The 144179-nt window shown below is 38.4% G+C and overlaps 5 protein-coding genes and 4 pseudogenes across 6 annotated transcripts in view; 4 read left to right on the top strand and 5 right to left on the bottom strand.

Moving 5' to 3' along the window:
- LOC103343174 (TMV resistance protein N-like) overlaps positions 1 to 3823 on the top strand; it is an 11941-nt gene extending 8118 nt beyond the window's left edge. Inside the window, exons 2-5 of one of the 2 annotated variants that reach the window (XM_089052820.1) lie at positions 29 to 1088; positions 1226 to 1498; positions 1631 to 3264; positions 3472 to 3823. In XM_089052820.1, the coding sequence (XP_088908946.1) occupies positions 29 to 1088; positions 1226 to 1498; positions 1631 to 3264; positions 3472 to 3478 (2974 nt within the window). In that variant the 3' untranslated portion in view covers positions 3479 to 3823. Of the gene's footprint in view, positions 1 to 28; positions 1089 to 1225; positions 1499 to 1630; positions 3424 to 3471 lie in introns of those variants that run through there. The other variant, XM_089052818.1, reaches the window with a different exon arrangement.
- Positions 3824 to 24317: 20494 nt separating this feature from the next.
- Positions 24318 to 25254, bottom strand: LOC148916794 (protein FAR1-RELATED SEQUENCE 5-like). Its single transcript, XM_089052821.1, has 2 exons — positions 24533 to 25254; positions 24318 to 24449 (listed from the first exon to the last, which is right to left on the bottom strand). Exons 1-2 carry the CDS (start codon positions 25252 to 25254, stop codon positions 24356 to 24358), a joined length of 816 nt encoding a protein of 271 aa, XP_088908947.1. The 3' UTR covers positions 24318 to 24355.
- An 8263-nt stretch (positions 25255 to 33517) lies between these two features.
- LOC103343641 (uncharacterized) lies at positions 33518 to 35882 on the bottom strand (annotated as a pseudogene).
- Positions 35883 to 37028: 1146 nt separating this feature from the next.
- On the top strand, positions 37029 to 38294 carry LOC148916793 (toll/interleukin-1 receptor-like protein pseudogene; annotated as a pseudogene).
- A 13453-nt stretch (positions 38295 to 51747) lies between these two features.
- LOC148916792 (uncharacterized) lies at positions 51748 to 54224 on the bottom strand (annotated as a pseudogene).
- An 18392-nt stretch (positions 54225 to 72616) lies between these two features.
- Positions 72617 to 74114, top strand: LOC148916791 (TMV resistance protein N-like). Its single transcript, XM_089052289.1, has 3 exons — positions 72617 to 72766; positions 72911 to 73183; positions 73335 to 74114. The coding sequence occupies exons 1-3, from the start codon at positions 72617 to 72619 to the stop codon at positions 74112 to 74114; spliced, it is 1203 nt and encodes a 400-aa protein (XP_088908415.1).
- A 35718-nt stretch (positions 74115 to 109832) lies between these two features.
- On the bottom strand, positions 109833 to 110762 carry LOC148916790 (uncharacterized). The gene has a single exon (XM_089052288.1). It carries the CDS (start codon positions 110760 to 110762, stop codon positions 109833 to 109835), a length of 930 nt encoding a protein of 309 aa, XP_088908414.1.
- Positions 110763 to 112624: 1862 nt separating this feature from the next.
- Positions 112625 to 113557, bottom strand: LOC148916789 (uncharacterized). The gene is made up of 2 exons (XM_089052287.1): positions 113375 to 113557; positions 112625 to 113269 (listed from the first exon to the last, which is right to left on the bottom strand). Exons 1-2 carry the CDS (start codon positions 113555 to 113557, stop codon positions 112625 to 112627), a joined length of 828 nt encoding a protein of 275 aa, XP_088908413.1.
- A 6163-nt stretch (positions 113558 to 119720) lies between these two features.
- Positions 119721 to 123330, top strand: LOC148916788 (uncharacterized; annotated as a pseudogene).
- The last annotated feature ends 20849 nt before the right edge of the window (positions 123331 to 144179 follow it).

Below are 144179 nucleotides of genomic sequence, written 5' to 3'. Positions count from 1 at the left end.
AATATGTCTAATTTGGTTAAACTGGCAGGTATGAAGCTACATTTATCAACAACATCGTTGATGGAATCTTAAGCCAAGTACTGAGACGCACATATTTGGATGTGGCCAGCCACCAAGTTGGAATTCAGTCTCATGTACAAGATGTGAAAAAGCTTTTAGATGTTGGTGGGAATGGTCGTCGTATGGTTGGGATATGGGGAACATCTGGAATAGGCAAGACAACAATTGCAAAAGCTATATGGAATGCAATTGCCCATGAGTTTGAAGGAAGTTGTTTCTTGCCAAATGTTAGAGACAGAAGCTTAGTCCAGCTACAGGAGACTCTTCTTGATAAGATTCTAGGCAAAAATTGGAAAATTCAGAGTGTTGATGAAGGAATCGGTGTTATAAAAGAACGGCTAAGGCATAAAAAGATTCTATTAATTCTTGACGATGTGGACCAATTGGAGCAGTTAGAAAAATTGGCTGGAGATGATTGGTTTGGTGAGGGTAGTAGAGTAATCATTACTACAAACAATAGGAGATTGCTTGATAATCGTGAAATTGAGTTGATATACGAGGTGAAGAAGTTAGATTACAACCAAGCTCTTGAGCTTTTCAGTTGGCATGCATTCCGAATAAGTGAACCTCGAAAAGATTGTTTGGAACTCGCACAACGTGCAATAGCTTTTGCTGATGGCCTTCCACTAGCTCTAAAAATTTTAGGTGCTCATCTTCGTGGTATAGATATACGACATTGGAAAGTCATATTAGATGGTTACAAAGGAGAACCTTATACGCATATTGAAAGAATACTTCAAAAAAGTTATGATGCCTTGGATGATTGCGCAAAAGAATATTTTCTCGACATTGCATGTTTCTTCAAGGGTGAATGTACGGGCTATGTGCTACAAATAGTACCCCCAAAATTCATTGAAGAATTCCTTGATAAGGCATTGATAACTATTGAATGGAGTAGGATTTTAATGCACGACTTGCTAGCAAACCTGGGCAAGGATATAGTTCACAAAGAATCCCCCAATGATCCTGGCAAGCGTAGTAGATTGTGGTTTTACAAGGATGTCGAACAAGTTCTAATGGAAAGTACAGTAAGTATCACATGTGTTATTATATTTAATTTGACAAGAAAGAATACCTTATGTTAGCTTAATTTTCTTAACAAAATGTGCTTGCATTTTGGTTTGTGCAATGAGTTCGTTTCCTAATTAGTGCTTTTCCATCTTAGGGAAAAAGAAAGATTAAAGGCATCATGGTGAAGCTTCCAGAACGAGCTGAGATAACTTTGAATCCAGAATGCTTCCGTAATATGGTGAATCTTCAAATTTTCATAAACCATAATGCATCTCTATGTGGGGACATTAACTATCTGCCCAACGCGTTAAGATGGATTGATTGGAATGGATATCAGTCACAATCTTTGCCACCCAATTTTCAGGGAAATCATCTTGTTAAGTTCAGTATGCCTGGCAGTCATATCAGACAATTGGAGGGATTTAAGGTATGAATTTGAAATTATTTCCATCCATTATATATAATTTCAAAAGGAAAAAAATGAAAAATTGTTTTCTAAGTTTTTGTCTTTTGAACCGTGTGAGTAATTATTTCCTGTTTTTGTGTTCTTCTCTCACAGCATTTGCCAAACCTGACATCTATGAATTTGAGTCAGTGTCAATTCTTAGAAAAAATCTCAGACTTATCCGGAATCCCAAACATAAAGTACTTGAATCTAAGTCAGTGTACACGTCTGGTTGAGATTGATGATTCTGTTGGACTCCTTGATAAACTTGTTGAATTGAATCTTCTCGGATGCGTTAAGCTTACGAGGTTTGCAACAAGACTTAAATTGAAATCTCTTAAACTACTTAATATTTTTGATTGCGAAAGCCTTCAGAGTTTCCCAGAAATAGAAGTGGAGATGGAATCATTAGAGACTTTGTTCATGTCAGGAAGTGGCGTAAGAGAATTGCCTTCATCAATGGCATATCTTACTAGGCTTGTTGACTTTAGAGCTGCCCAATGTGAGAACCTTACCTATCAAAAAGTGAACTCTCAAGTTTCATCCAGCAACTCCGAAATACCGCTGCTTTCCAACCTATCAAAAAGTGATTACCTCGTGCCCCTTGATTGCTGGTACACATTAACACTACTTTATCTATCGGGAAACAATTTTGTCATTCTTCCGAGATGCTTTAACAAATTTGTCAACTTGAGGGAGCTTGGCTTCAGTAATTGCGAGAGTCTTTTAGAAGTTCCAGAAGAAGTGCTTCCACCAAGAATAAGATCCGTAGAGCTGAATAACTGCACATCATTGGAAAAAATTCCAAAACTGGCTTGGGTATTGCTGGATAACTGCACATCATTGGAGAAATTTCCAGAAATCTCAGGGTGGGAGGATAACTTGGAGCTGAGTTTGGAAAATTGCGTTAGACTACGTGGCTACGACATCACAGAAAATATTTTTCGGAATCAAGTTTCTGTTTCTCATCCACATAGTCATTTCGAAATTCTTCTTCCAGGCGATGAAGTTCCAAAGTGGTTCAGCTGTCGTAAAGATGCAACACTAGCTAAAGTTAAAAAGAAGGAAGAGGAAGAAGAGGAGGAAGAGGAGGAAGAGGAATACGAGGCTCGATGTGAAGTTAGTTTTGAAATTCCTCCAAATTTAAAATGGGAGACGTTAAGATTGGTTCTATGTGCTTTTAATATTGGTTCTGCCAAGATTCTTGTCAATGGAGAACTCGTCAATACGATAGATATTGGAGTATATGAGAGTCATTTTGGATTATTGGAAGGTCATGTGTACCTAAAGTCTATTCCATTATTGGATAGGAAAGTGTACGAGTTTGAGTTTGAAGAACCACTGACGAAGCAGGGTAATACGTGTCAAGTTATGCTTGACATTTTAGTCAACGAGCCCACACCCGTTAAAATTCCCAGCGGGGTCCACCTATTAGGCCACCAGATTGCTGATGTCAGTGAGACTGATGTTGTTGATCATGGGCCAACGCAGTTGTCACCTGATGTGATGGCAGTGGACGATGATGTTTATGATGATCAACACCAAGACTGCGAATTGCTTTCCTTGTCTTTAGCATCAAAGACTAGTCTTGGCAAGAGGCCTCGCCAATCAGATTACATGGCACTTCACGATGATCATCGTGCTAACATCATCGACATTGGTGATCATGAAGCTCAAGGGCTTACCTTGTTTACAGGACCAGCGGATCACCAAAAGAGGAGGCACATTGATCTTAATGAGGAGCCAAAGTATGTAAATCCATTAAATTTTGAATGATATCTTTGCATTTTCTGGTCATATATCTGCGTTTTGTGTTCAATTCAAATTTAGCAATATTTTGCTGTGCATCTCTGGGGTATATGTTGTAGTTTTCAGGGTGTGAGTTTTTTTTTCTTTTTGTTTTGGGTTAAATCTTTTTTTTTTTTAGCACTCTATATTCAATATTAAATTTTCAGGCAATGAGGTTCCAAAGTGGTTTATGTGAGCCCCAGCTTCAGCTGTCGAAAGGAACCCAATTTCCGGCAATGGTTTGGTAATCAAGAGGTGTGTTGAGGCGTCAACAATTTCTGAGATTCCATTTTAAGTTGCATAAGGCAATACCTTTCTTCTCAATTGATGCATCCAGCATTTATCCATGGATGAACAAAGCCGGATTTATCTAATGCTTTCATTCCACACAAATATTTTGTCTATGATTCTTCTATCTCATTCACTGGAATTGATGTATGTTGGGGACAAAATTTAACAGATTTATCTATTTCATAATTTCCAATCAAGGTTTATTGAAAATCAGACATTAATTGTAAACAGGCATCCAAATATTTCCAACATATTTATGTTGAAAGATTCTGTCTCATTATAATAGTGATGTTGCTGGTATTGGCAAGGTACAAGAATCCCAGCATGTCTAAATCATGTGAAGTTGCTGCAACTCAACTGCAGCATTTTCGATAATCCTGCAAAAGACACGAAATGGGATTTGGAACAATTGAAATTGCAAGATGAAAAGTTTGATGGGCAGCCATAGTATCATCCATATTTTGTAGTTTTTGAACTCCTGTCTAGATTGCGAATGGATTTTGGTTCTTTGAATACCAGTTGCTGTTTGAAACAGCCCTAGTAGAGCTAACATCTCCAATGGCTCCATTTACCCAAAAAGAAATTGGCTTTAGAGACTAGGAAAAAGACGCCAGGAATTACAACTTTATTCTTTGTTCACGAAAGCGCATTATTATTGTCATTGCATGACCAGATAGCTACTACAGATGTCGAATGTTCAATTTTATCCACCAAGTAAATTTAGAACTTACAATGTGAATTGACACAAAGTAAAACTTATGACAGGAATAAATGTTCCTACAACAAAAACGAAAATTCACTTCATACATAATTATTATAACAAGGGAGCGGTACACAGCAGTGTAAATGCTGACAAATATGCACGGCATCCATGGAGCGCTGCAAACCGCCCACATTGCCGCAAATAAAAAGCTCCCCATTGAATTGGCTCAAAACAACATATTCAAGCATCACTAACTTGGTTATATTCCTACATAAGCCACACTGTGCAACAAATACAATCCTATACCTCATTTTTCAGCAGGAAACTTAAAGAAAATGAAACCACCCGTAGAAAAACAACTGATTCCATTATGCAAAAATTAGGTTATACTGAACAAACATGGAGCAATTTTTTATCACCCTAGACCAAAGTGAGGGTGAAACAGTAACTTCAATGACTTTACCAACCCCTACAGCAGCAAAGTTCTAGAAGATGGCACCTTGATAGCCAACTAGTGCAGCAAACTTCCATATGCACCTCAGGTAGGATATCCACTTCTCTCTGAGTTGAAATTTCAAAGGCATATATTTTCAAAAGAACAGACACACTTCAGTTTGAACAAGTAAGATACAAATCTACACACAAATACAAATGGTGCTTTTTTCATGAATAGATGACCGAAAATAAAAATGTGAGAAGAAAAGTTCAAACCGATGAAATACTCTTAAAATACGGAATTTATGGTTGTTTGCTTCTTAAGCAAATGGAAAAAAAAAAATTATTGTGCCCAACCCTCTCATGTTTCTATAACTACACCAACACCCTGCTGATTCCAATCAAAGAAAATTTGTACTTAAAATTATCTTTTAATCCCAATTCTTAAGAAACAAATTTTTAAAATTATGATTTGCACTGAGCTAATATGCCCCTGTGCGGGGCTCCCTTTGGGGGCCCACATGCATATGGGTCACATCTGGACGATTCCCAGCACAATTTTCTTTACATGTGAGGAAGTATATTTGATGTGCATAAGCTTTATGTGTAGTTTAGGCAGGCTAAAGAGTTTTGTTCATTACTACAAAAATTGAAATAGATAACGGGGAAAACCGTCGTCTTTTTGCATTGAAAACCGTCGTTATATTGACCGACAAACTACGACGGTGCACTGTCGTCTATTAAATGTAACAAACCGTTGTCTATTAACTATAAAGACAACGGTTTTTTGAAAAGAACTGCCGTCTATTATTTCTAAAGAAGGACAGGTTCAACGAGATCCACAAGACAAAGCGCACAAAGGGCCGAGAATTTCAAAAGAAAGGAGGCTAGGGATTGGAGCTTCACAATTATCAGGAGCTTTAGGACAGAGATTGAAAATATGTGAACTAGAGGGGTTCGCGAAGGGCCGCGAATTCACTTAAGTGAAATTTTTATTAACCCGTCTTGGAAAGACGACGGTGACTTCTTTCAACCGTCGTGCTATTAAAATCAACTAAGGGTTTTGGCCTCCACAACAACGGTTATTATAACACCAGTCATGGTTTGTAATGGTTTTTTAAACCACAACAGTTTTTTCATTTTGCGTCATGTATCGTTGTTTTATATTATTGTAGTAGTGGTTCTACATGAGGTCATTGAAATAACGAAAATTGGGAAAGTAAATGAAATTGCCCTTATATGCATTTAAACAATTATTCCCTGACCTCGTTACCAAATTTAAGAAGCATGGAAAATTCCTTCCAATCAAAGTCTAAAAAATTACAAACTTCCCAGTGATATTTGAATACGCCTATTCCTCCAAAACTGTTGAGGGATACCTTGACGGATTCATCATTTGAATATGCCTCTGCCAGGAATATTCTTCCCAAAATTTCTACATGAAGAAAAGAATTGGGAGGACAAAATGTACCTGAAGAAATACAAATGGAAGCTTTGTCTCACCAAGTATACGCAAATATGACTCCACCCGCACATAAAGAAGTTTAATTCTCTAACATGGCGAAACATGGAAAGCAAGGAAATAGTTTAAGACAGAATGCAGAAGCAAGCAATGCACAAAATGTTGTAAACATCCTACTAGCATATAATCCTCAAATGTTACACTAATAGCAGTATTATAAAAAGGTGAATGCAACACTATATTTTCTCTGCTCAATTTATCAGGGACTGTTGAACTCAATGGCAAAAAGAACAAAAACCCTTAGCAATTTTTGCAACCCAAAAGTATTTTTCATCACAAATAACGAACATAGAGTAATGCTTCAATTCCCAATGAGGTAAACTAAATCTCAAGGAAAAATCCACCTCTGAGGTCTCAAACGTTATATGCATCAAATGGTTTCAGAGTAACTTGAATAATTTTATAACTAACTAGAACACGTGGCACCAGTAAGTTATGTGTCAAATTCTTTGATGTGAAAACTCATCCTCCTAACACGATGCATCCATGATTTTCCCATCAATTGTTGATGGTCTAAGTTAATGGATGACACTATTTGAAGAGTCTAAATATTTAAGGGAGACATTGACCAAAAGTTCAACAGTGACCTTTGAAATCACACAAAATTTAGGGGTGCATGCTATAACATTTCTTTACCATATAATAACTAAAATAGCACCTTTTTAATGACATTGAATAAACCACTTATAAACATAAGGTGCAAAATTAAAGTTACATACTGCAGATTATCTCAATTGACTATCTACAGAATCATCATCCTCTCCAAATCCCTCAGTAATCAACTTCATCAAGTTATGTGCCACCTTGACATTTACCAAATCTCCCGCATGTTCAAACACTTTATTCAATGTCAGGCATGGATGACATTGGCTGTTTAATAAGCAATAACAAAATACTCCATCTATATGTATTACTCTTACCTGGATAAACCATTGATTACTTGGTGCAAATTGCTTTGCATGCTCCACACATCGAGAAGCTATATATGTTTTGTAATCAATATCAATCATACAATCCACAATCACTTCCACATTGGAGGACTTGGTCATCTTGTACAATAGTTAAAATGTTTTTCGCTTCAGAATATCATCTGGGTCCTGCATTATGCACGTCAAACTTCATCTAAATTAAAAGTTTAAAGCATGATTTGAAACCAATCCATCAAACCCAACAGAATTCTCTCACCTCTAAGCAATCAGTGCCCATATATTTATTGCTCTGCTATCTCTGGACTAATCTTTATTAGTCGACCAAGGGCATCGATGCCCATATATTTCAAATTATGACTGTCACTCTGCCCATCAGATATACAACAAGGAATTGGTGTTTAACTCTCCAACTAATCTATATGCAGACCATAATTTGCAGGAAATTACACTAAAAAATACAAAAACTTCAGACCTTCAAAAATCTTGAGATGACTTGAGCAGCATGTTCTAACAACTTAGGATTTGGGTATTGTTGAGAGAGAGAGAGAGAGAGAGAGAGAGAGAGTTTGTAAACAGGAAGTTGGAAGGAAGTTTCTAAAACTTAATATGAAGAGTGGTGGGGTATGTGTATAGATGTACTAGGGTTAATTATTAAGTTGGATGACCTTTTTTGTCTTTTTACACAATAATAAAACTTATAGCTTAGTGATTTAAGTATTGGGGTGAATAAAGAGAAGTGCGGGGTTTAAATAGAAAATCTCTTTAATTTTAATAATATAGTATTGTTTGTGCAGATAATCTCGCGAGAGAATATTCACTTCTTGATCCTTCAACCTTCGATCTTCCTTCTCTCTCTTCCTCGATTCCTGTAAAAAAGACCGGAGTAAATAGACCACACCGGGGGGTGTTGGCCAAAGGCCCTCTGATACCTAAGTTAGTTTGAGTGTTTGTAAGAAAACAATAGCTAAGCAAAAGGTATGGAGTTTTATTTATGGTGTGAACCGGGCGGCCGGAGCTGTGTGTGGTGGCCGGAGCCGTGTGGAGAAAATATTAAGAGTGGAGAGGGAGAGAGAGCTTCGGGTATTTTTCTCGGGTTCTGGAGAAGGTTTAGATGTAGGTTTTTCGAAGTATCTTGAATGATGAATGAGGTCGTCTATTTATAGGAGTCTCGGGGCTAGGGTTTCGTAGAGAATATGCTGAGTTTATTCTCTACCCAAATTCGTAGGGATCGAGTCGACTTAGATAATATCTGATTTAATGATATCATCTCTTTTTATGGAGATAATATCTGAATTAAATGATATTATCTCTTTTTATGAAGATAATATCTGAGATAATGACATTATCTTCTCTTTATTAAGATAATATCTTAATTAATGATATTATCATATTAAACAAAGATAATATCATGTTAATTAAGATATTTATCCCAATTAATTAATTGGCCAGATAAACTGGTTCAATTAATTAATTAAAAAAGATAATCTTCTTTTCCATGTGGCGTGCCTTGATTGGAAACGAAAATATATGCTCCCACAAGTATCTTATATTGGAAATTTGTTGCTATATGGTTCCGTCACTAACCTAATCGTCACGAAATCAGTTAAGTGATGATATGTCATTCGTGGGATCGACATTATGTGTAATAAAATATTAACAATTAATTGAAAAATAAATAAAATTGGTGTGATGATCTTATAAAATGGGTTCTTAGTTATATATAAAGGTTTTTCTTTTCTTGGGATTTTTTTTTTTTTTTGTGAACTTGCTGTAATTTTTAATTTTCCAAATGAATTTTGTTTGGTTTGAACTTTTAAGGATTAATTGTGAGAGAATTTAAAAACTTGATATGTACTTTCTTGATGTGAGATGATTGTTCTTTTTATTTAAAAATAATTATGTAATGGTTTTATGCTTCTTGTTAAGGTTTCCTAGCTAGTTAACTTCCTCAATTAAATTTGAGCAAGACAAATGATCAGAGGGCTAAAATTAGAAATTGGGTAAACGAAAACCCAAGAAGCAAATCACCAAAAGTTGGAGTTGGAAAATCTCCGAGTAAAATGTTCATCCTTTTTACTTATCCAAGCACAACATAACTCCTCAATAATTTAATTTTTAATTCATTGCATACTAGACATTGTGTTGTAGTTTCAGTACAACTAAAAGTAACAATACAAGTGTAACATTAAAAATACTAACATCTTTAGATAGGGGTCGAATCGGTTCGTAACCGAGCCGAACTTACGTAACTAATGACTGACCAACAAGCGGCGATATGGCTTAAAATGGAGCCACCATCCCACAGCCTAAAATTAGAAATTGTGTAAGCAAAAACCCAAGAAGTAAATTGCCAAAAGTTCAAGTTGCAAACTCTCCATGGTTTTCAATTTTTGCGAAACAATGCATTCTAAAATAAATAAAGATGAGTGATTGTCAATTAAAGATGAGAAGATAATCATGTCGGTTTTGATGTTGAGTTTTGACAAGTTTAATCATCATGGTTGAAACAATGTGAGTTTCACCTCAATCTTTTTTTGAAAAGGTTGATTTCATTCCATTAGTAGGGAGGAATAATAGGCATGTAATGCGTGGCCTCGTTAAACCTTCCCGGATAAAACCACAAGGGAAAAACCCCGGAGTAGAAAAGAGTATAACAGATGTCGATAACGTACACAACAAGGAGAGCGATAAAAAATAACAATCTTTATTAAAAAAATAAATTGGGCTTCTCTTGCCAAATGACAATTATTACTCCCACATTGGCGAGATATCCTTTCGTCTCACATTTAATATACACAAATGTTGAAAGAAAATCATTGTGCTTAGCAATGTGGGTTTGTGACTCAATGTGAGAGCAATAGAGGTGGACTTGGAAGGGTGTAAAGTTGCCACACAACTTGCGGTCAGACTATAATGAGGGGTAAGTTATAAGGGGTAAGTTATAAGGGGTTCACTTTATAGTCATTGGATCAATTCAAGGGCTGGGGAGAATTGGGATAAAATTGTGCAATCGGGTAGGTGAGGAACCCAAACCCGAATTTAATATCCAACAATGAAGTTGGTCCCAACAAAAAAAAAAGAGAGAGGCAAGTTCGAAGTTTGAACAGAAAAAACCCATTGATCTCAAACTCATAGCTGAGAGAAACCGCTAAGCTCTGAGAAACGGTTGAAGGCAACGGGCGACGACGGTTGAAGGCAAAGGTGAACGACGGTTGAACGCAACTCCACTATCTAAACCGTGAAAAAGTATTTATTTTGAGTGGAATGAGCAAAGGCATGGATTCTGAAACAGTGAAAAGACGAAGCAGTGGAAGGGGAAGGAGAGAAGCCGTATTCGTTGGAAGTGATAGGTTCCATTTGTGGAGCAAAGCCGCACAAAGACCCAACACAGACACCTTGCGATTGTTCAATAACCGTTTGTGGAGTAATTTATGGAATTTGAGATTAGGGTTAGAGTAACCGTTTTCCCCAATTTGTACCATGAATGTTGTTAGATTTGGCATCTCTTCTTTGTGCTTCACTTGCATGTTAATTTTTGCTTGGGTATATGTTAAAAAACGATTGAAAATAAAGTCAATAACATATCAATAACATGTCAATAATGATATGAATAAGGTAATGGTGTTGAATTGGAGGAGGCCCTCAAAACGTTCCACATTTGAAGCAAGCAGAGTGCATTATCTCTCTAGCTAGAATATATATAATTTTGAAATAAATATTATTTCCGTTGTTACTAAATTTGCCTGTTAAAAATGAGAACAGATAATAATAAACTCATGAATAAAAGTGCAAAGCATTTGAAAAAAGGTTGATCTATGAAGATTATGGCTGACTGAAGAAAAAGCTAGAAAGAAAGAAGGATGTGGCAATGGCTTAGCGAGCAGATAGCAGAGCAGATGCTTTGCTTTGCTTCCTTCCACTATCTTTCTTATTTATTTATTTATTTTGTGTTGTGTATGAGATGACAATAATTGTCATGTGTGTGAAGTGCAGAACTTGCCTAGATTGCACTCACACTCACTCATGCATCAACCATTGATTGGAGTTTGGATCCATAAATAAAACACATGCTATTGCTTGTAATTCACAGAATCATTGCATTAATGTATTTGCACAAAATATGTCATATTGCTTTGATGATGTTAAAGCCTGTGATCAGTAATCCCTATGCGCATGTACTTTGTAAAATTTGTAATGTGCTGGTTGACTAGTTGTGTAAATACCAATGTGATTGTGCAAATACGTGGTAGTATATGTGTTCACGTTATTTCATCCGATATTTCAGAAATGGGATCCAACGTGGAGCGGTATGGCAGTCGAGGCATATTCCTCACGGGTGAACAATCGCTCACATGCAAATTCATCCCTAGCTGTAATTCGAACGGTTGAGTGCCGAACAATTAGAACAATTCAAGACATCATGCTTTGGCCATCTTCCAATATATATAAGATTCAGTTTAGCGGCAGATTGTGCATGGGGTTGTGTTGCGTAGAGTAAGCGGGCAGGTGTGAAAGACTTGCATGGACTGAGTTTCTTAATAGGGTGCGACGCGTTGCTCAGTTCACGGTCGGATTTCTGTTTGATCTCGGGCTTCGTTTTGGGGAAGTGCTGAAGTTTCCAGTGGAGAAAGTGATGAAATTAGACTTGAAAAGATATTTTATAGACGAAGGAATTACATGTAATGCTTTAGAAGAAGCATTTGTGAGGTGCACAGAGGAAGATGACGTCTACAAGCTAGCTCTTGTTTACTTTGCTGAGTTAGTGGTTTTGGGAAGGGACAAACATTTGAACATCTAATCTAAATTACCTGACCCTTGTAGAGGACTTGGATGCGTTCAACAGGTTTCCATGGGGTTCGGTGTCGTTTGACAAAACCTAAGACATCTGTTTCTGCACCAACACAAGATGTGAAAAGCTTTGAAAATGAAGAGGGAAGAGGGAAGGGAAAAGTAAGGTAACCGGAACAAGCCGGAGAAATGAGAAGGGCAAGAAGGATAACCATGGTGAAGTGCAAAGGGGTGGCTGGAGTTTTAAAGGTTTCACGTATGCTTTCCAGGTACATGGTAATAATGTTCATGTCATTATGTTTTGTTGACTTTAAAACTTAAATAATAACTTGTGTCCTGTGAATTGTGTAGATTTGGGTATATGAATTAATTCCTAGAATGGCGGACCTGAATTACTGGAAGGTTGTTGATCCGACAGCTCTCCCGCGTATTTTGCGATGGAGAACTACTACGTCTGTTCCCGAGATGAGAAAGTTGAACAATTATTTTTTCCAGAGCAAAGAGATTTGGTTTGCAGCCCTTGGAACTATTTATAAGATTAAATGAAATTATAAAGTAGAATGATTGCATATGACTCTTGTCTGTTTTCTGAAACAGTTAGTTCAATTGCGGGCGCTATGTCCAAGTGAAGAGGAAACGAGACAACCATATTGGAGTTGGCCACAGGATCGCCCTGCTGTTGTCTCGGCAGAGTCAATTCCTTCTTCATGTGTTGACCTTGATGAGTTGAACAAGGCGGTAAGCTTATTGAGGTCCGAGTTGTTTCAAGTAAAGCGGGAAAATGACGTCCTTGAGTTAAAGGTCATACGGATGGAAAAATTTTTGGATCACTGTTTAGGTCCTCATTTTGAGCAGGAAGTGAGAAGGGACATAGCTTTACTGAAAGAGAGGACGAATCGTTGTGTTGTGTCACATCTATTTAAGGGATATGAGGAAGTGGATGGCATGCAATAGGATGAAGGGCCAAGTAATAGAAATGAAAGAGAGGAAAATGAAGAGAAGGACATTGAAGGGGGTGAAGAGCCAAATAACAGAAATGAGGGAGAGGACAAGGAAGAGGAGGGGATTGAAAGGGGTGAAGGGGCAAGTAAGACAAATGAGGGAGAGGAAAAGGAAAAGGAGGGGATTGAAGGGGTGAAGTGCCAAGTAAGAGAAATGAGGGAGAGGAAAAGGAAGAGGAGGGGATTGAAGGAGGTGAAGTGCAAAGAAAACCAAGGGAGGTAGAGGAAGCTCAAAGGAAAAGAAGTGAGGGAGAGCAAGTGAAAATAAAAAGCAGCAAAGGAGAGGAAGCGCAAAGAAAGAGCATTGAGGGAGAGATCCGAAAAAAAAAGGAAGGGCAAGGAAGTGAAAAGACAGAGAAGTGAGGAAAAGGAAGTCCAAAGAAACCAATGTGAGGAAGAGGATGATGAAGTTATGTTGGTTGACGATGACATTGGCAAGAGCACGGAGGGGACAAAGGTTGAGGTTACTGTCGGGGACATTGATTTGGATCAACCTACAGCTGTGTTATCTCAGTTGAACGTTTGGTTGAATGATGAAGGTCAAGGTGTGGAACCAGGGGTCCAATTACGGAAGAGGAAGAGGATTATTCCTATGTGGAAGATGGTTGAAGCTAGTGAACTGGTTCAAAAAAATTTGCCAAAGACAACCCGACTTCGGACGTTAGACCCAATGATGGCGATTCCACATGATGATATGGTGAAATTGCTGAAACTTTGTTCGGAATGACGCCATAACCCAAAGTAAGTCCTTTATTTTTTGAGATAGAAGGCATGAGTGTATATATTTTTTAATTGTTGTGTTCTAAAACTTTTTTATATTCATAGTTTGGTGATGCAATTTGGCAACGTGGAAGCTGAGATTGAATTCTTCGCTTCCCTCGTCAAAGCTGATGGTTGGCTGAAAGGATATGTAAGTTTAATTGATTATGCATTTGTTTGAATGTGCATAGATTATGAGATTGACAAGGAAAACATGTGCAGCACATGGATTTGGGCTTGTATCTCATCCGGAAGCAACAACAACAGTTGGAGGAAGTAGAAATATCGGACCGGACAACGACCGATGTATTTTTTATGGTATGTGATGCAGGATGCATAGGACCTAAATTGTTTAGTTTCCTAATTGATTTGTTAGTTTCCTATATTCTTTATTTTTCCAAATCCTAGTAGGATTTCTAAGTTAGTTTTCCAAATCGTATTAGGATTTCTAAGTTTCCTATTTTATTAGGAATAGGATTTCTTTTTACCTGGGATTGTAATTCTATTGTCTCTAGGTTTTAGTTTGCTATAATTACCCCTATGTAGTTCTTTACAATTCAGATTTGAATATTGATTAAACATTCCTTTAAACTCTCTGATTGCTGCCTGCTTTCTACCTTTTCTTCCCTTCACTTTTCTTATCTGCTCGCTTATTCCTCTAAGTGTTTAAACTAACACACCCAGGGTTGTGCTACATCAGTATGGCATAGGCCTTGACGAAGTGCAGTTAATAATTACAAATTATCCATACTTGCTTTGTGGAGATGTTTAACCATTGATTGTTTTCTATTTCACAGAATCACATCCATACTTGCTTTGCGGATAATAAAAGGAAAAATGAGCAAGTTGGGTGGAAAATTAGAACCAGTTTACCATCAACGTTGTAAATGGCAAGGTTCCGGCTTGTGGAATGGATTGGCAATACACGTATAAGGTGTATGTACCTTGTATGTTGCCAAAATATAAGCATTGGGTGGCTCTAGAGATTGATCTGATTCAGTGTGAAATCAAAGTCTACGATTCAATGGTTTCACTCATTCCAGATCAGAGCTTAAGGGAAGAACGCGGCCCCCTGTCAATTACGATTCCAAATCTTCTGCACACCCTCGACTTTTATGAAGAAGGTGTTTACGCGAACAAGTGCACCCGAGATTGGTGGTGTCCATGGCCAATACATCGTGTGGATGTTCCACAACAGGCTAATCAGTAAGCACAACTTTTTATTTAATTTTATTACTTTAATTTGTCAATTATGTTAGAATGTCATTAGTTGAATTGATCGAGTTCTTGTTTTGCTTCAGAGGCGATTGTGGGATGTTCGTGTTGAAGTACATTGAGCTGTTGAGTGCTGCGATTCCCTTAGCTACTTGCACCTCGCAGAACATGCCATTTTTTCGGTTGAAGTTGGCTGCAGAAATTGCACGGGGAGATGCTTACATGCCATGATATCGGTTGAACTTGGTTTAGGCACATGATGATTATATAGGTTTTGGGAATGTCAATTTCAAAGTCATGTAAATACACAATAGAGACCCATGGGTCCTTTTCGAATTCCACCTCTGCTCTTGAATTCTTCTTTGTCTTTCTCACTCTTAGTGTATTTGTGTACAGAAATTTAGATTTAAGTTACTGGATAATAACAATTAGAACCAAAATAGTGGCAAATATTATAGCGGATGCATGCTTTCATTTCTATTAGTGTGATATTACGCTATGTTTATTCTCATATTGTGCGAAATGTATATGGAGTGGGTGCAGAGCATAGAAAAATGAAGAATCTGAAATGGAGATGCTGAGGGTTGGTGAGGAGAAAAGTAAATGGATCTGTAAATCTATTGCACGTGGGCAATCAAAATGGATAGGCAGATGCGTTTTTGAAGTTAGACACATGCCATTCCCATACATAGAATGTGCATATGGAGTGCAAAGTTTTTTTTGATGTAATGAAACAAACATCGGTGTAATATTGGCCTAACTCCTTCACGACATTTACCTAACCTCAACCAAACTGCATTGAATTGGGATTTGAAGACTGCATATGTGAATTGGGATTTGAAGAATGCATATTCACATACAGACTGATGGCTTTTTAAGTGTATTACATCATTGCAAAGTGATATGTCATCATTTATCCAAGCCACCATTCCAAATATCAGATCCCAATCTTTAAGCCGGCAACAGACAAGCAATATACACGCAATAGACATGCAATATGCATCAGTCCCCAATTACATCAACCATAAAGAAGTCGTATTGAATAGGAAATTCTACTTAATAGTAGTTCTTCCTAGTAAAACAAAGAATAAGGACCGTTTCCCCCCTTAAATCTAACTTGAGTTCTACTTTTGCCCCCAATAAACATGCAATATTGGAGCAATAACATGCGATATACATGCAGTTAATAAACCTTCAATAAACATTCAATATCATGCGATTTACATGCAGTAATCAATCAATAAACAATCTATATACACTGAATAATTATGCAATCTTCAAAAAAAGGGTATTGTCTTAGTATTGCATCGTATTGGCCCTGTATTGTCATTTTATCGTCTTCGTATGACTTTATTTTTGTAAAGTAAGTCTAGGAAAGTTTTTACTGGGTTTCTGACAAATACATGCTTTTGTTTCAAACAATAATTTAAACTCAATGCCAATCCACCTATTTGAAGAACAAAAATTACAAATTGGGTTTGAAAAGTCATTGGTGGTGCGTGCAACATGTGTTTTTGGGAAGAACTTTTACAGTTCTTGAAACCGTGCACTTAATTGGTCATTAAAAGAAAAAATAATATGATAATTGATACAACTAATAAAACTAATACCAAGTTCTTAATGGACTTCAGCATATTAAGCACTGTAGCATCATACGTGTCACTTGCTGATCTGCTTCAGCGGAGGTCACATCAACCCATTCGAATCCATTGCAACTAGTGGCTCTCTAATTGCAGGCATCATATATGCAAAATAATTCTGTCAGAGTTAGACCTAGGATATTTTTTTCACCCACATACATATTCTGGAAATTAGAACTTACATAGGAGGTTAGACACTTCCAAAATGGCTTCCCTCGATTTTTATCTGATTTTGAAACCCGAAGCACCATTGCAGCTCCACAATACTGACACCTCTTTGTTTGAGCGGGAGATGAAGACGACGACATGTTGAATCTTATCACTTGTACCTCTTCTCAGTCAGATCTTCTCACTAAAACCTCTTCGGACTCATACTTTCTCACTGACCCCTTCACTCATAAGTCATAACCCTAAACTTCTCACTCAGCTCTCTCTCATCTCTGCCCAAATCGAATTATATCCTTCTTTTCTGTGTGTGGGTGGGTTGGTCACGATCTGACACTGCACAATTGTGACACCTTTACTCAAAAGCGATATACTATTTCACTACCAAATATTAATCTTACAATTGAGGGGACACTGCTTTAAATATATTATTTTCTTTATATTTCATTAAGGCAACTAGTTGGATAAGAATCCGTCATTTACTAAGGGTAGTGTGGTGTGGGAAAATGAAAAAGTATCTGATGGGACCTTCTGTCACTAGTCAGTAATCCATCACATTTGTATCAATGAATTTAATGGCGGGAAAAGCCTAACAATGGCTATGGAAATAGGTTATTAATTGACTTTTGGACGGTCTAACTCCCTTTGCATTTCGATGACGTTTTCCCTTCGCATGTCTTATGTTTTGATGTTGGGTTCAGTTTCTTCAAAAAGGGTCAACTTGGAAAAACCCCAAGGAAACACCTTTTCAAAGCAGTGCAAACAGAGGCTAAAACAAACCCAAAACCCCGTATATTCTCATTTCTCCCCTCCTGCAGTCCTCCAATCGTTCCATTCCAAAAAGATTTCAATGAATTCGAAACATTACACTACAGTCGGAGGAAAGAGAAGGAAGCATCTCCATCTGGATATGCCTCAAGCCTTCATCCCGGAATTAGCTTGGTTTAAAGTGATGTTATACGTGGCAACCCAATCATCGGAAGATCTCTTTCGTATGGCATCTGTGTGCCCATTGTTCAATAGGTTGGCAAACACTCCACAAGTGTGGAATACAATTTCAATGGAAAAGTACCAAGACAATCCTAACCGGTACTATGCCTCAACGCAGGTCCGGCATTTCGTGGAACAATGCAGGGCTTGCGAGAACCCCGAGGCGATATTTTGAGAAGCGCTCGACGCGTTTTCAGCGGGTAATGTGGAAGCATTGTCCGGGATGCGCGTTGCAGCCACGGCAGGCCATATGGAAGCGGCATATCTAGTTGGACTACTTGGCATGTCCGGATTCTTGTGTTCTTTGAATCAACGTAACAACATTAATATGAAAGGAACCAGGGATGCTTTGAGACGATGATTAAGCGGACTTTTCTCTATTGGAAGACATATCGTAGATATGTTTCACTATGGGAAGATTAAGTTCAATCAGTGCAGCGCTTGTAACAACAACGACTGGTGTTTTGTTATTCCAGGCTGGCCTAGTGAAGAAAAGATCAATCCTGCCTTCTGGACTTGTTGCAATCGATGCAAATGGCACCGTGAGAGTGTTTTTTGGTTCAAGGTGATGCGTGTCTATGTTGTGCCAGGGAATCCATACCCTTATAATTAGTTGTAGTATGTTTCTACGGTTTTTATGCGTGTCTATGTTCTACAAATGCTGTTTTTCATTTCATGTTTTAATCTATTTTGTTTGGTGTTTGTTTGTGCTGTCCTAAACCGTTTTATATATAAATGTATAATATTTGTTATATAGTGGAATTATTACTGACATAATTGACGGCTACGAATGACATTTTACTGACACAGATATTTTGCACAACTGCAATCTTAATATTTGGTAAACGAAAACGCATGCATGAAGTGAGTATGTGTCGTTTCAACGGTTCTTGGGAATGACATTTTCCCACTTAGCATATCCCAAATGATTGGGTTACACGTTTCTTAAGCAAAACTTGAACAGTGAAAGATTTTGAATAATTATTTCTTGATATTGTAGAATGGATGGCTTGTATATTTCCATTTTTTGTTTGAAAACATCCCTTAAACCTAAAAAATAAAAAACATTAACAAATTGAAGAAGAGAGAAACTGATTAGCACCAGAAATGGTCTATTCACACGGAAAATAAAAATAAAATTAAAAATTTTGAGTAAATATAATTAACAAATGTACAAGCTAAAAAGTAATATAACAATAATAAAAATAATTTTGGATAAATAATAATAAAATACTAATGTAGCGTAACCATGAAACAGGGAATTCAGGAGGAAGATGAAGTCTCAATGAGCTCGTAGCAATTTTCGGAACATTATTGTGAATTTTGTGTATTTAGTTATGAATTTTCTAAGAAAAAGTCATAAAATAATAATTTAGGGTAAAAGATAAGGATGTGGCCATGTTGACTGACGCACACTTGTCAAGGGGTGAAAGGTGAGGGGCTGAGATCGCGCCATGTGTCCATTTGGCAATTATTTTGGCTTTTTAGTGCAAAAATCTTTGAAAAAATGCAATAAATAGTAGAAAAATCCTAAAAATGCCCCGAAAAATACTCCGGCCTCCTTGTGACGTTATAAAACGAGGGAACCATAAATCATCCATTTCGCAATTAAAAATTCAAAAATGATTTACATAACTCACTTTCCTCTTAACTCTAAGTATATATGTTTGTTAACTTTAACTTCAATAACCTACTTCAACAAGCATCTCCCGTTAATGTTCGGAATTGTTTTTTAAACTGCGTAACCACTAATCGGGGAATTCAGTAAGGGAGATGGAGTCTCAATGAGTTCGTACCAATTTTCGGATCATTTTTCTGATTTTTGTGTATTTAGTTATGAATTTTCTAAGAAAAAGTCATAAAATAATAATTTAGGGTAAAAGGTAAGGATGTGCCCATGTTGACTGACGCACACTTGTCAAGGGGTGAAAGGTGAGGGGCTGAGATCACGCCATGTGTCCATTTGGCAATTATTTTGGCTTTTTTAGTGCAAAAATCTTTGAACAAATGCAATAAATAGTAGAAAAATTCTAAATATGCCCCGAAAAATACTCCGGCCTCCTTGTGACGTTATAAAACGAGGGGAACCCATAAATCATCCATTTCGCAATTAAAAATTCAAAAATGATTTACATAACTCACTTTCCTCTTAACTCTAAGTATATATGTTTGTTAACTTTAACTTCAATAACCTACTTCAACAAGCATCTCCCGTTAATGTTCGGAATTGTTTTTTAAACTGCGTAACCACTAATCGGGGAATTCAGTAAGGGAGATGGAGTCTCAATGAGTTCGTACCAATTTTCGGATCATTTTTCTGATTTTTGTGTATTTAGTTATGAATTTTCTAAGAAAAAGTCATAAAATAATAATTTAGGGTAAAAGGTAAGGATGTGCCCATGTTGACTGACGCACACTTGTCAAGGGGTGAAAGGTGAGGGTGAGATCACGCCATGTGTCCATTTGGCAATTATTTTGGCTTTTTAGTGCAAAAATCTTTGAACAAATGCAATAAATAGTAGAAAAATTCTAAATATGCCCCGAAAAATACTCCGGCCTCCTTGTGACGTTATAAAACGAGGGGAACCCATAAATCATCCATTTCGCAATTAAAAATTCAAAAATGATTTACATAACTCACTTTCCTCTTAACCCTAAGTATATATGTTTGTTAACTTTAACTTCAATAACCTACTTCAACAAGCATCTCCCGTTAATGTTCAGAATTGTTTTTTAAACTGCGTAACCACTAATCGGGGAATTCAACAAGGGAGATGGAGTCTCAATGAGTTCGTACCAATTTTCGGATCATTTTTCTGATTTTTGTGTATTTAGTTATGAATTTTCTAAGAAAAAGTCATAAAATAATAATTTATGGTAAAAGATAAGGATGTGGCCATGTTGACTGACGCACACTTGTCAAGGGATGAAAGGTGAGGTGAGATCGCGCCATATGTCCATTTGGCAATTATTTTGGCTTTTTTAGTGCAAAAATCTTTGAAAAAATGCAATAAATAGTAGAAAAATCCTAAAAATGCCCCGAAAAATACTCCGGCCTCCTTGTGACGTTATAAAACGAGGGGAACCCATAAATCATCCATTTCGCAATTAAAAATTCAAAAATGATTTACATAACTCACTTTCCTCTTAACCCTAAGTATATATGTTTGTCACTTTAACAAGTATATTTCCTTAATATTCGTTATATAATTTGTACTAATACAAGAATTAGTTTCCTTTCATATATAAGGATGTAAAATTATCTGTTTTGGTTATAATAATGTACATATATAATAAATGCACCACTACTTCGAAGCCATCATTGGAACTGCGCATGCGCCTAGAGCTTTGAAGACGTCAGACATAGTCAATAAGTTGTCCATATGCACCTGCACCTAGAGTTTTCAACACGTCGGCGGTATTCAATAAGTTGTCCTTATGACGCCGCATTGGGAATCAGTAATATATTTTCTATCATGTCCAATCGCATAAACATATAATATAAAGAAATAAAGCAATAGTAGGAGATGAACCAGTACAAAAAACAATATATAACTGGTACAAAATAATGCCATAACCTTGTCACAAAACCACTCACACATGCTTTTCCATAAACCTTACCCTAACATATAATACATAAAGGCAACATGGCATATGATGCAACCATTTCCAAATCTGATACGTGATCACAAAAAAACGGACATGGCAGCAACATATGACTGAAGTAGATGGGCACTTTGCATCGTGTTATCGTAATTAAAGACATCAAAATATTAAGGTTGAAATCTTCTATAGTAGTAAGCATCAAAATAGGTTTGAAGCAGAGTTTAACGAAAATTTCAGTTCCTCTGATTTGCCTCTACTCAAACACGATAACCAAAATGGTTACTTCCCTTGCTGAGTATATTTGTTAACGTCGGAAACGGTAATAGATGACCAATCAAACCCGGGTACGACGAGTTTTGCATACGACCGGAAGTAGTCGAATCCAGCTTGCATCAAGCGCTTCTTTGACTCCATTGCATTAGATGAGTTCTTGTATTTTTGAACAGCTACACTCCGAAGTCGTTTGTGTCTACGCTTCATGCGCTGCAACTTCGCCCTATCCAGATTGGCCTGCCTTTTGTCATCTTCAATTTGGCCTTCAACAAATTCCAAACGTGCCCTTGCCCTTTGGATTTCATCACCAAGTTGAAGATGTCTCTCCTTCCAGAAAGCAAGAGCTCTTTCAGACTCAAAACTTCCAACAAAATGGTCATTCTGTCTAGGAAAGTGACATTGCTTGTCTGGTGACTCACTTGCGTTTCGAAGGCGGTCTTTGTTTGGAGGGGTGTTTATTATGCTCACATCAAACTTGGTTAGTAAATCCATTCAATGGGGGGAGAAGAGTTTCTGTGGAGGAGAGAGTTTCAGTAGATGGAGACAGATTCGGTGGAGGAGTGAGTTTTTTGTGGAGGGAGAATTTTTATGAAGGGGGTGATAGTAATACCAATAAAAAAGGGTTCCCGCCAAAAAAAACATTTGGTTGACAATGTATAAATGAACAAAGGTCTCATACAATCTAAGTTTAATCCTAACTAGTTTGTTTAGTTTGGTTGGGTTCACTAACTAGATGTCACTTCCATTGAGTTTCTTTCCACCACTAACAGTGGTGTAAGGAGAGTGTGAGGTTGACATGCTTGAAAAGCAAAACCTGACACCTCTTTTTTTAAAATTGAAATAAAGTAGATATGTTGACTACACGCAAGCTTTGGTATGTTGGTCTATAAAGCTATGTTCCATTTCTCAAACGAAATTGCATCTGCAATCCTCATCCTCTAAAACAAATAGGATTATTCAAGCATGTCAACCTCTTCAGGCGCCAACAACACAATCGAAGATGAAAAATTGGAGTCGCAGGTTCCGTTTCCACGTTGTACTCGCCGACCCCTTCCATTTTCAACATCATTTGGGAGTGAGGGGGACTCCGATGATCCATTAGAGGCAATAGATGCAGTCAGTACCAAGCTGGATTATAATTCCAGACTGATCAATTCATGGCACGAGAAATGTGTTGAAGACGAGGCCATTTTGGCTGATCTTAACATTAGAGTGAACAAAGCGTTCTCCCAAAAGAACAAGTACTTGAAGCTGAGTCATAAAAGGAAGCTGAAAGCTGAGGAGTTGGATGCAGTAATGAATGATGAAATTAAAGGTTGTTTGATGAACCATATGCGATGCGAAGAGCACCACAGTGAACTGGAGTTGGCATTCAACGAAGGATTCGAAAAATTCCGAGCATTCGCGGCAACTACTCATACAAGTTATAATTGGGACTATGTGTCCCCTGATGCTGTGAGAGAGATACTAGACGATGGTGGTGACATGAATGAGCATAAGCACGTCAAAGCTGCCCGAAAGAAGCCGACCGATACGACTAAGTGATTGCGGCTACAGCTGTTCTGTTGGTTGGGGATGATCGTGGTATTGCACAAATTAGAACTATATTCCCTTAATGTCATTATCTAATATAAAATAATACAAATATCAGTTTCATTTGCTTCATATATAATTATTGGGACTATGTCTTGCAAGTCATCATGTGTTCCTTCTGTCTAACATTATATTTTTCAAATATGGAAATATTGTTCAATAAGCAGTCAATATCACAGCACGTTGGGAATCAGTAAAGCCCCATTATCATGACACGTGAGTCATAAGTAAAATACCATGTGCTATACATTGTGTAGTGAATGGTTTATCGTTATGTATATATAATAAAATTCCAAATATTGCTGAATATTTATTTTGTCTATATCACTGGGGACATGAGTGACCATAAGCACGTGAGACCTGCTAAGAAGAAGCTGACCAATACGACCTAGTGATTGTGGCTACCGTTGTTCAGTTGATCGGGAGATCGTGGTATTGCTAAGAGGGAGCACATAAAATGCTTTGCAATCAAATTTTCTTTTGTGTGTGGAATTATGAGTAGTTCAAATGTTAGTGTACCCTTTAATATTACCCAACCATTCGAAATGTGATTAGCTGCAATGTACTTTTTTACACGTTGCTTTCTAATCTTTCTGTTCCAACAAAGTGCTTCAAGTATCCTTCAGTTACGAATGTTTGCAAAATCGTGCACCTAATAACCAGTCCAGCTCAGATCTTAATCACCAGTAAAACACTAGAACATAACATTCGCAAAAAGTGGGTGCTGCTACAAATGATGCATGTCTTTGAAATCATTACTAGTAATGGAAACAACAGCTGGCTGCTGGAAATGCTGCATTAGCCTGTCATATAATCAATGAATCTCTGTTAAAACATAATTCACCATAAACTACCCATTTTACAAGGTAAAAGTCATTGCTTCTTCACATAAATCAAAATTTGATGCTTTATCTAATGTCTTTGAAAATTTCTAAATAGGGAGAAGACGTAAAATTAACATGTGTCCAAATTTCATGCAAGAATGAAACCAAGCAAATTTTCATTTCAATTATCAATGGACATAGTAAGAGCTCATCGGTGGACATGAACAAAAAAATAATAATAATAAAACTGCATCTAGAAAGTTTCACCTGATCATTAGTCTTCATAATAATCGGGCTTCGTATAATACAAACCTAAATCATTGAGTTGGTCCGTGCATCCTGTAAAATTCGTCGAATAATGGGTCACTAAGATCTATTGGAGTTGATTCGTCATTGTTCGACGGTGATGTCCTGCATAAACATCAAACAGAAGCACATAAGAACTTTACCTATTCAAATTTTAGGTCTTATTATAAATAGTGTTAACATCTTACAGTGTGTTCAAATTTCTTGGGCATTGTCTTCTATCATGACCAATGTGTCCACACTCCCGACAGTGTCTAATCTCTTGCTTCATTGCCTTTTCCTTTGCTCCCGTTACTCGTTTCGACCCTCCATTGCACCTTACTCTCTTAGGGTCTTTCATATATTGTGTTTGAGAGCTGGATCCTCTAACTTCGTTATTACTTGGTTCATCCTTCAACAACTTCAACTTCACCCGCAAACTTTTTAGAGTCTCTGACAGTAGCTCACATCCTTCTTCACACATTAATGCATCCTCAACCACATCTGCAGCAAGTCGGGACATTGTACTCCTCTTTATTAAAAGACCAGGATCTGCAGAGTCTTTAATTTCGTTGCCATTTGCATCTGACACCAATCCAAATTTCGCAGTTTTCTTCCACCTCTTCAAAATGTATTTATCGGGCATATATTCAATCTGGTCCCTTCTGAACAATGCTAGGATGTGCTTGCAAATAATTCCAACAAATTCAAATCTTTTGCAGCTACACGATGCGTGGTCAGAATCTTTGACATATACGACTTCTGCCACTCTTGTTTCCCAATTTTTCCTTTCGCTCACATTAAAGACAACTTTAGTAGCATCCTCTGTTTTCAGCTCTAGAAAACATGCTGTACTTTGTATTAGTTCTTGCTCAAACTTTTGAAACATTGTCCTTGTGTACAAGGTAGCCATTTGTTTGTTCATTGGCATCGGTAGAATACATTGAGCCACTGCAAATGCATCTACGTGATCAGCAACTAACTCTTTTTGACGTTGATGAGAAAGTGCCCTCTCAAATCTTATTATGAAATCCATCAACGAATTTCTCCTTGATATGTATTGCTTGAAGAAACCATGAGAACATTCCGCTCTTTGGCTGCTTGACATTCCAGCGGCAAAAAAGTGTCGTGCGTAGGCTGGAACCCAAGATTCCCTTAAATCAAACATTGAACTTAGCCATGGATGGTCAGTCAAACCAGCCTTTGTAACCACAATATTCCATTTTGCATCAAACTCATCCTTATTGTCAGTATCCCATATGGCTTTCTGGAATTCACCCCAATACTCCTTATAAGCAGAATGTGGTAACTTAACAGAGAACTTTGATGTGATGTGCCATATGCAAAGTCGATGAAATGTTGTCGGGAATGCTATTGAAATCGCTCTGCTCATTGCCGCATCTTGATCTGTGATGATCATTTTAGGTTCGTCATCTGGCATGGCTTTTTAAACTCCTCAAACATCCAAATAAACGACTCAGTCGTTTCCTTGCTCAAAAATGCGCATGCTAGGACAATTGTTTGACCATGGTTATTAACTCCCAACATTGGTGCAAATGTCAAGTTGTATCTATTCGTGTTGAATGTGGTATCGAATACAACAACATCTCCATAAAACCCGTACGCCCGTCTAGAAGTTGCATCTGCCCAAAAATATCGACTAAACCTGTTATCGCCATCTCCCTCAATCTTGAAATAAAAAGCCTCATTTTTTTTCTGTTCAGCCATAAAATACTCGGTCACTAGTTCCACATCGTGGTTCCTCAGCTTCCCATTCACACTACATTCGAGATTGTAGATATCCTTTTTGATAAAACCGATTTTATCCATTCCTCTGGATTGCACCTCGAAAATACTTACCTTCTGATTAATGGGAATATTAACCGAACCCAACTGTTTTGTGAGTACTTTTGTAGAATCTAAAATACGACGGTGTGATCTCAGTAAATGCATTCTTCCTGAGGGTGTCATCTTATGATTGTATCCCTCTGCAAAAAGAGAGATGGTATACTTTTGCTCCCATGTGTCTTCACAACCACAATCTTAGCTTTGCAATTGCATCTACTTATTCCCCGCTGTCTTTTTCTCTCCCGAGTTTCATCATTCCGGTATGCACCTTGTTTGCAACATACAAATTCTTTTCTCAGAATCTCTTTCTTATTTTTCCCCCAAAAGCTGGAATGAAGTCGAATACCAAAGCCAGCCAAGAATGCATATCTATTATAGAAATTATAAACGAGGTCAAGCGAGTCGAACTTCATCCCAACTGCTGGTGTTTCCTCATTTCTTACTTCAGGAATGTAAACCCTCCCATTAGCTGTTACAGAGTCATCACTCTCTGAGCCCCCAGACATTTTATCCACGTATATTATTGATCTACTTCTATATTACTGCATAGCAAATGTTAATTCATTAATCAATCATTACTGCATCACAACTTATCAATGCATTCCACTTACACAAAACATTGCACAAATTGACACAATACACGCATAGCCTAGCTTGTTGGATTCTGATTACACAAAACACAAGCAAAATTTAATAATAGTTACGTCTCTTGTGAAATAATCTGGAAAAAATAACATTAGAATCAACATGTTCAACTAAGAACTCAAATGTAATTCAAACCAGCAATTACAGAACTTCACCTAATATACTCTCCAAATGCTTACTCCTAATGCCATTAAGCCTAAGTTTAGGATCTTTTACCTACATTTCATAATTTTCCAACCCCCCTCCAAAAAAAAATAATCAACTAAGTATATTGAATATTCATAAGGAAATGACGCATTATTGATAGCAGAGCAAATGACTCATTATTGATGTCACAAATGACAAATTTCTCACCCTTACAAAAAATAAATCAAACCCAACAAAATCAATCCAGCAAGAGTGAACTTACCTCTCAAAGTCAAATGACGCATTATTGATAGCAGAGCAAATGACGCATTATTAATGCCACAAATGACAAATTTCTCACCCTCACAAAAAACAAATCAAACCCAACAAAATCAATCCAGCAAGAGTGAACTTACCTCTCAAAGTCAATCGAGACCTCCGAAGTCAGTCAGCTTCAAAGAATGTGGTGGACATTAGAGAGGATTCTTTCGTAGTGGAGACTCCATCTCTACCAAAATCGAGGAACAACTGCAGCAGCACGAAAAAGAGATATGCTACTTTGCTTTCATCTGGAATCTCTTCTGCTGAACGAAAAAGAGAAGGGGTTTTCACTTGAATCATAGAATCAAAACAGGGCAATAGCTAGGTAAAAGTCATTAATCGTCATACCGAGGATACCATAGATCGCAGGCCTCCTAAGGAGCTGATGACAATGGAGCGATTATAGAGTTTGGGAGCTTTGGATCTTTCTAATTGTGGATTTGCATTACATTAAAAAAGAGAGGATTGTGTTCTTGAGTTTTTCACAGAGATGGAAAAATCTTCAGCTGAAGTTGGGTTTCCAAACGGGTCAGATTTCAACCCGGTTCTACATGCACCCTCTTTTAAAAACTCACCGTTGGATGAAATCCAACGGCTCTTACATACCCCTCAAAAAAACCCCTTATAACTTTCCACTCACTATAGAAGCACTCCACAACTTGTGGCGTACTTGTGAGTGTATAAGACGTTTAGTGTACCCTTGTCGGCATGCCATTCAGGCCCAAACAGGTTTCTCTGGGTACGGAGGGGCTGAAACAAATTTCTCTACTTTTTTTTTTTATATATTTTTATAATCCGATGTATGGTTGTTATATGGGCTAGGGCGGCCTTTCTCTATCTCGATTGGGTCTGGGTGTCCTTAGGGAAGGTCGGCTTCAGGTACATAGAAAGGGTCCAATCACTTCCTCAAGTGATTTAGGCTGGAGTTCGTTTTGGGCTCTTGTGGAGGGCCCCAGTGACACATTGGGTACAACATTGCTCACAATAGCTTAAAAAGAGGACCACAGGTGAGTAGTTTTATGTAGGATCAGAAAAATATGACGTTTATTGACTATATTTAATGCAATTTGATATAATTTATATAATTTAAATATAAAGCTATGTAAACCCTCTTGCTTGGAAAGACTAAAATACTCTTAAAAATATATAGAAAATTAGATGATGTTAAAGTCAGGTGACAAATCATGGATTTTGAAAACTTAAGGTGACATTTCACTTAAATTTTTATTTAAGGTGACAAATTGAAACTAATGTATAAGTTTATGTGACATTTCTACAATTATCCCTTAATAAAATAAAAAGAAATATCACTATTTTTATGTTGTTTTTAAAAGAATATACACTACTCATCATCTTTACCAAAAAAAAAAAAAAAAAGACAAATCCGAAACCGTTTCGACATCCAATTGTATCCTACAAAATCAAAGAACACGATGCTTCAAGAAAGTACTAAAATTTCAATAACACAATTGAGTGGTCAAACGATATCGGATTCAAGTGATTTTTTTGTTGAGATGAAAGTTTGGATTAGTGAAATACAATGTAGAGTGAGCTCTACAAAGATGTCCCTCAAATAAACTAATTTGATAAATCTCTCAATAGAAGCTATATATATATGAACTGCAAAGGGACAAAGGTTGGTTCTTATGGCATCGATGGAGGAGCATGTGTGGTACATATATTAGTAAAATTTTCGATAAAATAAATTTCATATATTGTTTAGAATTTTTTATTGTCACTAAAATGAAGAGAAATATCAACGTATTTTAAGTTGTCTTTAAAGGTATCCAATGCCGTGCCCCATTGACGATACACAAAGCTACAAAATTTTATATCGTAGCTTTAAAAAGAAAAGGATTCTTATTTACTTATGCACATGAATATATTCACACACAAATCAAGTATGGCCCTTTGTAGAATCTATTGAAGAAACATGAATTATTATATAATGTGTTATAATCATAAAGGAAATCTAACAATTGGCTTTGATTATGTTATAATATATATAAATATACACTACTCATCATCATGTACATACACACACATATATATATATATTGAGGATTCTTCAAATAATTTTATTTAAGGGACACCCTTTAAGGTATCCTACGAATATTTTTCCAATGATTCAAACCCTCTACTTTTTAGGTTTTCATTCATAAATCATCCTTGCAAAAAATTAGACAAATCGAAAACTGTTTCGACATCCTAAATGGTAATATACTATTCTAATTGTAGGTCACTACAAGAATAATGAGGTCAAAAACATATATCTCATGAACGTAGTTTGCATGTTGTCTTAGATAGTTCATCAACACGCATTGATTCATATGTCAATACTTATTAAGCACTGTTTGTTTTGGAGAGTGGATTATTTGAAAATGTTTGATTCATGGGAATTAGAAAGGGCGATTTTGAAAACTGACAATGAAAAGTTTTATCAAATATGTTTTCAGTTTTTTTTTTAATAATAAAAAAAGAGAAAACTGAAAAGAAAATGAAATGGTTATCAAACGGGTCCTAAAATTAATAACTAAAGAAGTTTTATGCTTTCAATTTCTTTGAATTGAAAACTAGAAACTAAAAACAAAATACCGAAATAGTTATCAAATGGGTCCTAATCTTTTTTTGAGCCTTTTTTTCGTACCATCCTATTATTCACAAATTTACAACCAAATCATTTTCTTTTTTCAGACTCAACATAAAAAATAAATAAAGGTAAGCATCAAGTTTCGAAAATCATAATCCCTTAACTGGAAAAGACTAAATCATAATCAAAATCCCTAAAACCCTATGACAAAGAATTACAAAACAAACCAATAAAATATGTAAAGGTATCTCACTCAGAAAAAAAACTAAACAAAAATATTTAGGGTCCGTTTGATAACCATCAGTTTTTCATTTTCATTTTTTAAAATTAATAACTGACAAAAGTTGTCTGATAGCTGATTTCAGTTTTCAGTTTTATGTGAAACATGGAAATAGAATTTTTTTGGGTCAAATTGGACAAACCCACTTACTCCATTTACAAGATAAACAAAAGAACTCTTCTAGTTTGTGCCACATGAATATCCTGATTGTATATGCTTAATTATAATTTTTTATATTTAAAAAACAAACAAACAAAAAGAAGGGAAAGGAGAGAAAAGGACCAGTAAAGCTTGCACAAGATTTATATTTCCAGCAAATGAGAAGAAAAAAAAAGGGGCCAATATAAAGCTAGCATTTCTACTGAATTATATCCAGCAAAACTATGCAGAGAAGAGAACGAAGTCAGAAAAGTATTTGAGAAAAACTCATTACCTGTGCAACATGTTCCGGAGAAATAGATAGTCACAGGAGCAAATGGAGCCCGTACCTTAATCTCTGGACAACAAACCCACTTACTCTTTTTTCAAGTGGAAAAAAAGAAGAAGAAAAAAACTAGCCAGGCCGCGCAGTTTTGTCCCACATCTACAAATTATACTTCGGTGGTGCTATTTATATAATCAGTTCCACAAGACTCCATTGCTGAGTCAAGTCACGCTGACTTCTGACCCAAAGTGGGGGCAATAAGGATGGCATGGAAGGGAAGAGTGTGTAACGTCTCGTCCGCATGAAATCGGTGTCAGACTTATGCAATTTTGTATAGAATATCAAAACGGTCGCCGGCTCCCCTGTCATCAGGTCACCAACTTCCTTGACCTTCCGGCACTGGGCAGGCGTCAGCCCCCATACATGGTCTTACGACTTTGCGGTCCAAAGATTCAAATCTTCGTAATATTCTGAACCATTCATAAACATCACAGCAAATACGAACGGGTATCCCCCCTAGATGGAAGAAGATTTTCTTTGAAAACCAGTTTTGCTCCATCTGCTAGAGCTTGAAGAATTCCCAAAGGGCCGGCATATTGCTATATACGAAATTCTTGGTTAATAATAAGATAAGTAAATTTTTGGGGGAACTCCATAGAATAGATTTATTGAATCGGTTAGCCACATGTTATACCATATTCTACTAAATAGATATCCGTGTTATGATCCAAGTAAGTCTTGAAAAAAAAAAAAGATTCGTCCTTATTGTATCAAATTTGGCCAGAGACGCTTTGGGGTTGGGGCGAGATTGTGGGTTCTTAACCCCCGTCGCAGAATGGGAGAGTGGGAGAGGTGGCTTTGCAAAATGCCGCTTTGCCTGTAATTAGGTAGAGGTCTTCCGTCGCTGACAACGAAGTGGAAAGATCAAACATCTTTATGCAACAAAGAATGCTGGCTTATTAGAGCAGCAGATGGCGCTCCGTTTGTCTATGCTTGGGTTCCACGTGCCAGCATCCTCTGTTAGGCTCCAGGCCCACTCTTTAACCCAACCTCCATCCTTTTGTGCATCTTCTTTTTACATATTTCATGGTTTTTGTTTTTAGTTGAATTTACTATGTTATCTTATTTATTCTATCTATTTTATTCGTTAAATAGTTTATTTTGTCTTTTTCCTTTTAAAAAAAAAATTTATTTTGTACAACATTCTTTTTTTCATATATTTTTTTGTTTTTGTTTTTCGTTGAATTTACTCTGTAATCTTATTTATTCTCCTCTAGTAGAAAGAGGTGAAGTATGGTGAAGTGAGGTAGTGAATGTGTCTTGTTTGATTTTAACCTCTGACCAAAGCCATTATGTTCCAAGTGAAAAATCTGGCTTAGATAGGTTCTTTTCTATGCATCAATTAAGAGAATTTCAAAATTTCAATTGCTATGGAATAAAACTTGGAAGAAATTGTGACTTTAAGCTAATATCGGACCAAAAGTACAATAAAAGCTTAAAGATAAAGAGTGTCTGACAGACACAATGCAGTTACAAGAAAGCAAATACAAGTCCAAGTGGGCCTAAATATAGTTAACTAAAAATAATAAAAGGTCTAACAAGGCCCAGGGGAACCCTATCAGACATAAAAAAACGCTACTCGGGCACCATTGTAATCTACTTGAGATAGTACAATGTGTCTGATGAGAGATTTTCAACAGTATCTGTGGTATACAGAAGATGCTGCATATACAAATTTGATTTTAAAGAAGATGGAATTGGTGACCAACTTATAAAATCATACCAAGCAATAAAGTTGGCATAGCATTAAAATTACAAACAATAGCAATGTAATTCCAATTAGGAGTTGTCATTTGGGAATTAGACAGAATATGTGTTTGGGAGAAGAATAGATTTCCAATCAGAAGTTGTCAATTAGGAATTCAAAGAGTATAATTGATTCAAGTCTTGGTGTTTGGTCTACTGTGAGAAGCTTTGGCAAGGTGTTGAGTCTAGACTATTTAAATGTAGTTCAAATTCGTTGCTTGTTCTAGAGATTGTTGTTCTTTAGACCATAATTTCTACTTCCATTTATGGACTCATTGGTTCTTGAAATTGCATGTTTGGTAAAGAGATGCATCCACCTTGTACAAGTTTCTTTGTTGCAAATAAAACTAATGGACTTTGTTTTCACTTTGATCCATGTGATTAGTTGTATTTTAACAAGTTGATGTTGATGAGTCTCACGGTTCAAATCACATTTAATGCGGCTGTCCAACCCTCTCTTTGCTGCTTGACTCTTCCTCAGTGGTCGAAATCAACTTTGAGTTCAAATCTAGGTGTTTGCACTATTAACCGAGTAAAAGTTGCTTCGCAACAGTTTTTTGGGAAAGTCAAAGCTTTTAGAGAAAGCCTTCGATCTGTAGAAACTGCTTCGGCTGACTAGTCTACAATACTTGCACTGAAAGACCATCAACACTTTGTAGGTACTGTCGAATTACAAAGAAACTGCTTCGGCTAACTAGTCTACAACTACTTGCATTGAAAGACCATCATTTCAAAGAAAGCGGGTTCCTTACCCTTCACTTCAACATGTTGTAGGTATCGTCGCATTACAAAGAAACTGCTTTGGCTGACTATTCTATAACTACTTGCACTTAAAGACCATCAACACGTTGTAGGTATTGTCGCATTACAAAGAAACTGCTTCGGCTAACTAGTCTACAACTACTTGCATTGAAAGACCATCGTTTCAAAGAAAGCTGGTTCCTTACCCTTCACTTCAACACGTGGTAGGTACCGTCGCATTACAAAGAAACTGCTTCGGCTGACTAGTCTACAACTACTTGCACTCGAAAGACCATCATTTCAAACACGGCTGATTTCATGTGTCTGGGGGCCTTTCACAAAATATAAACAATAAAAACTTCAAACTCACAAGACATCAAAACATCAAAAATCATATTGTCTATTCATTATAATCATAATTGTCCTCGATGAGTTTTCATATTTTGAAATCGTTGCATAACAACCTCGTCATCTATACTATTAAAAATGTCTTTCTCAATATATGCAACCAAGCAATCATTCTCCACAAATCCCCCATTCGATTGCGTAACCGATTCTTCACAATATTCATAGCAGAAAATACTCGCTCTACACTTGCGGTCGCAACAGGTAGGATTAGTGCCAGTGTCAGAAGCAAGTACACTAAAGGGTAGATCTGATCTTTTTGTCTCAACCATCTTTTGCGCAAGATCAGTAATCCCTTTCAATTCTGTAAATTCATCGTTAGAGCTCACGTCCCAAATGTAATTCTCAAGTTGTTCTTCAAGTAATTTGAGGTCATGCTCAGAAAAATCACTAGGATAAAATTGGGCAAGTCGCATCAACTTTGCTTTATCAAAAGCAGAGAATGAATTACTTGGACTCAAGCATGCCATACAAAGAAGTAATTCAGTATTCTTCTCATTGAACCGATCATTTAACTCTCGGAGCTGAATATTAATAACATCAACGAATAAATCAACATGATAATGATGTAAGTTTGTGATGGGTTGAGCTTTACGTTTTGGTCTCCCTCCACTAGAAAAAATATCATCCATTTTAGGAATTTCAATATGATACTTGCCACAAAAGAAAGAAACTTGATCAAGTAAAGAATCCCAACCATTATCTCTCATGCTTTGCAATCTTCCTTTACATATTTTGACCAAGTCCATGGCATTCACAATATCTTGATCTTTCTTTTGTAATGCCTAAGACAAATCGTTTGTGATTCCCAAAAATCTTTTCATCAAGTGTAGACCAAAAATGAAGCTGAATGATTGCATAAAAGTCAATAGAACCTTTGCTTCAAATTTTTGTTTGTAACCTGATCCATCTGTTCTTACAATCTTAAGCACATCTATCACAGATGGGAACATGTTTTCCAAACTGATTAAACAATTATAATGAGAGCTCCATCGTGTATCACTAGATCTCTTAAGATTAGTTTCTTGATTCAGGCCTTGTCCACTTAAGAGCTCATTATTATTGAGTACTTCAAAAATTGCATCAGCATGCTTTTCTCTCAGCATATCACGGGGCTTAGCAGATGCACCCACAACATTCACCACATTAGAAATCATAGTAAATAAATCTGCAATTTCTGAATGTTTCTTTGCCACAGCTACCAGAGCTAGCTGAAGTTGATGAGTAAAACAATGAACATAAAAAGCAGAGTCATTCTCATTTAGAATGAGTGTTTTAAGACCACTAAACTCACCTCTCATATTACTTGCGCCATCATAACCCTGCCCTCGCAATCTAGAGATGCTTAATCCATGTCTCGAAAAGAAATCATCAACGGCTAACTTGAGTGAAGAAGATTTAGTATCTGTAACATGCACAATACCTACAAAACGTTCAATTACCTTACCTTTCTCCACATAATGTAGCACAATTGCCATCTGCTCCTTTGAAGACATGTCGCATGATTCATCAACAAGAATGGCAAATAATGAATCACCAATATCCCTTATGATTGTATTGATAATTTCAGTTGAAATAGCACTTGAAATGTCATTCTGGATATCAGGTGATGTCAACTTCATATCTTCAGAAGCATTTTTTAGCGTGACAGCATTTATATCATCATTGAAACGACATAGCCATCGTAAAAATGCAAGAAAATTCTCTTGATTGGTTGAATTTTCAGATTCATCATGCCCACGAAATGGAAGCCCTTGTTGCAAATGTATCCTACTGACACCAACTGATGCACCGAAACGAGTTCGATAATCAATTCGATCTTGGTTTGAGTGTTTTGAGAGAATTGTTTCAATATGCTGCTTTTGGTTTAATAAGACCTCACAACTTCTCCAAGCCTTATTGTGGACACTATTCGGTCCTCCAACATGAATTTGTAGTCTATCTTTTTTCTTCCAATTCGAAAATCCAACACCAACAAAAGATTCACCACCAGATTGCTCTCCAATATCAGGTTTAAAGAGAAAACAACATAGACAAAAGGCAGCATCTTTTTCTATGCTATACTCTAATCAAGTAGGAAATTCACTAAACCAACCAGGATTAAATCGTCTTTGTTTTGCTCCAAAATTTTTGTAAGGAAAATTATGCCCTCGAGGTTGACAAGGACCTTTTTGGAGATAAGCTCTTCGAACTTGGTCTCGAACATTTGGATGGTAACTCAATATTTGATTACGTAATCCGGGGATCAGATGGCAGATTTTCCGAGTTAACTTCCGTAGTTTGGTTTGGACTACTTTCATTTTTCTTTTGACTCTTTGCAGGTGACGACTCCACTAATTCAGACTTTGATTTTCTTTTGAAAAATCTTTCCATAACTGAAACACATATATGAACTAAATTTAAATCGAAACAGTTATGAACATCTTCTCAAACTTATAAACCAAAGCAAATTGAGCAATTCAAAGCAATATATTAATCAAACCAATAGAGAAATATATATATATAGAAATTTATAAATTAAAATTAAAATTTCACCAACACAAGTTCACAATTGCATTAAAGGGATAAACAATTATATACTACGCAAGAAAAATTACAAGGGATAGACAAATACATACTTGGAGTTGAATAGCGATTTACCAAATATCTCCAACCAAAGCCTTTTCCCTTTGGTAATCTATACATAAATTGAAAGACCCATTAAAATCAATAGAAATAAAAAATAAATAAATAAAACTTGATAATTTAATTAGAATTTGAGAAGAAAAAAAACCCACAACCAACTGGCTGGTCTGGTTTGGTTGTGTTTCTGACCTAAGAAAAGGGAAAAAGACTTAAGTTTATTGATTTACACTCGAAGGTAATATATAATAATAATAATTCTAATGGGTAGTATATAATTTTAGGATAGTTGAGTGGCCCACGTTGAAATCTATTGGACCACGCCACTTTGACTTAAATGCCACTATGACTTAACTTTCTGCTGAAATCTTCTTTCTTTGGCCCATATCCATATAGGCAGACTCCTAATACTAGTACTATTTTTTTTAAATAAAATTTCAGTGGGGGCCAGTGACTGCACTGGTCCCCAAGTGCCTCCGCCACTAATTTCAAAAAAAGCGGGTTCCTTACCCTTCACTTCAACACGTTGTAGGTACCGTTGCATTACAAAGAAATTGCTTCGGCTGACTAGTCTACAACTACTTGCACTGAAAGACCATCAACACGTTGTAGGTACCGTCGCATTACAAAGAAACTGCTTCGGCTGACTAGTCTACAACTACTTGCATTGAAAGACCATCATTTCAAAGAAAGCACGTGGTGAAAAAATAAATATCACCGTTTGACCACTGTGTAGTTGCACTTGCACCAAATTTCTTCATACAATGAAATGAAATATTGTTACTAAAATATCCCTATAATCATTTGAGCAAAAGTGAAAAAAACAAAAGAAAAACTTTCGGTGTTCGTTTTTTCAGTTTCTCCATAAACTTTATCTAAGAAAGCGGTTTTAAGACAATGAGATATAGTCCAGTAAAAAAGAGCATTGACCTATAGATCAGAGGTCTCTAGTTCGAATCTATAAAATTCTAACAATAAAATTTGTTTTAGTAATCTTTCAATTTTTTAATTTCAGACCAAAAAAACATAATCTTTGGATAGAAAGGCCATCATTTCAAAGAAAGCATGTTAGTGAAAAAAGAAATATCACAGTTTTACCACTTTTGTAGCTGCCAATGAAAAGGTAAAGGTAGTGCCCCTCACCTTCAGTAAGTTGCAACTGTATATGCTTCAGTAATTAAAGACCACGTCAGTAAGAAAAGAAAATTCAGCGTTTGATGACTTGAAGTTGAAACGAAAGTTCTGCACACCTTTAACTTAATCACGTCCGCATGGAAGGTGGTAGGAAACTGCTTCGTCAAGCCTTAGTTCTTAAGCCTTAAGCTATTTGTCATGTATATAAGCTTAGTTCTTACTGTATCGTTTTATTAGCTAGGAAAGAAAATCAATACAAAATTAGATAAGACTCTCCCTGCTTCTTCTTCAATTCTTCAATGTTCTTCAAATCCTTATTCAGGTTTATGGGAGTTGGGTTACTCCCCTATTGCCAACTGATTTTGGGGTGGAACTTCAACTTCCTTCAGATCTGCCTCCTACGACCACTCAACCAGTCTCTTCTTCTCCTTCTTCTTCTTTCGCTCATGATTCATCATGGACATATGATGTGTTTTTGAGTTTTAGAGGTGAGGATACACGCACCAATTTTACAGATCATTTGTACAAGGCGTTGTGTGATAAGGGCATCTACACCTTCATTGATCGAGAGCTTGTAAGAGGAGAAGAAATATCGCCAGCCCTTGTCAAAGCAATTGAAGAATCAAGAATTTCTCTCATTGTATTCTCGGAAAAGTATGCATCTTCGAGGTGGTGCTTGGATGAACTTGTCAAGATCCTTCAATGTAAAGAATCAAAGCAACAAGTAGTTTTGCCCATTTTTTATAAGGTGGATCCGTCGGATGTGCGAAAACAAACAAGTAAATTTGGTGACGCATTTGAAGGCCTTATTAAAAGGAAATTCAAGAATGAAAAGGAGAAAGTGCTCATATGGAGGGAAGCTCTTACAAAAGTAGCAAATTTGTCCGAACATACTTTCAAGGATGGAGAGTACGTATATTTCTATCTTTATCATTTTCATGTTGAATTTTTTCTCTCTTCTTTCTCATTACGATTTGTTACACATTTAATTGTATCTTATATATTTTAATAAGCATATAAAATACACTAATAATATATAATTAAAAAAAATTAGGAAAAGTAAGAAAGACATCAAGTCTTGTGTGTTGCCACACGTGGGTGGGTACAGGATTGCCACAGCAACTGCAGAATATTGGAAATAGAGAGTATTGTATGAGTCACCACATGATTAGCGAAAGTAACATTTCCAGAAATATTACTTAAATTTTTCTATAAAAAATGTTTTGATGAAGATACCCTCCACTTTTCTCAATAGAGTAATGTAATTATGTAACTCATAATATTGAAAATTGAATAAATATAAAATTACGAGTACTTTTGCTTTGTAGGATCTTATGTTGCTTGCTAAGTATTATATGATAATTTCGTCTTGACAAAAAAACGTGAAACCGAATAGTGGCAAGTTGAGCTAAGTATTCTGTTTATATACAACTATAGTGAGAAGATTTATTTTCTTGGGTACTTTGTATTTTCGATAGCTGTAAGGAGAAAGTTCAAAATCCATAAATAAATCTCTTCAAAAGGCATACAAGTATAAATGATACATAACACATGTTTGTGGTTAAACAACTATTACATCTTTTTTTTTTTTTTGGTCAAAACAACTATTACGTACTTCAGTATGTTATGTTCTTTTGCGTGGTTGGATTTGTTTAAATCTCGATTGAATGTGTAATTTGGTTAAACCGGCAGTAGATATGAAGCTACATTTCTCAATGTAGGGCTTTTTCTTCCGGCAGCTACTACGGGCCCGACCGCCGTAAAGGGCAAAATGGAAGAAATTGTCCCTTGAGCCTGAGTTCGAAAATTAAGCCCCAAAATACCTCGAAAAGGCAGTAGAGCCTTAGGAAGTATTTTGGTTATCTTCACCAACGAGAATAATGGTAACTTGCAGATAGTTTTGGCATGCTTACAGATAGTCTTTTCAGCTCAGCATGAGTGGCATGTGGCATGGGAGCAAAATCAACATGGGTTTAGCACTAAGAGAGAAATTAGGCTTGGTTTATGAGAAAAGAAAGTGTTTAAGTAAGGAATGAGGTGTTTTGTGAGGAATTCGACTAGGGAAAGAGGAAAAAGAAAGGCAGAGTTCTTCTGGCAGCTGCCAGAAAAACAAATTGGAGAAGAAGATGAATAGTGCACGAGCTTGTTGAGTTTTTGCAAGTTAGAGAGAAAGCTTGCTCTCTGAAGGTTGTGGGTTGAGTTTGTTGGGTAGGGGAAGGCTCAATTTATAGCTGCCGGAAATCACCATTTTTCAAGAAACCCTAATGGCTTCTACTTACTTTGGCTGAGCTTTTCTCCCTTTCTCCTCCCCTTCTCTGACTTCCCTTTCTTGGCAAAGATTGCTTCTGTCTATCTTCATGAATTCAGGGGATTTGGGGGCTCAACATCCCCCTTTCCCGCGGCTGTGCAATGAGAGCTTCCAATCTTGGTTTGCTGTTTTTCTTCTTTTCTTTCCTCTTCCTTGGCTGAATCTGATGAAGGAAAAGAGGTGCAAATGTATGCTGGTCCAAGGGATGCTTCTGACAGCATGCGGGATGGTATTCATCGGTTCTTTGGATGTCTTTGGCTTGGGACTGGTTTCCAGCAGCTTTGCTTAAGGAGCCTGCCATCTACTCCTTCACGTGTTCTCTGTTTTTCAAAAGGCTGAAGCTCTTGTGGGCTATTTTGGTTTTTTTCTAAGGGCCAAGATGGCTTTCTAAGCGAATGGGCTTGTTGGGCTTCTTGATTTGGGCTTATTATTTTTTGGTTGGGTTATCTCTTGGCTAGGTTATTTTGCTTGGGCTTTTGGGCTATTTTTTCTCTCTTGTGCTTACCCACATGTTTGGGCCTAAGAAATGGGCTTGAGTCTCGAGGCTCCCAAGCAACCCGAGACTTTCCATTTCTTGGTCCATCAATGGGCCTCATGTTGATTTATCACCATCCATGCCACAACCCACTCAAGCAAGCCCCGGGTATTTGAGTGGCTTGGGGCCCACTTAAGCTTGTGGCGTGATTAGGTGCGGAATGATAACTTAGCGTGGCGTGTCGTTTGGCGTGGCATGTGTGCAAGCGCATATGATGAACTTTCGCATGCCCAAATCGGGTTTCTTCTTGGTAAAGCATCACATTGGGCCGAGAATTTATTTGGGCCGAACCGTGAATATTTTGGGCCTCAACATTAGCCCCCTTGATTATTGGGGCCATGAATGTGTATTGAAATGGTCCGAATAATCAATTTTCAGCCCAAAATAAATTACCGTGGCATGGCATGGCATGGGTTTAGGAGCAACTCAAGGATAACAGGTTAAGAGTCTCTGAAATTACAGCCAGGTCTTTTCCGGGAAGGTTGGAGGGGTCACAATGGTCCCACTTAAAACCCAATCATTCTTAAACACCGAGGGTGTTGCCTTGAAGAACTTTCCTAGACACTGTAATTTTGAAGGTCACTTACTAGAGTTACCAAGAGTTGACCTTATTTTGTGGCATGATATAGAAGAAAATGCTTGGTGGATTAGCTCAAGATAACTACTTAGCTCGGATGATTTATTTGCTTGAGTGACTAGAGAGACTTGATTTTGCATGATTGTGGTTTGCAAGAGTTGCATTGACTTGTGTATCTAATATTAGTTATGTATGCTTGATTTTGGCTTGCATGATTTGCTTTGACTTGTATATTTGGTATTTGGCTTGATGCTTAGCATTGGTATGTATGCTTGATTTTGGCTTGATACTTGGTATTGGCGTGTATGCTTGATTTTGGCTTGCATGCTTGGATGCTTGGTTTTGGCTAAGGTAGCATGGTTTAATATGGCTTTTGGGACATTTAGCATGGTGGATGTCATTTGACAGTAGCCGGACGTGCTAGTGGATAGTGGGGATCCAATCTTAGAGTTGCGGATGCAATAAGCTTGGATTCACCATTGTGTTTGACTTTACAGCACCAGCCTCCGAACACTTTGAATTTAGAGGACAAAACTTCAATGAAGGTGATATCGTGTGACATGATGGCTAAATATTGGAAGAATGCTTGAAATAGAGCATGTGCTGGAAGGATATTTGGAATATAACAAGTGCTGGAAGGATATTTGGAATAGGATAGGTGCTGGAAACGGTTTTGTTTGGCATGAAATAGGTGCTGGAAAAAATGTGACTTGGCTTGACATGATTAGCTTGGACTTAGATAATCTAATGGTTGAGTTGAATCAAGATATAGCTTGATCTGGCATGAGGGTTCACTCTTCCGGTAGCATGAATATTGGTGTTTTGGAAAAACGATACCCCTTTGTTGCAATGAGGACAATGATAGCATGACTTCTTCTATGTGCTTCCAGCAACTAGAACTGCCAAGTTCTAACATTGCCATTTTTATGATGACTGTATTGCTTGAAAAGCTTGATATTGTGATATTTGGTTTGGTTTGCTTGAAATGATTGCATCTAAGTGAAATGCTTGAGTTGCATGGTTTGCGTGGATTGATTCACAAATGCTTGTATTGATGGGTGGAAGAAGAGATACGAGTTTGAGAGAGCATAAGAGAGCTGGGCACGTTGTCTCCTTGCTGGCTTGGCCTTCAGATGGGCAAAATTTTGTTGCCCCTTCCCTTTGAATTTTTTATTATTTGCAAGTGTCTACCCTCTTTTCCTTTCATTTGGCATGGCATGCTTTATTTTATGATTTTCTCTCATTCTCTTCTTTCTTCTTCTTCAGGACCCAAACCCGTGGGTATTGTGCATCAGCACATAAGTCATATTTCGGAAGCTCGGATCAGAAAACTTCCTTGATCAAAGTTGTTCATCTGCTCGAGTACTATAGCCAGTAAAATTTGCAAAATTTTTTGAATTTTTCTGATACCTCAAAGCTGGTTTGCAACTTCTGAATTCATCCATGGCTGGTGAGTCTTTGCAGATTTTTCTTCTGCATGTGTCTTTAACTTATGATACTCGTATGATTGCGCTTGCTTCACAAAATTTGCTTGAAATTATGTTGTCTATAACATATCCAAAATTGAGGATCATCCACCCATTCTAGTGCTCTCTACCTCCATTTTTCTAAAGCATGTTCATGAGTTGATGTTGATGCCTTTGTCGCATGCTTGTCCTCTATGCTTGAATGCTTGAGTTCCTCTGTATTTCCCAGAATTTGTGAACTAGAAATCGAATTCTAAGGTTGAGCTTTTGATTTAGGATTCTAGCTTGGTGATAAACAAGAGTTATACAAGCTCACTTGGGTATGCATGCCAAGTGCTTGTCAAAATATCTCAAAGTAGCTTGCTGGCTGTTTTTTGAACTTTTGAAATGTTTCTTTTCGAATCTGAGTTGGAGCTTTTGAGACATAAAAATGGACTTCTCAATGGTTATGTTGGAATTGGTCTTGCATCACTTGAAGAAAAAATGAATTTTCGGTGGAATTTCAAAGTAAGGGTTAAGGTGCTGGAGCTGTACAGTTTCTGCTGCATGGGCTGTTTTAGAAATCTGTTTGACATGCTTCCCTAGCTCGAAATGCAACGAAATTTTGGGAAAATGAAGCTTGATATGTCTAGTTCTAATCTGGAAAGTCTGGGATTTGTTGGTTGTAAGCTTGATTTATAGTGATTTTCTAAAGGTGGGATATTCTAGCTAGGATGGTTGGAAAGCTTGTGTATAAGTTTTGCTTGGCATGTTGCTTTTGCTTGAGAATTTAGCATGTCTTTTCTGTTGGCATTGAGTGCCGATCTGAGTATTGCTAAAGCATGTTCTTGAGCAATATTGTCGTGAGAGCATGAAGTGGATTGGTATTGTTGTAAGAGCATGAATTCTTCAATTTGCTTTCAGACGCCCGAATTGCTTGAAATGCTTGAATGAAATGAAATTTCTTGGCATGTGAATTGGTATCACACCTTGTGAATTTTGTCAAATGCTTAATAGATGAGTTTGCTTGCACTTTGAGAAAATTATGCTTCCGGCACATCCGTTTGTGTATGAGTACCTTTCCGGCGTCTGATTTTGGCTAACATATTCTCTTGTTTTAAAAGCTCGAAAGCATGATAAAGCATGAGAAGTCTAATTTGATAGCATGAAAGTGAGTCTTGGTCTCTTGCAACTTGTCTTTGGAAAACATTATGCTTTAATAGCAATTCTACTTCCGGCACCCCCTTTTTGTTTACTAATTCCTTCCGACTGATCCACCAACGTACTCCCTTATTTCTTTTTCAGGCTTGATTGAGAGATTCCACAGCATGAGAAATGCCATCTTCTTACTAATTTGCAAGGAATTTGGTAGCATGAAGGTGAGTTTTGGTTGTTTGCACCTTGACTTGCGATATGAAGGCTTTTGGAAGATTTGAAACTGGCAGAATGTTTGAAATTAGGCATGTACTGGAAGGATGTTTGAAATAGGGTAGGTGATAAAAATTCTTTGCTTATGGAGTAGGTGCTAGAAGAATGTAACTTGGCTTGTTTCAAAAAGGGGAAATAGAAAACTGTTTCTCACCATAATGCAAGATTATCTAGGCTTGTTGTAATCAAAGAGATGATTTATACTGTGTGGCAAAAAAAGGTAGATGAGTTTGCTTGTTTGGATGGCATGGTGTACTTCCTTGAATTTGCTTGGCATGAAGCCCTCAAGTCAGCTTGTTGAGGTCAGCAATTGGTTGCAGAGTTGGGTTATATTCTCTTTGGCTTACTCAGGGTCGAGAAACAAAGTAGAGGCCTGCTTGTAAATATATATATATATATATATATTTTTTGCAACGTGCTTCAAAGAAGATCTTTGGAAGAAGTAAACTGAAGATGAGAAGGAATAGGCTAAGCGAGTTGCTGGAAGAGATTCATACAGCTTGTTTTCCTCCAGATAAGTAACAAACAGTTTGCTTTCCTCCAAGAGGAAAACTGAAATTTACAACAGCTTCAGGATTCTTGTCTCTCTCTTTTGCTTGGCATGAAGCCCCCAAGTCATTCGGAGTTTGCATGTGCTGTTTGCTATGATGGATTCTCTTAAGCCCCCATAAGCCTTTCGCAAGATGTTTTGTCTGAAAAGCTTTAAATTTTGCTGTAGTGCAATTGCATGAATAAAGCTTGTGATTTTTCAGGAGTTGTCGTATAGCCATGAGAAGAAGTTCTTGCAAGTATTAGTTGCCGAAGTATCCATCTTCAGAAAGACCAATTCTTAAGTATGCCTGAAAATAATGATGGTGCCAAAGTCCTTCTCCCGGCACCTACTACCCTTCTTCCAGCATCAACCTCCCTTCTTTCTTGGTGCATTTGAGGTCGTCCTTTGAGGTGATTGACAAGGTATGCCCTTTCCTTTTTGCAATTTCTTGAATCTATCGAGGGGCTTGTTGGGCTCTTCATGCCCATGGGCTTTGCTTGTTCACTGAAATCTCAGGTCCTTCTTTTTAACTCTGTAGGAATAGATATAGACTGATATCTTGGCCTAGGCTTGTTTTTCGCATGCTTGAATAAATTTGGACTTTTCTCCCATGTTGTGGAAATAGAAATTGATAGAGTGCATGCTCTGCAATGCTTGAATCCTTTTGCATTTTGAGGAAGAATTTGCTTGTCATGGGAATTGCTTGAAAATTTCGCTTGCCATGGATAAATTGTATGCTGCTTGGGTATTTGCTTAAGTGTTTCCTTTGGCCTGAGTTTGACTTGCCCTGCTTGGCGTATATTTTGCGTGTGCTGCGTTCTTGACCCACTTTTTTGTTGTTGAACTATATGCATCACGAGCGCATGCTTGTAATCGTATGATTAATGCATAGGATTAGAGGCTATTGAAAGCTTTGAGAAAAGCACCATTGGTTTCTTTTTATTTTTATTTTTTATGAGCTTAGAATTTGGTCATGGGTAACTGTTTATTTTTTTGGCTTTATAAGGATAGACATAAACATGTGTATGATGGGTCTGCAAGGATGTGTAACTCGTAGGTATTTCGTTTTTGTGAAAAAGGTTACTATGAGGTAAATAGTGCTCAGTTTGTAGCACTTGCTTTGTGAAAATGGGTCTATTGGAATGATTGATTGAGCATGGAATGGGAAATTTGCTCATCATGAGCTCGAGTAATAGATTGCATGATGCTTCAAAAATATATATTTTTTGTTTATGCATTTCACTTGGCGTGAGATAGTTTGCTTTGCTTGGCTTGGCTTGTAAAGTTCATAGGGCTTGCATGCTAGTGTGGAGATTGCTTGGCTTTAACACAGAGAACTAGCTTTATGCTTTGCCGTTTTTTCAGCGTATTCTTTGTTGGCAACTCTTGCAGGGATTCATCGCTTGTCAAGACCTGCCATGGCATTCACTAACCCGTTGTCAATTATTAGTGGCTACCTTTATTCAACGGATGATCAATTGAAGAGGGGAAGGCCCCCTCCATTTCTCAAGAATGCTTGTGAAGATGTTGCAGTAGGCCAAGAGCCAGTGTTGTCTTGCCGCGTTTGTATCATTATGGTTCGGGAAATTCCTCCTCTGTGACTTTTCCCAAGATTGTCTGCATGACGGCATGATTCCCATAGCCCCTATGTTCTTGGGACATCCGATGCAGGGGTAGACAATGCCCTGCTCTTTCTAGCACTGCCTCATACTCATTCTTTTCTGAACATCCAACATAGCTGCACGCCTCGCACCTTCCAAAGAAGGTCGCCTCCTACTCATCCTCTTCTCGAACATGCGACATAGCTGCCGGCACGCCCTGCACCTTCCAAATGCTGCATTCTACTTCTCCTCTTCTCGAACATCCAACATAGCTGCCGCGCCTGCACCTTCCGGTCGCCTCCTACTCATCCTCTTCTCGTAACATGCGACATAGCTGCCGGCGCTGCCTTGCATCTTCCAAATGCTGCCTCCTTTTATTTCACAGGTTGTTTTCTTTGGCTTGGGGTCAGTTGGCTTGGTGCACAGCTTCCATCTTTCTTGATACCATAGGATGTACTAATCTCCAGCATGTGTAACCTTGTTTTTGCGATGGCTGTGTACTTTTCAGATAATCTAATGACTATGTCATTATGACCTTTTAATGTACTACTGAACCACTGGAACTTGCATTAATTTCTGAATGCTTGAGGCATGTTGCATATTTCCTGTGTAGATATGTATATGTACTGCTTTGTTGGCCAGAATTGTCTTTATGAACTGCTTGAAATTTTTTTTTTTTTTTTTAGAAGCAAAATCTTCAAAAGCTTCTTTTGCATGGCTTATCTAGATTCTAGGCTTGACAAAATAGCTTCCCACCTTCCCCAAAGGGTCGAACCAATATGTGCATGATTTCTACTCGGGCTTTATAAAGCTTCCAGGTGTTGTATCGTGTTGTTCCAGCATCATCCAATCTTTTGATGCCTTGAAGAAGATCAGCCGTAATCGCTCCAGATCGCCCCGGATCAGCCAATCGAAGAAATGCGATAGATCAGCCGAATCGCTCCAGATCAGCCAGAATCGCTCCAGATTTACACCAGAGATCACAGAGACCTAAAGGCCAGCCTTGTCAAATGACTACTTTGTTTACCTTGCACTGCCAATCCGTTCCAGCATCATCCAATCCCCATCAAATTAAGCCCCCAAGTATGAAAGGGCCCAAGGTTGTGCATGACTTGCAATAGCACGAAAGCTTGCGGCTTAGGTTGGCATGTATTCGGCATGTGTTGTACTAGGATGCCATGCTCTGTAGAGATATTTAACAGAGCCACAGTTGCTGCTTTGCTTGCCTGCAGCTCATAACCAAACTAATCAAAGAGTGATTTGCAGCTCCTAACCCATTGTACTTTCTTCAACCTCTGTGAAGTTATGAGAGGTTACAACAGCTGCTTCTTGATAATCTTGATGACCAAATGAAGCCTCCGAGTGGCTTCCTTCCAGCATGTCCAACGTGAATACTTCACTGCTGGAACCATTCTCCCATCAATTAGCAAGTAGCCATGGGGTGTTATAGCTTGCAGATTTTGAATATTTGCTCAAGTTGGCCTTCCTCATATTTCCACAAGGTTCCCACATAGCCTCCGGTTTCTTTGGGTCATTCTTCCACAGGTGGCACAATACGTCGTCGTCGAGCAAGTCATCAAAGCACGTAATGACAGTAGCCATCTACTTTCCCCTTCGTTTTGGCAAGGGGTCCTTGTCAATAGCTTGCCTCTTAGAGTTTTGTCATGTATCTCGGCGTGTAAGAACTTCCTTAGAGTATGGCAAGCAGTGGTGGATGTTGCAGGTGAAGAATGGATGAATATAGGAAAATACGCTTCCAGCACCCCTTTTCTTGAAAGCTTGACATCGCTTCAAAAATTCTGATTGCTTGGTAAAATAAACTTCATCTTGACAGCATTTAGGTTCTTCCAGCAGTATCATAGCACTACCTTTGCAATATTTTCCTTTCATTCGCCATGAATTGAGATGTTTTCCTTCTTGAGTAAAGCATAGTGCTTGGATTCCTTGACTAAAGCTCGGGGCTTGATGATGCTTGATTATGGAATTGTGGCAATTGAGACATCCTAATAGCCTTTTGGTTTTGACTCCTAAACTTGGTCATTGGAATGGTCAAGGCTTAGAAAGTGCTTGAGCCGTTGGAACATATCAGTTATGGCAACTTAGGTATTGTTTGTTGCAGCTGTTGTGAACATGTTTTAGGAACCAAAAGCTTGGACTTGGCTATTGAAGCTTGAGCTTTGCATGTGGTCACTGCAGCAAATGTGTTGGGTTACAACAACAAGTGATGGCAAACTTGGAGGTCATAGTAACATAATTGGGATTTTAAGGAGATTTTTGGTCTGGGAATAATGGTTTTGGTAATAATGGATTTTTAAGCTCATTTGGGGTTTTGGAATCGCTGCTGTGGTGATTGCAATGAATTCCTTCCTCAGCCCCCAAGTGCACCATAATCATCAAAAAAGGATTTGATGGGCACAGGCTACAAAAACTCTTGCAACATGGCCTTCTTAGTATTTGTTTGGGTTATTGCATGGCATGATGAACTTGGGATATCCTTTTGTTGCAACGGTGACAGTTTGGCATGATTCGGTGGTAGCATGTGCTTCTGGCAGCGATTCTTCCAGCAGTGGTGTTTGGATTTTGACTGGCTCTGTTCTTCTTCCACCCTTCCAGCGGCTCTTTCAGTGGTGCTTGAACTTCTATGACTAGAAGTATAGAGAGAGATTTGTCTAAGGAATAAATGATAATGGCAGTGTGTTGAGATGTTGGGTAGGAAACATGAGAGCATTTGTTTTCTTGTTTGTTGTTTGGAGGCTTGGGTCCCTTGCACAGGACCGATATAACGCTGCATGACCAAAGCATAAAAATAATATAAGCATTGTAGCTTGCAAATGACTAACATAATTGACATAAGCATGCTGGGCAGGTATGATTTTAGTACTGAGCATGCATAGTTGACATCTACATTGCAATGTGTAACTTGGATTGATTAACACAAAGGTGGATCGATACGAAATGATAAGAAGTAAGATAAGTGAATAGTGCGTGGAATAAGGCCCTGAGAAATTTTGCTGGAGATGCGAAATTGAAAGGTGGTTTAATACATAACAAGAAAATGATGCAAGCTGGTGCACCATATGAATATCAACTAATCAATCAATCTTTTTTTTTGGACTTGAATGCACATGCTTTTGTCTATGCTTGAGATTGTTCAATGAAACATAAATTTTATGGATATCTTAAAACAACAAACAAATATATATACTATATTGAGATAAACAAGGCATGATAATAAAAATCTTATCTTGGTGAAGCCATTCGCAGAGATGAGGCTAAGAGCATTGAGCAAGTGTTCCTTCTCCCTCTCTCACCGTGTTTTCACAACTCTAGAGAGGTGAGAGCTGCTCTGAAGGTGATTTACGGCGATGGCCAGACTTGCTGATGATGTATCATGGCGGAGAGGTGAACGGCAGAGCTAGCCTCAACCATTGACGACGGTGGTCAGCGGCTTGCACGTTGGCTGAAGCCCCCAGTCGTCTTACAAGATATTGTTTTGCTTGAGAATGGATATCTAAGACACAAGCAAAGGGAGCATGTGAGTAATCTATATTATGTTTGTTCTACAAAGTAGATAGCCAACGAAAGGAAAAAGAAAAAGAAAGAGGGAATGCTCTTATCTCTTTATTTCCTCCGGTTTATTGCTTCTGGTCTTCTTCTTTGGAGGCATTGGTGCAGACAGTGGCTTAATCCCTAGCAGAGTCGCCAATTTATGTAGGGCTTTTTCTTCCGCAGCTACTACGGGCCTGACTGCCGTAAAGGGCAAAATGGAAGAAATTGCCCCTTGAGCCTGAGTTCGAAAATTAAGCCCCAAAATACCTCGAAAAGGCAGTAGAGCCTTAGGAAGTATTTTGGTTATCTTCACCAACGAGAATAATGGTAACTTGCAGATAGTTTTGGCATGCTTACAGATAGTCTTTTCAGCTCAGCATGAGTGGCATGTGGCATGGGAGCAAAATCAACATGGGTTTAGCACTAAGAGAGAAATTAGGCTTGGTTTATGAGAAAAGAAAGTGTTTAAGTAAGGAATGAGGTGTTTTGTGAGGAATTCGACTAGGGAAAGAGGAAAAAGAAAGGCAGAGTTCTTCTGGCAGCTGCCAAAAAACAAATCGGAGAAGAAGATGAACAGTGCACGAGCTTGTTGAGTTTTTGCAAGTTAGAGAGAAAGCTTGCTCTCTGAAGGTTGTGGGTTGAGTTTGTTGGGTAGGGGAAGGCTCAATTTATAGCTGCCGGAAATCACCATTTTTCAAGAAACCCTAATGGCTTCTACTTACTTTGGCTGAGCTTTTCTCCCTTTCTCCTCCCCTTCTCTGACTTCCCTTTCTTGGCAAAGATTGCTTCTGTCTATCTTCATGAATTCAGGGGATTTGGGGGCTCAACATCCCCCTTTCCCGCGGCTGTGCAATGAGAGCTTCCAATCTTGGTTTGCTGTTTTTCTTCTTTTCTTTCCTCTTCCTTGGCTGAATCTGATGAAGGAAAAGAGGTGCAAATGTATGCTGGTCCAAGGGATGCTTCTGACAGCATGCGGGATGGTATTCATCGGTTCTTTGGATGTCTTTGGCTTGGGACTGGTTTCCAGCAGCTTTGCTTAAGGAGCCTGCCATCTACTCCTTCACGTGTTCTCTGTTTTTCAAAAGGCTGAAGCTCTTGTGGGCTATTTTGGTTTTTTTCTAAGGGCCAAGATGGCTTTCTAAGCGAATGGGCTTGTTGGGCTTCTTGATTTGGGCTTATTATTTTTTGGTTGGGTTATCTCTTGGCTAGGTTATTTTGCTTGGGCTTTTGGGCTATTTTTTCTCTCTTGTGCTTACCCACATGTTTGGGCCTAAGAAATGGGCTTGAGTCTCGAGGCTCCCAAGCAACCCGAGACTTTCCATTTCTTGGTCCATCAATGGGCCTCATGTTGATTTATCACCATCCATGCCACAACCCACTCAAGCAAGCCCCGGGTATTTGAGTGGCTTGGGGCCCACTTAAGCTTGTGGCGTGATTAGGTGCGGAATGATAACTTAGCGTGGCGTGTCGTTTGGCGTGGCATGTGTGCAAGCGCATATGATGAACTTTCGCATGCCCAAATCGGGTTTCTTCTTGGTAAAGCATCACATTGGGCCGAGAATTTATTTGGGCCGAACCGTGAATATTTTGGGCCTCAACACTCAACAACATTATTGATGAAATCATAAGCCGAGTATTGAGACGCACATCTTGGCATGTGGCCACATACCCAGTTGGAATTCAATCTCGTGTACAAGATGTGGAAAGGCTTTTTTTAGATGCTGGTGGGAATGGTCGTTGCATTGTTGGGATATGGGGGACATCTGGAATAGGCAAGACAACAATTGCAAAAGCTATATGGAATGCAATTGCACATAAATTTGAAGGAAGTTGTTTCTTGTCAAATGTTCACTACTACAAAAAGTGACAAAGACGACCAGAAAAAAACGACGGTCTAAGTGAAAACCGTCGTTGTTTTTTAAAAGACAACAGTTCTTTAAAACCGCTGTGTAATAACACCTTAGACACCTAAAAAATGGAGATTCAAATGGCTGTTCCTAAAACACGACGTACCTAATTAAAAAACCGACGTCTTATTGAAATAGGATTGCCGCATAGTAAAATCAAAGCCAACAAAGAACAGCAGAAGTTATGAATCGACCGACGTAGAAAGTAAAGACGATGATTTCAAAAAAAGCCGCCGTTTTTACGCAGAAATTAATACGGCCAAGTTTTCGTATAAATCGCCGTATAATTACAAATAAATCCACGACGGTAAAATACAAAATACCGCCATATTAAATTAATGTACAACTACGGCAAAGATAAATATATCGACGTCTTTCTCGTATAGTTCTACGACGGTATCTTTAAATCTCATCACATTGGGGTTTTCATTTAACGACGTATTATAAAATTTAACGTCGTATTTATTCACTTTATACGTCATACATCTTTAAAAGCTAAGAGCTCAAAAAAAAAAAAAAAAAGGACAACTAAACATCTTTATCATTTAAACAATACTAATGTTATTCATAATTAATTAAAAAAATAACATTACAATTAACCTACAATTGTTGCCGACGAGGTTTCATATCATGAAAACGTCGCATTATATTTGCATTACTAATACAAGAAAAAACATCTTTCTCAATGTAAACAACCAAGCTAGCACTCAACCATTGATTCCCCATTTTGTTACGCAATGGTGTTTTCACAATATTCATAGCTGAAAAAGCTCTCTCAACCGAAGCAGTTGCAACGGGTAAAACTAAAGCCAATGTAAGAAGTAAATACACATAGTTGTATATTCTATTCCTTCATGTATTCACCAATTTTTCTGTCAGATCAGTAATTCCGTTCAATGATGAAAACTCTGTGCTGCTCTGCATATCAACAATATAAAGCCAAGTTGATCTTCAAGCTTCATGAGGTCTCGGTCATTAAATTCTTGAAGGTAAAATTTAGCAAAACGAAGTATTTTTTGTTTGTCAAAAGTTGCAAAATTATAAGCCGGACTCAAACATGCCATACAAAGAAGCAATTCAGTATTTACCTCAGTGAAGCGATTATTCAATTCCACTAGTTGCTTATCAATGATAGTAAGAAATAAGTCCACACGATAATAATGGCGGTTTGTGATTTTCTGAGCTTTACGTCTTGATCTCCCTTGTGGTACAAATAAATCATCCATGTTAGGAAAGTCAATATCATTTTTGCCTCAAAACATTGATACTTGGCCAAGCAAATCATCAAAGTCATCATCCCTCACAGATTGTAGCTTTTGCTTACATTTTTGGACCAACATCATCGCATTCACAATATCTTGATCTTTCTTTTGTAATGCCTTCGACAAATCATTTGTGATTCCCAATATAAATCTCATCAAATATAAGTGAGACACAAAGTCAAAAGTTTGTATTTCTTTCAACAACCTATTTGCTTCACCTAAATTATCTTGGCTGACATCATGAACAATCCATTCAAGCACCTTCACCACCGGATGAAACATAGTATTAATACTAAGTAAAGTATCATAATGTGAGTTCCAACGTGTATCACAAGGATATTTGAGAGTAGTCTCTTGATTTAACCCTCGCCCCATTTCAAGATCATCAATTTCAAGAGCTTTCATAATATCTTTTTGTTGTTGCTCTCTAAGTGCATCACGACGCTTACACGATGCTCCAATAATATTAACGACACTAGCCGTTGTGAAGAAAGTAGCAATGTTTTCATTTCCCTTTGCTACGGCTACAAGAGCTAGTTGTAGTTGATGTGCAAAACAATGGACATAATATGCTTGAGGATATTCTCTCAAAATTTGTGTTTTAAGACCGTTGAGCTCACCTCTCATTTTACTAGCGCCATCATACCCCTGTCCTCGTAGCCTGGACATGCTCAAATTTGTTGAAGAAATCAACTGCTCAATTGCCTCTTTCAATTTGCTACTAGTCGTATCAGAGACATATTGGACACCTACAAACCTTTCAATTACTTGCCCTTTTTTGTTCACATAACGCAACACCACCGCCATTTGCTCTCTTATTGAAACATCACGTGATTCATCTACCAATATAGAAAAGAATGCATTGCCCATATCACTAATAATTGCATCAATGGTTTTAGCGGCACAAGAGTTGACAAGTTCTTTTTGAATGTTAGGAGCAATATACTTGAGATTCCTTGGAGCGTTCTCAAACACAACGGCACGAACTTTCTCATCATGATCGGCAAGAAATTGCAAAAGCTCCACATAATTACCCCTATTGCTAGATGTTTTGCTTTCATCATGGCCACGAAAAGGAAGACCTTGTCGCAATAAATATCTAGTGCAATCAAGTGTAGCAATTAATAGAATGCGATAATTAACACGAGCTTGGTCTGTTTGCTTGATCACAATGGTTTCAACATGTTGCTTCTGATTCATTAAATCTGTACAATCTTGTGTAGCTTTATTGTGAAGACTTCCAACTTGTCCAACATGGTCCCTAAAATTCTCAGGTCCCTTCCTCCAATTTTTAAACCCTTTCTTAGTGAAGACATCGCTTACAGCATTTCCTTGTTTATCAAAGTCGCATTTAAAAAGATAACAATCAAAATAAAATGCAGCATCTTTCTCTTTATTATACTCCAACCAAACAAATGAATCAAACCATTTCACAAGAAAACGTCGATTACTCTTCCCCATAAGTGTTTGAGGCATGTCGTTTTGGCTTTTAGGCTGACAAGGACCCCTTTGCAGATAGGCTCTTCGGATTTGTTCTAAAAAATTGGGATTATAATAAGTCATTGGAGGTCTAAGTCCAGGGTCTGTAGGAAGATTAGCCAATATTTCATCCAACTCAGTGACCTCCGATCGTTTTGGACTACCCGAATTATTCAAGGGAGGATGTGAAGTAGGCGGATTATTTGAAGGTTGATTTGAACTAGCCGTATTATTTGAAGGAGGGTTTGAACTAGCCGGATTATTTGAAGGAGGATTTGAACTACTCGGATTATTTGAAGGAGGATTTAAACACTTTCTCTGAAAGTACCGTTCCATAACTGTACAATTAGAACAAAATAAGGGTTTTATATCTATTACTATGACTAATTGACTATAATTTATCAATTAAATAAATAAATAATTATCAAATTATCAATTAAATAAATAAATAAAAATTAATTATACCTCGAATAACGTGTCATGTAGCCTGGTATTCACTAGAGTTTGCTACTGATCTTACTAATACAGAGAGCTAAATAACCACACAAAAAAAATATATATATATTAAAAAAAGAATAAACAAAATTGGAGTTTGCTCAAAGAAAAAAAAATGCATTCAACTTACTTTGGATTGGCCTACTCAAGAAGGAAAAAAAACACAGGATTCTTGTGATGCACACACACTTTGATAAAATTAGGTGATGTTAAATTGGTCTTTTATAGAGAGAATTCCTAATCCTACTTAATTAAGGAATTCCCAAAACCCAATTAAATAAAAAGAACTCTCAATTAAAACTCAATTAAGTAAGGAAATAAACCATTTGAAAAGCCCACAAAAAAGCCCACGTTTCAGCCTCAGTTTCAGTTTTTTTACTTTTTTATTATTTAAAAACCCTGGTCCAAAACAATGTCGTTTTGGCCAGGCTTGGTTTGAGAATGTTAATACCACGACGTTGTACTAAGATACCGTCGTCTATATAAGATGCCAAACCTTTCTTTCTTTTTATTTGTATTTTATCAAATTAGGAAAACCAAAAACCATGTTTCAGAGAAATTAAACATGCAATCAAACATTCACAGAGAAAGAAAAACGGTTTTGGATTCTTATACAGACGGCGGTATCTTATTATTTACGTCGTGTGAATGTCCATACCACGACGTTATATTAATACTAACGTCGTGTGAATTTAAATATCACGACGGCGTGTAAATATCGCCGTAATAAGTTCTTATTACGTCTTCTTTTACATTGTTTCGTCGTTGTTTAAGTACCATCGTTTTAAACATTTATTACGTCTGATGTTATGCTATTGTGTCGTGTAAAATCTTATCATACGTCGTGTTTTATGAATAACCATCGTTTGTGTTTTTAATTTTTTCCTAAAATATTTTCACTTGCAGGTTTGTTTTTTCTGTAACCATGGTTTCTCAAGACTAAAGTAAGGACTCTGGCTCCAAAAAAAATGGAGGTAAGGAGCTTGGAATGGTAACTTCTCAAGACAAGTCCTTGAAGAAGATGAAGTTTGTTTCATCTGCTGAGACAGAACCAACCAGCACGACAACAATTTCTGAGGATTCAAAGTCAGGTCGAGGTATGAGCACAATGCCTCGTGTTGTGAAGAGAAAATTTCAGAAAATCAAGCCAGTTGTTGAGTACAATAAAAGGGGGAAAGGATGTGGCCCTGCACATACTGAGATGCAGTCCTACATTGGTGTGTTGGCATGCTCCAGAGTCCCACTTGTGGACAAGAAATGGGCTGAAATCCCCAAGGATATAAAGGAGTAGACTTGGGAAGCCGTAGACATGGCTTTTGTGGTAGGTCAAGGGGGAAAGAACTCGGTGTTATCTTCTGCTGCCAAGAAATGGAAGGATTTCAAGTCTACACTAATGAGGCATTATATCCTTCCATACATCAAGAAGAGGGAGAAATTAAGCCAACCCCCTGAAATATATAAATTCATAGAGAAAGCAGAATGGGATGCCTTTGTAGCTTCAAGGTTATCCAAAGAATTTGAGTCTGTGCATTCTCAACATTCACAGATTAGGGAGAAACTTGAGTACAATCATCAATTGTCTCGAAAAGGATATACTGGTTTAGAGGATCAATTGGAGGAAACCATGCTTGGGGTAGAAATTGATCGATCTATCTTATGGAAGAAAGCTAGACAGGACAAACATGGTAATATCTCGGATCCAAAGGTGGCAGTGAAAGCAAAATTAATTGTAAGCCTACACACTCTGTTTTAAATTTTTATTAAATTGTGTATAATTCTTATTACGTCTTATGTTATATTTTTGCGTCGTGTGAATGATATTACTACGTCGCAATGTTTTAAAAACGTCGTTAAAGGTCTATTCTGTTTTATTAAGTCGTATAATTCTTATTACGCATATGTTATTTTGGCGTCGTGTGAATGATATTACTACGCGAAATTTTTTAAAAACGTCGTGAAAGGTCTAAATCTGGAATCACTACTCTGTTTTCTATAATTATAGCATAAGACGTCGGTGGTTAATTTTTGCATCATGTGAATGATATTACTACGTTGAAATGATTTAAAAAACGTCGTTAAAGGTTTGAATATGGAATCACTGCTCTGTTTTTTGTAATTATAGCATAAGACGCCGTGGTTTATTTATTGCGTCGTTTGAAACGAATAACCACGTCGTTAGTAGCTACCATAGTGATAAAATTATAATAACGTCGATTTCTATGTTATTGCGTCGTGTGAAATTATATAATACGTCGTTTGTTTATAAATAACCGTCGTGTGTTTTCTTGTGCTTACTTTTTTTTTTTATATCTTTGTTTTAGGATGAATTGCAAAAACAAGTCTCGGAAGGTAGTCTCAGTGTATCTGGAAGCAATGATGTGTTGACCATGGCTTTGGGTCCCGAGCATCCAGGGGGAGTGAGAGGGGTAGGTGCTGGGATTTTCCCCTAGGCAGTACTTCAATTTACCCAAACAACAGAGGATTAAGTTTGCCGATCATTTAAAGGAAAGTGTAAGAATTGTCCTTCAAGAAGAGACTAAGAAGATGGAAGCTAGGTCAAGGGAAGAGACTTTAAGGATGGAGGCTAGAACCAAGCAATTGGTAGAGGCTGAGAGGGAAAATTTACTATGTCAGCTTTCCCAACTCATCCCCAATTTTGATCCAAGCATGCTTAAACCTAAAACTAGCCCCTGTCAAAACCAAAGTCCCAAAAATCCAATGTTTGACAAAGCAAGCTGCTATGGGGCTGATGTGAGATCCCTACATTTTGAGGATGATACTGCTAAAAATGGGGAACAACAGGAAGAAACGGTAACATATCTGAACTTTGAATTCTCTGTTTTTTTAAAAACTATTAGACGTCGTTATTATGAAGAAAACCATCGTTTGAAATTCATACCACGACGATTTTATAAATAAACCGTGGTTTGTATTTCAATACCACGTCGTATTTAGTTTACTTGTTTTACACGCCATTAGGCGTCGTTATTTTTGAAAACTTTTGTGGTTATTTAGACGACGGTTTTAGTCCTTACCGACGTAATAGATAAATCCCACGACGTTTATTATTTACCATCGTTTAATAATTTTAAGACATCCATAATTCTTACATACCGTCTTATGTTATGCCTTACCACAACGTTTTGATTTAATTTTTTTACTTTCTGTACAATCTGTCTTATATATATTTCTTTATTACTTAAAACAGAAATCTGGGGATTTAGAAAATCAAGATGAAGAGAAGAAAGAAGAAAAAAAAGATGAAGAGAAGAAGGAAGGAAAAAAAGATGAAGATAATAAGAAGGAAGAAAAAAAAGAAGAAGAGAAGAAGGAAGAAAAAAATGATGAAGAGAAGAAAGAAGAAAAACAAAATGAAGAGAAGAAAGAAAAACAGAAGATGAAGAAAAGCATGACGAAAAGGTATATTCTCATAACTTTGCCTTTTTTATTTGTTTTTCAAATTTCAGACGTCGATATTTTTCTTTAAACCGTCGTTTGTTTTCAAATTAGACGTCGGAATTTGTTTCCTATGACGTAATAAATTATTCAACACGACGGTGTTTTATTACCGTCGTTTAAATTATTATCAGACGACGTTGTTTTCTTTAAACCGTCGTGTTTATTGAATTACCACGTCATTTTATGTTGCTTTATTTCTTTAAACAGGGTACTGAAGTAGTCGATTATTCAAATATGGAGGTGCCATCTTCCTTACAATCCCTTTGTCGTTATGTGAAAACGACACTAACGCCTCAGGAGAAGATCATGACCTTCACAATTGAGAAGGAGGTGTTTGGTGTAGATCGCAATACCTTTGTCTTGCCTGAAGATATTACACAGTTAGCAGGCATGGAAGAAATTGGGGCTACTGTGGTTGCAGTATATATGAGGTTTGTCCTTATCAAATATTTATTACACAATCAAATTTGTGTTTGAAAAAAAAAATCATTATAGCATAAGACATCGGTGGTTTATTTATTGCGTCGTTTGAAACCACTAACAATGTCGTTCGTTTTTACCGTCGTGATAAATTAGTTATAACGTCGGTTTCTATTTAAGTTGTCGTGTGAAATTGTATAATACGTCGTTTGTTTATAAATAACCGTCACGTGTTTTTTTGTGCTGACTTTTTAATATATCTTTGTTTTATAATTTAGGTGCTTATATGATTGTTTGAAAGAAGCAAATATGTGCAGCATGGTTGGCTTTATCGACCCCGCTCAAGTTAGTGCCAACGCGGGTCACTAATCGATGATCACGCATTGATAGCAGGTCGACTTCAGAAGATAGATGGTGAACAGATTTTCATGATGCCTTACAATCCAGGGTTAGTCTCTTTAATAGGATTTTGTTTGTATGATTTTCACTAACTGACTGCGTATAAAACTGTTTAAATAATTTTGTGACGTTTGAAACATCTAACCACGTCGGTGCTTTATTTATTGAGTCCTTTCAAACTACTAACCACATCGTTAGTTATTTACCGTCGTGATAAATTTATAATGACGTCGATTGCTACGTTATTTCGTCATGTAAAACTGTATAATACGTCATTTTTTATAAATAACCGTCGTGTGTTTTCTTGTGCTGACTTTTTATATTAACCGTCGTTTTTTATATTAATTTTGTGCAGCCGTCATTGGGTCTTGCTGATTGTGAGAGCAAAGAGGGAAACCGTCTATTTTCTGGATCCTCTGCCCGAAATCGTGTGGTTGATGAGGAGGCCAAAAACATCGTGAATGCTTTAAAAATTTATAATTCCCACATAGGCGCACTCAGGCCGTAAAGCACCAATTTGGAAAACTCACAGGCACACCAAAGCAACCCAGCAGTGTCGAATGCGGGTATTATGTGATGCGCTTCAAGAGGGACATCATCATGGATCCTTCCTTGGAGTTTGAGAAGAAGGTAAGAAGAAAATTTTCAGATACATTTTATGTGGTTTTTTGTATTATCAACGACGGTCCTTTAAAATTACCATCGTTGAATCGATATACTACGTCGGTTATGAAAAATAGCGTTGTCTGTGATTGAATTTCTTTTTATTTATAAAGCTTAATAATCATTGTTTATGGATTGCAGTTTGCCAAAGGAAAAGAGCAAGCGCCATACCCCCAAGAAGCCATTGATGAAGTCCGGAATGAATGGGCAGAGTTTGTTTGCCTTCATATGGAGTAGAGGATGTTTGGAACACTTGATATTTTTATATAATGTACAAATTTTGTCTATAATATACATCCTTTTTTTCCCTGAAAATTTGTTGAGGTTTTCTTAATTTAAAAGAAAAAATAAATTGCGTAACCGACGTGTAATAACTTTCCAACGACATAATTATGTCAAAAACCGATGTAAAAGGATATTTAGACGACATATATGACGTGGTAATTAAATTACACGGCGACACCTTTTTTGTTTAATTCGTGATATACCGTTTGTACGTCCATGGGACGTCACTTTAGTGAAAATTTCACCATGGTTTCACTTTTAAACGACATCCTTTGAACAAGTAAGTCGTTTATTATATTCACAACATTGTTACTTTCTTAAAGTCGACATGGTTTGCTGTGTTTGTAGGAATATTTTATTCTATTTCATTCAAAATATTCATAATAAATTTAAAATAGATAAAAAAAATGCAACGTCAACTCCTATGAAGTCATTGATATATTTTCTTCCCCCTAAACCTTAAAAAAATTCAGTTTGAGTAATACAATTTTAAAATGACCACCCAAAAATAAATTGTTTTGATGAGTCATAACATCACTTATAGTTTGAGGTTTAGGGTTTAGGGTTTAGGGCTTAGGGTTGTTATTTATTAGGGTTTAGGGTTAAAGGATAATTTTTGGGGTTTACGGTTTATGTTTGTTATGTATTAGGCTGTAAAACCACAAACCCTTTTATAAAATTATGTTTAAAAAATATATAATTTAGGGTTTAGGTTTTAGGTTATTACTTTTTAACGACGGTGATTGAGTCGTGGAATATTGAGTTTACGTCGGATGGTGAAACATCCGCCATGGTTTCTCTTTTAAACGACGTCCTTTTTACAAGTGAGTCGTTTATTATGATTTACAACGTCGTTAATTTCTTAACCCAGACGTGGTTTGTTGTTGATATAAGAATATTTTATTATTTTTAATTCAAAATATTCAAAATAAATTTAAAATAAATCCAAAAAATGCAACGTTAACTCCTATGAAGTCATTGATATATTTTCTTCCCCCTAAACCTTAAAAAAAATGCAGTTTGAGTAATAAAAATTTAAAATAACCAGCCAAAACAAAATTGTTTTGATGAGTCATAACATCGCTTATAGTTTGGTGGTTTCGGGTTTAGGGTTTAGGGTTTAAGGTTGTTATTTATTAGGGTTTAGGGTTAAAGTATAATTTTTGGGGTTTGGGGTTTATGTTTGTTATATATTAGGCTGTAAAACCATAAACACTTTTATAAAATTATATTTTAGATATATATAATTTAGGGTTTAGGGTATTATTTTTTAACAACGGTATTTATGTCTCCAGTCCATGTTTATATTTTTGATGACGGTGTTTATGTTCCTTTAAAATGATGTTCTACATGAATAACAACGTCATCAATTTAAAGAAACGTAAAAGGTTATTCTAACGACGCTACTGGTTTAATAGACGACGTGGTTTCTTCAAAATAAACGGCGTTACGTTCAGTGTTTGCGTCGTGGAATACTATATTTACGTTGGTTTTGGTAGAACTTTGCCATGGTTTTTCTTAGTTTTGACGACTTTTGTTTGATTTTGTGTCGTACAGAGTTTTACCACGATGTCTTTAATGTAATAAGAGTCATGTTTAAAGTGAACTTTTAACGACAGTTGTTTTTTCCGTCGATGTTTTAAAGAGCGCGCTTTCTAAAAATATTCGCGCGACCTAAAATTTTTAGATTTGGCTCTTAGTTTTATACTTCTAACCCTGAACCCTAAAATTTTCAGATTTCATGCAACATAACATTTCGCTCTCTCACTTCATCTCTAATTCAAAGTTGGGCTCTTCAGGCTCCGTCGAATCCAAGTAGGCCATAATCTGTGAGCTCTGCTAACCTGTAAGTACAAACCCTATCTTCCCCTTGTAAATTCATTGAATGATATTAGGTTGTTTTGTTAAAGGGTTTTAGATATATGTTTTGCGATATGTTAATAATGTTGTTGGAGGTATGGGTTCATGGATTTTCTGTTTAATGTTTTCTTGATCACTCTTTGTTATGTTGAATAGGGAATGAATTTAATTTTATCGGATCTTTTAATCACTCTCTGTTATGTTGAATTAGGAATGGATTTATTGTTTTCATGCTTAGTATATGTTGGTTTCATGTATATGTTGGTTTCATGCTTGGTTTCATGTATATGTTGTGTTCTTAATAGGGTTTTGGGATCTTGAAAATAAACTGGGATATCGACGCGTTTTTAGGCATACGACGACGGTTTTTTCATAAACCGTCATTTGTATTACTTATACACGACGGTGTTCTTTAACTACCGTTGTGGTTGTAATTAGACGACGTTTGTTGAAAATCCATCATCTATATATGTCAAATACGTCTATTTTTATTTAAAAATCGTCGTCTGTGTTTTATATTACTTGCTATTAGAACTTTATATAATCTGCTATAGTGATGGTCATTACTTGTCTTTTCACTTTATTATATATAATAGGGTATAGTGTTGTCGGAGATGGATAAGTCATGGATGCACTCAGATAGAAGATCGAAGTCATATGAGTTAGGGGTGGAAGCATTTTTGAACTTTTCTGTAGAAAATCTTCTAACTACAACACATATCCGTTGTCCATGTGTTAAATGTGTTAATTTGAAATTGTTTGGGGTTGGAATTATAAGGGATCACTTATACTTTAATGGAGTTGACCAAAGCTATAAGAATTGGACATTTCACGGAGAACCTTGTGAAGCAACTACTAATGCTAGTAGAAATGTTGAAGAAGATGATGACCATAGTAGGTACAGTTTTGTGTCTGAAGAAATAGAGATGGATGATAATGATTTTGGTGATTTTGGATCTGATCCTTATGAGTTTGCCAATGTGATTAGGGATGGAGATCAACCATTGTACCCTGGTTGTAGAAAGTACACGAAGTTATTGGCATTAGTGAAGTTGTATAATTTGAAGGCAAAACATGGGATGAGTGATGTTTGTTTTACAGAATTATTAATACTTCAAGGCGATTTGCTTCCAGAAGGAAATACAGTACCGGCCTTTATGTATGAGGCAAAAAAGACTTTGTGTGCATTGGGGCTAAGTTATGAGAAAATGCACGCATGCCCCAATGATTGCATCTTGTATAGGAAGGAGAATGATGATTCAACTAATTGTCCTACTTGTGGTATCTCAAGATGGAAGGAAGGCAAAGATTCAATCATGAAAGAGGGTGTGCCAGTAAATGTGGTGTGGTATTTTCCTCCAATTAAAAGGTTTAAAAGGATGTTTCGATCACATGAGAAAGCTAAGAGTTTGACTTGGTATGCTGCTAGAAAATCAATTGACGGTCAGATGTCTCATCCGGCGGATTCCCCGTCTTGGAAACTTCTTGATGATAAATGGCCTGAGTTTGGTAATGAGCCGAGAAACTTGAGATTGGCTCTTTCATCTGATGGATTCAATCCTCACAGTTCTCTAAGTAGCAGATATAGTTGCTGGCCGCTTATCTCTTACATATAATCTCCTCCATGGTTGTGCATGAAACGAAAGTTCATGATGTTGACCTTATTGATTTCCAGTCCTAAACTACCCGGAAATGATATAGACGTATACTTGGAGCCTTTGATTGATGATTTAAAATCTTTGTGGGATGGGATTAGAAGAGTGTATGATGCACATAATGGAGAATACTTTACACTCAGAGCTGCATTAATGTGGACAATTAATGATTTCCCCGCCTATGGAAACTTATCTGGTTGTATTGTTAAAGGATATAAAGCTTGTCCAATATGCGGCGATGATACACCTAGTCACAGGTTGAAAAATGGCCACAAAATTTGTTACATTGGGCATAGAAAATGGTTACCATTCAATCATCAACATAGGAGGCAACGTGCAGCTTTTAATGGGAAACCTGAATATGGCACGCCTCCCGAGCCATTAACCGGAGAAGAAGTGCTGCATATGGTTGAAGATGGTGACAGAGTTTGATAGAAGAAGAAATCAATATTCTTTAATCTCGAGTATTGGAAATACCTTCCTGTGAGGCATGTCGTAGATGTTATGCACATTGAGAAGAATGTTTGCGATAGTATCATTGGTACATTGCTGAGATCCTCGGAAAAAATAAAGATAGGATTCCTGCTCGATTAGATTTATTGAACATGGGGGTCAAAATTGATTTGCAACCCGAGTATGGAGAAAGACGTACTCGTTTGCCTCCCGGGCCTTGGAATTTGTCAAGAGCAGAGAAGAGAGAGGTTTGCAATTCTTTCTTTGGTATGAAGGTCCCTGAAGGTTATTCTTCAAATATAAAAAATCTTGTATCTTTACAAGATTCAAGACTTCTTGGCTTTAAATCACATGATTGTCATACCTTAATGCAACAATTGCTCCTGTAGCAATTGCGTTCTGCTTTTGGAGAAGCCTGTAAGGTATGCAATAACTCGTTTGTACTTTTTCTTCAATGCTATATGTGCAAAGACTATTGATGTTTCCAAGCTAGATAAGTTGGAAGAAGATGTAGTAGTTACTTTGTGTTTGCTTGAGAAGTACTTTCCCCCTTTATTCTTTGATATCATGGTTCATCTAGTAGTACATCTTGTTAGAGAAGTTCGTCTATGTGGGCCAGTATATTTTAGATGGATGTATCCGTTTGAAAGATATATGAAAGTGCTAAAGGGGTATGTTCAGAATCGTACTCATCCCGAAGGTTGCATTGCTGAGCGGTATATAGCTGAAGTATTGTAGAGTTTTGTACCGAGCATTTATCTGATGTTAGTATAGTTGGAGTGCCTTCAAGCCAAAAGATAGGAGTTTCAAAGCCATTATCAGGTTGCACAGTGAGCGTAGTTGATCGGGACTTATTGAACCAAGCACATCTATATGTCTTGGAGAATACGGAGGAAGTCCTACCTTATATCGAGTACGTATGAGTTTTATTCTTTAAGTTTCCATTTTAAATTATTTCTTATGTTTATCTTATATGTTTGGGACCGTAATGCTTGAATTTTTCGTGTCATGTAGGCAACATATGATCCACATCAAGACTGCTTATCCAAAATTTAGAAAGAGAACAAAGTGGCTGCAGGATAAGCACAATAGCACTTTCATTCAATGGCTATGCTTCAAGGTATATGTTATTGAATAACATATTGGACTTTTAATTTTCTTCTTTCTATGTTAGATTGAATTAAGATATGATTAATTTTCATGTTCAAAGTGAACTTAATGAGGAAGACAATCATGGCGTATCAGAAAATTTATGGTGGCTAGTAGCTGGTCCAAACATGGCAGTGCCATTATATAGGAGCTATCTTATTAAAGGTACTAAATTCAACATCAAGGCACAAGATGATGTGCGCACAACTCAGAATAGTGGAGTTTATTTACTTGCACATACCATGCAAGTTGCTAGTGCCAAGGATAAAAACCCAATTCTCTCAAATATGGGTTTCTATGGTGTCATTCAAGAAATTTGGGACCTTGACTACCAAAAGTTTACAATCCCAGTCTTTAGGTGTGATTGGATAGATAGTACTTCTGGTCTTGTGGTGGACGAACTTGGATTTACCCTTGTAGATTTGAGTAAAATTGGACATAGGAATGACCAATTTGTTTTGGCTTCTCAAGTCAAACAAGTATTTTTTGTTGACGACCCGATGCATCGTGGTTGGTCGGTAGTGTTATCAATGCCTAATAGAGAATATAATTATGTTATTGGTGATGATGTCTTAGGTGATGTGAGAATTGAGTGTGAGCCATTTACTAGAGGGATGCCAAATGTTGACACATTTGATGAACTGGTGGGTGAGTTAGGAAGTCAAAATATTCGAGATGGGTGTGAAGATATATGGATTGAATGATGCTTTATGTAATTGGCAGTTGTTTGCCCGTTTTGCGTTTACTCCTGTGATGGAAGGGAAAAGTTCCCCACGCCTTGAGAACCATAGACTGGTCAACAAGTCAGCTTTCTTTGGTGTGCGAGCGTGCACATCGCTAGTAATAAAAATTCTAGCAGACTTAGTTTGGAATGGATAACTTGCGCCCCAAGTTACTGATTTCTGCAAACAAACGATTGTGAATTTGGGTGAGGAATATCTCCCAAGTAAGTTCTTTTCTTGCCTCGATGGTGAGGACTTTAACAATTTATCTCAAGATAAAGAGGTTGTTCGCCGTAATGGTTGATGGAATTTAAATCGCTTTTTAGGCGAACGCCTTTTACAAAACTATAACAATAAATACTCATGCTAGAGAGATGAAGATACAGTTGGAACTCCATTTCGCGAGATGGAAGGTTCTGCTGGGCTGGACTGGAAATGTCCGGCCGACTAGAGACGCTTAGGGCCGGATCGAACGCTTGACAACCTTGATCGCTAAGCTTCAACTATAAATCGATACCAAAGGTTGATTCGCAGAGCTTCAATTTACCTTAAGCTTTTGTGAAGCTTCGAGGGGCGAATCGCGCTTCTTCACCTGTAAGGCGTATGGCTGTTCTCGAGGACTTCAGGGCTAGAGACTGCACTGTAAAATTTGTTGAGGTTTTCATGTTTGGGAAAAGCTCAAGCTCTACCTGTCTTGGTTTTTTGCTAAACCAAATTTGTAACGAGAGAAATCTCGTTTTGAATGACTTATTTTCTAAGTCTGAACCTTGGGAATTCTAATCTAAAGCTGGTTTTCACTTGGAATTCAAGTGAGCTTCTGGTTGATTTTGAGTTGTTGTGTTTGTGTTTTGGCTCAATGAGCTTTGGTTGCTTCAGTGTTTTGAAGGTTTTTTGAGATCAAGTGATCATTTTGAGTTTTTGTTTTTGATTGATTTTTTGGTTGTCCCTTACCCTGTTCACTCCTTCTTGCATTTATAGTAAACTGTTTCTTCTCTGGAGTAGGGTGATTGTGTTTATTTATTGGGCGGCAAAGATATTTCCCCATTTTCCTCTTCTTCTTCAGTTTTGGCAGATAGGCTCTCAGATAGGCAATCACTTCCCTGATTTTCTTGAAAAGGAACCTAATCTCTTTCCCAATTTCTACTGCCCCTTGTGATATTTTACCCGTGATGGTTAGTTTGATTCCTTTTAGACAATCCGCTTTCTTGCTTATCCTCTCTCGAGATTGTAACTTGCTTATCTCATTGGGAGAATTACCTTCTCTGAAGGGACAGAAGAAAAAATCTCTGAATATACATATATAAGAGGGATTTGATCTTCAGTTTTTTCAGAATCAACTTGATGTCATGAACCCTTCAATCACTTCTTCTATGACACGCCATTGCTTGACTTTCTTTATCCTGAGAGATGTCACGTGGGATTGTTCCTATTTCTGGGCTCCCTCTTCCTATTATATTAGGCCTGTGAGGCCCAAATCAGCTTTGTTTGCTCGATGAGCCTTGGGCCGGACTCTTCGGTTTTTAGGCTTCCATCTTTTCACTGGTGGTGTGTCAATTTTGGCCCAAACAATGCCCCTTAAGTCTGAATCGTTTTGGAATGGTTTCAGATTTAAATGACATGGCCATTAAATTGGCGCGTGGTAAATTCCCCGTTACCTCACGCTGCCAGCCTCATGGAAGATCTGCTGATGTTGTTGGTGATTATCACGTGGAAGAACCAGAGAAACTAGCTGCCATTAACCATCTCTCCACCCTCATCAACCAGAATCGCTAGGAAATTGGTTTAGAAAGGACAAGGACCAACAAAGACATGATGTTCCTTCAGATAATGTGTTTGTTCTCGCCTAATCGCTTCTTCCGCAGCTCGCTTGAGTATAGGCATCCGCGTAAGCTCGCATAATCATACCGATGTTGACTCGGGCCTACGCTCGCCCATCTATTCAAGAACCTCGCACACCGCCACCCCGAGAATCCGAACTCGCTCGCTTTTGTGCGCTTTTGGATGATCCAGACCGGCCGTAAGTCTATTTCTCAAAACGAGGTTCTCGCATATATTCTGCTCAAGACCAAGTTCGCTCAACCTCGATGTCGGCGTATGCCCAAACGCTCCCTTGAAGAGTATTTGATGTTCTTCCAAAGACTGCACTAAAAGGTCGGCTTAGTGGCGCTTGGTGATCGTAAAGGCCTATCCTTGGTTCCGCCGATACCGCTGTTTGAGAAGGAGCCAAGAGGAGGCAGGATCCGACTTGAAGAAGTTCTGAGCGCTACCTTGCCGAGATTTGCCTCATGGAGGAGGGAAGCCTCCAACTTATCTTTGGGGGCGTAACTCTACCATCCCAACTTCGTAAGGCAACTTGGCTGCCCTCACCATACCCCTCAAGTCATCTGAAATCGGGGTCTTCTTGGAGGGACGCGGATGACTTGGAGGTCCACAAAGATGCCAGTGTGCGGATGCCCTTTATCCTTCATGGGAATTGAACACTGCAGCTTCATGGAGTTTGATGCTTGGTGGAAAGCCGATTCCGTGATCCGCCTACTTCCAAAGACCGCACTTCAAGTTCTTTTTAAGGGCTGGGACAATTGGAATGTCCATTCGCATTTAAAAGACTCAAAAATTCATGGTGCAGACCATCAAAGACATCAACATGCAATTTATAGAAGGTAACTCTCGATTCCTGCTCGTTGTTGCCCATTCTGCTTTTAGTGATGATGCTAATCTTTTCTCGTCTCAGATCCCTCTTTGACAGAGCGGCTGGTGCAAAATCTAGCACTTCCTCCTGTAGTTCCTCTTCCTCCTGGCTTTCCGTGCTTTCATGAGTGAATTCTGCCATATTGATGGTCGGATTCTCGCAAAAAAACTTTCTTTCCTCCCAGATATCAACAATCTTTTGTAATGGACCAGATTGTTGCAGCTCGATCATTTTCTTGTTGATTGGGACTAGACATTAGTGCTATGGGCCGTGACACCATGGGGGCGGCCGTTCTGGTTGACTCCAAAGAAGGTGAAAGGACCAAGGTCATCATGATAATACCTTGCCTCACAACACATGGCAGAAGGTAGAAATGGCTGTGGATCGGCCTCTATTATCTCCATGTAGCCTTCTTCATTCCATAAAGCTAACTGTTGATGAAGAGTGGAAGGAACACATAGACTCTGGTGAATCCAGTCTCTGCCAAGCAATGCATTGTAAGTGGTGGAGGTAGTATCTACCACAAAGAATGCAACCTTCAACTTCTTGCTTCCTACTAAGACATCCACATCTAGGATCCCAAGGGTTTTGGTGATGCCTCCTGCGAAATTGGTGACGGTCAGGCGGGTTGGAATTAAATCCTTTTCTGTTCTGCCCATTTTGCTCAAGATTCGTGAGGCGTAAGGTTGATGGCTGCACCTCCATGGGACTGCTTGCACCTCCATGGGGCAGAAAGTCAAAATATTCGAGATGGGTGTGAAGATATATGGATTGAATGATGCTTTATGTAATTGGCGCTTGTTTGCCCGCTTTTGCGTTTACTCCTGTGATAGAAGGGCAAAGTTCCCACCGCCTTGAGAACCATAGACTGGTCAACAAGTCGCCTTTCTTTGGTGTGCGAGCGTGCATCGCTAGTAATAAAAATTCTAGCGCATTTAGTTTGGAATGGATAACTTGCGCCCCAAGTTACTGATTTCTGCAAACAAACGATTGTGAATTTGGGTGAGGAATATCTCCCAAGTAAGTTCTTTTCTTGCCTCAGATCGGTGAGGACTTTAACAATTTATCTCAATATAAAGAGGTTGTTCGGCCAGAATGGTTGATGGAATTTAAATCTGCTTTTAGGCGTAATCGCCTTTTACAAAACTATAACAATAAATACTCATGCTAGAGAGATGAAGATACAGCTTGGAACTCCATTTCTGTCGAGATGGAAGGTTCTATGGGCGGACTGGAAATGTCCGTGGCTGGATCGAACGTTGACAACCTTGATGCTAAGCTTCAACTATAAATCGATACCAAAGGTTGATTCTGGCAGAGCTTCAATGTACCTTAAGCTTTTGTGAAGCTTCTGAGTGGGCGAATCTGCGCTTCTTCAAATTGTAAGGGCGTAAGTGGCTGTTCTCGAGGACTTCAGTGGGGTAGAGACTGCACTGTAAAATTTGTTGAGGTTTTCATGTTTGGGAAAAGCTCAAGCTCTACCTGTCTTGGTTTTTTGCTAAACCAAATTTGTAACGAGAGAAATCTCGTTTTGAATGACTTATTTTCTAAGTCCGAACCTTGGGAATTCTAATCTAAAGCTGGTTTTCACTTGGAATTCAAGTGAGCTTCTGGTTGATTTTGAGTTGTTGTGTTTGTGTTTTGGCTCAATGAGCTTTGGTTGCTTCAGTGTTTTGAAGGTTTTTTGAGATCAAGTGATCATTTTGAGTTTTTGTTTTTGATTGATTTTTTGGTTGTCCTTACCCTGTTCACTCCTTCTTGCATTTATAGTAAACTGTTTCTTCTCTGGAGTAAGGTGATTGTGTTTATTTATTGGGCGGCAAAGATATTTCCCTTTTCCTCTTCTTCTTCAGTTTTGGCAGATAGGCTCTCAGATAGGCAATCACTTCCCTGATTTTCTTGAAAAGGAACCTAATCTCTTTCCCAATTTCTACTGCCCCTTGTGATATTTTACCCGTGATGGTTAGTTTGATTCCTTTTCCAACAGCTCCCTGCTTTCCTACTTATCCCTCTCTGAGATTGTAACTTGCTTATCTCCTTGGGAGAATTACCTTCTCTGAAGGGACAGAAGAAAAAATCTCTGAATATACATATATAAGAGGGATTTGATCTTCAGTTTTTTCAGAATCAACTTGATGTCATGAACCCTTCAATCACTTCTACTATGACAGTCTCCATTGCTGACTTTCTTTATCCCAGAGATGTCACGTGGGATTGTTCCTATTTCTGGGCTCCCTCTTCCTATTATATTGGGTCTGTGAGGCCCAAATCAGCTTTGTTTGCTCTGATGAGCCTTGGGCTGACTCTTCAGTTTTTGGGCTTCCATCTTTTATGGTGTGTCAATTTTGGCCCAAACAGCAGTGTATGGCATTAATTTTGTAATATATTGTAATGTGATTTCTTCACTTTCATTATACTGTTTTGGCCACAAAACAATCAGATACAAAAATTACTGGTTCCAAATTACAAACACGACGGTCTTGATAAAAATGTGAAAAACAAACGTCTGTTCTAATAAAAAACAATGTTTTGGAGCATTCAACGACCGCAATATATTTACCGACGTCTTAAAGCAACGTAACAATGAAGAACCACGACGCTATTGTGAAACAGTTATTCAGGATAACACGTCGGAGAAGCATAAAGAACCGCCATGTAATTCAAAATAACACGACTCCAATTCCCATAATACTGATGTCTAAAAGACGAGATATCTAACCTGAACGTTACAAAAGACGACGTCGTCATAAATTTACCACATCGCATGTTCTGTCATAAACGAAGTGGAAAAGGATGAATTCACGACGGTATTTGAAGTCTATTGGTAAATTTGTCGACGTAAGATATATTTGGACTTAAAAAAACAACGTTATATTGATGTATCCACGTCTCTTTTCTTATGATAATGTCGTTAAAATTGCTTTAAACGGCGAATTTCGGATAAACAACGCCGTCTAATATGAATTAGACGACGTTAATTTTGTTAATGATGACGTATAAATTATGAAACACGGCTGTCTTTTTTATGGTAATGACGTTGTATATTGACGACAACGTCGTCTTTGTAAATTAATGTGTCGTAACTAATGACCCCAACATTTTTTCCACGTCGTTTATTTTCAGATAGTGTCGTTAAAATTATTTTACATGGCGGTGTAATGAGAAACGATGCCGTCTCAGAGTCATTAGACGATGATTATATTTTAAAATATGACGTATAAATTCTGTAATACGGCTCTCATTTATTTGGAACCGACGTTGTTTATGTATTTCAACGTCGTCTCTGTACATACATGCGTCGTAAGTAATGACCCTAACATCTATTTCCACGTCATCATTCATAGAAAAATCGAAGTGGAAAATTTATTTTACGACGGTTGTTGGAAATGTAGTGATGTAGTAGGTGTCAATAACATTGTCTATTATGTATTTAAAGACGTCATATTTTTATTTGTCGTGAAAGGTTTATTTAATGGCGTTGAGCTTTAGTTCTCGTCGTTGTATGTGTATCTTGCGGCCATGTTCTGTTAATATATGTCATATGTTTCCTTTTTAACGACGTTTCTTTGTTAGAGTTGGTCGTCTATTCTCATCCTCGGCTATTTTTTTATGTCTTTATGCAGTACAAAGATGTCGGTTTTCATTTGTTGATAACGTTGTTTGTTTTAACAACGACGGGTATTTACCATCGTGGTTTGGTTATGGAAAAGATGTCGGTGGATTCCACGACCATTTGAAAACGGAATACACGACGGTGAATTCCCATCGTCTTTATCCTTTTTTGTAGTAGTGGTTAGAGAAAATTCAATGTCAGATGGAGACTTAATCAAGCTACAGGAGGCTCTTCTTCATCAAATTCTTGGCGGAGAATGGAAAATTTGTAGTGTTGATGAAGGAATTGGTGTCATAAAAGAACGGTTGGGCCATAAAAAAATTCTCTTAATTCTTGGTGATGTGAATCAATTGAAGCAATTAGACAATTTGGCTGGTGTTGGTTGGTTTGGTGAGGGAAGTAGAGTCATTACAACTACGCAAGATAGGGGATTGCTAGAACGTCATGGAATTGTTTTGATATATAAGGTCCAAATGTTATATGACGACCGAGCTCTTGAGCTTTTCAGTTTGAATGCCTTCGGAAAAAGTGAACCTCCAAATGATTATTTGGAACTCGCAAAACGAGCAATAGCCTATGCTCAAGGAAATCCACTAGCTCTAACACATTGAGGTTGTCATGTTCGTAATAATAAACACAAAGATCGTTGGCAAAATATATTAGATAGTTATGAAGGAGAACCATACACAGGTATTCAAAAAATACTTCGAAAAAGTTATGATGCCTTGGAAAAATCTGTGCAACAAGTTTTTCTAGACATTGCATGTTTTTTCAAAGGTGGAGCTAAGGACTATGTGCTACAAATAGTAAGCAATTCTAAGAACAAGGTCTCCCGAGATTGTATTGAAGTACTCATTGAGAAGGCAATGATAACTATTGACCATGGTAAGATTCAGATGCACGACTTACTAGAAAAATTGGGCAAAGATATAGTTTACGAAGAATCCCCCGATCCTGGCAAGCATAGTAGATTGTGGTTTTACGAGGATGTTGAACAAGTTCTAACAGAAAGTACAGTAAGTATCACATATGTTATTATATTCAATTTGACAAGAAAGAATACCTTATGTAATCTATATAATTTTCTTAACGAAATGTAGGCTTGCATTTTGGTTTGTAAAATGACTTCGTTTTTTAATGTTAATGCTTTTCTATCTTAGGGAACAGGAAATATTAAAGGCATCATGGTGAAGCTTCCAGAACCAGCTGAGATAACCTTAAATCCAGAATGCTTCCATAATATGGTAAATCTTGAAATTTTCATAAACCATAATGCATCTCTATGTGGGCAAATTAACTATCTGCCGAACGCGTTAAGATTGATTGAGTGGGATAGATGTCAGTTACAATCTTTGCCACCCAATTTTCAAGGAAACCGTCTTGTTAAGTTCAATATGCCTCGCAGTCATATCAGACAATTGGATGGATTTAAGGTATGCATTTGAAATTATTTCCATCCATTAGATATAATTTCAAATACGGTTGTTAATTTCAGACGGAAAAAAATGTAAAATTATTTTCTAAGTTTTTGTCTTTTGGAGCGTGTGATTAATTATTTCCTATTTTTGTGCTCTTGTCTCACAGCATTCGCGAAATCTGACAATTATGAATTTGAAGGGTTGTCAATTCTTAGAAAAAATCCCTGACTTATCCGGAATCCCAAATATAAAGTACTTGAATCTAAGTCAGTGTAGACGTCTGGTTGAGATTGATGATTCTGTTGGGCTCCTTGATAAACTTGTTCACTTGGAACTTGGTGGATGTGTTAAGCTTACGAGGTTTGGAACAAGACTTCGATTGAAATCTCTTAAAGAACTTGATCTTAGTGATTGCATAAGTCTTGAGAGTTTCCCAGAAATAGAAGTCGAGATGGAATCACTATGGAGATTGAATATGGAAGGACGAAGTGGCATAAAAGAATTGCATCCATCAATTGCATATCTTACTGGGCTTCAAGAATTGGATCTTGATGGATGCTTCAATCTTACAAGGTTTGCAGCACTTAGATTGAAATCTCTTGAAGAACTTTATCTTAGTGATTGCGAAAGGCTTGAGAGTTTCCTAGAAATAGAAGTCGAGATGGAATCAGTAAGGCTTTTGGACATATCAAGTAGTGGCGTAAGAGAATTGCCTTCATCAATTGCATATCTTACTGGGCTTTCTCAATTTAGAGCTGATTATTGTGAGAACCTTACCTATCAAAAAGTGAACTCTCAAGTTTCATCCAGCAACTCCGAATTACCGCTGCTTCCCAACCTTTATTGCTGGTACACATTAACACAACTTGATCTATCAGGAAACAATTTTGTCAATCTTCTGATATCCTTTAGCAAATTTGTCAACTTGAAGGTTCTTGCCTTGTGAGATTGCAAGAGTCTTCTGAAATTCCAGAACAAGTGCTTCCACCAAGTATAGAATTCGTATGGCTGGGCCACTGCACATCATTGGAAAAAATTCCAAAACTGGCTTGGGTATTGCTGGATAACTGCACATCATTGGAGAAAATTCCAGAAATCTCACCGGGGCGTGGATTGAGACTGAGTTTGACCAATTGCGTTAGACTACGCGGCTACGACATCACAGAAAATATTTTTCTGAATCAGGTTTCTGCTTCTTCTCCGCATTCTCTTTTCGACATTCATCTTCCAGGCAATGAAGTTCCAAAGTGGTTCAGCTGTTGTAAAGATGCAACAATAGTTAGAACAGAGAGAGACGAATACGATGCTGGATGTGAAGTTAGTTTTGAAATTCCTCCAAATTTAAAATGGGAGACGTTAAGATTGGTTCTATGTGTTGTTACTGAAGCTGATGCCAAGATTCTTCTGAATGGAGAACTCGTCAACAAGAGACAAATTGAATTATTGAAAACTGATTGGTTGGGCAGAAATATTGAATTATTGGAGAGTCATGTGTACCTCACGTCTATTCCATTATTGGGAACTCGTCAATCATATAGGCCACCGACGAAGCAGGTTAATAAGTGTCAAGTTATATTTGACTTGACTGGCGAAGTGCCCGCACCCGTTAAAATTCCCTGCGGGGTCCACTTATTAGGCCACCAGGTTGCTGATGTCAGTGGGATTGATGATGTTGATCATGGGCCAACGCAATTGTTACCTCAAGGGCTTACCTTTGCGGTAGGGGTGGGCATCGAAATCGCAAAACTGCAAAACAGAACCAAACCAAATTCAAAAAATCTAAAAAATACAGTGTTGATTGAAAAAGTCAAAAACCGAAAAAAATTCAAACCGAACCAGTTCCGGTCTCGGTTTTTCAACACACAGAACTGGTCCAATCCAAACCGGTCCAATATAATTAATTTATATATATTTTTATATTATATATATATTTATAATATATTTTTTTTTACACATGACTCTTTTTTATTGGTTGTATATGATGTTACCATAGGCGTGCATGCACACGATTAGCAAAAAATTATAACGCAATTAGGTTTTCATTTCTTCTTTCCTTCTCCAATTTCGTTCCTCTTTGAGTTATCTCCTTCTCAGCCTCCGAAACCTCTTTGACAGAGGCTCTGTGTGCGCCATTGCCAAACATCTCTCAACCAAACCTACCTCTCTCTCAGCCTTCCACTCTCTCATCCTCTCTGACAAAGGCTCATGTCCGCACCAATCCTCTCTGCGCAAAACCTCCTCTCAGGCAAACCTCTCTCAAGCGGGCCTCTGTCATCCAGCGCCTCTCTCAGCCTCCACTTCTCTCTGAGCCACCACCTCTCTCAGTCGCCGCCATCATAGGTCAGATTGTCTCTTTCTTTTCTTTTTTTTTTTCTTTTCCCCATTAGAATCTCTGGCTAATTCTATCTGTCTACAATTCGCAGATTCAGACAACAGTTCGCAGCCACCTCTTCATTTTATTTACCTCTCTTTCTCTCTCTTAGGTATGATTTGCCATAAACTATTTGAGAATTTGAGTTTCTTTGTTATGCTGCCAAGTTTAGTTTATTTCTCCACCTTGCTGGCGTGTGGTTCTTAGCTTTGTTATTGTTTGTTGTTTGCGCAGGGTGTTTTTCAAATTGATTTAGGGTTGTGGTTCAAATTGACTTAGGATGTTTTCCAAATTGATTTAGGTTTGATTAAAATAAAATGGTTGCCCTAGAAATTTATCAAATTGATTCAAATTGATGGAGGTTTGATTAAAATAAAATGGCAGCCCTAGAAATCCTCTATTAGTTGAAAGTTGTGTATAGAAATTATGAGATTGATTCACACTGCATGCTAAACATTTTGGACAATCAAGCCACCATTCATTGAAAGAAGTTTTGTTTTTGCAGGAGACTTCAAGAGGCATTGTCCCAATAGCACGCACCATTCAGCAGTTCTTGCAGATATGCAGGAGATTTCTAGAGCAGGTTTGCAGCTTCCAGCAACAGTTCTGCCACTTTCTGTAGATATTTTAATTATTTTTGTGGATAAATTTTCTTTGTTTGTAATTGTTTTCATCTGCCAAATTCATGTTGCTTGATCATGGGCCCAAATCAAAGTTTGCCCAGGAATTGATTAGCATGGCAGCCCTAGAAATTTGAATTGATTAGCATGGCAGCCCTAGAGAGTTATCAAATTGATTAATTGGTTGTGCATAACAGTCTAATAAGTTTTAGTGGTTGTGCATTCAAATTGATTAATTGGTTGTGCATTCAAATTGATTAATTGGTTGTGCATGTCTAAATCATATTTTCTGTTCAGTTTTTCAATTTTTCAGTTTTGCAGATTTTCAGTTTTTCGTTTTGCTTTATTACTGCTGTCATAGGCAACTATTTTGAGAAATTGGCTTGCGAAGGGTTCTTTGTTTTTTCGTGCTGAATCCAATGATGCAAAGAATGTCAAAATTAGGCTACTAGTTTGAAAGTTAAAGGCTAAAAACTGAACAGAGGTCAGATTTGTCAAAACTGCAATTTGAAACTCTTTATTTTCTTGCTTTGCTTAAGTCTAGTTAATTGGTTTCTGTTTTTCAGTTGCTTGCTAGTTAAGTGTTGATATTATCATTTAGTTGGAAATGAAGCTTTGTATAATGATAATGTGCTATATGCTTGACTAATGTTTTAATGGGTTTATGTTTTTTTATGTAGATATTATGAGTTCATCCACACCTAGCACCATAGCTTCAGCTACTTTTCAATGTTAGGAGGAATTTAATAAAGTTGGATTGAATTTGTGTTGTAATGTATATTTGGATTGAATTTGGGTTATTTGGCTAGTAATTTATTTTGGAACTTATTTTGTTGAAGTTTGATTGAATTTGGGTTGTAATTTATATGTTGAAGTTGGATTGAATTTGGATTTTATTTTTGTTGAAGTTGGATTCATTTTGATATGTTGAAAGCTTGATGGAACCTCAAATTTGCGGTATGTTAGTATATAAATACATTTTGGGCAGGTCTGTAAAAAAAATAAAAATAAAAATAAAAATTGGGCCCATGACCAAACCGGAACCGCAGGAACCGAACCGGAACTGGACAGATTCAAGTTGGTTCGGGTTGGTTCGGATTTCTGTATGGATTTTAAGCAAAATTGGTCCAAACCGAACTGTGTCCACCCCTAGTTTACGGGACCAGCGGATCACCAAAAGAGGAGGCACGTTGATCCTAACGAGGAGCCAAAGTATCAAATCCATTAAATTTTGAATGATATCTTTGCGTTTTCTGGTCAAATATCTGCGTTTTGTTTTCAATTCAAATTTAGCCATATTTTGCTGTGCATCTCTGGGGTATATATGTTGTAGTTTTCAGGGTGTGAGTTTTTTTTTTCGTTTTTTATTTTGGGTTAAATCATTATTCTTAGCTCTCTCTATATTCGATATTAAATTTTCAAGCAATGAAGTTCCAAAGTGGTTTATGTGAACCCAATTTCCGACAATGGTCTAGTAATCAAGAGGTGTGTTGAGGCACTAGCAATTTATGAGATTCCAAGTTGGATAAGGCAATACCTTTCTTCTCAATTGATGCATCCAGCATTTATCCGTGGATTCAAAGCCGGATTTATCTAATGCTTTCATTCCACACATATATTTTGTCTATGATTCTTCTATCTCATTCACTGGAATTGATAATTGATGTGTATTGGGGACAAAATGTAACAGATTTATCTATTTCATAATTTCCAATGAAGGTTTATTGAAAATCAAACATTAATTGTAAACAGGCATCCAAATATGTCCAACATATTTCTGTTGAAAGATTAATTGTAAACAGGCATCCATTATACTAGTGTTGGTGCTGGTATGGCAAGGTACAAGAATCCCAGCATGTCTAAATCATGTAAAGTTGCTGCAACTCAACTGCAGGATTTTTGATAATCTTGCAAAAGACATGAAATGGGATTTGGAAGAATTGAAACTGCAAGATGAAAAGTTTGATGGGCAATGATAGTGTCATCCATATTTTGTAGTTTTCGAACTCCTGTCTAGATTGCGAATGGATTTTGGTTCTTTGAATACCAGTTGCTGTTTGAACAGCCCTGGTAGAGCTAACATCTCCAATGGCTCCATTTACCCAAAAAGAATTTGGCTTTAGAAACTAGGAAACAAAGGGCAGGAATTACAACTTTATTCTTTGTTCACGGAAGCGCATTATTATTGTCATTGCATGACCGGATAGCTACTACAGATGTCGATTGTTCAATTTTATGCACACAAAAATTACAAGGGGCTTCTCATAGTCAAAAAGATAACTAGAACTTACAATGTGAACTGACACCAAGTAAAACTTATGACAGGAATAAATGTCCCTACAACAAAAACGAAAATTCACTTCATACACAATTATTATAACAAGGGAGCGGTACACAGTAGTGTAAATGCAAACAAATATGCACGGCATCCACGGAGCGCTCCAAACCGCCCACATTGCCTCAAATAAAAAGCTCCCCATTGAATTGGCTCAAAACAACATATTGAAGCATCACTAACTTGGTTATATTCCTACATAAGCCACACTCTGCAACAAATACAAGCCTATACCTCATTTTTCAGCAGGAAATGAAAAGAAAATAAAACCACCCGTAGAAAAACAACTGATTCAATTGTGAAAAACATTAGGATATACTAAACACAAGGAGCAATTTTTTATCACCCTAGACCAAAGTGGGGGTACAATAGTAACTTCCATGACTTTACCAACCCCTACAGCAGCAAAGTTCTAGAAGATGGCACCTTGATAGCCAACTAGTGCAGCAAACTTCCATGTTCATTATATGCACCTCAGGCAGGATATCCACTTCTCTCTGAGCTGAAATTTCAAAGGCATATATTTTAAAAAGAAGAACAGACACACTTCAGTTTGAACAAGTAAGATACAAATCTACACACAAATACAAACTATGCTTTTTTTATGAATAGATAACCGAAAATAAAAATGAGAGTAGAAAAGTTCAAACCAATGAAATACACTTAAAATACGGAATTTATGGTTGTTTGCTTCTTAAGCAAATGGAAAATATATATATATATATATTGTGCCCAACCCTCTCATGTTTCTATAACTACACCAAGACCCTGTTGATTCCAATCAAAGAAAATTTGTACTTAAAATTATCTTTTAATTGAAATGAATTTTTAAAATTATGATTTGCACTAAGCTAATATGCCCCTGTGCGGGGCTCCCTTTGGGGGCCCACATGCATATGGGTCACATCTGGACGATTCGTCAGCATAATTTTCTTTAGATGTGAGGAAGTGTGTTTGATGTGCAGAAGCTTTATGTGTAGTTTAGGCAGGCTACAGAGTTTTGTTCATTACTACAAAAATTGAAATAGACGACGGGGGAAAACCGTCGTTTTTTTGCATTGAAAACCGTCATTATATCGACCGACATCTTTTGAATGACAAACTACGACAGTGCACCTTCGTCTATTAAATGTAAAAACAAACCATTGTCTATTAACTGTAAAGACAACGGTTTTTTATTTCTAAAGAAGGACAGGTTCAACGAGATCCACAAGACAAAGAGCACGAAGGGCCAAGAATTTCAAAAGAAAGGAGGCTAGGGTTTGGAGCTTCACAATTATCAAGAGCTTTAGGACAGAGATTGAAAAGATGCGAACTGGAGGGGTTAGCGAAGGGCCACGAATTCACTTAAGCGAAATTTATATTAGCTTGTATTGGAAAGACAACCGTGACTTCTTTCAACCGTCGTGCTATTAAAATCAACTAATTTGAAAGACGACAGTGACTTCTTTCAATTGTCGTGCTATTAAAATCAACTAAGGATTTTGGACTCCACAACGACGGTTATTATAACACCGGTCATGGTTAGTAATGGTTTTTTAAACAACAAGGGTTTTTTCATTTTGCATCATGTATCGATGTTTTATATTATTGTAGTAGTGCTTCTACATGAGGTCATTGAAATAACGAAAATTGGGAAAGTAAATGAAACTGCCCTTATATGCATCTTAAACAATTATTCCCTGACCTAATTACCAAACTTAAGAAGCATGGAAAATTCCTTCCAATCTAAGTCTAAAACTTCCCAATGATATTTGAATATGCCTATTCCTCCAAAACTGAGTTTGAGGGATATCTTGACGGATTCATCATTTGAATATGCCTCTGCCAGGAATATTCTTCCCAAAGTTTCTGCATGAAGAAAAGAACTGAGAGGACAGAATGTATCTGAAGAAATACGGATGGAAGCTTTGTCTCACCAATTATACGCAAATATGACTCCACCTGCACATAAAGAAGTTTAATTCTCTAACATGCTGAAACATAGAAAGCAAGGAAATGGTTTAAGACAGAATGCAGAAGCAAGCAATGCACAAAATGTTGTAAACATACTACTAGCATATAATCCTCAAATCACTACTATGTTTTACTATTTGTGCGACGAACAAGAATTCGTCCCGCAAAATGCACTACATGGCAATGGAAAATATTATTCGTCGCCAAACCACCGAAAACTAGAGCGACCAAAAATTTAGTCTCGCAAAAGCTCTTAGCGCGATAGAAAACTTATTAAATCGCGCGCAAAGTGAGGAAGAAAAACCTGGGTTTTTTTTTTTGGCGCCAACCACTTGCACGATGACAAAAATCGTCGCGAAAGAAAACCTAACGCGATGGTTGGATGTTTCGTCGCGTAAAGGTGGACAGAAAACAGTGGGTTTTGTTATTTGGTGGCAAAAAGTTTTGAGACGACAGATGTCGTTGCAAAAGACAACTTAGTGCGACGACATGATTTATTGTTGCGTAAGAAAAATGTGGGATATTTTTTTTGGCGCCAAAGCCTTGTTCTACGGAAATATAGTTCGTTGTGTAAAGTTTGATGTCGGTACATTCTTGCGCGACGACATTTAGAATTTGCGTGACGCAAGTTTGTGCGACGAATCAAATCTTGCGCCGTGCAAAAGAGTGATGCCGACATGTGCTTGGGCGACGACAAAGTGATTTTGTGCGACGAAAAAGTGGTTTTGCGCGACGAAATTTTTTTTTTCGCGAAGGCAGTTTGCGCGACGAAATCATGGGTTCGTCGCTCAAAGTCCTTCGTCTTTATATCTGAATTCTGCCATTGCAGAGGCAGAATGCAAAAAAAAAATAATAAATAAAAAATGCATTCTGCCTCCCTCTGCACCTCTCTGCATTGCCTCTGTTAGGAATTCAGTACGTTCATTGCGTAAGTATTTTTTGTCATTAGTTTAAAAGTATTAATGTAAATTCATACTAACGCTATTAATTTTGTTATCGTTAGGGATATTTGTAATTAATGATTGGTGGAGAACGATTGAGAAGGTATTTGATTCGTTTTATATATTAAAAATGTTAAATTAATTACATTATGTTAAACTTAGTTTGTTATGTTTATATTTTTTTTGTGAAGTTATATTTATATTATGTTGTTAAATTGTGCTTGACGTAGCACAATGTGTTGTGATGTACGAAGTTAATTGAAATTAACTTTGTACTTTTATTTTTATTTTTAGTAACACTTAGTTTCCCGTTCGAGATTAGTCGGATTTTATGCATGGATGTGTAAAGCATGACTGCGGTCCAATTAATTCTTGAATTGTCCCATTATTTGGACAGTTTGGGAATGCATAGTTATGTCACGTAATGTACGGCTATAGGATTAGGTTTCGGTTGTGGAGATTTCGGTGTTATCTCTGTATGTTCTTCGGGTGGTACGTAGGTATTTCTACCTACGGTACACCTCAAGAACTGTATCGAGATGCTACTGAAATTCATCCATGTTGAAATCTAATCTCATGTAGCCGTACATTATGTGACTTGACTATGCATTCCCGAATAAGATAGGGCCTTTACCGGAGGCGAGAATGTGACATTATGACCGTGCTGCATGATATGAGATGGCATAAGGAAAAACGGGTAGACGACGATGTGATGCGGCATTCTGCAGATGGGGAGGCATGGAAAGAGTTCGATTGAACGTTCCTCGAGTTTGCTACTGATCCCCGAAATGTTAGATTGGGACTTGCCACTGACAGATTCAATCCATATGGGCTTCTAAACCAACACCACAACACTTGGCCGATATTTGTATGCCCATATAATTTGCCGCCTTGGAAATGCATGAAAAAAGAATACATGACGATGAGTGTTTTGATAACTGAGGATCTTGGCAGGTCAATCGATGTTTACTTTAGGACGTTGGTTGATGAGCTGAAGGATTTATGGACAAACGGTGTGCGCACGTACGATAAATCAACTGGGAAGAAGTTCACTTTGCAGGCAGCAATTATGTGGACTATGAATGATTTTCCCGCATATGCAATGGTTTCTAGGGGGAGCACAAAAGGTTTTATGGCATGTCCTGTATGTAAGGAAGATGTAACTTCTGGTTGGCACGCTGGAAAAGCTTGTTACCTTGGTCATTAAAGATGGTTGCCATGGGACCACGAGTGGCGGGAAAAAAATAAAGAGTTTAACGGGAACACAGAGCGTCGCCTCAGACTTGAAGAATGGTCCGGTGATGAGATCTTGGAATAGCTTAACCGTTTGGATTTTGCTCCGTTCGGGAAAACAGTTAGTCGAACCAGACCATCTACACATATGAACTCGACGCACAAACCTATGTTTTTTGAGCTTCCATATTGGTCGAAACTAAAATTGAGGCACAATCTAGATGTGATGCATGTTGAGAAAAATGTATTTGACACATTGGTAGGCACGATTCTAGATATCGAGGGCAAGACAAAGGACACGATAAAAGCTCGTCTTGATTTGGAAAGAATGGGCATACAAAGGGGTTTATGGATGAATAGGGATAGTGATAAAGCTAGAAGGGATCTTGCATTTTTTTCTATGAAACCGAATGACAAAAAAGAGTTTCTAAAGTTTGTATCGTCTGTAAAGTTTCTCGATGGGTATGCTTCTAATATCGCACGTTGCGTGATTGTTGACACGAGTACATTTACTGGACTTAAGAGCCTTGACTACCATGTGTTTATGCAACGCCTACTTCCTGTGGGTATTCGACACCTATTGCCGGAAGATGTAGTGAAGCCAATCCTGTTCTTGTCCTGATTTTTTTCCTAACTGATGGTAAAAACATTACGAAAGACAGACATGTTTTAGTTGTGCCATGACATTGTCCAAGTCCTATGAGATGATATTCCCTCTAGTTTTCTTCACAATATGATCCACGTGATGGTTCACTTGCCAGAAGCGGCATTGCTTGCTGGTCCTGTCAACTATCAATGGATGTATCCAATAGAAAGGTATATAATCCTTATCGTTTGTGTATGCATCATTATCACACTCTTGCTAATTTGTATCATATCGTTTTATTTTGCTAGGCTTCTCGGAGAGTTGAAAAAAAGTGTACGCAGCAGGGGGAAACCCGAAGGATCAATTATAGAGGCTTGGGTTCAATATGAGTCGCTTACTTTCTGTGGAATGTATTTAAAAGATGTGGAGACTGCTTTCAATCATCCTTAGTGCAATAATGACGGAGGTATGAGAAATGAAAAACTTTTTGTTTTTGCCCAAAGCGCACGACCCTTTGTAGATCCCGCACGACCCTTTGGAGGTAGCACATTGGTTCGTACTGAACAATTGTGATAAGATAATGGCATACTTAGATGAGCATGAAGAGATGATGAAGCGAGAACATCCATCGCATTTGTATGCCAACAAACACTGTGAATTGTTTCCATAATGGTTTTTGGATTCTGTAAGTTATAAGTGTTTTGTATTTGACAAATATATATTGTAGTATTAAATTTTGTCAAACTAACATGTGAATAGTTTTGTATAATATTAGGTGAATAAGTTGAAAACATCGAATTCCCCCACCTACAGTGATGAGTTATATAACTTGGCATTCGACCTGATTTGCTCTTAATTGTTCTCGGGTTGTCATGTTAATGGCGTCAAGATTTTGGGGATTGCACGAGATGTCAAATTGTGTACTCAAAACAGTGGTGTCCATGTCCCAGGTGAAGGCAAAAGTATGGACATTGATTTCTATAGCAAACTCACAATTGTCTTGCAATTGCTTTACAAAGATCGATACCAAATGATCATGTTTAAGTGTCAATGGTTTGATACCAACCCAAATAGGCCAGGAAGTGTTAAAATTGACCATGGCTTACTATATGTGAACTTTAATAGAACTCGATATGATGACGACCCTTACATTTTGGCAAACATGACAACACAGATTGTGTATCTAGATGACCATGAAGCTGGAAGCGGTTGGAAAGTTGTTTAGAAAATGGATCATAGGAGCGTGTATGCTATACCAGAAATATACCCAACTAACAACGACGCCGACAACATGGCTGACCAACGTTTAGAATCTTCAATGGAAAATCATGCGGAAACACTTCGAGATACAAATGTTATACAAGAACCGTTTCAAATACAAGGAGTGTCTTCAATCAAAATATCGATTCAGTCAATTACAATTAACCTCAGTGATCTTCCGCGATACGATGTTGCAATGGGCCTGAACAACGACGATGATGTAGTTATAAAGGAGGTGGAGGAGGATTGGGAGACCGAAAGTGATGATAGCGACAATAACGAAAGTTATTATTGTTCAGATGATGAAGAATGAATTTTTTTGTAATTTTATTATGTTAGTGTACAGATTTTATGTAATACAAAAGTTTGAATTTAGTTACTTGTTATAACCAAACCTTATATATGTGGAGAAATGAAACATTGTTAAATAAATTGAGCTATACAAGAAAATGAGAAATGAAAATAAATTTAGTTATAAAACATTGGTAAATAAATATATCTAAACCCTTTTGATAGTAATTTTGAAAATTATTTTGACAAAACATTTTTAAAAAATGAAAATGAGAAACAATCTGACCTAAGGGGGTTGTATTCAATTCTAACTTTTATTGACTTTTCATGAGTTTATGAAAGTTTATCACTTCACTTTATAAAGTATGTAGAAGATATTAAAAAAAGTATTTAAAAGTAAGAATTGGATACAACCCTCTAAATATGTATTTGGCGGCAAATACTTGCGCGACGAATCTCGCCTCGTCACGCATAGCCCAACGCTCTTTACAAAAGAAAAAGGACAAGTGAGTTAGCTCAACATAACAAAAACTGCGTGGGACGTGGACGACCCCGGTCTCCGTCGTTTCCCTTCGCGCCCTCACTTCAACGATTCTCGCAGTACATGCCTCGTTTAAAGAAATGGAGGTAACGATTGCGGGGTTGATGAGCAGAGCGCAACCGGCGCACGTTAGCATTCCCTGTGGCATATTAAGTTGTTTTCGTACTACTTTTTCCTTTTCCTCACCTATTCACCCGTTTTGTGTTTGCTCATGTGATGGATGGGCAAAGTTCCTCATTGCCTTGAAAACCATTGAGTGGTCAACAAGCCAACTTTCTTTGGTGTGCGAGCGTGCCACTGCTAGCAATGAAGAATTCTAGCTGACTTCTTTAAAACAGATAAATTGCACCCCAAGTTACTGATTTCTAAACAAGCGATTGTGAATTTGGGTGAGAAATATCTCCCAAGTAAGTTCTTTTCTTGTCTCAGACTGGTGAGGACTTCACAATTTATCTCAGTAAAAGATTGGTAGTTCTGGCCAAAATAAATGATAATAAAGTGGACTTCTTGTAGACAGAATTGCCTTTTACAAAACTGGAAGGGAAAAAATCAACTCTAGAAAGACAAAAAGAATGCGGAATTCCATTTTGCTGGATAGAACATTACGATCCGGGCTGCCGGTATGTCTGTCTTTGGACTGAGCTATCAACAACTCCAAGCTGCTAAGCTACAATGTAAATCGATACCAAAGTTTGATTTTGGCAGAGCTTTAATCTATTTCAAGCCACGAAGGCTTTTGAATAAGCGGGACTGCGACTTCTTTAATCTGAGCAGGGCAATAGTGGCTGGACTTGAGGATTACTGAGCCGGAACTGCACTATGGTACTTGTTCAGCTTGATTAGGGCTCTTCATAAGTTTGAACTCTCATATTTGTGAAAACTCAAACTCTGCTTGTCTTGGCTTTTGCTGAACCAAATTTGTAACGAGAAGAATCTCGTTTGAATGACTTACTTCTCTAAGTCTGAACTTGAAAGTTTTGATTTATAGTTGGCTTTTTCTGTGGCTTGAATGAGCTTTTGGTTGCTCCAGTTGGTTTTGAAGGTTCTCAGTGATCAAGTGATCATTTTGAGTTTTTGCCTTTGAATGGTTTTTGATTGTTTGATTGATTGATGAGTTGTGTCCTTTTGCTCTGTTCACCCTTTCTTATATTTATAAGAAATGTTTTGCAGTAGGGTTTCTTTCTTTTAATAATGGGCAGAAAATTTCTCAAAAGATCTTTCATTTTTCAATGCAAAGAAAGAGGGATTCTATCAATTTTGGCAGATAAACTCTCACTAGTCAGTTCCTAAGGCAATCACTTTCTTGTTTTTTTGAAAGAAAACCTAGCCTTCTTTAAATCCCAACTGCTTTTGTAAGAACTTGAACTATGATGGTTAGTTTGATTTTCCATTTGAACAACTCTCTGTTTTCTTGCTTATCTCCTAAATGCAATCTGCTTATCTCTTGAAAATAGTGCCTTTCTTTGGAGCAAATTTTTATCTGAATATAAGAAAGGATTTTGATCTTTTAGCTTCAGAGTTTGCAGAGAAAATTTTGCAAATGACCTGCGTTCATTTAATTCCCAATCACTTCCTCTATGGTAGTTGAATTTGTTGACTTTTCTAAGTCAGATAGTCACGTTAATTCTGAACATAGGCTTTCCAAAAAGGTCTTTTGAGTTTGCACTCCAGGTTTTGAGATCAGAAGTCGGGCCCAATCAAAATTTTCTTTTGATTTTTTTATTGATCTGCGTAAATGGTGGATTGCCACTCAATCTTGACGTTTTTACAACTCTGCCACTTTGTAAAAGACATGGGCTTTCTGATTTGGTTTTGGGCTTTTTATTTTCAAATCAAAACCCAGTCCTCCGCTTCTTCTGTTTTGTGGGTTTTTGTGAGAAATGGGCTGGTGTGGTTGCCTTTGGCCCGAACAACGCCCCCTTAAGTTTGAACCATTTTAAAACGGTTTCAGACTTAACGACCGGCCAATCAATAATGCGCGCCATTCCCTGCCGTTGCACTAGCGCACGTTTGCCTATTCAACTAGGCTTCGTGGGGATATGGATTCTAACGGCTAATTAATTTTGCAAAGACAACCCTTTCTTCCTTCTCTCCCATGATCTTCATGTCTAGCTTATAAGAATTTTGCCTAAGTCCAGTACTGCTCATTGAAACCCTAGCTCTTTCTCAACTTTAATTCTGAAACCCTCTGTTTTCCTAGTTCTGCTCCCTTTAATCTTCCTTGTTCGTCTGATTAGAGAGAGAGAGATGTCTTCTCCAAATACTCGTGCCAAGAGCTCCTTCTCTTCTCGTTCTCCTGCTTATCTCACCAGAGATGAGGTTGATCAACATGCGATTAAAGTTCGTAGCAGACTTCACCCATATACGCTGAAGAATCTGGATGAAAACGTTCTTCATCTGTTCAAGAACAGCCTCATCTTGGGTCTTCACTGGTTTGGCTCCGTGCCGGGAGAAATAGTAGCCTTGCTCAAGGAGGATGTTGAGGCTCTTCTGTGCTTTCAAAGTTCTATGGCTCTGTCTTCTCACACTTGGGTGAGTAAGAACCTGAGTCATTCCTATCCTTCGAGTAAAGTGAGGAATAGTGCAGTGAGCTGGTTGCCGGGATCTATCCCGAGGCATGGAGCTTATTGGAAGAAGGTTGGGATCTATGAAATGATCCTTTTGTCCAAGAATTTAGTAAACAGAGACAAGAATCTGCTGGCTGCCACCTTGTGTTTCAGGTGCCCAACACCTTCAATTTTGTCTAGGCTCCATGACTCCAACTCTGCTAGATCTGGCTCAAATACTTGGGTTCAGGCCCTATAGGAGGCGTGCTGATGCTATTGGCGACTACCATAGAGGGAAAAATCGAGAGAGATTGGCTAAGCCCTTCACCATTCCTGCTGCCATGATTAACCAGAATTGCTCCTTCTCTAATTTCTTGAAAAAGTTCAGTACTGAGAAGGACAAGGATCAGCAACACATGCTATTCATGCTATTCTGTTGGAATACAAGCATCTAGCAAAGGCCCTGCATAACCATGCTGACGTGGGACTTGGCCCCACGATTCTGGCTCATCTGTACAAGAACCTTCACAGCGCCACTCTGGAGAGTCCACTGAACATCTCTGCACTGGCACATTACGGATGATCCAGATCGGCTGCAGTCTATTTTCGAGAACGAGATTTTCAGACATTGTTTTGCCTGAAGACCAGGTTATGGCAGCTCCTTTGATGTCGGTAGAAATGCCTAAGTGCTCTATTGAAGACTACGTCATGTTCTTTAGGCACTCCACCAAGAGGTCTGCTGCTCAATGGCAAGTGGTGCTTAGAAGAACATACCCTTGGTTCCAAATGACACGGACTCTTTGGCGGAGGCGAAGAAGAAGAAGCAAGAACGATTTCAAAAAGTTTGAGTGTGATGCTGCCTGGATATGCCTTTCGGTGGGAGCACGCCTCCTAATTACCATTTGGGAGCAGAGGTCTACCATCCCAACCACATGCAGGCGGCTTGGCTGCCCCATATCCTCTCAAGTCTTACGAAGGCAAAGCGTGCTACTGTGGAGGATTGGATGACTTGGATAAGCACAAAGGGCTGCGGTGTTGGCGAACAAGATTAACAATAGTATGAACCCCTCTATCCATCACAGGGAGCCTAACTCTTGCGGTCTTTGGTGAGTTTGATGCTTGGTGGAAAGCTCGGTTCGCGATCGCTGATGCCAATCTTGCGGATGCGGGATATTCATAGTGCAGCTGGCCAAAAGTGTCAATGCTCAAAATGAATGAAGGTAAAATTGTCAATTCTACTCCCTATTTTATGGATTTCTGCACTCTGAAATGTGTCTTGATTCTATATTTCCAGTTTATCTCAAACCCCTCCATGACAAGCAATCTTAGGAGACAAAGCGTCCAGGCTGGGGAAGTAGTTGGTAAGTCTTCGAGTTCTGCTATTAAGCTTGTTTTTCTGGGTATGCGCCAACCTTTCTTCTTACGTGTAGTTACCTCTATTATTCTTTTGGGGACACGGAGCTTCCTTTTAGTGATGAGCAGGATGATTATCGGACTCTGGCGAAGCTAGTGTTGAGGCGACTCCTTCCGCTAGGAGAAATAAAAGAAAAGAAGTCACTCGGGCTCAAAGCGGTGTTGTCGGCTGATCCCTAAATATAATTTGTGACTATCAATTCATTGATTTTTATTAGTTTTGCACTTAATTCGACTTCTTTCCTTTGTGTAGCCGAAAGTTCCCCTCCCTCTTCCAAGGTGAATAAGGTGAGAAAAAGGTCATTAATAAGCTGAAGAGAAAGAAGAGCACAGCAGTTCCTACTGAGAGCACAGGAATTGATGAAGAGCTGCGAGAGGCCTTTGAGGTAGTAGAACAAGAGAAGGAGGTTTCAAAAGGATAGAAAGAAAAGACAAGAGATGGAGAAGAGGTGAGATTATAACAAGAGATCCCTTTTTTCAGCGCCATCCTGACTTTTGTTTTGCATTCCTTTTTGACTTGAGTTCTGTCTTTTTGTAGGAAGAGATTCCTGCTGAAATAATAACAGAAACAACAAGAGGCCCGAAGAGCAGAGCCTACCACACTACAAAAAAGAATGCCTTTAGCGAGGGTGATTTATGGTCGGAAAAGGTGTTTTGCAGTCGAAAATACCCTTTTTTGACGGCAAATTGCCGTCGGAAGTCGTCGAAAAAACGCTGGTTGCAAATAGTTTTTTTCCAACCACTCCGTCGGAAATAATGTATTTTCGACGCCCATATTTCATCGATATTGCTTAAATTTCTGTCGAAAATACATTTTCAAAACAATGATACAAATTCATTTCCAACCATAACTCTGGTCGCAAATACTTATGCAACTGTCAGAAATAATTATTTATCGAGATCTTTTGTTTTGCAACAATATATTTTCGACCAATGACTATTTGCCGAAAATAATATTTCCGACCCTAAATTACTATTTGTGATCAATATAATTTGTCGGAATTGTGCATTTCCAACATGGAAGTGCGTCGAAAAAAATGTTTTTCTGACGACATTTATAGCAATTATCGAGAGTAAAAAGTCGTCGGAATGTACAAATATTTTGTAAAAGAAATATATAAAAGATTTCCAATGAGAAATTATTGCCCGAAAAATAATATATATTATTATTAGTAAAAGACCAATGTAACAAATTCCAAAAACTCATTACAATCCTAAGATATATCCTATATCAATGGTCCTCGAAGCCCACTTCCAACCGAATAAGGTGTTTGAATGCAGCTTTCAGGTCTTCCTGTGACTTGTATGTAAATATGGCTTCCTTGAAATGCAAAACCTTATCCCATGATTCAAGCACACCTACATACAAATAGTTATGATCCTGAATTGAAAACATATAAATATTCTTTTGGATGAAAAAAAATATTATGAGGAATCAAAAAACATAACACATGCCTTAACTGAAATAAAGACACAACTGATTGAACAAAATTTTACACATAACAGAAAGTGGCTTCTTATTTCAATGTTATTTCAAACTTCAACTCAAGATTTTAATCATGATAATCACAAATTGATCTTTATGAGGTTAAAAAAACGATTAAGAGTTTAATAACATACCTAAAACATGACAAAATGGATCAAATAAAGAACTGAGGCAACAAAAGTAGTTAAATAATAATAAAAGAGTACACATAGAATAGAAGAACCGTTGAAGAAATAACATTGTAATCACAGAGTGCTCCTCATGTCACTAACCTGTATCGATCAACAAAACAACAATATTATAGCATTCCAGAAACACACTGTTAGTGTAAGAGAACATGTGCTAGTGTAAGAGAGACAAGTCTATAAAAGTCTTTTAAGTGCACTACTGTGTAAGATAAAAAGAAAAGAGAATAATATATATCCTCCCATATTGAGAGATCCTTGCAGATTCAGGCAAACCTTTTGACAAAGAGAAAAAAGTTGTTTACTAGTCTAACCAGCATATCAACTAAGACTGCAAAACAGGGCTAAACATTATAATATAACATGACAGCAGCCAAAATGAAAACTAAAATACAGCAGCACTCAAATCATAAAACAAAGCCTATAAAGAGATATCCCAACCATCTCACGTGCTTCATTTGTCAGTCGTTCATACACCAATTTACCATTATCTACTAGAGTTCTACAGCTTCATCTTTCATATTCAATTAAAGAAAACAATGGCATCGAAAAAAAGTTAGGACAACCAAAATTATTGACAATCCAACATTCTTTCACCAACACAATATTTATCAGTACCTGTTCTTGACATCTTTTGTGGCCTATAGCAATAGAAAGAGTCAATAGACCTCTCAAATGAAAAACAGAACAACACATTAAAAAAAACCAATTAACAATTAACAAAATTAAAGCAATGAAGCAGCGAACTGATTTACAAAATTTAATTTACCTTTTTCCAAGACTCAAACGGACAAATTTATACCAAAATCAAGGAAAAATCGAAACCTGAAACTCAGAAAAAACCAAATTTAGATATATATAGAAAGGAAAAAAAATCACTTCTCCAAGTCATGCTCATTGATAGACGAAAGATAGGGAGGGTGCATATACAACCTTGCTATTTTGGGGTTGGACTCAGATATTTGTGAGAGTTGGAGAGTTTGTAGATGAGAGAAAGGAAGTGAGGGTTTGGGTAAAAAGAGATAGAATCAAAGACAGAGAGACTAAGAGAGAGAGAGACAGACAGATGACGAGAGGGAGTGTTGAGATTGCTGGCTAATCTTCGAGCAAAAGAGGAAGAGTGGCCGAAAGAGATAGAACCAAAGACAGAGAGACATAGGGAGACAATGCGAGAGAGAGGCAGATTGAGAGTGGTGTGGGAATACTAGGGTTTGGGTACTTGATGTAAAGCGCGAAATTAGAATTTTCGTGAAAAAAAAAAGCGCCATAGGAAAACAAAATTGGGCAGAAATTGGCAACAAATAAAAAGGAAGAAAAAGGATTGGTGGCGCCTGTGAGAAGCTGCCACTTGTCCATAAATTTGGTTTAATGTAAATTTTATATGATTTCACTCCTAAAAATCATAATAAATACATTAAAAATTCACCGAAAATTCCTTCGAAGTTCTAGTGACATTCTCCTCATCCTAAAGCTTGGAAAATATTATTTTTACTTATAAAAATTCAAAGTGACAACCAAAACTCAAATTAGATTGTAAGCAAACCAAACACTAGTTAATGTTTAATAACCTAACGCTCTTGCTTCTTTGATCCAATTACTTTGAACTCAATTATGTGGAATCATAATTTTAGACTTCTAAAATTAAAGGATTTGTCATAAGGAGTGTGTAGCTTTGTTCGTTGTATTTTTCAAATTTTTATTTAATCTGTTATGAATTTTTTAAGATAAACAACAAAAAAGTAAGAAAAATGACATGTGGCGCTGTGGTATGAGGACACACATCACCAACAGAAAAAGCACCTGTAAGAAGTTGCGACTTGTCACTCAATTCAGTTTAATATGGATTTTATATGATTTCACACCTATAAATCATAATAAATACATTAAAATTTTGAAAAATCCATTCAAAATTCATATGAACTCCTAGTGACATTCTCTTCGTCCTAAAGCTTCGAAAATATTACTTTTACTTATAAAATTTCAAAGTGACAACAAAAACTTTAATTAGTTTGTAAACACACCAAACGCTAATTAACGTTTGATAAGCTAACATTCTTGCTTCTTTGATCCCTCAATTATGTAGAATCATGATTTTAGACCTCTAAAATCGAAGGATTTGTTGTAAGGAATGCATAGCTTTTTTCGGTGTATTTTTCTTATTTTTTATTTAATTTGTTATAAATTTTTTAAGATAATCATTTTCGACGGCTGCTAATTCCCCTTGTAAAATAGAAATATTATTACCGACAACCATATGTTGCCCTTGAAAATAGTTATATTATTCTGACAAAAGCGAATATGCCCTCAGAAACAAGCACAACTATTACCGATGAGGATGTGTTTGGTCGTAAATATAACAGCATCACCGAGCGGACATATTTCTTCTCGGAAATAGTCAAACAATGACGACGAGATGAGAATCCCCTCGAAAATAATCATCTTATTTCTGACAAACATAATTTTTGTCGTTAATAAAGTTGGCGCCAAGTTTTCCCGCCAAATAAATTATATTTCCGACGACCATAGAGACTTTTTTCGAGGGTCGTTCCTTTGTCGGAAATAAATTCCAGTCTCATGACATATTTCCAACGGACAACATTTTTTCGTCGGAAAAAACACTTTTACTGAGGGAATTTGGGAGCCCTCGGAAAAATTTGGTCGGTAATGAACCTTTTTTTTGTAGTGCCAGTTCAGAATTGGCTCTTTTTGATGATGTGGAGGCAAAACACTTTGCTGCTATTCCAGCACCCTAGGTAGTTCCCCTTTTTTTGTATGGTTCTATAGTTTTGTCTTCCTCTATCTTTCTAATTGAGGTTTCTTCCTTTTTTATAGGTGGAGGAGGACAGATTTGCTGGGACTTTAGTTGTGGTGACCAGCCCTCTCAAGCCTCCCATTGTGGCTGTAAGTGTTAATGTATCTCTAGCCTTTTTGATTTTTTTCAGTTCCTAGCCTGAGTTTGCTAAAATCATTTCTTTGCAAATGCCTATCCACTCCATTCCTAGTTCACCAGCTCGCCTCATTTGCTGACCCAGAGCTGGCAATTTGAAGCCATGGACCTAGATGCTCAAGCTCGGACAGAGAGCTAAACGGCTCGGCTCTACTCTGGCAAAGCCAAGTCTAAAGTAGTGGATGAGGCAAAGGGATAGAGTAAAGATATGGCGGTCAGTGAGCTGACTTGGATGATAATAAGGAAGCCATAGATCACCGATGCAGGGATCTAGATCTGCTGCACAGTGTAATCGGCTCTTAGGCCTATTCTTGAGATTAGCCTTGGCCTAGTAAGAGATGTGCTCAAACTTCACAATCGCTATGAAGATCTCCAGCCCTCATTTAAGGCTTCTGAATTCTTCAAAGCTACACATGAAGCTAACCTGGCTGACTATCAAAAACAGAAGGCAGAATTAGATATGATGGTTGTTGACTACAAAGAAACAAAAACTGCTGCTAACAAACTGGAGAAGCATATTGAGGAACTTCAGAAACAACTGGCCAGCTTGAGGGGTAAGCAGAGCAAGCTTGGGGCTGGGTGGTACCAAGACCAAGGCTACTTTTCAGTACGAGAACATGGTTGCTGACTTCTAGGCGACATTGGAGATTGCAGAGGCCTCTCTTCATTAAGGGATGCTTCTCCAGCAAGAAATTTCCATCAAGAGGGCCAGTTTGCAAGAGACCCTTAGGAAACTAGGATTTTAAATTTTAAATTTTTGGATGTAACAAAACTGTAGTCATGGAAAATGACTATATTTAATAAAAAAAAAGTTATTTTGTGGAACTCTTTCTTGCACTTGCAATTCCTTTTATCAACATAAAAGACAGAATACAAAACTTGACAAAGAAAGAAAAGAAAAAAGAAAAAGGAAATATAAATATAAGTCAAACTTCTAAAACAAAGATTCAAGTAACAATCTCATATCGTTCTTTCTTTATTCCATGATCTGTTTGTTCAGCCTGTGAATCCCACATAGTTGGATAAAATTTCTTCAACCACTTGCCATTGATTGGTGAAGCATGAACCTCTCCATCTCAATCCTGTAATATGTATGCCCCCATTCCTAGGATTTGCTTAATTATGAAAGGACCTTCCCATATAGGTGACGACTTTCCATAACCTGCTATATTTGTTCCAAGGGGTAGAACTGCTTTCCAGACTATCTCTCCCTCTTCAAAACTTTTGTTTTTAACTTTTTTGTTGTAGGCTCTTGACACAACCTGTTTTCCTGCTAAGAGTTTGTTGAGGGTATCAATCATGCTTGCATCCAATCCTTCCATTTCTAGCAGCATGGCGTGAGAGTAGTCTTCTCCAACCAGATTGTGTTGATGAGCAATTCTGAGAGACTGGACTACTATCTCCATGGGCAGAATTGCATCATGACCATGGGTTAGAGCTTAAGGGGTCATGCTAGTTGCCCCTCTCTTTGAAGTTCTATATGCCCACAGAGTCTCTGACAACTTTTCATGCCACTGCTTTGGATTTTTCTCAAGCATTTTTCTGATAATGTTGATGATCACCTTGTTACTTGATTCTGTCTGTCCATTAGCTTGAGCATAGTAGGGAATGGACTGGAGTAGCTTAAATTTGAATGCTTATGCCATATCTAGCATTTCTCCAGATATGAAAGAAGATCCTCTGTCAGTTGTGATTGATTCTGGGATGCCAAACCTTTGTAGGATCTGTTCTTTTATGAAAATGATGATATCTTGAGATGTGGTGGATTTAACAAGCTTGGCTTCCACCCATTTGGTGAAATAGTCTGTAGCAACAATAATAAAACAATGTTGTTTGCTACTGGCTGGATAAATCTTACCAATGAGATCCATTGCCCATCCTCTAAATGGTCATGGTTTGACCACTGGATTCATGGGAACTGAAAGAGCCTGCTGAATTGGGCGATGTCTTTGACAAGCCTCACATCCCTTGGAATAGTTAATGCAATCCTTCATCATGGTTGGCCAGAGGTAGCCATACCTTATAATTAACCAGCACATCTTCCTTCCTCCTTGATGAGCTCCACAGATTCCTTCATGAGTTTCTCCAATGACCTTCATGTATTCTTTCTTTCCAAGGCACCTTAGAAGTACCTCATCTTTGCTTTTTTGGACCAAATCTCCATTCCACATAAGGTAGTTTAGAGCCATGTATCTGACTCTTTTCTCAGAATGTAGGGTTGGATATTGCAAGTAACTTATGATAGGATTTCTCCAATCATCTTCAGTGATTATGGCAGAATTGACATCTATCTCCATCACTCTGGTCAGAACAGATAGTAGAATTTTCTTTCCTACTTTGATGATCCTTTGCACACAGTCTTCAGGCATTTGTATACATGTTGCTACCTGAGCCAATTCATTGGCTGCAAAGTTTTCTTCTATTGGGATATGTTCCCAAGTGGCTTCTCTAAATTCTGTCAGAAGGTTTTTGGCTGCCACTAAATAGACAGTCAGAGAAGGACTTAGGCACTTGTATTCTCCAGCAATCTGTTTCAACACAAGCATAGACTCTCCCAAGATTTCGACGGATTGGATCCCTAATTCCACCAGCATTTCAAGTCCTATAATTAAAGCTTCATATTCTGCCCTGTTGGTGGTGCATTGGAAATCTAACTGGAACAAATAACAATGTCTGATCCCTAGTGGTTCCTTCAAAACAATTCATGCCCCAGAGGCTACATCAGTTTTTTATCCATCAAAGTACAGCTTCCAAGGTGTGAGATGAACAAAACAGATAGGATTGTTAAGGCAAGTAGAGCTCTAGTCAACAGATCTGCATTTGCTATATCCAAAGAATCTATGTTTTCAATCTCTTCCCCTGGATGATCTGCTAGGAAATCTGCTACTACTTGTCCTTTGATAGCTTTCTGAGGAACATATCTGAAAGAAAATTCTGTCAAAGTCAGAGTCCATTTTCCAATTATGACTCTCAACATTGGCCTTGTCAGCATGTATTTGATTAAGTCTGTCTTGGCAATGATGTAGATGGTGAATGGCAGCATGTAGTGTCTGAGTTTCACAGTAGTGAAATACAAGGCTAGGCAAAGCCTTTCAATTGCAGAATATTTCCTTTCTACTTCCGTCAGAGTTCGGCTTAGATAGTAGACTGCCTGTTCCTTCCCTTCCTTGTTATCTTAAACCAACAGACTCCCAATGGATACTTCTGATGCAGAACCATAGAGTTTGAGTGGCCTGCCTCTCTTTGGTGGGGACAGAACTGGCGGATTTGAGATGTAGTGTTTGATTTCTTCAAAAGCCTGATGGTGCTGGTCTTCCTACTTAAACATATGTTCCTGTTTTAACCTTAGCAAGGAGGAGAAAGGCTGAATTTTTCCTGTAGAATTGGATATAACTCTCCTTAAAAAATTAATTTTTCCTAAGAGACTCTGCAGTTCTTTCTTGTTCCGGGGTGGTAGAGCTTCTATAATGGATTTTGCTTTATTTTTGTCAACCTCTATGCCCCTTTGGTGGACCAAGAAACCTAAGAAATTTCCTGCCTGAACTCCAAAAACACATTTCTTAGGATTCATTTTTAACTTATGTTGTCTCATTCTTACGAATGCCTTTTTTAGATTTGACACATGATCTCCTTCTTTTGGGGATTTAATCACCACATCATCTAGCTCAGTTTCACACTTGCACTTGCTGAACAATACTCCCCCAGCCGAGATAGTTGCCTTGGGCCTTTGACTAATTTCCCCTGTGGCTCTTCTGTTTCTGCTGTAACAAGCTTATGTCGTTGGTTTGCTTCTCTTATGTTCTGGCCAATTTAGGTTGACCATGTTGACTTGCAGTTGAGGAAAGGGATCTGTTGTAACTGATGGAGGTTTCTTCGCCAGTTTCAACCTTCCTACTGTTATTCCTTCCTGTATGATGTCCCTGAAAACAACACAACTATTGGTGGAATGGTTCCAAGAGTTGTGCCACATGCAATATTGTCTGCCCTTGAGTTCTTCTGGCTTGGGCAACCTGTGGGGTGTCTCTATTGCCTTCTATAGCAACATCTCATCAAACAAAGCATCTACCTTGGTCATATCAAAGGAGTAGACCTTGTTATGCATTGGTTTGTTTGGAATAAACCCTCCTGTGAATAGTGGTGGTTTCTGGTCTTTTGGTGGCTTTGTAAGAGCTTTGCAGCTGATGGGATGTTTCAATTTTTCCATCTATGCTACTGCAATTTCTCTTTCCTCCGAGCCTTTTGTGTTTTTTCTCTGATTCTACCTCAACCAGATGGATTGAAGAAGAGGAAGTCTTGTAGTATGTGCCTTTGGAAGAGTTCCTATTCTGTTGTTCTTCCATAAGAAGATCCTTATATTTAGATGCTTTATCTGCCAGTTCTGCCAAATCTCAAAACAACATCCCATCAAATCTTTTTCTCAGAGAGATTTTGAGATCAGCTTGAGCCATCTGGATAAAGTGCCTTTCTTCCATAAGGATCCGGCATTTCATTTTGAGCTTTCTGAATCTGGTTATGAAGTCCTAGGCAGGTTCGTCTTCATTACATTTTGAGGCAGCAAGATCAGCGATGGTGACTTAGGTGTATCTGAAATAGTAGTCATGGAAGATGTTTTCAATTTGCTCCCAAGTTTGAACAGAATTGCCAGTAGGCAAGTGTACCAAGTAAAGCTTGTCGAGAAGAGAATTCCCAAAAGCCTTAACTTTATGAGAGGGTTATTCTCTATGGCTATGCACTGGACAAAAAACCTACATATATGCTCAACTGATGAAGCATGGGGGTCCTCCCTATTGAACAAGGTGAAGTTTAGGACCTTGAAACACAGTGATAGAGGTATCGATCAATGTAAGCGGATATGGCTTTACGTATGTGGGCCTTTCTCCTTATGCGGCCTCAAGCACTATCATCTCCTGATCATTCTCTATAGTGCCCCATGTCATTTAGAGTATTGTGAGTGCAGATTTCGTCCTTGTTCAGGCTGGATGTGAGTCGATCCTGTGTTCCTCATCTTTTTCAAAATCTAGATGATTCCTCCAGTTTGCCCAGTGCATTCTGTCATTGTTGGCAAGCAGGTTAATTCCCCCTCATTATACGCCTCTTGTTGGTGGAGGGAATGGATTGCGATCCATCCTTACAGTGGTCTGTAGGCAACACGGCTAGTGCCTCAGGCTGAAGTGCCAAGGGTTGATCACGTGGGGCCATGGGTTGTGGAATAGGTGGAGGTTCTGGCTGATTTTGAGGAACCTAGACCGGTCAGGGACTTCTAGCCTGACTGGACCCTTATGCTCTCCCCTTTGTCGAACTTGGACTTCTCCATGCCTTTGTACTCCAGCTATCTGTGCAATGAGAGGATTCTCTTGGTATGGCAAAGTCAATCACTGGTGGAGGGCCATAAGGGAGGTCTAGTTGCTGGACTACAACATCTAGATTTGGAATTACAGCCATGGCGAGCCTCACGATCCTTCTGAGCTGTTGACTTGCCATTGAATCATGGCTTCCATTTTATTTCGAGTATCCTGGTTCCTTTGTGTTGTAGCCTCCTGTCGGATTTCCTGTATCTGATTCAACCTCCTGGAGCAAGTCACTGGAACATATACTTAGGTGCCGCCATGGGCTGAGTGTCAGGCATCACTTTATCTAACTCCAATCCTTCTCGGAGAACTACCTGATTTCTTTCCATGACGTGGTGTGGGTTTTGGCTAGAACTTCCAGTATTCTTATACGTTAGAAACTATTTGTCGGAGTATGTATATTAAGAAATCCCACTGGGCGTGCCAAATTGTTTACCCGCTTTGTGTTTACTCCTGTGATGGATGGGCAAAGTTCCTCATTGCCTTGAAAAACATTAACTGGTCAACAAGCCAACTTTCTTTGGTGTGCGAGCGTGCCACTACTAGCAATGAAGAATCCTAGCCGACTTCTTTAAAACAGATAACTTGCGCCCCAAGTTACTGATTTCTAAACAAGCGATTGTGAATTTGGGTGAGGAATATCTCCCAAGTAAGTTCTTTTCTTGCCTCAGACTGGTGAGGACTTCACATTTTATCTCAGTAAAAGATTGGTAGTTCTTGCTAGAATAAATGATAATAAAGTGGACTTTTTTTAGACAGAACTACCTTTTACAAAACCAGAAGGGAAAAAATCAACTCTAGAAAGACAAAAAGAAGGCGAATTCCATTTACTGCTGGATAAAGCTTCGATCCAGTATCTTGGGTATATCTGTCTTTGGACTGAGCTATCAACAACCATTGCTAAGCTTCAGCTGTAAATCGATACCAAAGTTTGATTTTGGCAGAGCTTTAATTTATTTCAAGCCTTGGAAGGCTTTTTGAGCGGTAGAGCTGCGACTTCTTTAGTGCAGAACCAGGCGAAGTGGTGGAATCGAGGATTATTAAGCGGAATCGCACTATGGTGCTGCTACCTTGATCGGGCTCTCCATAAATTTGTTGAGGTTTTCATATTTGCGAAAACTCAAACTCTGCTTGTCTTGGCTTTTGTTGAACCAAATTTGTAACGAGAGGAATCTTGTTTGAATGACTTACTTCTCTAAGTTTGAACTTGGAAGTTCTGATTTATAGCTGACTTTTTCTATGGCTTGAATGAGCTTTTGGTTGCTCCAGTTGGTTTTGAAGGTTCTCAGTGATCAAATGATCATTTTGAGTTTTTGCCTTTGGTTGGTTTTTGATTGTTTGATTGTTTGATGAGTTGTGTCCTTTTGCTCTGTTCACCCTCTCTTATATTTATAAGAAATGTTTTGCAGTAGGGTTTCTTTCTTTTAATAATGGGCGGCAAAATTCTCAAAAGATCTTTCATTTTTCAATGCAAAGAAAGAGGGATTCTATCAATTCTGGCAGATAAGCTCTCACTAGTCAGTTCCTAAGGCAATCACTTTCTTGTTTTTTGAAAGAAAACCTAGCCTTCTTTAAATCCCAACTGCTTCTGTAAGAACTCAAACTATGATGGTTAGTTTGATTTTCCATGTGAACAACCCACTGTTTTCTTGCTTATCTCCTAAATGCAATCTGCTTATCTCTTGAAAATAGTGCCTTCCTTTGGAGCAGATTTTTCTCTGAATATAAGAAAGGATTTTGATCTTTTAGCTTCAGAGTTTGCAGAGAAAATTTTGCAAATGACCTGCGTTCATTTAATTCTCAATCATTTCCTCTATGGTAGTTGAATTTGTTGACCTTTTAAAGTCAGATAGTCACGTGAATTCTGAACATAGGCTTTCCAAAAAGGTCTTTTGAGTTTGCACTCCAGTTTTGAGATAAGAAGTCGGCCCCAATCCAATTGTTCTTTTGATTTTTTATTGATTTGCGTAAATGGTGGATTGCCACTCAATCTTGACGTTTTTATGACTCTGCCACTTTGTAAAAGACATGGGTTTCTGATTTGGTTTTGGGCTTTTTATTTTCAAATCAAAACCCAGTCCTCTGCTTCTTCTGTTTCGGGGGCCTTTGTGAGAAATGGGCTGGTGCTTTTGGCCCAAACAACACCACGTTAGCATTTCCTGCAACGTATTAAGTTTTTTCTCCTCCTCCTCCTCCTCCTCCTCTCTCTCTCTCTCTCTCTCTCTCTCTCTCTCTCTCTGTGTGGAACTTTCTTTCTTTCTTTCTTTACTCAAAATCAACACCCTGAGACCCTTGACTACAAGCAAAACCTAAAATTGCGTTTCTCTCGTTTCTTTGATCATCAATATTTGTGGTATGTATCTCATTATAAACTTGTTCTCCAAGTTTTCAACAAGAGCTAGCTCAACTTTTGTTTGTGGCTGGGTCATGAGGGTTTCAACTTTTTCTTTTTTGTTTACACATAGTACCCAGATGGGTTTGTCTTTTTGTCTTCTCTTCTTTTCTATGCATTTCTTCTTCTTCTTTTTTCTTCAAAATTTTCTTTTTTGATACATATTTTGAAAATTATTTTTACAAAACATTTTTTAAAAATGAAGATGAGACACAATTTGACATAAATATGTAAATGGCGTCAAATACTTGTGTGACGAACGTGACTCGTCGCGCATAGTTTGCGCGACAAAGAAGTTACTCGTTGCGATAGTTGCAATTTCACGTGACAATCTATAGGTTCGTAGCGTAAAGTTGTTTTGCGCGATGATTTTAGTACTCGTCGCGTCAATATATTTATTTTAATTTAATATAACATAGACACATATATATATATATATATATATATATGAAATTAACGATAGAATTAGTTCATTGTATTCATATAGAGTCAAGGAGTGTAGCTGTAAAAAATCATCAAAATCGGAGTTAAAATAACCGTTAAATCGTGACTTTTCATTTATAACCGTCGAAAACTTTTGTCCCGTTACTTTATCTTAGAATGTTTGTTTTTTTCGATTTTTGGCGCATATGATCTCGGAGTATAAACAAACAAGTTTGATGGTTGGATTATTCAAAGTAGTTTCCTAGAATGCGTATGCCATCAAAACAATATATTTACCAACAATTAAGAGTTTATTTATACTTTCATTAAATATAACATAAGATTATGTCGTGTCCACAAGTGTAAATATCTTAAATTGAAGATCAAATTCAGTCATTGTATTCATATAAGATCAAGAAGTGTAGCTGTAAAAACTCATCAAAATCAGAGTTAAAATAACCGTTAAATCGTGACTTTTCATTTATAACCGTCGAAAAGTTTTGTCTCTTTACTTGATCTCAGAATGTTTGTTTTTTCCGATTTTTGACGTATATGATCTCGAAGTATAAACAAACAAATTTAACGGTTGGATTATTGAAACTAGTTTCGTAGAATGCGAATGCCATCAAAACAATATATTCACCAACAATAAAGAGTTTATTTATACTTTCGTTGAATATAACATAAGATTATGTGGTATCCACTAGTGTAAATATCTTAAATTGAAGATCAAATTAAATCGTGACTTTTCATTTATAACCGTAGAAAAGTTTTGTCCGGTTACTTGATTTCGGAATGTTTGTTTTTTCCGATTTTTGGTGTATACGATCTCAAAATATAAACAAACAAGTTTGATGGTTGGATTATTGAAACTAGTTTCGTAAAATGCGTATGCTATCAAAACAATATATTCACCAACAATTAAGAGTTTATTTATACTTTTGTTAAATATAACGTAAGATTATGTGGTATCCACAAGTGTAAATATCTTAAATTGAAGATCAAATTCAATCATTGTATTCATATAGAAACAAGAAGTGTGGCTGTAAAAAATCATCAGAATCGGAGTTAAAATAACCGTTAAATCGTGACTTTTCATTTATAACCGTCGAAAAGTTTTGTCCCGTTACTTGATCTCGAAGTTTTTTTTTTCCTATTTTTGGCGTATATGATCTCGAAGTATAGACAAACAAATTTGATGGTTGGATTATTGAAACTAGTTTTGTAGAATGCGAATGCCATCAAAACAATATATTCACCAACAATTAAGAGTTTATTTATACTTTCGTTGAATATAACATAAGATTATGTGGTATCCACTAGTGTAAATATCTGAAATTGAAGATCAAATTCAGTCATTGTATTCATATAGGATCAAGAAGTGTAGCTGTAAAAAATCATCAAAATTGAAGTTAAAATAACCTTTAAATCGTGACTTTTCATTTATAACCGTCGAAACGTTTTGTCCCGTTACTTGATCTCGGAATGTTTGTTTTTTCCGATTTTTGGCGTATATGATCTCAAAGTATAAACAAACAAGTTTGATGGTTGGATTATTGAAACTAGTTTCGCAGAATGCATATGCTATCAAAACAATATATTCACTAACAATTAAGAGTTTATTTACACTTTCGTTAAATATAACATAAGATTATGTGGTATCCACAAGTGTAAATATCTTAAATTGAAGATCAAATTCAGTCATTGTATTCATGTAGGATCAAGAAGTGTAGCTGTAAAAAATTATCAAAATCGGAGTTAAAATAACCCTTAAATCATGACTTTTCATTTATAACTGTCGAAAAGTTTTGTACCGTTACTTGATCTTGGAATGTTTGTTTTTTTCGATTCTTGGCGTATATGATCTCGAAGTATAAACAAACAAGTTTGATGGTTTGATTATTGAAACTAGTTTTTTAGAATGCGTATGCCATCAAAACAATATATTCACCAACAATTAAGAGTTTATTTATATTTTCGGTAAATATAACATAAGATTATGTGGTATCCACTAGTGTAAATATCTTAAATTGAAGATCAAATTCAGTCATTGTATTCATATAGGATCAAGAAGTGTGTTTGTGCCTAATAAAACACGGTCATGAACTGATTGAAGGGACTTCCCTTCGGCCCGGGCGCCTAGTTTCGTCAAGCATTTCGCCCTCCTCAAGAGCAAAAGAAGAGCTGCAAAGGGAGAATCCCCTCGGCCTCATGACCGCAGTTTTGAAGACCGAGGATGAAGGTCGCAAAACACACGGTCTGAAAAAGCTGTGGTTGAATCGCCACGTGGTCTCAGGGCCCCACGCTCCATTTAATAAAGTAATGCCTCTGACTTCGCAGCAAAATCCACTAGTCACAAGAAGCATTCAATGCACGAGAGAAGTGAGTGAAGTCAGGATTTGGTGATAGGAATCAGGGTGGTTAGGCACGCGGACATGCTCACAAGTAATCTTACGACTTAGATCTCAACTACCAGTCCAGGGCATTTAATGCGTTCCCACGGCTAAGGGGGTAGAACCCACGATCAAGGCGGTGGCCGAGATTTGTCGAGATTTATGGGGGTCACACCACCATGCTTCTCAACCCCAGACCACCATACTTCACGATCCCAAATGCCGATTTGACTACCCACTTGCCCCGGTTAGGCTCCACCACGCGAGTCTTGTCGACCTCGGCGTCCCTCCAGGACTTCTATAAATACTAAGCTCAGGACTACGTTCAAGGGGTTTAAACACCAAAACCAAAAGCCTCCCACGGAGCAAATTATATTTTCCTGTAATGCACTTTCAATACCTTTATTTGCTTTCTTAGGAGTAGTGGTAGGTGTAAGGAAAATCCATCCATCAATATATCATACGACCCTTGATTTTCAAGGCGCTGGAGCACCATCTACTGTTATCGCCGAACTAGAGCACCCCATATATCATACAACCGTCGCTCTCGAGCAGCGCGCGGAGCACCACCTAAAACACGCCACCAACACCACCACTAAACGCGGCCTTGTAGCTCGGGCCGTGAACACGACGGCGGTCGTTCCTCACTTAGCGAGAATCATTTGATTAGAGTCGAATGCAAAACAGGCGCAACATTTAAACCATCTTCTACCGAACCTCATCATCATCTCGGCCTTACGGTGACCATGCTCACGCCGCACAACCGCACCGCATCAAAAGAAGGGCGTCACATGTTGGCGCGCATCCCCTTGGCCCGGAGCACTTGGCGCGAGATTTGAGACAAACAAACCCTTTTGGCACGCCCGGTGGGATTTGTTAAAAACTTATGGTGGAAACTAGGGCACAGCAAAGCTCAAAAACAAAACGGTCGAAATAACTTCCGAGGCTCTGAGTCCACCTCACCAATCACACAGTCAGAACCTCGACTAGGGGTCCAATAACGATGGATCGCATGGCCGAGTCCATGGGACAGCAAGCCGTCGTCGAAGATCTAATGGCGAAGCAGGCCTACAGGATCGAAACAACCTTCATGGCCGCAATGGACAGATTCTCCTCGGAGCTAGGGATGCTTTTTCAGGAGAGGATGCCGGTGCCATCGTCTGCAACACCTCCCGAGCCAGGCAGAGAAGCCAAGAGCGCGAGAGGTTCGAGCTCCACGGCGGCAGCCTCGGCGTGTTGGCCACACCTGGCGCCAAATTACAGCCCGGCATTCACGGCTGCCGACAAGCGGTGAGGCGATCCGATCAACATGAGTAAATCGGACCAACCTACCCGGCGGAGCGGCGTACAGCCCACTCCATGCTTTGGCGTGTCGGCTGGGGCAAAGTAGCCCGCACAGTCCGCGGTCCAGAACTCGGCCCGATCCACGCTGTGGCCGTCGGACCATCGGCCCAAGCAACTTTCGGCGGTTGCCGTCACGGCTGTCTGGTCGAGCAATCCCACCGTTTCACCATTGCACATGTCGTTATTGCCGTCAGGCTCCCATCTTTAGTACGGTTCGGCCATGATAGGCTTTTTAGTACCTGCGCAAACAGGGTTAAAACTCCTACAAAACTTGCAAGAATGACAAGGTTGTTGTAGTATAAATGATTCTCGCAAGGTCGTTCTTCGCAGGGATTATTAAATAACTCGTAGCAACCAAATTCTAATTAATTATTGCAAAAGAGAAAGTTGAGATGTTTGATTTGAAGACCTTAAATTAAAAGGAATTTAACTAATAAAAATAAGGCAATATGCAAAATTAAAGCTAAGAGCAAGAGAAGAAGTTGTGTTTTTAGAAATCAAATTAATAAAGCACTAGGGATCCGCCGTCACCTTAACAATTCTATATAGTTCCCCCAATTATTTATGACCTATACATGCATATTTCGAAGGTTAGGTATTCCTAATATATGCCTACTTGGACCCCCAACATAGAGCGTATATCACACATGCAATCCGTCTGTGGTATTCAGGATCAAATCTAAACATACATGACTCATTAAGTTCTGTGAAACCTTTTGAAAAACCATCCAACCCTTAAGACGTGGTATTCATCCTAAGTGAACTTGCACATATTAATCACAAGAAGCCTTCGTCAATTTCAGGGACCGACCTCCGACCAAAACTGCATCAAATTACTTTTCTAAACATCCTAATGGTGATCAAGCATCAAGACACTTAGATAGTTTAACCCAGTGATGAATAATTCGAAAACCTGCATGCATATAATCATAAGCAAATTGGACAGAAACTACATATTCTTGCTAAGGCTCGTGGCCTCACCCTAGCAAAGTAGAGTTAGTTACGCATGTTCACAATTGAAATCAAGAAAATATCATTAAGAAGAATAAGAATGAAAACACAGAAAGTCGCGAAAATCCAAAACCCTAGCAATTGCTCCAAAAGCCAAAAAGAAATAAAAAGGGAGTCCATTAAATTGCTGTGAAAAGGAGCTTAAATACCCCCTAAAACCTAGCTGCCCAATCCCCACAAGGAAACTAGGTTAAAATAAGATAATACTAGGATATAAAATCCAAATTGGATTAGGAGAATCTGCCCAAATCTGCCCAGCCACGTTTTGGTCTCAAATCTCCTCCAAATCTGGCCCAAGATAGCTCGTTTTAAAGATAAAAACGTTCCGAACACTTCTCCAGAAGGCCACGAACCCATCTGAGGTCATCTTGGGCTCCAAAACACAATAAAAGCCCAAATCGTCATTCTTCCAGCACCGCGCACTGCTCCTTTATTTTATCGCCAGAAAATAACCGCTTGGTAGAAAAGTCTTAAATTTTGATACGATCAAGCCAAGTGACTCACGAACGTCCTCCAACTGGAATTACTCCAAAATTCGTCCATTTGATTATGTTTTGCTCCAGAGGGAGTCGAAAGTCCTATATTGGAAATATAATTCAAAGTATCAAAATTCTTCCAAAATATTAACCAAACTATATTAAAAATGGGGTTAAATATATAATATAAAATATGCGCATCAAAATACCCCCAAACTAAGCTTTTTGCTTGTCCTCAAGCAAAACAAGACTCAAACAAAAATAAAAACTTAACAAACTAGACACCTAAATAAAACTTAACCAAGACAAAATTTCCACCTTCAAGTTGCAATCCATAGCAAATTTTAAAAACTAGAACATCTTTTCAAAAGATCCAACTAATCCCACCACAGAGTCTAAGCTATTTAGAATCAATTAGAAAAGAATTCACAAACTTCATTCGGTGTAAAGTGAACCATCATAGTTAAGGAGACTCGACTAAAACCCTTACCTCTTATCCCTCTTATTCAAACTTCACACACTTACTTCACACATTTTTTTCTTTTTCTTTTTCGAATTTTTATTTTTATTTTTTATAGTAACAGTATGCGGTTCTGCAATGTCGGTTCCCTTAAGCTTTCGATCCAACCCATGTAACGAGCTTTAGGTCAATGACTCCCAAACCACTAAGGCTTTAGGGCATTAGGTGTAGAACACCCCTAAGGACTTATTAACTCAAGCTGAAACGGCTACGGAACCAACTAACCACCCTGCCTCATACCAAAACTCTACCGTTTTACTCAAGAATCACTGCTGATTAGGCAGGACTGGCCCGGTTACTAGCAAAGCTTCGGGTGAGGCAATTATTACTTTATAACACATACTAACTTTATTATTTATTTATTTATTTATTTATTTTAGACAGAAATTAAAACACACTGAGACAAACAGTAAGTATTTCAATCTCACTCCCCACAAACCATGTTGGTGTGATGTGTAAATTTCAAAGTATAATTCATGAATTAGTGTCTAAGCAACAATAAACAGAAAAGACTCTATTGTGGGACTAATCTTCACCATGTCTATTTGTTCTAAAGTTTAAAATAATCTATAGATATTAACTTAAAAACGAAAATTTTAAACAAGACTGAAAAAAAAAAAAAAAAAAAATGAAAAATCTAAAATTTACTTTCCCACCCCCAAACTTAAAGCACACATTGTCCTCAAGGTGTGGAATTTAAACAGAAGAAACAAGAATAGAAACAAAACAACGAAATCCTAGAAGACGGAGGACGAAAATCAAAGAAAAAGGACCATAGAAGTAAATTAGGAGAGAAAAAAAAAAGAAAAGAAAAGAACAAAAAATAGAAACAGAAAGTAAAAGAAAGGAAAAGGAAAATAAAGAAAAGAACTAACACACCAGGGAGGGACATTTAAGTCGAAGACTTGACCTTATGGCGGCGTGTGGCGTAAAAGCGTGACCACCAACCCAGCAAGTTTCCGCTTGCGTCAAAGGCGGCGACATATACAATATAACCTGGTCTAGCTGCATTGTCATTTGAAAGATATGAGATCCTTTCTACCAGCCGGCTCAGAGCCACAGTCTCCTTTGTGAGACCCAGAAACCTTATTTCATCGAAGGTTGCAATTGATGTGTTCTTCAAACAATGGGTGAGTTAAAAACCAAAGAAGGAGCGAAGCTTGTGTTCTTGGGCATGAGTGGGTGCTAGGCCGGATGCTCGGAAAATGGGGATTTGGGTTGGCGTTTTTGAGTTGGGTCAAAGAACCCCAAATCTGCCCAGATGCCTTACCCCCAATTTTCGCAGTGAAATCGACATTATACGAGCTAGTGGCGGAGAATTCAATTCTTGGCACGTTCGTAGCTGAAGGAGCCTGAAGGTGTTGGATGCCTCTGGGTACATTCCTCTGTCTCAAACCTCTGCCAGCACCGTCACGAACGTCCACCTGCATCCATTGGTCCTCGATCTCATAGCACCCATGCCTTTCGATATCCATCCGAAGGTAAGACTAATTCTAGAATTTGTCTTGGTTATCTATAAAGATGTGTGATATGTAAAGATGTGTGTTCTTTGTCCCTGCAGGTACTCATAGTGGTGCTCGCTGTGCAAGGTCTGCGGATCCAAGAGAGATTCAAGGGAAATGGCAATAAACACACAAGCGCAAAGGACAAAACAGCAAAAAGCCCGAGGACCCCCAATCTGTGCACCTTATAGGTATAATTTCGAATCCTGCAAATGTTGTTGTTGGAAATTTGGTAGACTTGCTGCTGGGTGCATGATTCCATGTGTAGACTTCTTTCTTGGGTGCGATTCGACCTAGGTTTTTTGTTTTTTTGCTTTTGATGTTTGCTGCTGATTGTTGGTTGTCCTGCATTGAATCAAATATGTGTTAGGAGTAGAAAGAAAATAACTAGAAAAGGAAAAACATAAACAAATATTTTTGTATTTTTTTGTTTTTGTTTAGTTTTAAAAATAAAAGAAGTAAAGAGTTTAGAAAAAATTGGGTTGCCTCCCAATAAGCGCTTTATTTTAAGTCTGTAGCTAGGCGTTGCGAAGCTCGTGGTCGATCATCTGGTTCCTTGAGTCGGTGACTCGCGTGCAATATCGAAGGGTGACTCCAAATATGGTTTTAGCCTGTGACCGTTCACTTTGAATGTGTTGCCATTAATTTCACTTGTAATATCAACCGCCCCATGAGGATAAACCTTAGTAACCAAATAGGGGCCATTCCAACGAGACTTTAACTTCACTGGAAACAACTTCAACCTTGAACTGAATAACAAAACTTTTTGCCCTGGATGAAAATTCTTTCTGAGAATCTGATTGTCATGAAATGTCTTGGTTTTTTCTTTGTAAATGCGCGAGCTCTCATAAGCATCATTACGAATTTCCTCAAGCTCATTAATCTGCAATTTACGTTTTTCTCCAGCAGAATCATAAGAAAAATTCAACTCTTTAATAGCCCAAAATGCCTTATGCTCTAGCTCCATAGGTAAATGACAAGCCTTACCATAAACCAGCCGAAATGGGGACATCCCAATTGGGCCTTTAAATGCTGTTCTGTATGCCCAGAGAGCATCACTCAATTTCAAACTCCAGTCTCTTCGAGTAGAGCTAACTGTTTTTTCAAGAATTCGCTTGATTTCTCTATTTGAAACTTCAACTTGTCCTGATGTTTGTGGATGATAAGGAGTAGCAACACGATGGGTGATCCCATACTTAGCTAGCAACGTAGCAAACGATCTATTAACAAAGTGCTTACCCCCATCACTTAGAATGACACGTGGTGTTCCAAATCGTGGAAAAATTACCCCCTGGAGGAATTTCAGAACAACTGATCCTTGATTGGTTGGTGCTGCAATTGCCTCGACCCATTTAGAGACATATTCAACAGCCACCAAAATATACTGATTGCCATGGGACATTGGGAATGGTCCCATGAAATCAATACCCCAAACATCAAACAATTCAACGACTAATATGCTTTGTTGTGGCATTTCGTTTCTTTTGGACTGATTACCCACCCTTTGACAACGATCACAAGACCTACACCAACTATTAGCATCCCTGAAGAGAGTAGGCCAAAACAATCCACTCTGCAAAATTTTAGCTGCTGTCCGTTTAGGGCCAAAATGTCCCCCACAAGCATACTGATGTGCAAACTTTAAAACACTTTCATGCTCTTCTTCTGGAATACACCTGCGAATAACTTGGTCAAAACAATATTTGTATAAATATGGTTCATCCCAAAAATAATACTTTGCTTCTGCCAAAAATTTCTTTTTCTGCTGGAAAGTAAAATCTGGATGAAGTACCCCTCTAGCCAAATAATTAACTAAATCAGCAAACCATGGTGAAATGATATGGGCAGCAAACAACTGTTCATCTGGAAAACTTTCATTTAAAGGCAGCAAGTCATCTTCAGCAGAAATTGGCACAATCAACCTGGACAAATGATCAGCCACAACATTTTCACTACCCTTCTTATCCCTGATTTCTAAGTCAAACTCTTGCAGTAAAAGAATCCAACGAATTAATTGAGGCTTAGCGTCTTTCTTCGACAACAAATGCTTCAAAGCTGCATGATCTGTGTAAACAATCACCTTAGCCCCAACTAAGTAAGACCGAAATTTTTCTAATGCAAAAACAACTGCCAACAATTCCTTCTCTGTGGTCGCATAGTTCAGCTGTGCATCATTGAGAGTTCAACTAGCATAATGAATGACTTGGGGAAGCTTATCTTTCCGCTGTCCAAGAACCGCTCCTACTGCGTAATCTGAAGCATCACACATCAATTCGAAAGGTAAACTCCAATTAGGTGCTGCAATAATGGGTGCTGTAGTGAGGAGTGTCTTTAACTTGTTGAAAGCCTCCAAACAAGCATCATCAAAGACAAAAGGAGCATCCTTAGCCAATAAATTACCCTAATCTTGGAGAAATCCTTGATAAACCGTCTGTAAAACCCAGCATGACCAAGAAAAGATCGAACACTTTTAACAGCTGTCGGTGGTGGCAGCTTTGCAATTACATCAATTTTGGCCTTATCAACCTCAATACCCCTGTTAGAAATCAAGTGGCCTAGGACAATCCCCTGCTTAACCATGAAATGACACTTTTCCCAATTTAAAACAAGGTTTGTCTTAATGCATCTGTCAAGAACTAAGGATAAATTGTTCAAACATTCATCAAAAGAATCCCCAAAAACAGAAAAGTCATCCATAAACACTTCAACTACCTGTTCAACCAATCCGGAAAATATGCTCATCATGCATCGTTGAAACGTTGCAGGAGCATTGCACAAACCAAAGGGCATTCTTCGATATGCAAAAGTCCCAAAAGGACATGTAAAGGTTGTCTTTTCTTGATCCTCAGGTGCAACTGGAATCTGGTTGTACCCTGAATATCCATCCAAGAAACAATAGAACGCACGACCAGCCAACCTTTCCAACATTTGATCAGTGAAAGGCAATGGAAAATGATCCTTTCTAGTGCCCGCATTGATCTTTCTGTAATCAACACACATACGCCACCTAGTAGTCAAACGTGTAGGCACAAGTTCATTATTATCATTCTTCACAACTGTAATTCCAGAACGCTTGGGCACCACTTGAGTTGCACTAACCCACTTACTATTTGAAATAGGATAGATCATCCCAGCATCTAGAAGCTTCATAACCTCAGTACGAACAACTTCTTTCATAATTGGATTCAAACGACGTTGAGCATCAATGGTGGGCTTTACTCCATCTTCCATCAGAATTCGGTGCATGCAAATTGTAGGGCTGATCCCTTTAATGTCTGCTATAGTCCAACCGATTGCATCTTGATAATTTCTTAAAATACGCAGCAATTTTTCTTCTTATGGTGATGATAAGTCAGCAGCTATAATAACTGGCAGTGAAGAATTTGCACCCAGATAAGCGTATTTCAAGTGTCCTGGCAGTACTTTTAAATCCAGCTTTAGGTGGCTGTACTTTAGAGGGCTGCAATGGTTTTTTCGGTTCCCTAAACTCTCAAAAACGTGCCTCCAACGGGGGTGTAGAAAAGGAACACTTTCCAAAGCTGAAACATACTCAAAAACCTCTTCATCTTCAGTGTTTCTATTCTCCAACCCATGCAACACCTTTAACAATGGATCTGATGTCAAACGGGGCATAAATTCAGCATGCATTAAGCTGTCTAACATGTCAACACGCATACAATCTTGCACATCAGTTGGCCTTTTGGTTATTTCGAATAAACTGAAAACAACGGACTGATCTTGCACTCTAAGTGTGAGTGTTCCAGCCTCAACATCAATTAAGGTTCGAGCAGTAGCCATGAATGGACGCCCCAAAATAATCGGTGTTTGCATATCTTCATCCATATCCAAGACCACAAAATCTGCAGGAAGGTAGAGATTATCCACTTTAATAATGAGGTCTTCAATAATTCCCCTAGGGTAAGCAACTGAATGGTCTGCCAGGTTGTAGAATAACTGATGTAGGCTTGATTTCTCCTTGTCCTAGTCTCTGAAAAACAGAAAAAGGCATTAAATTAATACTGGCACCTAAATCAATTAAAGCACGTTTAAAATTAGAATTTCCAATTGTGCATGAAATTGTAAAACTCCCTGGGTCTTGTTTCTTTGGAGGCAATTTGTGTAATAAAACTGCGCTGCAGTAAGAATAACTTTTTCAAAATCCACGAGCTTCTTTTTCTTTGTGCAAACATCCTTCAAAAACTTGGCATAAGATGGAATGTTCTTAATTGCATCAATCAATGGGAGATTGATCTGAACTTTGGCCAACATCTTCATAAAATCTGTCAATTGTTGATCTTTAATCGTGGGCTTCAACCTTTCGGATAAGGCATTGGAGGCACATAAACACGCTCGCAGCTTTCGCAGCAATTTTTGCAATCGCTTTCAGATCTGCCCATAGACTCAGAGAATCTATAACAATATCGATTCTGCAAAATTTCAACTGCTTGTGGTCTGTGATGCTGCCTGCGAATTTCCAACACAAATTTCACCTCTATTGTCATAACTTTTACCCGAACGTAGAACTCGAATTGCCTTACAAAGGAAAAAGGAGCCGCTATGGCTATGAGAAAAAGAAAAGGAGCCGCTATCGAACTAGAGCCGGTACCGCGGCGGTCGGTGTACTCGAGATCGGCCAGCCCGCATCGAAAAACAAGAGAAAGGCCATCGAGCCGCCTCGACCGGGCTATGAGAAAATTCGACGCCAAGACGACCGCCGGCCGAGAGAGCTGTTTCCGACCAACTAGGGCACGAGGCCCAGACTCGGCAGCTACAAAGACGGAGCCACTCCTAGGCCGGTGAAGACTTTCAAACCACCGGTCGTGACGGGATGACCGCTATCATGCTCGACCTGGGGCAGCGCCGAACCGCTGACAAAGACCTAGTCAGAAGGATGCAGAGCAGCTCGAGCCGTGGCGACGGCCCAGTCAAGTGGTTAAACGCCAAAGAAGATGGCGGCTGCAGACATTTAAACACCATCCGCGCAATCGCCCTCAGTAGCAAAGGTCGCCAAGACTAAGCTCTAAGGGCGTGGCGCCCTAGGCAAGATAGTGATCCCTATGGAATGGCGGCCGTTTCAATCGAGCCAAAGGCCGCGGCCCTAAAGGGAGCAGATGAAGGCATCATCGATGTCTACCACGGAAGGGACCCCCCTTTTTCGGCCAACGGTTTGTCCTTTCTCATGGAAATCCACAAGGATCACTCCGCCATTGACCTATACGGCATGACCCCTGAAAATCATGAAATCGCGGAATTGGCCCTTAGAAACGCCAAGGCAGAAAGGCTCCTCATTGCCAACGAATCCGACTCGGCTATTAAGGCCATATACCAAAGTAACCGAGAGGCCAGGGCAAGAAGGATGCCAGGTTACCGACCCGAGTAGGGAAAATTAGAGGCCAAGGCCCCCTTCCGCAGAAATGATTTGGAATACCTCCGCCGATATTTTATCAGTGACCCGCCGACACCATCTTTGGTCTGACAACCGAAGAAAGGCCCCGGGTAAGCCGGCTGGACGATTACTTAGCGGCTAGGATACGTTAGCTAAGGTGAGGCAAGCCCTCGAGGAGGAAGTCGGGACCTCGGACCCCCTAAGACCAAAGCGCCACGACGATACCCCGGGACTACAAGACCTATGGCCAAGGGCCCTAGCGACCTTCTCTTTGGTCATGAGGCCGAGGATGACCCCGCGTTGGGAATTTTTGATGACGACTACGATGGGATCCTTGGAATGATTGAGGAAAGAACCCTCGCCAGTGGCGGCCGCGAGGTCAACAAAGAGGCTGGTAGGGGAAACCAGCGGGAGCCAAATGAGGTCAGCATGAACATGGTTTTGGTACTACCGGCTGAGCTTTTGCTCCAAGAGGCGCACCAATGGTCCGGATAATGACATGGCTGAGGAACAGCTCGATCAAAGACCAAAGACAAAGGAAGAATTGGTGGCCGTGGCTTTTAGCCAGGTAATACCCAAAGACGAGCCAAACAAATATCGACATCTCAAACCGTTGTACATCTCGGCTCATGTGGAGGGTGTGCCCGCGTCCAAGGTCTTCGTTGACTGTGGGGCGATGGTCAACATCCTTCCCTATTCCCTGATGAAGAAGTTGGATAAGTCAAAGGAAGATCTCATCCCCAGGGATGTGGTCATAAGCAGTTTTGTCGGCGATAAATCTAAGACTATCGGGGTATTGCCGTTAAAAATCACCGTGGCCGACCAGACGAGAGTCGCGGCCTTCTACGTGGTCGAATCCAGCGTGGACTACAATATATTGCTCGGTCGTGACTGGATCCATCAGTCTGGATGCATACCGTCCTCCCTCTTCCAACTGTTGTTCTTCTGGGACGGCCATAGGGTGTCCATATACCCGGCCTACAAGAAGCCCTTTGAAACCAACGCCGTGCAAGCACGAATTTGACGACGACGTTGGATGGGTTGTCCTCACCGGCCACGATGAAAGCGGCCGTCCCAACCAGGACAACGGCCCGTAAAGTCGGAGTTAGGTGCGAGAATGTTCGATGGATTCGCGCGCAAAGTATTAATCGACCTTAGTGACCTGTAGATGATAGACAAAGCCACTAGAAAAGAGGGAGCGGCGGTTGTGACCGACTACCGGAAAGACTGGAACATTGGGCGAAGAATCATTACGTAAGCTCACCGATCAACCTAATCGAATTCCTCTACGAGTCGGATGAAGCGGACACTTTGGCCTTTGACGACTTGGGAACGGCGCGCCGAGATGGAGGATGACTACCCCGAGGTCCGGACTCGTTATTAGAAATAAATGTGGAACTGAACCCGAATCACGGCCTCTTTTGTAAGCCCGCTTTTCAGCCAATTAGCCACGAGATCATCGGCTGCTTTATGAATATAAGGATTGTTTTGCTTGGGATTATCATGAGATGCCTGGATTTCCAAGAAGTTTGGTCGAACACGAACTAAAAATTAGAGAGGGGTTTAAGCCTTTCCAACAGCCGCGAGGTCTCGACCGGCAAACTTAAGGTCAATGAGGAAATTGAATAGCTCTTTGAAGCCAGCTTCATCCGCACGGCTCGGTGCATTGAGTGGCTGGCCAATATTGTACCGATGTTGAAAAAGACTGGGGCTTTGAGGGTCTGCACCAACTACATAAATCTAAACCTCGCGACCCCCATGGACGAGTATCCCATGCCCGTGTCCGCCTCCCGGTGGACGGCCGCGAAGCACGAGCTCTTGTCTTTCATGGACGGCCACGCTGGCTACAACCAAATCTTCATAGCCAAGGAAGATGTCCACAAGACGGCGTTCAGATGTCCAGGTGCAATCGGGACTTATGAATGGGTAGTCATGCCATTCGGCCTAAAGAATGCCGGCGCAACGTACCAACGAGCTATGAACCTTATCTTTCACGACCTAATTGGCCGAACGGTCGAAGTCTACATCGACGACATTGTTGTAAAGTCCCCATCCAAGGCCAACCATGTGGGGCATCTCCGACAGGCTTTCAATCGCATGCGAGCACATGGCCTAAAGATGAACCATCAGAAATGTGCTTTCGGCGTCACCGCAGGGAACTTTCTCGGCTTCTTGGTCCACCAACGGGGATCGAGGTAGATAGGAGTAAGGCCACGACCATCATGACGGCACCCCTGTCAAAGACCAAAAAGGAACACAGTCTTTCCTCGGTAAGGTCAACTTTTAAGGCGGCCATTGACTCCTTTGCTCAAACCGAAAGACATGGAGCGGTTCGTATGGGGAGAACATCAAGCTGCCCTCGGCGACATCAAGCAGATTTATCTCAACCACGGTCCTTATGCCGCGAAAAGAGGGAAACCTTGAGGCTTTACATTCGGCCGAGGGCTCTATCGGTTGTCTGGCCTAGAACAACGAATCTGAGCGAGAACAAGCAGTGCATTATCTGAGCCGCACCCTCAACATGGCTGAGCTCAACTATTCACCAATCGAGAAATTATGCTTGGCGCTTTATTTCACGGCCACTAAGTTGGGCCATTATATGCTTCCTTCGATCGTTCAGATCATCTCCAAGACCGACCTCATCAAATACATGCTTACTTGGCCGATCATACGCGGCCGGATTAGGAAATGGACGATGGCATTGTCCTAATTCACCTTCCAATATGTGGCCCAGAAGTCGGTCAAAGGCCAGGCATTGGCCGATTTCTTGGCCTACCACCTAGTTCAGGGGCGAGAGGAGGAGGTGGAGGTTAAGATCGGCATGACCCACATGGAGAAAAACTACTGGACCATGTACTTGATGGCTCCAGATCGAGACCAGTTCGGGGCCGGTCGTGATTGAATCCCCGAGGACAAAGGTGGCAATTTATGCGTTCCACCTTGATTTCAAATGCACCAATAATCAGGCGAGAATATGAGGCACTCATCATCGGTCTTGAAATTCTAAAAGGAATGAAGGCGACCGTGTCTGGTCTCACGGTGATTCTTAGCTAGTAATTAACCAACCAGGGGAATATCGATGCACGAGCAAGAATTTAACCTTGTACTATGTAACGGCCCTCAATACGGCCGACGAATTTTCTAGGATCTCCTTCGTTTACGTACCACGCGCCAAAAACCATGAGGCCAATGAGATGGCCTGTAGCATCAGCATGAACATTCCGACAGGCGACCGCGACCGCACAATAAGAATCGAGAAGCGTACCCTACCGGCTTTGGCCGGCGGGAATGTCGACGCAGGTATCATCGGTCGAGATTGCCAACGCAGGTCGAGGCGGCCAAACCGACTGGGCGCTACCCCATAGTGAAGTATTTGCATGAGCCCTCCGGCAACCACGAAAGGACTACTCGCTTCCGAGCTCGATGTTATTTAATTTATCAGAATGAGTTGTACCGAAAAGGGTCGGACGGTTTATTGCTCCTGTGCCCAGTCGAAGATGTCAAGGTTATCATGGCCGAATCCCACAAAGGATTTGCGGCGTTCACCATCCGGCGTTAAGATGAGATGGTTGGTCCGGGCACGGCTATTATTGGCCGACCATTTTAAGGAACTACATAGAGTATCACGAAGGGTGCATCAAGTTTCAAATCTACGGCCCCATACAAAGGGTACCGCCGACGCCCTCCACCCGATTACTAAGCCTTGGCCGTTCAGGATGGGCCGTGGATATCATCGCAAAATCTACCTAGCTGCGTCCAACCAACACGCCTTGGTTTTGGTCGCAACTGACTATTTCACTAAATGGGTCGAGGCGGAGTCCTATCGGTCCATTTCTAGTTCACAGGTGGTCAAATTCTTCGAAAATCACATCGTCCACAAATTCGGTATACCCGAAAACCATCACGGCCGATAACGGCCCAGTATTCGCATCAGCCGAGACTCTAGAATACGCCAAAAGGATGGGGATCAAATTGGTCCACTCAACGCCCTACTACCCACAGGCTAATGGACAGGCCGAGGCAAGCAACAAGGTAATCAAGGGTATTCTCGAGAAGATGATTGAGGAAAAACCTAGGGCATGGCACGACTTACTCCCTGAGGCCCTCTGGGCTTACCGAGTCTCGAAACGATCGGCTACTTGGCACATCCCCTTATGCCTTAACCTATGGTCATGACGCCATCATTCCAATGGAGCTAAAGGTTCGGTCTCTCCGTGTGACCAAACGACCTGGGCAGGAAGAGAAGGACTATGCGCAGGCCATGGCTCAAGAGTCAAAAGATTTGGAGCAATCCAGGCTCGACGCCTATAACCTAATGCAGAGCACAAAAGCAGATCGCGGCGAGGTCCTACAATAAGAAGGTGAAGCAAAGGACTTTCGCCGAAGGCGACTTGGTATGGCATGCCGTACTTCTTATCGGAATTAAGGACCCTCGATTTGGAAAATTCTCACCCAATTGGGAAGGACTGTTTATTATCGATCGAATCCTTGCCCGAGGCGCATTTCAGTTAAGAGATAGGGATGGGGAACAGCACAACTTGCCAATAAATGGCCAATATTTGAAGAAATATGCCCCGTCATTATGGGAGACGGCCGAGAATAGGTTATGAGGTTTTGCAATCGGCAAAGATAAACCATACATGCGGAAAGGAGTTCATTTATATTAAAAGAAAGGAGGCACGGTTACAAAAGGATGGCCGGTCATGGCCGAATGGAACATATAAGCACACATATGCAAAAGGTAGAATACATCCTAAATCTATGAACGGCCGTATCTTGATCCCCTTGCTCGAACAGGTAGATGATCCTTCCCTAGACGCCCTCCACCTCCCACGGTTTCACTTGCCGCGACCGAAGGCGGGGTCGTCATGTTGGACATGGGTAAGACCGGATCGCAATCAAGGTCGTCGCTCTGGACATGGCCAGGGCCGTCACTCGGGACACGGGTGTAGCCGGCTAAAATCAAGGCCGTCATTCCAGCCATGGTGCGGGCGTCACTCTGAACATGGGTAAGACCGGATCGCAATCGGGGCCATCATTGTGGCCATGGCGGGCCGTCATTCGACACAATCTGTGGTTTGGGTGAAACAGGTGGCTGTCACCCTAGTCATGGATGCAACCAAGGTGTTAGGCCAAGTGGACATGGCCACGTTAGAATCCTCATACCAAGCCCTTCCATCTTCATCGATCGCATTGCGGTCCCTCCGCGACCACATCGAAGGAAGGTCGTTCTCCCGTGGCCGGAAGGAATCTCGGCCACACCATGGCTTTGGCCCACGTCGACGCGTTCCGAATGAAGGATAGTTGTTGGATAGCGGAGGAGAAAACCATCTGGATCGTGCCACGACGCAGGTCCGTGGATATGGCTCAACCTTGGTTCGGAGAAGCTACAAGGGGGCGACCACTGGAGTAGGTTGGAATGAAGGAGAAGGAGTGAAGAGAAATAAAGAAGGCTAGGCTTTTATATTGACACGAGTATGAGACGAAAGGGCATGGCTCTCTCGAGAGTCGGAGCGGTCTGACCGCACGTTCGCGCAGCGCGATGACGTAGCGAGCTTCGGAAACCGTCGTTCTATTTAACGAGACAAACAGCGGTTAGCTCGGTGATAACTGCAGGCGTGCTTGCGCATTTAATGTGACGATTGACCTACGCATTTAAAGCACCAATGTCAATCACTTCGAGAATGCAAAGGGTCCATCCCTTGGAATCCTTTCGGCCTATGCCAGTGCCGCGACCAAGAATCGAGGATGTGGGGCAATGTTTGTGCCTAATATAACACGGTCATGAACTGATTGAAGGGACTTCCCTTCGGCCCGGGTGCCTAGTTTCGTCAAGCATTTCGCCCTCTTCAATAGCAAAAGAAGAGCTGCAAAGGGAGAATCCCCTCGGCCTCGCGACCGCAGTTTTGAAGATCGAGGCCGAAGGTCACAAAAGACACGGTCTGAAAAAGATGTGGTTGAATCGCCACGTGGCCTCAAGGCCCCACGCTCTATTTAATGAAATAATGTCTCTGACTTTGCAGCAAAACCCACTAGTCACAAGAAGCATTCAATGCACGAGGGAAGTGACTGAAGTCAGGATTTGATGATAGGAATCAGGGTGGTTAGGGGCGGACATGCTCACAAGTAATCATACGACTTAGATCTCAACTACCAGTCCAGGGCATTTAATGCGTTCCCACGGCCAAGGGGTAGAACCCACGATCAAGGTGTGGCCGATATTTGTCGAGATTTATGGGAGTCACACCACCATGCTTCTCAACCCAGACCACCATACTTCACGATCCCAAATGCCGATTTGACTACCCACTTGCCTCGGTCCGGCTCCACCACGCAGGTCTTATCGACCTCGGCGTCCTCCGGAGACTCCTATAAATACTAAGCTCAGGACTACGTTCAAGGGGTTCAAACACCAAAACCAAAAGCCTCCCACAGAGCAAATTATATTTTCCTGTAATACACTTTCAATACCTTTATTTGCTTTCTTAGGAGTAGTGGTAAACTGTAAGGAAAATCCATCCATCAATATATCATACGACCCTTGATTTTCAAGGCGCCAGAGCACCATCTCTGTTATCGACCCTTGTAACTGTAAAAAATCATCGAAATCGGAGTTAAAATAACCGTTAAATTGTGACTTTTCATTTATAATCGTCGAAAAGTTTTGTCCCGTTACTTGATCTCTGAATGTTTGTTTTTTTCAATTTTTGGCATATATGATCTCGAAGTATAAACAAACAAGTTTGACAGTTGGATCATTGAAACTAGTTTAGGGTTTAGGGTTTAGGGTTTAGAGATTGTGGTTTGCGCGACGAATAAGAGATTTATGCGTCGCGCAATATCATTAAGACCTTTTCACTTTCTCTCTAAACCCTAAACCCTAAACCCCGAACCCCAATTTTTGACGGAATCACAACCATGCGCGACGGAAGCCTTGGTATCTTGGTCGCGCAAAGTGTACAAAACACAACCTTGTTCGACTCCTCTGTGTATTAAATCGCGCAATATCGGTCAGACCCTAAACCCTAAATCCCAAATTTTGACAGACTCACAACCTTGCGCGACAGTTTAGTTTCTTCATCGCGCAATGTAATGAAAATTTGGGTAGAAAACTTACCTTGCGTGACGCCATCATTTCGTTTTTGTCGCACAAGGTGTATTGAAAATATCTTGCACGACGCTTTGTTTCTTTAAATGTCGTGCCAGATCGGTAGTTTTGTGAACAAAAGTGGCTCCAATTCATGTTTTGAACCTAGGGTAGGTACCTTGGCCCTAAATTTTCAGAAATTTCCGGAAATATGTTATCGCTTTGGAACCTACGTGCTGTTGGGGCATGTGGTGGCGCGTGGGTTCTTAGCTTGATGGGCATTGGGTCCCAGTGCAATCCCCTAGTTGTCTTGAGCATGTAGGTGTGCTCAGTTTGAATTTGGTTACCGTTTGAGTCTCGAATGAATTTCGCCTATTATGTGATTTGGTGGCACAACTTTGTTAGTGCGGTGTAAATCACAGGTCCACAGCACCACCGACACCACATCGACAAACACTCTTGGTGCGTCGGGGTCACAACCAGTCTGATTTCCTTCAACTGTTGTTGTATTATTATTATTATTATTATTATTATTATTATTATTATTATTTATTTTATAGTTTTATTTGTTATTTATTTAACATTAATTTCATCTTTCTTTGCGACCAAGAAGAACACGGGGGCCGTGTCGACAGTTGAAGGCTGTGAAGGTCACCGGGTGATAACAATCGTATCAACATTGGATACGACGAGCAGCATCGGGCTGCACCGACCGCGGAGTTGCATAGCTCATTGGCCCACAACATTGGTCACGTCGTTCAGACCCATTGGCTGATGCAATGGAAGTCTTGGAAGGTCATGCCTGACGAGATCAAGACGGAGGTGCGCAGCCAGTTGTTGGTATGTATCCTACCTTTTAATTCTTTTTCCTTCAAACTTTATATATTTCTATTAGTTAATGTATGTAATTAATTTATTGTAGACGAACTACGACTTAGAGGACCTCGACGATGAGTCGTTGGCGTACGTCAACAAACTCTTTGCGGAGAGGTACAAACAGTGGAAGAGTGACTTGCACCACTATTTTGCGACGCTTGATGATTCGGAAGTCACTTTTCAGGAGGGTTGCCCAAAGGAGCTTGAGGGACGGGAGGATAGTGAGGCATGGCTCTGCGCTCATTTTCAGGCGCCCGATTATGTGGTATTTTTTAATTTTAATTTCAAAATTATTACATGTTTCTTACTAATGTGTATCTAATTTTTTATATTTCATTTCAATTTCAACTAATATGTTTATTTTTGGTATAACAGAATAAAGTCAAAGTCAATAAGGGCAATAGGAGCAAGAAGACTCTTCTTCACCATTCAGGTTCCAGGCCCTTCTCATATAGGATGGATGCACGGCGGCGGGTAATAATAAAATAGTTCATAATAAAATAGTCCACCTCCCAACTTCCTCCCGATACTCCGATCGAGTATGTGGATCCTCCACACGATGCCGGGTTTCAGATCTTGACGGAGATGTTGGATTAGACTCTTAGGAGGAGGCCGGGGACATATTGTCAAGGGCTAGGGAATGCTCGACGGAGGGAACCTAGACTCCGGTCACCATTGCGAGCAAGCAGTTAGGTGGCTGCTTTGGCGATAGCGTGGCGAGCTTGAGGTTAGATATGCGTGATTCGGACTCCCTCGTGCGGTCGGGCATTCCATCCGTAATTTGCTGCGTCGACCTCCGAGCCCGTCCACCCCACCGAGCATGGCCACTAGACCTCTACCTGCGGACAATGTCGGACCTTGAGCGCATCGCGGATGACCACATTGATTTTGGAACATTATTCGATTAGTTTTTTATTTTTTTAATTACATTTTAACAATTTCTCTTGTAGTTACATTTATATTATTTTATAACAATTTTTTTTCTCTTCATTACATTTTTTTATGCAATTTTATTTTATTGCAAAAAAAAAAACCAAAATTATTTTTTACAAAATAAAAGAAATGAAAAATTAAAATTAAAAACATATATTTTACTTTTGCGCGACGAACAGTTTTTTGTCGCGCAAATTCACGTCAAATTACCTTTGAAATTACTATATTTTATTCTTGTGCGACGAATACTTTCATCTCGCGAAAAGAAATGCAGCGATGGCGATTTAGTCGCGCAACAACAATCGCTCAAAATTTGGGGACACGAAACGCGCAATGAATACTAATCGTCGTGCAAATTGTTGAGACACGAATTGCGCGACGGATAGTATTCGTCGCGCAGTGCACTCGCAACGAACATGCGTTCGTCGCGCAAAGGTTTGTGAGACGAACAATTGTTTCGTCCCTCAACTTTTGGTGCAACGAAGGTTAACCGTCGCTCAGTTTTGTGCGACAAATGAAAAAAATTGGTCTCGTAAAGTCTTTCTTCACGGTCTTTGCGCAACGGATTGTGCGCGACGAAGTTTCTGTCGTGCTGAAATTTGTGCTACTAAAAGTAACTTTGCGCGATGAAATTCTCTTCTTCGCGCAAATCGTAAAATGTAGTAGTGAATGTTACACTAATAGCAGTACTATGAAAAGGTGAATGCAGCACTATATCTTCTCTGCTCAATTTATCAGGGACTGTTGAACTCAATGGCAAAAAGAACGACAACGCTTAGCAATTTTTGCAACCCCAAAATGTTTTTCATCACAAATAACGAACATAGAGTAATGCTTCAATCTCAAGGAAGTCCACCGCTGAGGTCTCAAACGTTATATGCATCAAATGGTTTCAGAGTTACTTACATAATTTTATAACTAACTAGAACACGTGGCACCTGTAAGTTATGTGTCAAATTCTTTAACGTGAAAACTCATCCTCCTAACACGATGTGTCCATGATTTTCCCATCAATTGTTAGGGGGGTGTGCTATAACATTTCTTTACCATATAGTAACTAAAATAACACCTTTTTAATGACATTGAATACACCATTTATAAACATAAAGTGCAAAATTACTTTAGATGATCTCAACTGACTATCTGCAGAATCATCATCCTCTCCAAATCCCTCAGCAATCAACTTCATCAAGTTATGTGCCATCTTGACATTTTCCAAATCTCCCGCATGTTCAAACGCTTTATTCAATGTCAGGCATGGATGACATCGGCTGTTTAATAAGCAATATCAAAATACTCCATCTATATGTATTACTCTTACGTACCTGGATAAACCATTGATTACTTAGTGCAAATTGCTCTGCATGCTCCACGCATCGAGAAACTATATATGTTCTGTAATTGTTATCATTAATGCTAATCAATATCAATCATATGATCCACAATCACTTCCACATTGGAGGACTTGGTCATCTTGTACAATAGTTCAAATGTTTTTCGCTTCAGAATATCATCTGGGTCCTGCATCATGCACATCAAACTTCATCTAAATTAAAAGTTTAAAGCATAATTTGAAAGCAATCCATCAAACCCAACAAAATTCTCTCAACTCTAAGCAATCAGTGCCCATATATTTATTGCTCTGCTATCTCTGGAGGAAGTTGGGAAGCAGACTCCTGAAGAACCAACTGACTCCTCCCCACCATCGTTGTCTGTTTAACATAACATAAAATATTAATTAAAACATTCATATTATAACCTTGAAACTTCAATGCGTAGATAATAATTAAAATTAAAGAATACTTACATGAATGGATTCGGCCAACTCATTCCCAGGTCAGACATAAACGTCCCAAAGACGTCGATCTCCGGGAATTTGGACCCCCCCTGAGTTGAACAAGAGAAGAAAAATGTTAGTACGAAAAATAGAAATTAATATTAATGACATTCAAAATTGGATATAAAAATATTTTATTATTACCCGCCGTCGTGCGTCCATCCTATACGAGAAGGGCCTGGAACCTGAATGGTGGAGAATAGTCTTCTTGTTCCTATTGCCCTTATTTACTGTGGCCCTATTCTGTTATACAAAAAATAAACGTATTAGTTGAAATTGAAATGAAATATTAGTAAGAAACATGTTATAATTTTGAACTTAATTTGGAGACCACTAGTAACATGTTGGTTGGTTAATTAAGTCTTGCTAGAAGAAAGCCTAGTGAAGTAGGAAACTGGTTGAAAGAAGAATAGTACAGAAATTAGAGTAACATACTTCTGGATTCTCCCCATGATGAATATCTCCCCCTGAAATCTTCATGACTAACTTTCTGGATGAAAAATCTTTCAGTGTGAGTGGAGGATGTTACCATAAAAAATTACTTAGTTGAGTAAGTAAATATACTTCCAATGAGCTATCTCTATGTAAATCATAGAGAATTTCCAGAGTCCGCGAATCAAACAAAAACCTGGACTATTTGTAAGTTCACTTGAAAAGAATATGCTCGTATATTATTTTATGTGGAGATGGCATCAAATATGTCTCACATCATCCCAAAGTGGTTGTGATGGAGCTAAGCTCTATCTGGAAAATACAATGTCTAGTCTAGTATATTTCCGAAAAATCATTTAAGTGCCTAACGTTTAATCCACATAAAAATGCTTCAATACTTTCTTAGTATAAGCAAGAATCTTGTTGGTATAATGCTCGATCTTTGGGCCGAGACAAATATTTCTTGAACTCTTCAGGAGTTTTAATTAATTATCGACTCTTCAGGAGTTGTAATGTATTGTAACCATATCATAATTAATGCACTCATTGAGGCAATTTATACATATTAATATTGAGTACAAAATTTGTGCTCCAAGCACATGTCCTTCAGAGACTTGCTTCATGCAATTACAATCCTTCAGGGATTTTATTGAAGGGATTACACTTTAATAACACATTATATAGCTTTATATCCAGCTATTTTGTCTTGCTTGTACACCTTTAGGGAATCGCTTCTGGCGATATGCATAACCCTTAAAGATAACATGTTGGTCTCCGTAAATGTACAATAAGAAGGCACAATTGCATCTATAAATATGGAGAACCTCAACATTCATTGTTTCTACCAGAAAAATTGTGTCATATAAAGTGAGTATATTCCTCTTTATTCCGAAAACCCATGTATAACCTTCGGTGTTAACATCTTTTGGGATTCGTGCTATGGGTTTGTTCTTTCACATTCATTCTCATCCGTAGTGGAATTGCCTCTTTCCATTTTTGGCCAATGATATTGTCGACATTTAATAATAGAACATGGTTCCAATCAACACAACCCATTGATGATTAGCTACTCCAAAATCAAAAAATGTCATTCATCATTTCATGATCCCACTATTCTCATGTGCATTCGCATGCATTAATTATAGCATTTCTTTGCTTTTGCTACCCAAGCCACTCAAGAGGGCTTTTATTGTCTCTTTCCAGACAGACATCTCTTATAAGATGAATTATGTGAGAATGTGGATCTTAACCTCCAATGGAGCATTATTTTATAGTAGGGAGTGGATAATCTCCATTCAGGGAGTTGGAACATTTAGAACCCATATATCTTTTATGCTGCAGGCATGCACATATTAATACGTACATGTCAATTAATTGTCCTTCTGGGACTTTAAACCATATAATTTACTATGCATTAGGCGTGCACCGTATTAATATTGACATGTTAATGGATTGTCCCTCCGGGACTTCAATCCATATCATTTGCTACGCAATTGGTGTGCATCATATTGATCACTGCTATACTCATGTTCTGTTCTTATGGGACTTTAATCTATGCAGTGTATTATCAATGAATCCAACTTGCAATCTGTGAAATTTGCATTAATAATTCATGAATACATATCCGAATGATACAAGCCATTCTTATGGAATGGTCATAATACAAGTCATTCTCCTGGAATGATCTATAATGCAAGTCATTCTTTTGGAATGGTCCTTTGCACGGCGTTCTTCTGGAATGGTCTTATCTCCCCATTTGGTTACCTTTAAGGTTGTCCTACAAAATATCAAAATAAGAGTACAAGCATGAAATAACACAAGTATTGCTTACGTCCTTAGGTGGGAGAAACTTTGCTCAAATATCATTCAAGCTCATATCAGCTCAGTAAATACAATGTAATGCCTGATGATCTAGTTATATCCCGCAAGAGCAAAAATCACAATTCTTATGTCTCTGTAAAAAAAATAATAATAATAACCCTCAGTGTTAGGTTCACTACTTGGATTTGTTCTTCAGATCTTCGTTCTAAAGAAACAAAATTCCTTATGAACAGAGAATTGTAAAAAGAAAGAAAAGATACAAAGAATTGTGATATTGATTGCAAGGTAGGTAAGAATTCAGGGAAGGAAACTAGTGAGGTAACAGACAACAAACTCTCATTTCTCCTAGCTTAGAAGAACTTTAGGAGATTAGAGCATGTGGTCGTCCTCACAATTCCCTGATCTCGTTGAAACGTGATCAGGGATAATCTTGCTTCCTAAATGGATGATCAGAGATAGTCTCGCTTCTCAAGTACATCGAGAGCTCACGGATAGGAAAAACAAGTGGATATTGCATCACTAGATATGGAGAAAACTGGATGTATTTTGTAAAGGAAATTTATTTTTTAACATATTTATACACAAATTAGAGGAACAGTTTGATCCGGTGAATCTCAAATTAACTACAGAAAATTGTGAGGTTCTCGAGATACTTTTGAAAAAGTAACCCCTTGAAATCCGCAAAGCAAAATCGGCTTTGACGAAAATAATCCTTGGAACCCTTAAAGTGCCAACAGACATTAATGGAGGCCGTGTGAAGTTTTGGAACCTGGATACGCTACCACATTTCTGTCTATAGATATTGCCTCTGTAAAGCCTAATTGAAATAACTGCGTTTCAACTCAACTTCCTTCCATTTTATGAAAATTTAACTTTTCTAAGACTTTCCTCAAAACCTTCTTAAAATGACTTCCTCTTCTTCTCGCCCAAATCATTTTGATTTAAATGTTGCTCCACAAACAACATGTGATGCCAAAGTCTGGCGTTAATCCTTTGTATCCCAAAATCTTCATCTCACGGTTAATGATTCTGTGATGATGAATGATATGACTGCTGTCATAGTAGCTAGGAATTTCTTTACTCCTATAGATGAAATCTGTTAACATTATGAAAGGTCTGACGAATAGGCTATTGATGACTTAATAGCTTTTAGTATCCAAAGTGCTGCTTCTGTTTTTAACATGGTTGATCGTTTGCATGCTAAAGCAAACGAGATTCAGGAGCTGAACACTGAAAATTCGTCTCTTTGGAGAATGCTTCATTAGTCTCAACAAAAGGTTGAGCAACTTAAAAGGAAAATAAGGCCTTGTTGAAACTGGTGAGTTCATACTCCATTGATACTCGAACAAGGCTTGACATGCTGCAGATTTCCAATGAAAAGATTTTGGGAGACTACGAGATGCTTCTAGCTAAGCTTAAGAGGCGCCGTCCTCTTTCTTCAGAGGCTTCCAGAACATAATAGAATTTTATAGATTTTACAGAGTCTACTCCTTCCTTGCAAGTGAAAAGAATCTTTCTGTTGTATGCTCCATTCCTGTTATAATAATTGGGTACATTCTTAAACTTGCACTAGTGGTTTTCATGTCTTTTCAAAATGACGGTTTGGAACCTTGTGCGTTATAGGTTCAAATAACCACATCAAATCTCTCAAATTACATATTTTAATGCATGTGAGTCCGAAACTTCTAGTCCGGGTTGAACACAACTAGAAAATTTATTTGCCTTTCTCAAATGGGCATGAAATATAAACTGAATAAAAGCCATGATAATATTGCAATATAGTAGTGAAGAGCATTAACTACTATATTCCCAAAACTTCAGGTTCTAGATCTCTCATATATTTGGATCCATAGGCTTCCGGCCCAATTCATATAATATACCAAAATATGTGGGGAGCGTCAATTCATCCTTTGAGGTTTATCCTGATATTATCCACTTCACGGTGTATTCTTAACAACTAGAATTCACAAAATATATTTCTTCCTTGAGGTGTTGATTATAACAGAATTGAACTTTATTAAATTCATCATTTTCTTATGCCAAAGAAATATGTTGTGTACCACAATTTGCAATAATACCTCAAGGGTTATCCATTTAATTGTTGGAACTTCAGGTTCTCAATATTGTCAGATTTTGAACTTCAGGCCAAAATCGCATATTTTCATGGTATGGACATTTTTATAATTTCCCATACATATTTCGAGACTTCAAGCCCTTACATAATTGTCCATGTTTTGAGGAACTTCTAGCTACTCATTTAATTGCTCATCCATGAGTTTAAGGAATTGTAGGTTCCCTTTCGTATATAGTGACGGTTTAACCAAATGGTTAAAATTTATGTATACATCACAATTCATGTATACGGTACTATTCATCAAGTCATGAATACGTGTCTATTCATGCATACAATGCATTTGTCAGTACAATTACTATTCATGTGGGCAGCGACACTATTAACCAATACAATACTATTACATTATCAAAGAATTCTAGGTCCTTATTTACATGTCAAGGATCAAGGATCTTCAGGTCCGATCTCTTGTTTACAAATATAGTACCAGAGAGACTGCCAGCTCTTATATCATTATCATCATCAAGGATCTTCAGGTCCTGATGTAGTTGTATGATGAGGATCAAGAAACTTCTGGTCCTGATCTCTGTATGCTGTAAAACTCATCGTACCACACAATTAATTCATAAAATAAATTGCTTGTAAATAAATTGCTAATATGGACGATAAACCTACACTGTACTTTTTTTTTATGAGATAGGGGGGACAGACCCCAAAAAGAACCAACTAACTAGTACAGACTAGGCGAGGCCTAGAAACTCCTAAAAAATCATCCTCCAAAAAGAAGCTAACCCAAGACGGAGCCTCATCCAAAAGCTAACCCCCAAATCCAAGTTAAAGCTCCAGTTCGCCATACAATTAGCTACAACATTCATTTCTCTATAAACATGAGCAAGGTGACAGTTGCCAATACCCCTCATAAGACCACAACAGCTCTTAATTAACGCAGCAAGAGGATGACAACTCAGGGTACCAACTTGCTGAACAAGGGAAACAACAACTTCAACATCCATCTCAATAAGAAGATTATAGATACCTTTATCACAAGCCAAATGCAGCCCAAAATACAAGCCCCAAAGCTCAGTCTCAAGGATCTGCCCCTTGCCTAAATTCGGAGCAAAACCACAGATCCAATTGCCAGTAGCCCCATGCACCAGCACCAATACAACCTAAGGTTGCTCTCCTAGAACCATCCACATTCAGTTTAAACATACCTAAAATAGGAGGCTCCCAACTAAGTAAAAGCTGAGCTTTAGGACTCATCTTAACACTCGCCTGAGAAGCCTTAACCCAATCTCTTACAGCCATTGAGATAGTATTAACAGGGTCAGCAACAAAATCATCAAGAGGGAGAAAAATATGCTTAAATAAATTCATAAATTAAGATGGAACAAAATCATCAAGCCTTAACCCACACCATACTTTAAATAAAGGTAAATGTGTGGTAAAATAAATTCATAAATTAAATTTCTTGCTGTATGAACATTAATTCCGCACCATACTTTAAATAAAGGTAAATGTGCGGTAAAATAAATTCATAAATTAAATTGCTTACTGTATGGACGTTAATTCCGCACCATACTTTAAATAATAAAGTAAATGTGCGATAAAGTAAATGTGCTTGTATGGGCACTAATTCTACACCATACTTTTAAATTATACTTCATACTTTTAAATAAAAAATAAAGGCAGTTATGTGGACAATAAACCCGCACCACACTGTTTAAATAAATACTATTATATGGGTAATAAGCCTACACCATATAGTAAAAATAAATAAATGTGAGGATAAAACCATCACCGAATATGTATATAGGTATATATACATAAAGTATATAAGTGATTGTTAAAATATATAATATATCATATACTAATATATTATTAAACTAATATATAGAAGTATGGCTAGAAAACTTCTAGCAATCATACTAAAAGCTGCAGAAAATTTTTCCACCCCTCTTTTTTTTTGGGTGGGTTATGATCAACACCAAGATGCAATAAAATAAGATAATATTATTATACTAATATATATAATTAGAAAAGTATAGAAAATCCTTAGTGCTAGTCTACTAAAGGATATCACGTCACCTGAAACCAATACAGGCTTCCCACCACACCTTCGAATGGTTAGTAATATAAATAATAGTGCAGCATATAAAATTATACCTGAGAGCTTCTTGTGCTGATAATGTGTTGTAAAATAAACTGGAATATGCGAGAATATTAAGCTGCACGTAAAGTAAATAAGGCACAATATTTAAGGAGGGCTACAACTCCAGTGTTTACAACATCTATGACTCATTGATTTTTCTCTCTTGGAGAATTTCTATCTGCTCTCTTTTTCTCTCTTCTCACTCCCCCTCTTTCTTCCTTCTCTTCTTTCTTCTTGGGTTCTCTTATCCGTTGGTTTTCTGAGTGTGTTTGCAAGTAGTAAGGATGCCTATTTATAGGCAAATAAAAGAGAGGCATCATGATGCTTCTGTCCAACATGTGGACTTGGTCTCCACTAACTTTACAACAAGTCTTCATTTGTCAAATGAGTTTTAAATATATTTTTTTGTTGTCAAATGAATTTTTCCACATGAATTACTGGTGTAATTATACATGTTATGCACGTAGGAAGGTGTTGATTGTATCAAATATTTTTTTTTTCATTTTTTAAACCAACTGCGATAGGATATTAATAATAAACGACCAATACAAATAGAGTTTGACATTTCAAAAACAAAAAATAGAGTTAGACAAAATCCGAGAGAATTAAGCGAGACAATCAACACGTAACCTTGGAGAAGATAGCAGAGAAGAACTGTTCACCCGTTTCGTTTTTACTCCTGTGATGGAAGGGTAAAGTTTCCCACCACAGAAACCATTGGTAGTCAACAAGTCGACTTTCTTTGGTGTCGCGTGCCCTTGCTAGTAATAAAAATCCTAGCAGACTTCTTAAAAATTGATAACTTGCGCCCTAAGTTACTGATTTCTAAACAAGTGATTGTGAATTTGGGTGAGGAATATCTCCCAAGTAAGTTCTTTTCTTGCCTCAGACTGGTGATGACTTCACAATTTATCATAGTACAAGATTGGTAGTTCTGACCAGAATAAATGATAATAAAGAGGGCTGTTTTTAGGCAGAACTACCCTTTACAAGACTTGGAAGGAAAAAATGAACTCTAGAAAGATAAAAAGAAGGTTGGAATTTCATTTCTGCCTAGATAGAAATCTCTGATCCGGTCTGCTGGGTATATGTCGTGTTGGTCTGAACTATGGGCAATTTCAACTGCTAGGCTTGGTGCAAATCAATATCAAAGCTTGAGTTTGGCGAGCTTTAATCTACTTCGAGCCAGGAAGGCTTTTTGAATGGGCGGAACTGCAACTTCTTGATCTGAGCGAGGCATAAGTGGTGGACTTGAAGATTCTTGGCTAGGACCGCACTATGGTACCTGTTACTGCTTGGTCAGGGCTTTCCATAAATTTGTTGAGGTTTTCATATTTGTGAAAACTCAAAACTCTGCTTGTCTTGGCTTTTGCTGAACCAAATTTGTAACTAGAGAGAGGTCTCATTTTGAATGACTTTTTCTCTAAGTCTGAACTTGGAAATTCTAAGAGAAAGAGAGAGAGATAGAGCTTTTGATTACTCCAGTTTGTTTGAAGGTTCTTAATGATCAAGTGATCATTTTGAATTTCTTGCCCTTGGCTGATTTTTGGTTGTTTGATTGATTGTTTTTTTTTGTTTTTGTTTTTTTTTTCTGTTGTGTTCCTTTATTCTGTTCAACCTCTCTTCTATTTATAGGAAATGTTTTCTGGAGTAGGGTAATTCTTTTAATAATGGGCAGTAAAATTTCTCAAAAGATCTCAAAAAGATTTTATCAGTTCTGGCAGATAGGCTTTCAACAGTTTGTTCCTATGGCAATCATTTCCTTGTATTTTGAAAAGAACCTAACCCCTTTCTAATGCCAACTGCCCTTTGTGAGAACTCAAAACGTGATGGTTAGTTTGATTTTCCAGTTTTGAACAACTCCCTGTTCTCCTGCTTATCTCTGTTTGAGAACATAGCCTACTTATCTCTTGGGAGAATCACACTCTTTGGAGAAGAAGAAATATCTCTGAATATATTATACATATAAATAGGGATTTGATCTTTTGACTTGGCAGAGTTTCACAGATGTCTTCTGCTAGTTTGCCTATTTTCTGATTAACACTTTTATCAACCCAGTTGAAAATATTGACTTTTTCAAGGTTAGAGAAAAAGAGATTTCACGTGGGTCTGTTTTGATGGTTTTCTCCTTTCTTTAATCATGCTGGGCCCATTCTGTTTTTTTTTTTTTGGAATCAAACCAAGGGCTGGTTTGTTTTCTTCTTTTTTGGGGCCCAAGTTTTTATTTGCCACCTTTTGACAGATTCTGGGGTGGGCCTCTTTGGATTTTGGGCTTTTGGACTGTTTGTGTATTTCTGGAGATTGCCCAAAATTGACATGGGCTTTTAATCTTTTGGACTGGGTGTGTCAAATTGGGCCCAAACAATGCCCCCATTAAGTCTGTCTACCACGAAATAGACTTCGTGGGAAAGTGTTCAGTTACTATCTAGTTACTAGCTAGTCATCATCAGGTGTCGCGTCGTCTTCTTCCTCTCCGATTTCGAGCCTTTAAAAGAAATTTAAACCCAAAGTTCCTGTTCATTTGAAAACCTATATTTTCAGAGCTTGCTTTTTTTTCTTTTTTTTAAGGTTTCTACTCAAACTCTATCTTCCTTATTACCTCCTACTGGTTTGGGCCGTGCCTTTGACCAGCTTCACATCCCTTGGAGTAGTTAATGCAATCTTTCATCATTGTTGGCCAGAAGTAGCCATACCTTCTAATTAACCAGCACATTTGCCTTCCTCCTTGACGAGCTCCACAGATTTCTTCATGAGTTTCTCCCATAACCTTCATGTATTATTGTTTCCCAAGGCACCTCAATAGTACCTCATCCTTGCTTTTTCGGACCAAATCTCCATTCCACATAAGGTAGTTTAAAGCCATGATTCTGACTCTTTTCTCAGAAAGCAAGGTTGGATACTGCAAGTAATTTATGATAGGATTTCTCCAATCATCTTCGGTGATTATGGCAGAATTGACATCTATCTCCATTCCTCTGGTCAGAATAGATGGTAGACTCTTCTTTCCTACCTTGATGATCCTTTGCACACAGTCCTCAGGCATTTGTATACCTGTTGCTAGCAGAGCCAATTCATTTGCTGCAAAGTTTTCTTCTCTTGGGATATGTTCCCAAGTAGCTTCTCTGAATTCTGTCAGAAGGTTCCTGGCTGCCACTAGATAGATAGCTAGAGAAGGACTTAGACACTTGTATTCTCCAGCAATCTGTTTTAATACAAGCATAGAATCACCTAGGATTTCCACAGATTGGATTCCTAATTCCACCAACATTTCAAGTCCTATAATTAAAGCTCCATATTCTGCCATGTTGTTGGTGCACTAGAAATCTAACTGGAAAGAATAACAGTGTCTGATTCCAAGTGGTTCCTCCAAAACAATTCCTGCCCCAGAAGTTATGTCAGTCTTTGATCCATCAAAGTACAGCTTCTAGGGTGAAAGATGAGCTAAATAGATAGTATTGTTAAGGCAAGTATGAGCTCTAGTTAGTATATCTGCATTTTCTATATCCAAAGAGTCCATGTTTTCAATCTCTTCTCCTGGATGATCTGCTAGGAAATCTGCCACAGCTTGTCCTTTGATAGCTTTCTGAGGAACATATCTGAAAGCAAATTCTATCAAGGCCAAAGTCCATTTTCCAATTCTGCCTCTCAACATTGGCCTTGTTAGCATGTATTTGATTAGATCTATCTTGGCGACGATGTAGATGGTGTTTGGCAGCATGTAGTGTTTGAGCTTTATAGTAGTGAAGTATAAGGCTAGGCAAAGTCTTTCAATTGCAGAATATTTTCTTTCCACTTCTGTCAGAATTCTGCTAAGCTAGTAGACTACCTGTTCCTTCCCTTCCTTGTTGTCTTGAACTAACAGACTCCCAATGGACACTTCTGATGCAGACACATAGAGCTTGAGTGGTCTGCCTCTCTTTGGTGCGGAAAGAACTGGTGGATTTGAGAGGTAATGCTTGATTTCCTCAAAAGCTTGTTGATGCTGCTCTTCCCACTTGAATGTCTGCTCTTGTTTCAATCTTAACAAGGAGGAGAAATGCTGTATTTTTCCTGCAGAATTGGATATGAATCTTCTTAGAAAATTAATTTTCCCTAGGAGACTCTGCAGTTCTGGGGTGGTAGGGCTTCTATGATGGATTTGGCTTTATTTTTATCAATTTCTATGCCTCTTTGGTGGACCGAGAAGCCTAAGAAATTTCCTGCCTGGACTCGAAAGACACATTTCTTGGGATTCATTTTCAACTTATGTTGTCTCATCCTTAGGAAGGCTCTTTTTAGATTTGACACATGATCTCCTTCTTCTGGGGATTTAAGTACCACATTATCTATATACATTTCCAGAGAATGTCCTATCATATCATGGAAAACAGAATTCATTGCTCTTTAATAAGTAGCTCCTGCATTTCTTAGGCCAAAAGGCATTACAGTGTATTCAAAAGCACCTATATGTCCTGGGCACATAAAGGCTGTCTTGTGGATGTTTTCTTCTACCACCATAATCTGATTGTAACACTACTACAAAAAGTGAAAAAGACGACCAGAAAAACACGACGGTCTAAGTGAAAACCGTCGTTGTTTTTTAAAAGACGACGGTTTTATAAAACCGCCGTGTAATAACACATTAGACAACTAAAAAATGGAGTTTCAAATGGCTGTTCATAAAACACGACGTACTTAATTTAAAAACCGACGTCTTATTGAAATAGGATTTTCAAGAGGTAAAATCGAAGCCAACAAATAACGGCGGAAGTTATGAACCGACCGGCGTAGAAAGTAAAGGCGGCGGTTTCAAAAAAGCGATCGTTTTACCAAAATGCTAACGACCAAGTTTTCGTATAAGGCGCCGTATAATTACAAATAAATCCACGGCGGTAAAATACAAAATACCGCCATATTAAATTAATGTACAACTACGGCAAAGGTAAATATAACGACGTCTTTCTCGTATTTCTACGACGACATCTTTAATTCTTACCAAGTTGGGGTTTTCATATAACGATGTATTATAGAATTTAACGTCGTATTTGTCCACTTTATACATCATACATTATATTTAAACCGTCGTCAGAATAAAATTGTTTTAACAATTTATTTCTTGGATTTTGTTATCCTCGTCGGTAGATCTATAACGACAAGAATTGAAATAACCACGACGGTTTATATAGAAAACCGCCCGACATAATCAGTTATTCGAGATCACAAGGGTTAGGAAATCTTACAAGATGGAACTCATTTGCTCATCATAATCTTACAGAAGATAATATTTTAGAGGTTAATGATGTATGTGTATTTGTGTCTTTGAGATACACAAGCGCACATACACATTAACATCAAAAAATTGCATCTGAAATTTGGCGCGGCACCTCAGTTTGCAATCAGAGAGACAATTTTTGGAAGTGAATGATGCGTGTGCGTTTGTGTATCTACACAAGCGCACACACATTCACATCAAACAATTGCCTCCTAAAACTTCACGACGGCAGCCACAGATTTGCAATCAGTGAGACAATTTATTGAAAATTGGTGATTTGCAATCAGATTTGCAATCAGCCACAGATAACCAACATTCAAACAATTGCCTCCCAAGAGATGAGGTGAGACAGAGAAAGGGGCAAGAAGAAGTTGAAACCCTAATCGAATACTAAAACTGAAAGAACCCGTGGAAAAAAACCCTATTTATAATTAAAAAACCAAATCCACGTCGGTTATATTACACATAACGACGTTTAACAAAAATAATCCTCGTCGGTAACAAATACATTACGTCGTTTTCTTCTTACTTAAGACGACAAGAAACAACGACGGTATAACAAAAACAGTCGTTGTTTTATATTTTTATTTGATTTAAATCAGTCACCTAGAAAAGAAACTTTATAAATTCTAGAACATTAATTTCCTCGGGAAAAAAAACTATATGTATAAGGCACTGTTTTTGAAAAATAAACTATAAGAAAAAGGAGAAAAAAATTATATTTATAATAAAAAAATAAAATCCACGTCGGTTATATTACACATAACGACGTGTAAAAACGAATCCACGTCGCGAAAAAAATAATACGTCGTTTTAGTTTAGTGTTATCCACGTCGGTATATTACAATAAAACGACGTATATTATAAAAATACACGTCGTAAATTTAAAACAACCGTCGTGTTAAATATTTCTACCATGACGCGAGATATTGAGTTATCGACTTTTATTTAGGAGTTTACTACGGCGGTACCTACAACACTACTGTCGTATTATGTACCACATCATAAGTTCAAATTAACGTCGTAGTTTGTCTATTAATACGTCGTCGTTATATGTAAACCGCCGTCTTATTACTATGAAACGGTTTGTATACATATACAACTTTTCGTCTACGACTTACACATGCACTGTTTCCAAACCCGAGAAAAATTTCAATCTCCCGAGAAAACTTTCCGTCTTTTTCCTTATCGAGCACTGTCAGAGTATCCTATCGTCTTCCTCTTGTCTTCGTCGTCGCCTCTGAACTTAAACACCAAAATCCGAGAGAAAGCTTTCATTGCACGCAAAGGTAAGCTTTCATTTCTCACTATTTTTGTTGCTATTTTGCATGCTCATACTGTTTTTGTTTTGAAAATCTTTTTACCTTTTTTCTGGCGAAAATCATTTTTATTCTTTCAAGTTTGATAAAATACACAGAAAGAGAGGGAAAGTTTCAACTTTGAACACAACTAATTCAACTAAATAAGACGACGGTAGCTTTGTATTTACGTGGTTAAATATGTAGACCACGACGGTTCGTCAGTCGTCCTAGCGTCGTCTTAAAATTGATCTAAGTTGTTTTTAAAATGACGGTCAAATTTTTATTTGCTTGTTTAGTTGCAGGTTTGATTTCTCTGAACCATGGTTTTCGTTTTTCCTAATTTGATAAAATACAGAGAGAAAGAAAGTAGGGTTTGGTATCTTATATAGACGACGGTATCTTATTATTGACGCCGTGTGAATGTTCATACCACGACGTTGTTTTAAGATACCGTCGTCTATAAAAAGATGCCAAAGCTTTTTTTCTTTGTATTTTATCAAATTAGGAAAAACAAAAACCATGTTTCAGAGAAATTAAACCTGCAATCAAACATTCACAGAGAAAGAAAAATGTTTTTGGTTTCTTATAAATACGACGGTAGCTTATTATTCACGTCGTGTGAATATCCATAACACGACGGTATATTAATATTTACGTCGTGTTAATATGAATATCACGACGTCGTGTAAATATCGCCGTAATAAGTTCTTATTACGTCTTATTTAATATTGTTTCGTCGTTGTTTAAACATTTATATTGTTTCTTCTTTAAACATTTATTACGTCTGATGTTATGTTATTACGTCGTGTAAAATCTTATCATACGTCGTAGTTTATAAATAACCGTCGTTTGTGTTCTAATTTTTTCCCGAAATATTTTCACTTGCAGGTTTGTTTATTCTGTAACCATGGTTTCTCAAGACCAAAGTAAGTACTCTGGCTCCAAAAAAAATGGAGGTAAGGAGCTTGGAATGGTAACTCCTCAAGACAAGCCCTTGAAGAAGATGAAGTTTGTTTCATCTGCTGAGACAGAACCAAGCAGCCCGACAACAATTTCTGAGGATTCAAAGTCAGGTCGAGGTATGAGCACAATGCCTCGTGTTGTGAAGAGAAAATTGCAGAAAATCAAGCCAGTTGTTGAGTACAATAAAGGGGGAAAGGATGTGGCCTTGCACATACTGAGATGCAGATCCTACATTGGTGTGTTGGCACGCTCCAGAGTCCCACTTGTGGACAAGAAATGGGCTGAAATCCCCAATGATATAAAGGAGCGATTTGGGAAGCCGTTGACATGGCTTTTGTGGTAGGTCAAGGGCAAGACCTCGGTGTTATCTTCTGCTGCCAAGAAATGCGGAAGGATTTCAAGTCTACACTGACGAGGCATTATATCCTTCCATACATCAAGGAGAGGGAGAAATTAAGCCAACCCCCTGAAGTATATAAATTCATAGAAAGCAGAATGGGATGCCTTTGTAGCTTCAAGGTTATCCAAAGAATTTGAGTCTGTGCATTCTCAACATTCACATGATTAGGGAGAAACTTAAGTACAATCATCGATTGTCTCGAAAAGGATATGCTGGTTTGGAGGATCAATTGGAGAAACCATGCCTGGGGTAGAAATTGATCGATCTACCTTATGGAAGAAAGCTAGACAGGACAAACATGGTAACATCCCGGATCCAAAGGTGGCGAAAAGCAAAATTAATTGTAAGCCTACACACTCTGTTTTAAAATTTTATTAAACTGTGTATATATAATTCTTATTACGTCTTATGTTATATTTTTTCGTCATGTCAATGATTTTACTACGTCGAAATGTTTTCAAAAACGTCGTGAAAGATCTAAATCTGGAATCACAACTCTGTTTTCTGTAATTACAGCAAAAGACGTCGGTGGTTTATTTATTGCGTCGTTTTAAACATCTAACCACGTCGGTTTTAATTAACGTCATTATAAATATATTATAACGTCGATTTCTATTTTGGTGCGTCGTGTGAAATTATATACTGCGTCGTTTGTTTATAAATAACCGTCGTGTGTTTTCTTGTGCTGACTTTTTTGTATGTCTTTGTTTTAGGATGAATTGCAAAAACAAGTGGTGAAGGCAGATCTGAGTGTAGCAGTAATGATGTCTTGACCTTGGCTTTGGGTCCCGAGCATCCAGGGAGAGTAAGAGGGTAGGTGCTGGGATTTCCCCTAGGCAATTCTTCAATTTACCTAGACCACAGAGGGTAAAGTTTGCTGATCAATTGAAGGAAAGTGTAAGACTTGTCCTTCAAGAGAGACTAAGAAGATGGAAGCTAGAACCAAACAATTAGTAGAGGTGAGAGGGAACATTTACTAAGTCAACTTTCCCACCTCATCCCCAATTTTGATCCAAGCATGCTTAAACGAAAACTAGCCCCTCTCAAAACCAAGGTCTACAAAGAAAGTCCCATAAATCCAATGTCGATAAAGCAAGGTACATTGCAGGGTGAAGGAGATCCCAACATTTAGGGGATAATCTTGCCAAAAATGGGAGCAGAGGAAGAAGCGGTAACATAACTGAACTTTGAATTCTCTGTTTTTTACATTAGGCGTCGTTATTATGAATAAACCCGTCGTTTTAAAAACATACCACGACGATTTTATAATCCCGTCGTTTTAAAACCCGTCGTGTTTATTTAAATATCACGTCGTATTTAGTTTACTTGTTTTACACGCCACTAGACGTCGTACTTTGTGGTTTTTAGACGACGGTTTTAGTCCTTAACGACGTAATATACAATTACCACGATGTTTATTATTTACCATCGTTTAATAATTTTAAGACGTCCATAATTCTTACATACCGTCTTAGGTTATGCCTTACCACGACGTTTTGGTTTAATGTTTTTTACTCTCTGTACAATCTGTCTTATATATATATTTCTTTATTATTTAAAACAGAAATCTGGGGCTTTAGATAATCAAGATGAAGAGAAGAAAGGAGAAAACAAAGATGAAGGGAAGAAGGAAGAAAAAAAAGAGAAAAAAGATGAAGGCCAAAAGGAAGACACAAATGATGAAGAGAAGAAAGAAGAAAAACAAGAAGAAGAAAAGCATGACGAGGAGGTATATTCTCATAACTTTGCCTTTTTAATTTGTTTTTCACATTTCAGACGTCGATATTTTTCTTTAAACCGTCGTTTGTTTTCACATTAGACGTCGGAATTTATTTTCTACGACGTCGATAGTTATCTAAAACGACGGTATTTAATTATCGTCGTTTAAATTATAATAAGACGATGTTTTTTAATTTAAACCGTCGTTTTTAATGAATTACCACGTCCTTTTATTTTGCTTTATTTCTTTAAAAGGGTAATGAAGTAGTTGATTATTCGAATGTGGAGGTGCCATCTTCCTTACAGTCCCTTTGTCGTTATGTGGAAGCGACACTAAAGCCTCAGGAGAAGATCATGACCTTCAACATTGAGAAGGAGGTGTTTGGTGCGGATCAAGTACCTTCGTCTTGCATGAAGATATTACAGTTTGCGGCATGGAAGAAATTGGGGCTACTGTGGTTGCGTATATATGAGGTTTGTCCTAATCAAATATCAAACATTATATCATAAGACGTCGGTTGTTTAATTATTACGTCGTTTTAAACCACTAACCACGTCGTTCTTTTTTTACCGTCGTGATAAATTAGTTATCACGTCTGTTTCTATTTCGTTCGTCGTGTGAAATTGTATAATACGTCGTTTGTGTATAAATAACCGTCGTTTGTTTTATATATTTAGGTGCTTATATGATGTTTTGAGAGAAGCAAATATGTGCAGCATGGTTGGCTTATCGACCTGCTCAAGTTAGTACCATGGGTCACTAAGCGACGATCACGAATTGTAGCCATCGACTTCAAAAAGCGGATGGTGAACAGATTTTCATGATGCCTTACAATCCAGGGTTAGTCTCCTTAAAAGGATTTTGTTTGTATGATTTTCACTAATTGACTACTTATAAAACTGTTTAACTAATTCTGTGTCGTTTGAAACATCTAACCACGTCGGTTATTTATTTATTGAGTCGTTTGAAACAACTAACCACGTCGGTAGTTAATTATCGTCGTGATAAATTTATAATGACGTCGATGATTAAGTTATTACGTCGTGTGAAACTATATAATACGTCGGTTTTTATAAATAAACGTCGTTTTCCCTCTGGTGCTGACTTTTTATATTAACCGTCGTTTTTTATTTTATTTTTGTGCAGCCGTCATTGGGTCTTGCTGATTGTGAGGGCAAAGAGGGAAACCGTCTATTTTCTGGATCCTCTGCCTGGAAAATCGTGTGGTTGATGAGGAGGGCAAAAACATCGTGAATGCTTTAAAAATTTATAATTCCCACATAGGCAGACCAGGCCGTAAAGCACCAATCTGGAAAACTCTGCCAGGCACACCAAAGCAACCCAGCAGTGTCGAATGCGGGTATTATGTGATGCGCTTCATGAGGGACATCATCATGGATCCTTCCTTGGAGTTTGAGAAGAAGGTAAGAATAAAATTTTCAGAAACATTTTTTGTGGTTTTTTGTATTATCAACGACGGTCATTTAAAATTACCGTCGTTGAATCGATATACTACGTCGGTTATGAAAAAACGCGTCATGTGTCTGAATTTCTTTTTATTTTGTAAAGCTTAATAATCATTGTTTATGGATTGCAGTTTGCCAAGGGAAAAGATCAGCGCCATACCCCCAAGCAGCCATTGATGAAGTCAGGAAAGAATGGGCAGAGTTTGTTTGCCTTCATATGGATTAGAGGATTTTTGGAACACTTGATATTTTTATATGTACTAATTTTGTCTATAATATATAATGTCCAAATTTTGTCTATAATATACATCCTTTTTTTCCCTGAAAATTTGTTGAGGTTTTCATAATATAAAAGAAAAAACAAATTGCGTAACCGACGTGTAATAACTTTCCAACGACATAATTATGTAAAAAACCGACGTAAAATGATATTTAGATGTGATGGGACGTACATAAGACGTCGTTTTGATGACAATTTCGCCATGGTTTCGCTTTTAAACGACGTGCTTTTGAACAAGTAAGTCGTTTATTAGGGTTTAGGTTAATACCTTATAATGACGGTGATTAGGTCGTTGAATATGAATTTACGTCTGATGGTGAAACATCCGCCATGGTTTCTCTTTTAAACGACGTCCTTTTTACATGTGAGTCGTTTATTATTATTTACAACGTCGTGGTTTGTTGTTGATATAAGAATATTTTATTATTTTTAATTCAAAATTTGAAAAATAAATTTAAAATAAATTCAAAAAATTCAACTTGAACTCCTATGAAGTCATTGATATATTTTCTTCCCCCTAAAACCCAAAAAAATGCAGTTTGTGTAATAAAAGATTAAAATGTCCAACCTAAATAAAATTGTTTTGATGAGTCATAGCATCACTTACATAGTTTGATGGTTTAGGGTCTAGGGTTTGGGGATTAGGGTTGTTATTTATTAGGGTTTATGGTTAAAGTATAATTTTTGGGGTTTAGGGTTTATGTTTGTTATTTCTTAGGATGTAAAACCATAAACAATTTTATAAAATTAAATTTTACAAATATATAATTTAGGGTTTTAAAGTTTAGGGTATTACTTTTAACGATGGTGATTGAGTCGTGGAATATTGAGTTTACGTCGTATGGTGAAAAATCCGACGTCGTTTCTCTTTTAAACGACGTTTTGTTTACACGTGAGTCGTTTATTATTGTTTAC

The sequence above is a fragment of the Prunus mume genome, linkage group LG5 (genome assembly GCF_029339155.1).
Source record: "Prunus mume cultivar Tortuosa linkage group LG5, ASM2933915v1, whole genome shotgun sequence".
NCBI lineage: Eukaryota > Viridiplantae > Streptophyta > Magnoliopsida > Rosales > Rosaceae > Prunus > Prunus mume.
This window is presented reverse-complemented; position numbering and strand designations above follow the sequence as displayed.

What these genes read in the sequence shown, in the direction of transcription:
- LOC148916794 (XM_089052821.1), bottom strand. Translation starts at nt 25,254, where the DNA reads ATGCCAATGAACAAACAAATGGCTACCTTGTACACAAGGACAATGTTT. An exon ending in CCAAGAAATTTGAACACACT is followed by an intron (nt 24,450 to 24,532) that starts GTAAGATGTTAA and finishes ATGTTTATGCAG; the next exon opens with GACATCACCGTCGAACAATG.
- LOC148916791 (XM_089052289.1), top strand. Translation starts at nt 72,617, where the DNA reads ATGATAACTATTGACCATGGTAAGATTCAGATGCACGACTTACTAGAA. An exon ending in AAGTTCTAACAGAAAGTACA is followed by an intron (nt 72,767 to 72,910) that starts GTAAGTATCACA and finishes TTTCTATCTTAG; the next exon opens with GGAACAGGAAATATTAAAGG. An exon ending in GACAATTGGATGGATTTAAG is followed by an intron (nt 73,184 to 73,334) that starts GTATGCATTTGA and finishes CTTGTCTCACAG; the next exon opens with CATTCGCGAAATCTGACAAT.
- LOC148916790 (XM_089052288.1), bottom strand. Translation starts at nt 110,762, where the DNA reads ATGCCACAACAAAGCATATTAGTCGTTGAATTGTTTGATGTTTGGGGT.
- LOC148916789 (XM_089052287.1), bottom strand. Translation starts at nt 113,557, where the DNA reads ATGTTGGCCAAAGTTCAGATCAATCTCCCATTGATTGATGCAATTAAG. An exon ending in AAAGAAACAAGACCCAGGGA is followed by an intron (nt 113,270 to 113,374) that starts GTTTTACAATTT and finishes TTCAGAGACTAG; the next exon opens with GACAAGGAGAAATCAAGCCT.